This window comes from Tachysurus fulvidraco, chromosome 24 (genome assembly GCF_022655615.1).
Source record: "Tachysurus fulvidraco isolate hzauxx_2018 chromosome 24, HZAU_PFXX_2.0, whole genome shotgun sequence".
Classification (NCBI taxonomy): Eukaryota; Metazoa; Chordata; class Actinopteri; order Siluriformes; family Bagridae; genus Tachysurus; species Tachysurus fulvidraco.
This window is the reverse complement of record NC_062541.1, coordinates 15495098-15639276: the sequence shown is the minus strand read 5'-3', so window position 1 is coordinate 15639276 and position 144179 is coordinate 15495098. Positions and strand designations below refer to the sequence as shown.

At 41.4% G+C, this 144179-nt stretch overlaps 6 protein-coding genes across 19 annotated transcripts; 1 reads left to right on the top strand and 5 right to left on the bottom strand.

Moving 5' to 3' along the window:
• Nucleotides 1–2819: 2819 nt before the first annotated feature.
• On the bottom strand, nt 2820–39820 carry micall2a (mical-like 2a). Of its 6 annotated transcripts, none has more exons than XR_003444798.2 (19): nt 39625–39820; nt 39157–39205; nt 36739–36880; nt 36325–36599; nt 34770–34897; nt 34226–34684; nt 33679–33851; nt 33235–33298; nt 32269–32396; nt 30627–30716; nt 30453–30545; nt 30240–30298; nt 30015–30138; nt 28841–28943; nt 28538–28611; nt 28325–28439; nt 28089–28135; nt 27835–28008; nt 2820–4622 (listed from the first exon to the last, which is right to left on the bottom strand). XR_003444798.2 is itself a non-coding variant. In XM_047808210.1 (19 exons), the coding sequence occupies exons 4-19, from the start codon at nt 36821–36823 to the stop codon at nt 27902–27904; spliced, it is 2124 nt and encodes a 707-aa protein (XP_047664166.1). In that variant the 5' UTR covers nt 36824–36880; nt 37047–37142; nt 39157–39205; nt 39625–39819; the 3' UTR covers nt 27206–27901. The 6 variants fall into 6 exon arrangements, 3 of the variants coding, with proteins under 3 accessions (XP_047664166.1, XP_027029701.2, XP_027029702.2); XR_007139421.1 differs by lacking the exon at nt 2820–4622 and adding an exon at nt 23017–23422; XR_007139420.1 differs by lacking the exon at nt 2820–4622 and adding an exon at nt 26070–26666.
• Nucleotides 39821–42527: 2707 nt separating this feature from the next.
• si:dkey-43p13.5 (paired mesoderm homeobox protein 2) lies at nt 42528–44555 on the bottom strand. The gene is made up of 2 exons (XM_027173898.2): nt 44106–44555; nt 42528–43283 (listed from the first exon to the last, which is right to left on the bottom strand). Exons 1-2 carry the CDS (start codon nt 44271–44273, stop codon nt 42924–42926), a joined length of 528 nt encoding a protein of 175 aa, XP_027029699.2. The 5' UTR covers nt 44274–44555; the 3' UTR covers nt 42528–42923.
• Nucleotides 44556–53097: 8542 nt separating this feature from the next.
• Nucleotides 53098–78639, bottom strand: ints1 (integrator complex subunit 1). The gene is made up of 48 exons (XM_027173869.2): nt 78507–78639; nt 77100–77183; nt 76727–77014; nt 76371–76567; nt 76140–76277; nt 75854–76013; nt 75447–75552; nt 75112–75298; nt 74858–75003; nt 74616–74757; nt 73760–73936; nt 73438–73546; nt 72685–72805; nt 72309–72386; nt 72074–72231; nt 71880–71976; nt 71120–71211; nt 70971–71031; nt 69961–70158; nt 69677–69806; nt 68931–69110; nt 68419–68568; nt 67776–67955; nt 67456–67560; nt 67184–67351; nt 66984–67095; nt 66159–66317; nt 65929–66075; nt 65320–65418; nt 65099–65223; nt 63947–64201; nt 63389–63545; nt 63076–63207; nt 62229–62409; nt 61881–62007; nt 61652–61782; nt 61480–61567; nt 60847–61094; nt 57842–57971; nt 57516–57649; nt 57209–57401; nt 56145–56266; nt 55915–56024; nt 55718–55834; nt 55556–55626; nt 55379–55470; nt 53512–53621; nt 53098–53369 (listed from the first exon to the last, which is right to left on the bottom strand). The coding sequence occupies exons 2-48, from the start codon at nt 77152–77154 to the stop codon at nt 53254–53256; spliced, it is 6579 nt and encodes a 2192-aa protein (XP_027029670.1). The 5' UTR covers nt 77155–77183; nt 78507–78639; the 3' UTR covers nt 53098–53253.
• A 5941-nt stretch (nt 78640–84580) lies between these two features.
• Nucleotides 84581–99441, top strand: mafk (v-maf avian musculoaponeurotic fibrosarcoma oncogene homolog K). Of its 5 annotated transcripts, none has more exons than XR_007139368.1 (4): nt 84581–84781; nt 94572–94618; nt 95028–96788; nt 96835–99441. XR_007139368.1 is itself a non-coding variant. In XM_027173870.2 (3 exons), exons 2-3 carry the CDS (start codon nt 94583–94585, stop codon nt 95460–95462), a joined length of 471 nt encoding a protein of 156 aa, XP_027029671.1. In that variant the 5' UTR covers nt 84581–84781; nt 94572–94582; the 3' UTR covers nt 95463–99441. The 5 variants fall into 5 exon arrangements, 1 of the variants encoding a protein (XP_027029671.1); XR_003444794.2 differs by having other exon boundaries at nt 95028–96893; nt 96940–99441; XR_003444796.2 differs by having other exon boundaries at nt 95028–98202; nt 98253–99441.
• Nucleotides 93013–124254, bottom strand: tmem184a (transmembrane protein 184a). Of its 3 annotated transcripts, XM_047807769.1 has the most exons (10): nt 121897–122046; nt 120536–120775; nt 112565–112730; nt 111132–111222; nt 109451–109526; nt 106318–106409; nt 106027–106196; nt 104170–104367; nt 101860–102125; nt 93013–93030 (listed from the first exon to the last, which is right to left on the bottom strand). In XM_047807769.1, the coding sequence occupies exons 1-9, from the start codon at nt 121924–121926 to the stop codon at nt 101893–101895; spliced, it is 1296 nt and encodes a 431-aa protein (XP_047663725.1). In that variant the 5' UTR covers nt 121927–122046; the 3' UTR covers nt 93013–93030; nt 101860–101892. The 3 variants fall into 3 exon arrangements, with proteins under 3 accessions (XP_047663725.1, XP_027029686.1, XP_047663724.1); XM_027173885.2 differs by lacking the exons at nt 93013–93030; nt 121897–122046 and adding an exon at nt 124047–124254 and having other exon boundaries at nt 100669–102125; XM_047807768.1 differs by lacking the exon at nt 93013–93030 and having other exon boundaries at nt 100669–102125; nt 121897–122045.
• Nucleotides 124255–125683: 1429 nt separating this feature from the next.
• On the bottom strand, nt 125684–128542 carry psmg3 (proteasome (prosome, macropain) assembly chaperone 3). 3 transcript variants are annotated; one of them, XM_027173886.2, is made up of 3 exons: nt 128503–128542; nt 126072–126289; nt 125684–125968 (listed from the first exon to the last, which is right to left on the bottom strand). In XM_027173886.2, exons 1-3 carry the CDS (start codon nt 128525–128527, stop codon nt 125816–125818), a joined length of 396 nt encoding a protein of 131 aa, XP_027029687.1. In that variant the 5' UTR covers nt 128528–128542; the 3' UTR covers nt 125684–125815. The 3 variants fall into 3 exon arrangements, with proteins under 3 accessions (XP_027029687.1, XP_027029689.1, XP_027029690.1); XM_027173888.2 differs by lacking the exon at nt 128503–128542 and adding an exon at nt 127600–127750; XM_027173889.2 differs by lacking the exon at nt 128503–128542 and adding an exon at nt 126429–126559.
• Nucleotides 128543–144179: the final 15637 nt, after the last annotated feature.

Below are 144179 nucleotides of genomic sequence, written 5' to 3'. Positions count from 1 at the left end.
ACTCTGATGGCTGGTGATTTGCACTCTTCCTAATGGTGAGTGCAGAGTCCAGCGGTGCAGCACTTACGTGTACGTTGTCTTTTTTGTGTTACTTCTTTGTGTGTGTGTGTGTGTGTGTGTGTGTGTGTGTGTGTGTGTGTGTGTGTGTGTGTGTGTGTGTGTGTGTCTGTTCCTGTGAGTGGGTGAAGTTAATTGGCTTTTTATGACTCCAATTAAATAACATTATGAATATACAAGCTTAACAGCTCATATGTGGCCTCTATTAACAATGTCTTTTGGATTAGCGATCAGGCTTAAGGTTACTGGCACTCTCCGAGCTTTTCAGAGCGCCCACCGTGAAATGACTTTAAAAACAGGAAAGCGACTTCACCAGGACCGTAATCCTCCAACAGCTAGCGCTAACTCGGCCACTCCAGATAACGATCTTTAACAGTAATAACCTCCAAAAAAAAAAAAAAAAAAATAACAAACAAAATATACATTAAAATATTTCTAATGCCCCAATCACTGATTACTAGCAACGACCCGACCCCTGTCATCGTCCTCCACAAGAAAAACGCTTCTTTTGATGAGACAAACAAACTCCCAGCCTCCCATTATTGTGGCATTAGTGTGTTATATATTTTTTTTTAAAGAAAGCAAATAGTGAGGCAGGAAAACAAGCATGTGCCTGTCCTGAAGCGCAGCTCCTGAGGTGTTAACTAATCTCCAGTGGCCAGTCTGCACGCAGCCTCCTCTAATTGCTCCCTGTATTTCAGTCTGGTGTGAGAGCAGCCATTGTAGCGAGCGCCCGGCTTGGCCCCAAGAGTTCTTACACCTTCATTATCACTCTTTATTGCCGAACCTTCCATGGGCACTCGGCACCAAACAGCCTGCACGCACTATAAAAATAGAGACTTTTTCTCTCTCTCTCTCTCTCTATCTCGCTCTCTCTTTCCTTCTTCTTCTCCTCCTCTTTATTCTTCTCCTTTGTCTTCTCGTTTCTCCTCCTCCCCTCCTGTCTGCTTTTGGTGGTTTCAGTTTTAATTACCAACACAGAACCCGAGCCTGAGTCCTCAGCAGACTGAGCTTTTTGTTCACTAATTAAAGCGAGGAGGGAGTTTATTGAAGGGACCCCAAGTCAGTGCTCTCATCTATTATTAAAGGGGCAGGACAAATCATTTTCAAATTTAAACGCTGAAACCTGTCCAGGGATGCGGGCGGGAGTCGGGGGAGTAAAGGGGTGGGGAAGAACGTGGGGATGGATGGATGGATGGATGGATGGATGGATGGATGGATGGAAGGAAGGAAGAAGCAAAGAAGGAAAGATCGATCAAGCAAACAAACAAGGCCCAAAAAGGAAGAGATAAAGATTTTATTTTTGCCCACATGCATTATTAGGAGACTCTGATGAACATTTCGTACCCTGGCTCTGATTCTCTGTCTCTCAGACTGCCATCTGTCTGCTGGGTCACTAAAACACCGCATACTGGGTCAAATAACACATGTAGCACCTCAGCTAAATTCACCAACAACGCCTTCAGCCCAGAGCCCAGCTTTGATTTAATTGCCGGACCTCATGTGGGTATTTTAGATAAATAGTCGACGCAAATAACCAAACAGCAGGCAGGTAATGTGAGAGAGGACTGACGAGAGGAGGGGCTTCGACATGACTGACACCCTGCTTACACGTCCTTCGGTACACATCCCGTCAGCCGTAGCTGAACAGGTAACGTGCTAAAAGAACTAAACAGAGCACAAAAACATCACGAGCTGACAAATAAACTCTCTCTTTCATCAGCTCGATGTTATCCACGTGTTTAAAGGACAACGGTATGGTATGTTCTGATGTGTTCTATATAATAATATATTACATGTTTTCGAGAAAAAGGCAACAATTCATTCAATACATGATTTATTATTGTACTACTTTTACTACTTTCGCTACTGACTTCTGTTACTCTTACTGAGCTCAGTACCAACACTAATGCTGTATACATAGCTTGTAATTATACTAATTGGATAAATAATACATGTAAGGCAAGCACAATTAACACTGTTGGTTAGAACCACGTGCAACTTGTCCCATGAACAAGTGTGACCATAACCATTAAAAAAAAATACAGAATGGAGTCTAATTCGAACATGGATTTGACTCGGTTTTAATTATTCTTGAAACTTTTGTCCTTACTGTACAACCAGTCCACCTTCTCTCCTGAAACTCTCAAACGCACAGGAAGTGAGGGACTTGTGAGGCATTATCATGTTCGGTCTGTGCCGCTAGCTTTAACTTGATGAGTAGCGAGTCAGCGGAGAAAAGAGAGAATAATGAATTTAGCCGAGCTAAAATTGGGCTAACTTCCACTGGCCTAACAAGCAGCTCGCATCCTAGCAGCAATTAGTCACTGTCAAATAGGGGCAAATGTAGCACTCTCTACATGCTTGTTAGGTAAAAACCTACACAGGGGTCGCTGACACGGAGGAAAATAGTGGAAGTGGAAAATAGTGAATTTGCCGAGCGAACAATACAAAAGTCCTCTTTTATGGACCGTGTAGCTTTTTACTATCACAGAAGGTTAGCAGCAGAAAAGCTTAAAGTTCAGAAGCCTCAAGGAAATACAGAAAGTTGAAATTAAAATCGCTCCTAAAAATCTGCACACGTTCTCTGACACATTAATGCAGAGTCACATATTTTTAAGAGATGACAAAATGTCAAACGGTTTACAAACAGTTTATAAACGAAGACAGGATACATACTGTATGTGAGCTCCACTAATGAGGAGCAAATCATCCAAACGATCATTTATTAAAGCAAATAAATAAAAGATTTAAAACTCTCGGCTTCTCTGCTCTGGTCAGTATGTAGAAATACTTACTGTCATATTTGAGATGAGAATAATATCGTTAAAATGTTTTTAATGTGTTCATGTGTTTTATAGCATAGAACGTGTTCTATCTCAGTGTCTAACATTTTTTGTACTAACCACGTTTCAACTCGGTTCTCATACAAGGATGGAAAAAATAAATACATACATGTTGCTCATATTATATTGTAATAAATAAGTAATAAGGCTTTTACAAATAACTCCATGGTCCAAAAAAATAAAAAATACTTATTTAATACTAACTAAAAATAATAAATATAAGGCATGCACAAATAGCACTGTTTGTTAGAACCACATGCAAATTATCCATTAAATGAATCTGATCACAAAATTTTTTTTAAAGATCATCAGGATCCATAAAATTCTAAAAGTCATATGTCCTATATTAGACACGTCTTGAGGTGAGATCACTTTTGTCTTTTGTTCTACGATGATGAATATTGCTGATTTAACAGAACCAGAACTGCTCTAATAGCTGCGCCGTGTGTCTAAGACTATATAAGCAATATATACAAATTATATCATAGCTGGGGTTTCTTTAAGTAAAATAAAAAAGAAATAAAAGGAAAAAATAAATAGCAACATCACAAAAATCATCATGGCACAATTTAAAAATGTAAGATTAAATTCATTTCTGTACGTTATCTCGGGACGAATAGACGCCATTCAACAGGGCATGAGAATTCAACACAAGCTGAAATTAATTCAATCCAACAGACAAAATTAGCCTTACCGCTAATTAGCCTTACCCACCGCTGTAGCCACAAAACTGACAGTTTAATTAAGCTACGTTAAAAACACCAAACTCTACCTTTACCAACACTAATTTCCACAAGTCTCTCGCTTTCCCATTGTGTCCAAAACAAACACACTGAGAAGACCGTGATGGGGTTGTGGACTTTCTCCATTTTCCCCCTGCGTCAGATTATTTAATTTCAGGACATGCATTTAAAAAGCTACATTTCTCTCTTGGATACCCCAACCTCCTCAATATATAGAGGGAAGGATATATCGGTCAGAGACCTTAACGCCTTATCAGTAATTCACCGTTGCCTGGTTATTAAGGGCAGCTTAGGTTGGAGTAGCATGAGGGGTGAAGGTGAATTGATTGCCTGTGGACATGTTAAACATGACCCTGAAGGGGCTTTAATAAAATTCGGGAAGGCCTTCGAGAGAGCTGCACGTCCGGGGGGGGCGGGGTGTTTTATACCGACTCGGAATAATGGAGACCCGCGGCAGGAGACTTATCGTAGAGCGCATAAGGAATGCTTCGTCTTCATGGGGCCCTTTAAAATATAAATAGAGCCGCTCGCACCGACGCTCGGATGGGTGGGTGAGTGTCTGGGTGGATCCTCTTCTGCTTTTTATTACGTGTTCTAAGGGCACCAGCTTGCAGCACAAGGCCAACGAGAAGATAATTAGGGGCGTAACTCTGGAGTCAATCTGTCCGTGTGGCCCCTCCCCCCTCCCTGCGCTTGATTAGCCAGAGCCGGGACGTGAGGCCCCTCCACGGAGAGCAGATTGAAGTTCATCAAGGAGGTCTCAGCTGCCAGTGTGTAGCGATGAATTGCCTGCAGTAAGAAGGTGTTGACAGGAGCAGCTGGACATCACAGAGTGATGAAAAGAAAGGGAAATTCATTGAGACCCGAGACAGAGCGTTCCGCTGGGGATGAGCCATGGGGCACGAAAGAGCGGGGCATCTGCTGGAGCTCCACTGAACTGCAGCCTGAGCCTGGCCTACACCACACCACAACAGTGCTGGAAGGACAACAGACCAATGAACATACAAACAAACTAAAAATAAATAATATAAATGATTATTTGATTAAATGATATCAATTATTATTATAATTATTATTATAATTATTATTATAATTATTATTGCCAATAATAATAATAATAATAATAATAATAATAATAATAATAATAATAATAATAATAAGTAGCGGTAGGGGCAATAATATTAATGATGTAGTCATTTTTTTTATTATCATTAATTATTATACATACACATATGTGTGTGTGTGTGTGTGTGTGTGTGTGTGTGTGTGTGTGTGTGTGTGTGTGTGTGTGTGTGTGTGTGTGTGTGTGTGCGTGTAAACAGATAGAAAGAGAAAGAAAGAGAGAGAGAGATACATATATGCATATATCTGCATATTATCATTAATTAATATTTACTATATTATAATAATATGCATTAGTATTACTTTTTGTAATTGTATTATTATTATTATTATTATTATTATTATTATTATTATTATTGTTATTATTATTATTATTATTATTATTATTATTATGTTGTATTCAATTCAAGGTATTTCTAATAAAACAATAATATACTTGCATCATTTATAACATTATGTAATAACATGTATAGTGACAATAATTGTCAGGTATATATTATATATAATGAACTAGAATTAGAGACTAATAAACAGGGTAGAGAGAGAAAGAGAGAGAGAGAGAGAGAGAGAGAGAGAGAGAGAGAGAGAGAGAGAGAGAGAGAGATCTGTGGACAGGAATAAACCCTGTGAATAAAGGAACGTTTTCATTAGAAAATTGTGAAATGTACTGCTTGTGTTACGACGTTAGTCGATTCCCACCTGCTGTGTGTCATTATAGCAAGTGTGAAAGGTGAAAGACTTTATCGTGTTATATTTCTTCACCAGAAAAAAAAAGGAATACTAAACAGAAAACTTAAGGTCTAACTAATTGTCAAATTAAGCATGTAAGTGTGTGTGTGTGTGTGTGTGTGTGTGTGTTTGTGTACACTATGTTTATACATCCTCTGTAGTGTACATTACAGAGAACTGTATAAGTAATAAAGATGTTTTAATCCGTTCCATCTGACACGTAGTGAGTTTGACAGAGCATACACATAAATGAGGTGTATCCATGCTGAAAACGATGACAGATGTCTTACGCTGCACTCTCTCACATGTGAATAAACAATAAAACTGTAAACACCCTGGCCAGTGGTAATCCCCAGTGTAAATGAGCTGTGGGGTTGAGTTTGTTGGCAGGGTGAACCCCAGCTCCTGCCAGTGCCCTGGGGTTACTCTGTGCTCTATTGGTGTGATTTCACTATTCCCTGCATTAACGAACTGCCCCACGGTGCAAATGAGCTTTTAATGGGTGTTACTTTGCAAGAGTGGTCCTGTCTCACACCGAGCGTGTATTATTCACTATCATTATTTTTGATGTAAAAATAACCCATCGTTGCTTTTAAACACACCGAACAATCACAGTACCAAACCTGTTTGTTTTGTTTTGTTTTTTTCTACACTCCGTGTTGGCCTCCAATATCCTGCCCATGGTTATGGAAATGTTTTGTGGTGGGTCTTTTCCCTGTTTCTGTTCTTTTATGGATTAAGTGCGTAGGACTCGACCTGCCCCTTCACAAACGAGGGCTCGTGCACAGTTCCGCGCTTAATTTACACCATTGCAGGCTGTCTGAGTTGAAGAGTGTGTAGTGCGAATATGATTGTGATTGCTGTTATTGAGGTTTTCTTCTCAATAGCATTTTCCGCTACAGGGACGGAGAGATGACAAAAGCCAGCTCACGCCACGTTCCTCTTTGGAGGAGTGGCTCCCCAGCTACGATGGGGGAAGTCTCCCAGCATCACTGACACCCTGCACTGCTTAATTAGCCAGCATAAGCGCAGGCCTAAAGGAAAGAGAGAAAGCAACTAATGATTAATGATAAAACTCTCATCCGAGCACAGGCACGGCCACCGCCTCGTGTCAAAGCATGCATCTTGGAGCCAGCTAATGGTAAATGGGGGCATTTTTCTTCCTTAAAGCTGCCACCTATTTCAGCACATTAAGCTTCTAATGGCAAACTTGCACACTACACTGCTATATGACACCTTCTAAAGCTCTTCTAAAGTGTATTGCTAAATCAATTGGGGGTATTGATCTGGGACTAATTAGGGGAGGATAAACGGTCGAAGTACACAAATATTGGTCTGCTGATGAACCAATAGACTGTACGAGGAATAAATTCTGCACTGGATGTGGATGGGCGTGACAGGCAGGTTAGCAGCAGCACTAAATGAAATTAAACTGTTTGAGGATTCCAGGCAGCTGTTTGCACAGGGAATTCTCTCCAGTGTTTTCTTTTCCTGATGTGAGGCACATCTGCGCTTATACACAATTAGGACAACACCGAAAGAGGCTACCGGGTATTATGGTATGATATTGCAATCATGGGACTCCTGCAAAAGAAAGTGTGTAGTTATGCACTCTATATTAATTAGCCATATTTTCATATGATATCTTATTAGTGCAATGTGTCACGCTTTGTTTGTCACATTCACCGTCGTGTTATTTTCTCTGAAGGTCCTAAGAGGCCGCTAGTTTTGTCATTAAAGTGCAATCGTCACACGTCATCAAACACTAATTAGTTTTAGCTGACAGGAGGTGTCCTGGAGGTCGAGGGTCACGGGGAAGGGTCGTGGCTCGGCTCAAGGATCAACATGGTCATTAGAGACACCGGCCCTTAAATCAGCCCCAACAATCCGAGCACAAAGCGTCCGGCCACTCCCGCTCTCCTGGTTTTGACACCTAGATCTCCTCCAGTGCCTCTTGCCCTCAGAGGCACTTGTTTTGTCCTTTCTTTCCTCTTCCAACACTATACTTAGCACAGCGGGTGTCATTTCTCCTAATACTCCGATCAGCACCCTCTGCAGACCAGAAGCGGCACTGCATACTGTACACAGAGCAGAGCCTTGACACAGCAGTAAGTATTTAACCTAGAAAGTGCTCAATTTGCTAGGATTGTCACAACAGATGTTTCAGTAGCGTTACCCTGAAAGCTTAAAATAGTGAATAAGTCTTAAATTAATAACCACTCCCACTTGTGTAAGCCCCAGTTCTCTGCCAATGCTAAGTGCCCTTGTTGACTCAATTGGATTAGCACTAATATGTAAACACAGGAGCTAAAAAGAGTAATCCTCTAATAAACATGGGGGAGAAATGGAAGCTAAATACATCAAAATATCAGGTTTGCTATTTGATAACAAGACGTGTTCTTACGGAGGGTGAATTGATTAAAATGAAGACTGACTGCGAGAGATCTGAGCTAGTTGTTTTGACCATCCAGTGGCAGAGTAATTACCCGTTTGTAACTTGGGTGGATAATAGGAGGCAACCCTTTAGGGGATAAGACAAAGACTTGTTAATTATTAAAAGCTTACATCAGCTGAACGCCAGAGAGTTGCAATTATTAATGTTGTTGTTCTTGTTTGTGCTTAAACACCACTGTGGCTGTTAATATCCTCATTAACCAAAATGAATGATTTTTTATTACTCTTGATTTGGTCTGGGGGTTGCTAATGCAGCCGGGCTGCGTTGTCTACAGCACTCCGATGAGTGCCGAGTGCTTGCTTGTTGCTTGGATTCATCTTGTCTGTTGTCTTTTTTTTTTTTGTCTCCCTCTAACACTTCCTGACCGAACACGGAAAAAACCAAGGCGCTCATTTCTGAAACGCAGACTGGCAACCTATAGCGCATATGGTACGAGCTGTTCGGATTCATCCTATCGTGGCTATTAAAAACTCAGCCTAATATTACATTTCTTCCACAAAACAAAGGAGGTGGGAATCAGCGGAAAATTCAAAGATGGAGGCATGTCATTATAATTATGTCTCACAAACGCTTATGCGTACTCGCGAGGTTTTACCCCACTCCGGAAACTCCGAGGTGTCCTCAAAATGTCTGGTTGCATTAGAGCAAGTCACAGCATTAACGTTCAAAATACCTTTGCTGAAGAAATCACTTGGTGATTTGGTGAGGGGAAAAAAAGAAGAGTTGAATTAATGAGCTTCACCTTGGATTAAACTGAATAGCTTTCTATTAATTACATGCAAAATATGGAGCATGTCTGAAGTGCATGATCACAGGGGGTGGTGCTGCGAGTTCTCCGAATGTGCAGAGAGCAGACGTTCATTTATAACTCTGGATACCTGTCCTGGGTGTGTGTGTGTGTGTGTGTGTGAGAGAGAGAGAGAGAGAGAGAGAGAGAGAGAGAGAGAGAGAGAGAGAGAGAGAGAGAGTTTTATGTTGCATTTATTCCAAGGGAAGCTGAGCTGCAGTGAAAGTGTAAATTTCCCTGCTCCCCTCAGAGCCGACTCTCTACATTACAGTATTTACAATTTCAATAACAAGCTAAAACACTGGCCGATCAGCACGCTGCGCTGGCAATAACTTAAACACAAAGTCTTTGCCTGTAGTGATTACAGGACTCCCAGCTGTCTCGATCACCTCGCCGTACCGATTCTTTTCAGACTTCTCAAGTCGGATGACAGTAGACACACCGTATAAGACATAACACTGTACGACCGACCGAGCGTTTCCGAAAATCCTGCAAGATTTGCACTACAAAAGATTTCTATGACTTGTAAAAGACTTAAAAAGCCTTTCATGGTAATAAGGGTGCAGAGAGGTCATAGAGGTCTGCCGTAACCACTGTACATGTGTGTGGGTGAGCGTACGGCGCAGCTTTCCCGCAGTAAAACGCTGGCCTTTGTACCTCAAGACGTGCCACAGACAGGTTGTGTGAAATCCGTTCGTCCGTATACGTATCCACCGGCACAGCTACAACAAAGAAGAGTACGCATCAGCGGATTGTTTTACAAATGTAACCCTATAGGTAAAGCAAATAAGACCATTTACCAGCCAGCCCAAGTCATTGCTAGTATAATCGGAAGCATATGCAATTTTAAAGGGTGTTTCTCCTGCTAATAGGCCCCCGGGGGGCCTGAGGGGTTAATTGATGCAGCTGTTGACGGCTTTTACACATGACGCCGGGATCGTGTCCCTTGCGACTCTTATTCCAAGGCACTTTTTAATGAAGTGCTAAACAGAAGGCTTTTTACAACAGGACTGTATCCATGAGAATGCTTCAAAACAAAAAAAAAGAGAGAGAGAGAGAGAAAAGAAAGAGCTTTTAGGGAAAGTGCAGGAGATGACCATTGATTTATCTGTTAAATAAGCAGTGCTTTACCACACCTCCCTCCCTGTTGATTTGCAGCTCCTGATAGAAGACCAGAAGGGGGCAAAAAAGTCGATTGTGTACATGGTGTCACTCACTTACCACATTATTTCACCCAGACAGCTCTTGAACTATGTGAAACATAAATATGTACACCCCCAACCCCAACACTTTTCATGATGTAACATGAATACGTTAGGGTACTTATTGGCTTTTTAGTGTTTAAGCTCTACATAACACACACACACACACACACACACAAATGCGTTTGCGTGTGTGTGTGTGTGTGTGTGTGTGTGTGTGTGTGTGTGTGTGTGTGTGTTTATTGTCTACACATAAATGTCACTGTACAAACGTCCTTCATGTTAATTTAAAGGCCATTTTTTTTCACGCCGTATTATGAACAACTTCTATTTGACAACTGCTTTTTTTTTTTTAATATCGAGATGACGAGTTCAGACTTTTATAATGTCACCCCTGGCTGGTTTTAATTATGCAGTTATTATCATATCATAGATAATGCTTCTGAAAGCCAGCCCTCTACAGAAGCAATGGAACAGAGGAAACAGACGGGCTGCCCCTGGTTAGAGAAGGCCTCTTTGCTCAGCTAACGGTTACAGATTTTGAAGAATGGAAAATTTTATAAAGATACAAGGAGGAAATGATTCGACTTCGGGCCATGATGTGGCTTGTGGGTGTGTGCGTAGCATGGTGAGAGTGATGACAGGGTGATGAACTGGATTGCAGTCTCACCCTAAGGATTATACTCCATAGTCACTAAATTCTGCTCATTAAAATGACAAACCCAAACACAGAAGCAGTCGACCGTGGGATTCAGCTGTGTACCGCATCTGGCCTGTACCAGCAACCCCAGCACCAGCATTGCCCCCCCAGTGCACACACATACACACCTAGACACACACTGCAACCTCCATCAAATCTAAAACAATCAACTTGCCTTTCATTTCCAATTTACCAGCCTGCCACAAAGCCCTATTAGAGTTCATAATCATACACTGCTGGTGATTTACAAATGAGGATGGAACAGTCCCTCTCCATCTCCCTTATTCTCCTACTGTGCACTTCTTCTTTCTCTTCCCTCTCTCTCTCTCTCTCTCTCTCTCTCTCTCTCTCTCTCTCTCTCTCTCTCTCTCTCTGTCTGTCTCATCTCCCTCTCCAGCCGCCATCTCTTTCCATCCGTCAGCCTTCTCCAACCTGATTATCTGGAGACGCCAATTTCAAAGAGACATCTTAATAGTGATGTCAACGTATTAATTAGAAGTGTTAATGAGCTAAAAGCAACCCAAATTAAATTAATGCAGCCATAGACACAGAGAGCGAAATTAGCTTCAATTTCTGTAAATGATTCTGAAGTGTGCACAACATATCAGGCTGCCTGAACATTCCCATCCCCCAAAGCTAATCAAGAGCTACATTGCAATTAGCTGCTTAATTAAAGCAACACTCTGCTCGGAAAATCCGGCACAATTAAGTAATGGCTGTTATAGCATGAAGGCAGACTGTATTTGTCTTCGGGATATGCAGAGGGGAAAGGAAAACCCACACATATTATGTCACATATTAAACACACACACACAAGCTACGTCCCCGATGGCCAGCAAGGACCAGAGACAGCCAAGACGGGCCGAGGCGGTTCTGTACGGAGGGGTGTCTCCACTCCAGCTGGAAGAGACATGGCCCAGCATCAGACTTTGTGCCAGCTCAGACTTCCTAGCCTCGAGGTTTCATAGCCATCTGAATTGGCTTTGTCTAGGATCAGCATGGCCTAATTGCCATTTTTCTGTGTTATCACATTGTTGCTTCCCATTTGGACACGGCTGAGCATCAGGGTTTCTCCCACCCTCTGCATTTCAATGGTCCATTCAAGACCCGGGTGCAGCTGTGTTTATAGCTCATTCTCTGGCTGTAAGAATTCAGCCCAAGCCAAAAGGAAAGTCATTGGGTTTTTTCCCTTTTCTAGGCACTACTTTTTAGCCATTGCTGTGCCCAAGCGTGCCCCTTCTGCCCACTCAGTGTATTCGGTTATTTACCAGTCCAGAGAGTGTGGAGATGGGGGATATTGAGGGAGGAGGCTATGATTAACACCATGTGCTCAGCAGGGCCACTAAGGGAGGCTGGTGTGAGCTGCATCCTTTCAGCAAGCCTAGGCCATTGAGCGACATATGCCATCGGACAGCGTGCGACGCTCTGCCGAGACCGTTCTCCCCTGTGCTTCCTGGGGCTTCGATCAACTGGGAACAAGCGTCACTCACAAACACCATCTGTCGAGTACAGCCCTCACCTGCTAGCAACGTTTAACCAAAAGAATAAGCTCAGGCACCGAGATTACAAGCAGGAATATCTATATTCATATCAAATGTGCTTTAATCCCTAAAATGTAAACAGTGAAAAGGAGACAAAGAAAAGGTAGGAGCAGGACCAATGCTCTGTGACAGCTTTTACCGTTATTTTTTTTTTCCCAGGAAAGAGGAGAGGAGACACCTGAAGTGTTTAATGCTAAATTAGGTTTTCAAAGACAATAATTAGACTTCCCTCCCTAAAGGTAAATTACCTGCTACCCAATTGATCTGCATTCTAATTATAGACTTTTGCCTCCAAGCCATTTCCAGAGCTTTCCTTTTCCTCAGCTGATAAATGTAAAACAAGTGAAAATACATGCAGATGTATGAGAACCGCCGTAATCAGGCTCACGTGAGCTCTGATCCGTAATTGAAGAGACTAGGAATTAATCAACCGTGTTTTACAGCAAAAAAAAAACAAAAAAAAAACCAAGGAATGATGGGATCGGGTTTGATCAGCCTTGATGAGAATCTTTAGCATGGAGTTAGCAAATACACAAAATGTGGTTAACTAGCTGGACATTAAAGATAAATTAACCGTATACTTTGTCGTTTCAACTAGCTGGTACGGTACACGGTGTAATGAAATATAATGTACCTCGAGGTCCGTGTTGCTATTTAAAACACAAAACTGCAAGAGTCAATACAGAGCAAGTACAAAACAAAGAGCTACACCGTACTACATAAAGTGCATGTGTGCAAACGAGTGCAAGCAGCATAAAGAGAGTACGGTATATTGGATGTATGGATGGATGGATGGATGGATGGATAGATAGATGGATAGATAGATAGTACTTTATTAATCCCCACAGTGGAACACAGCCGCAAAACACAAAGGAAAAAAGATATAGAAATAACAAAAAAAAAAGTAAATACAACAGATACAAAAATTTGCACTGCACAAAACTAGACAAAATATACACAAAAATATATTCATTTGCAAATACACAAAATGTACCAATATATAAACAGATAAACAAGTCATAGATGATCCACACGACATTGTGTTTTAGCATGTGTCATAGCAGCGGTTTACAGTCCATCTGGTTGCCAAATAATATCAACGGCACAGTCATGAAATCATCTGAAATCATCTGACCCCTCATGAGCGTGTCACTCTGATCCTGGGTCATTGTGACATTTGATTTCAAGTCTATTTCATTTTAATCTGGTTTAATGCTAACCTTCCTTCTTCTAAATCATAGTAGATTATCAACTTAACATTAGCATTAGCAGTAACATTAGCATGCATTACATCACGTAGTCAGGTAATGACAGAAGAACACAGAGTACTGTTCAGCAAAAGTGCTAAAATGGTTGAGGGAAAGAATTTACGTGACTTCCATGCTGTTTTAAGTTACTTTTCCATGTTCTCCATCGAGCTGAGCTCCTCATGGCATCGAGCTGAGCTCCACATGGCGGAGCTGTAGCTCCTCACAGCTTAAAAACGGCCGGTCATTGAAATGCAGCCCGCGGTGCCTGGCGCTAATTAATATGGAAATTTCACATTGTTTGTTAGCTCCGATGTCAAATTTTGATGTAAGCTACAGCTTCTAAGTTAACAGAGATTTATCAAAGATTGAGCCCGGGCTCCTGGCAAAGCCCGGTCTTTCCATAATCTAATATTTCTTAAGTAGATAGTCTAATATGTGTCCCTATTGCATTTAACTTAGGAGACAAGAGAATGATATTTTATTAAGCCCGAGTAATTGAAGAGAAGGTTTAAATACGTAAGTAAACTCTTACGCCTAATTCTGTAGTGCAGAATAATTCCAAGACAATATGAAGTCGATGTGTTTGTTTGTTACGCTTATTTATTTATATCTAACATTTGTTCCTACGTTTGATGATTGAAACTATTCAGCTGCATTTACCATCCAAAATAATTGGTCAGTGTTTATTATCTTGTAAGAACCTTGTTGTCTTTGGCGACACGCGCGAGTTATGGAGGAATTGTGAAAATGAAAATGTGTGAAAATCAAACCGACGAGAGGGTGAGACAGACACACAGAGATAGATAGATAGAGAGAGAGAGAGAGAGAGAGAGAGAGAGAGAGAGAGAGAGAGAGAGAGAGGCATGTGAACATAATACACACCCTAGGATCTGCTTAATTTCTCCGAGCTGCCACTCCATGGCACGCTTTGAGAGGGGTTTGCAGATAAACACAGAGACACAGGCACATCTTTGGCCCCAGTGGAGCCATTTACCTTTTTCCAAGTAGATTCAAGATATTAATTAAGATAAATTTACCTCAATTCTGCCATCCAGTTATTTATCAGAATTATGTTAATCATTTCTGTAGGGCAAGAGAATTATTACCCACTTTCTCTCTCATTTATATTAATATTCAGACTTAAATAATTTAGCAATACGGTCCATCTGGTTTGACCGAGGAGCACTGCAGCGATTCCACACGGCTAAACACTGTAATCGTGTGTCTCACTTTTACAAACAATATTGCGGCATTAACCTCCGGCCTGTCTTTTAAATAATTAGCAAACGGCTTAACGGAGGCAGGAAAACGGGTCTGCGAATCGAAAAAGAATTCAAAATCAAATTCATCTAAAAAAATTAAAAGGTGATCATCATCTGACGGGATTTCTTTACTCATTAACACTCTCGGTGGCCTTGGGATTGACTTTGAGCACCTGTTTGTTAGCCAAGCACATGGCGGGGCAGGTGGGGGGTGTTGTGAGGGAAGATGGGTGTTTTTTCATGTATGTATATGTGTGTGTGTGTGTGTGTGTGTGTGTGTGTGTGTGTGGGATGGGGAGAGGGGTCTGAGGCCCGCGCATGGCAGATTACACTCCTGCTCAGGCCAGCACTAATTAGGGTGAAGTGGAGGCCAGTGGACGCGCAGTATGATTAAATTTAGATCTGGAGGGAGATCTTGACCCGCGTGTGCCCCTCATCTAAGTGACATTTACCCAGGATAACCATGCCACAGCTGAGCCTTATTAACCTTCTGTAGACCTGAACACCGCTGACTAGATTAATTGGCAGATGGATTATTAAATAGATGATTGAACATCTCATATCTACAACACCCAGGTTAGTTGGCAAAGTCTCATTATCACACACGCTCCTGGATACGCCAGCCTAAATATGTCAAAAAAACAGATCGTGTGTAGGATTGATGTATCGTTGACTGTAAGGATACTGACGTATTCTACACGACACTAATGCATATAGACTAAAACTCCCAATTACAAAGCTTGTATATTTACATTTTACTGAAATTATGTTATAAGAGTGTGCTGGCAAAAATTATAAAGAAATAAATAAAAACAGAAGACGGGGGCACGGTGGCTTAGCGGCTAGCACGTTCGCCTCACACCTCCAGGGTTGGGGGTTCGATTCCCACCTCCGCCTTGTGTGTGTGGAGTTTGCATGTTCTCCCCATGCCTCGGGGGTTTCCTCCGGGTACTCCGGTTTCCTCCCCCGGTCCAAAGACATGCATGGTAGGTTGATTGGCATCTCTGGAAAATTGTCTGTAGTGTGTGTGTGTGTGAGTGAATGAGAGTGTGTGTGTGCCCTGTGATGGGTTGGCACTCCGTCCAGGGTGTATCCTGCCTCGATGCCCGATGACGCCTGAGATAGGCACAGGCTCCTCGTGACCCAAGAGCGGTAAAAAAATGAGTGAGTGAGTGAGTGAGTGTGTTGGATATTTTGCAAAGACCTGGCAACTCTGTCTATGAGCTTTATATTGCATGTTTTTTATTTTGTCTCATCATGCAGAATAATGAGATAATTCTCAGTCTTGATGAGCGTTATTAAAAATAAAATTTTTTTAAAAAAATAAAGCCACCTCCGATGCATATTTACGTGTCTAATAATTTCTCCGCAGTAGGTTATAGGTTCGATCAGGAGTAATGTACTCATATTTGGTTACGTATCTACTAGAGAGTGATAGTATGTCGTTAACCATTTATTTAGTTTTGTCTTCATTTTTTTGCTTTTATATAAGTATCGTGTGAAAGTCGATGCATAACGGTGTTTAATTTGGTTAGGACTTTAGTCTGAGGGCATTCGTAAATAAGTAATGGCGTACTAGAACGGTACTCTATAATAGTTCTGAATGCAAATGGTCCACCAGCACTTCAGCTGAAGATCACTCAATTCCATGAGCCTATAAGAACCGAAGACGACAGGTGGATACTTCATTACACCCAAGTTTAGTTCTCGTTCTTTCTCACTTTTCGCTCTGCCTTCATATTATGAAGTCATGCTTTATAAAAAATATTCGTGCCATGCTTATAAAAGCATCTAAAAGTGTTCAATGTTTCCATCAAATGACCATTTTTATGTCCAACATAGCAAAATGGTGTTATTTTCCCCTCTATAGAATTATTTTATCGATGCTACACATCATGGCCGTTTATTGGAAATGCTAACTCAGAATAATCAGCATTTACTGAGTTTAGCCTCTGGGCAGGTAGCTAGGTGGCATGTGGCATGTCTAGTAAGGACCATTCCTCCAACTGCGAAATGCCGCATGCTCATTTTCCCGCGTAGCCGAAAGCGCTTCCTGACGTGTGTTTAAGTGCAATCTACTCAGCCGCGGGAAGCCCGTGTCAAATCAGTGCTTTGGAGGCAAGTGCGCAGCAGCCATGTTGGATTTGGTTCTGCATTGGGGAATAAGTGGATCATATTGAACGCATTACCATACTTGCGTGGCTGAGTCTCCCTTTGCCCCCTCTCGCTCTCCCTCTCATATTCAAAAAGAAGATTATTACACAGCGTGTGAGAAATGCCACCTCAGAGCAACGGTCTACATTATGCATCCGCTTTTCCGCAGGAGCCCATGGCGTCCTGCTTCACCTCAGGGGCTGTGGTCAGTCCAAGCAAACTGCCTGAGTCTCAGACGAAGAATCATTCCGGCTAAGTCTCTGAAAGCAGGAGGGAGGATTAGAGAGGAGGAGAGGAGGAGTGTGTAATATACAGGAGGCGGGCTGTGTTTACTTTAGCAACTGGATGTCTAGGTTTGTTCTTTTCATGAGGACAAACCTCATGTTGTGACTGAGCGGGGACGACAGTTAAAAACGTCAGGAGCGTTCAGGATTCATGAGACGACCGACCGCTACGTCGGCCTTGGACACGCGATGACTCTAACACGGCAAAACTAAATCTTCTTAAATCAACCTTTTGAAGCGTTTTGTAATTAGCGCCATCTCTAATGTGTGCCGGGTTCTGACCTTTGCGCACGAGTTGCACACGGCTGGCTAACTAACTGTTGTCCATACTGACGCTAGCACAATGTACATTTTTAAATAACGGTTTTCTAGAGTAATGGCTCTTTTGTTAAAGCAGTGGTTCTCAACATGGGGTCACAGCCAATGGGTCAGGTCTCTCTCCATCTATCCATCTATCTATCTATCCATCTATCTATCTATCCATCCACCCATCCATCCCTTCACCACAAGCTATTATTATTGTTTATATGATATATTTGTATTATTATTCATTTATTACACAAAATGGCAAAACTTCAGAACCAATAAGAGTAAAACTACAACTTTGTCTTTATTCTCTACATCATACGCTCTACACGTTCACACTTACACTGTGTTTTCCCAGTCTATGTACTGTAGATTTTCACATTCTCCAGGTTTCTTTATGGTTTCGGATACAAAGCATGTATCACGTGTCTTGTTTTTAATCTACTTTAATCCTCAAAAACTGAAGGAAAATAATAATAATAATAATAATAATAATAATAATAATAATAATAATAATAATAATAATAATAATAATAATAACAATAATACTAATAATAAAATAATTAGCTTCATATTTGAATTAATTTAATTACGAAAAAAAATGTTCTAAATTTTTACATTTATAAATTTACATTTATTTATTTTGCTCTCCAGAGATGATCGAAACAGATTTATATTTAACATGTATATCTTGAATTACTGCCGTTGTGACGACGTCCGGTGTTGAAAGCTCAATACAAGGAACAACAAATGAATCTGAATTTAAGTTTAAATTTAAGAGGTCCGTGTCCATGTCCTAAAGAAATCGTTTTTCTTTCCAGAAGAAACTAAAGATCACTAAAAGATCCTTCCACGTAGAGTTAAGTTGTTTAGTTTGTTGTTGGTTCAGCAATAACACCAGTACAGAAAATAAGAGCTTTAGTGTGTATTTTGAGCCCAAGACCAAAAACACCAAGAGATACAGAACGGTCCAGTGTACAATCATGCAATCAATTCTCAGTGTGTGTGCCACAGCCTCCAGATTTTATGTGGGACGGTTCCGCAGGTTAGTGTACTTTTAAACAGAACCTCTGGGGATCACAAGTGGGATGTTGCCATTTGCCTCTAGAAACTAATTTTTGCTGAATGAGATTGTATTGGAGAATTTACAGCAACAGTGAGCGTTCTCCCTCAGGCCACGGGAGGAGGAGGAGGAGGAGGAGGAGGAGGAGGAGGAGGGGACAATCTGGCACAAATCCTTAAAAAAAATCCCAAATATGTGTTTTGAAAGTGCAGCCTAATTCTCCTAGCAGCCTATAGCAATAAACATCTTCAGATAGAGCAGGACGTGAAATAATTGGCAAACATGACAGACAGTGGCAGTCATTAGGCTATGGGCTTGCATCATTGCCTTCTACAGGCGCTTTTAGAAGCCGGCTTGCAGAAAAGCACTTATTCATATTGGGCCCATCAGTTGAATTTGACTGTACGAAGAACATTTATTTATTACGTATTGCCGCCAGCGTGGTCCAGAACCATCATCTGAAAAAGCGCCGTTCGATACATTCGGAACAACTAAAGCCTCGCTGATGTGGTTAGTCATTAAACACAGTGTGTACTGGTAATAATATATCTAATTAAACGTCAAGGAAAATACGACAGCAGGCTGAGAAGCATTTTGAGGCATGATGCTGTAATTAGAACCTCATTAGTTTGCATTTTTCTTTCTCATGCCTTAACCTTAGGAAGTTGAGCGGTATCACAGTGGATAGTCAGAAGAAAAAAAAAAGATGGCTACAATACGTCATCTTCTCTTTAAGTTCCCGTGTGTTAATAGTGCAAGAACACCGAAACCTCGATACAACGGTCCGGTGTCTTAATATGTTAAACACAAAAATCAAGAAGAGGAAAAGGTGTGTGTGTGTGTGTGTGTGTGTGTGTGTGCTTACAAAGGTTCAAATGAGAATAAAAAAGCCATGTGGCTTGATTTTTGTTGACTTTTTTTTTAATCCCAAGGAGGCCAATGAGAGCCGCTCCGTGTCATAAGAGCCCCGCCCCTGCGTTAGCATATCAGGGAACACACAATGCCCCGTATTTGTTCAGTGGCAGCACTGAGCCGAAATAAGCTAATTGCTTAATTAGCTAACCAAATTCGATAAGCCTCTTCTACCGTATTACCACCAGCTATGTAACAAATAGCTCGGATTTCCGAAATGGGAAAAATTCTACAGGTTTAATTACGATCGTGATCGTGAAAGAGAGAGTACATTAGACGTCCGGTGCAACTGTACGGACTGTATCGTCAAATAAACGATTACGATCCGTTTACAGGTGAGATATTAATAACAAATCTAGCAAAAATCATTTATACGTCAGATATCCAAGGAATCCGAACACTTCGCACTTCACTTTTTTTGATAGAGCGACTTCTTATTTTTAGTGCCTACGTGCTGCTGCATGGCTCTTTCACTGAGAGAGAAAACCTTCTGAACAGAAATGTATAAATTCATAATCAGCATAAATCACCTAATGAGGAAGAAAGAAAAAAGCTCCCTGAGACGATATACTGTACGGGAACCTCGTCGTCATCCGGTTGAGCCTGGATGGAGAACGTGATTCTAAGCGATTTCCTTTCTATAACTCTACACTATAGACTAATTGTGTGTAATTGTGTATCCAATAGCTTTTCAGCAATTTCTAATCATCACTAGTGTCTGAACTCGATATAGTGCTAACATCATCGCCAAAGCCATCGAACCTTCATCGATGAAGACGCTTGTCCTTCTCGTGGTCGGTCCAGTAAAGTCCAGAGCTCAGACTTTACTTTATACAATGACTCCATTTTACATCTGTGATTCTTAACTAAAGATCTAGAGAAAGATCTAGATCATGTGCTAACCTGATGTTGTTTGTTTGTCGGTGTGTTTAATTAACCGTTTAACGTCTGCCAGGTCCGGATAAAGATTCTGGAGTATGGATAAGGATTTCACCAGGAGTGACGTATCGATATGTTTCCGTAGTCGGCGAATCGTTTGTTTCGGCTTTGATTTCATGAATGAAGCCGCGAGACTCCAAACGGTTTTGCTTCTAGTAAAAGGTGCCCTGTACTTGGCTGAAACAATTATGCTGCATATCTGCAAAAGTGATTTTCAGGGAGCTGCTGGAAATAGAAAAGTAGGGTTAAAGGTAAAACCATTTTCTCATTAGACTGAGCGATGAGTTGGACAGATTAATTTACATTTTCCTCCTGACATATTTTACACACACAATCCTTTGCTTAGCGCTGGGAGTTGTGGGCAGTAGGGCGCTATTTGTATAAGATGAAGTCATTTATATGCTAATTCATTTGGAAGTAGACCTTCCAGATTCATTTCTTGCACACAGTCATGTTTACCTATTAGTGCATATGGATGCAAAGGGACATTAGAATATTGTAACTAAAAAAAAAGAAAAAAAAAAAAAAAAAAACAGAGCTTGAGTAACAAAGCATTAGGGTTTTATTTCCTCCTAATAATCTGACATTATGAGCCATTTCCTTTTGTTATTTAAGCAGCAGTCAAGAGTCAAGCTTCACATCCTTATAGTACTTGACCGGCTCTTAATATTGATTTTTTTTTTTTTTTTAAGCAGCTCATTTCCATAAAATAAACAGATTTGTTTTGGTACACGGAGCAACACAACAGCAAAAAAAAATTTTTTATTTATATTATATTTTTAAAAATGTTAAATAAGCGGTTAAATAAACAACAAAAAAAATGTAAATGAATCGGGATTAAAAAAAAAGTAAAATCTATCCAAAAACAACACCGTAACGAGGTTCGAAAAGGTTCGATGCAATATTAGATAAGATGTTAAACGTGTTTAATTAGAGGTATTAATAATAATCATTTCTACGTTAAAATCCACAGACGAAAGAAGTGATTTTTCGGTAGAAACAATTCTCCAACCACACGATTAAAATGTACCACACCGACGCCATCGTCCATTAAAATCATGATGGAGAAATACGAATAATATTTATTACTATTGTTCTCATTCTGAATATAATCACTTCTTAGCCCTAGACGTAAAATGTCTCGAACAAACAAACCAAACTACAAGGAATAGCTTTTATATATATATATATTATATAAAAAGCACCACTTTGGACCGGTAGTTGTGGCTGAGTCGAAGGTGTGACAGATCATATTACAAGAAGAGCTGAAATGTTAATGTAATTCCACATGAGCCGAGTTAAAAGAGATCCAATCGACCATTCCTGATACCTACTGCCGCTGTGTCTAAGAGGATGCCACCCCTCCTCTCATTGTCTCAGTAATTCACTAAAATTGCCACTTAGAGCTGCTCCGAGTTGCACGTTTCATCTTGGAGCTTCCTCTGGTCTCGGCTAGTCAGCCCATTTTTACTTCCTGCAAGAGTGCTAGCACTTCATTAACCTTGCCAGGATTGAGATAAGAGAGGAAGAGTATCAAAGCTGCCAGCTTACAAAAAGAAGAGAGCGCAGTGTGTGCTGCACAGTGGCCATCAAACACACACACACACCAACACACTTCCATGTAAAACACTTAAAGAACCTGCCAAGGCCTCCTGTGTGTCTTTTATTACCGAATCAGCCAATCGGCCGTTTTCCTACCGAACGGTCATGTGGTGAAACCTGACTACAAGTACATGTTGCGCTGTCAGCGTCAGAGTGTCATTCCTAACAGCTTGATGGTCACAGTGAACAAATGTTTGAGTAACAAATTGATTTTTTTTTAGATTTGTATTAAGGAAGGGAAAAGATCCTTTAAGTTTAGTTTTGTAAAAGACGTCATCGATACGCACCGGTTTCCAAAGAAACATAAACTTACTGAACTGTACACTACACCGCCAGGACCCTGACGTCTCACTAATACTACACCGTAACCACATTACGGTTCTGCTCCACCCTCCACATTCTACTGATTATAATGATATATAACTGTATATTCATTACTTACCCTAGTTTATATCTGTATATTATCTGTACATACACTGTAGAGTTCTTAGTTACTCTTGTATGTACAAGGCACTGAACACACACATTTGCACAACATATATAGATATTTTTTTAGTCATATTGGATAACGGCACATATTCCTATGCACATACTATTCTTATGCATTTATTTATTTTTATACATATATTTACATAGAATTTTTTTTTTACATTTACTTCTCACAGGCATTTTGTTGCTATGTAGCTGTACTATGCAATGACAAAGATCTATCTATCTATCTATCTATCTATCTATCTATCTATCTATCTATCTATCTATCTATCTATCTATCTATCTATCTATCTATCTATCTATCTATCTATCTATCTATCTATCTATCGCTCATTTCTGTGTTTGAAAAACTGCCTGAAAAATTGACACACACACACACACACACACACACACACACACACACACACACACACATACATACACACACACACACACACACACACACACACACACACACACACACACACACACACACACACACACACACACACACACATATATACACATACACACACACACACACACACACACACACACACACACACACACACACACACACACACACACACACACACACACAAAGTGTCTGTGGAACCCATCTGTAGGTTGTTTTACTGAACACAGTGTACTTAATCATCCCCAACATTTTTCTATAGAGGGCAAAATTATTTTTTCCTTCAGAGCGAATGTGAGTGAAATCCCGCTGTGGGTTCTGTCTAAAAGGCTTAGAATGTCACTAAATGCCAAATGAAAAACTCCTGGTGGCTCGGACGTCTTAAAGACCTACAGGATGTTCAAGCATCCGAGAGCTACCTGAAAACGATCGGGTTAATATATTTATCTCGAGATATACGGTGCAGGAAGAGATGGATGTTGAACAGTCTGAAGTGCACGGCGTGACATTACACACAGATCCCGGGGAGCAACGACTCCTTAGATTGTTCATCAGCAAAAAAAAACCCTGTTACATTAAAACCTGAAAAAGAAAAGAAAATAACTTTAGTCAAGTCACCAGATCTGACTTAATCCTTATCTCATGCCAGATAAAGATCTCTCAGGACAGCACAATGTACTTGTTGTAAATGGTGAAAATAGTTCTGTCTGATATTAACAAAATATTATTGTAATTCATTCTTCAGTTTAAAAAAAAAAAGTACATTTTCTAAAAAAAAAAAAAAGAAAGAAAGAAAGAAAGAATTGGACAGCAGGAACTCCATTTGTTAAACATCTAATAGTACGAGGGAGATAAAATTACACTTCTATTCAGTGGAGAGAGAATTTTGTCTCCAGAGTGATGTTGGTGCCAGTGTGAAGTAAGTCGCCCCAGACGGTTGGTGAAAAAGACACGCTGGCATTCGGGAAGCTTGTCCTCCTGTATCCCTGCTGTTGTGGGTCCGTCACACAGATCCACAAAAACCAGGGGGCCGAATTATAGTGAGCTCTGGCGTAGCGGTGTAGGAAGCTGCCCGCTCTGGCAGACGGCTAAAGCGAAGGAATAAAAAGTTGCTGCGCGTCTGAGCCGAGCCGAGCCGAGCCGATTCCTGCGTCGGCGCTGATAACACGGCTGGATTATGGATGTTTAAGGGAAGGGAAAATTATTCATTTGAGATGGTTGAAAAGCCGCACTTGTCAAGACTCCCAAGCCGTGTCACTCTCTCCATTACATCCCTACTAGCCATGTGCATATTTTCTTCAGTGCTTTTCTTTTTTTTTTTTTTTTACACAGTAAAATGAGCACATTATCCTCTCTCTTTACACACTCTCAGACACAGAGCCAAAATAAAATCTTTATGCGAGTGAGAAAAGACGAGACAAAAAAAAACACAAAGGATGTTACGACATAAGAATCACACGCATATACGACGAAAACAACCTCGGTGTCCACGCTGGAAGTGAAGCGTTGAAGAGCTGAAGAGCAAGAGGAAGTGGATTTGCATTTTTTTTTTCAGCTGCCATCCAGCATTTAGACTCAGATCAAACAGCATGTCTAGTAACTGTAGTCATGCCTAATTATCAGAACCAGCCTTCTGCCAGTCTATCATTTGGAATGCAATTAATGATTAAAGCATCAAAGTCTTTCCCTCCTGCCCATGCTGGCTCTGAAACGCTTATGATGTAGAGAATATGTCAGCCTTTCTGTACAAATATTATGATCGGGCTGATGAGGGCCCAGTCTCCAGTCTGGATGGCCGATAAATTAGAGGCACGCTTCTCGTTTACTCATCAGAGCTAATGAGCCTGATAAAATTACCTCAAGGATCATAATTACAGAATAGTGGCAGAGACACTGGCAGTCTCCGTGTGCCACACACACACACACACACACACACACACACACATTAAGACGAACAGAACGCCACATGGCATGTGGGCCCGTTTTAAACTGTGTGGGCAGGGATAGACCGTCCCAGTACACTTCAAATAACTACGATGTCACGAATCAGAAGCAGCTCAGCAATTAAAAAGCACTATAGCACCTAAGAAAGATCCAAAACGAATCACAACCAGCATGATTAAGGACCTTTTTTTTTCTCTCCTTCATCATAGCCATATTATTATTATAAGTACAGGTCAATTTGCAGTTGTAAATTAATTACATGCGGTTGCTTGGCCTGTTGATGAACAAAAGTGATTTTCACTTGCACTTGCGGCTCACTGTGTGCGTCCGTACACAGAAATGTGACAGAGCCACGAATTTTCCAAAAGGCAAGGGCTTCTGTCCAAGTGACTCGAACCGCTATAGTGCTTAATTCCTTCATTAGTGGTCATCCTCGTTATCAGCTTCCCCGTATACATTAAGCACTCCAGCCCTAATGACATCGTTTGATGGGCACAGGCGGAGCGAGTTGAGAGAGCTCACCTCGGAGGATTTTCATTTCGCCAGTCATTTGAATTGTTTTACTTATGAATATTAATGTCCCTCTAATTTGAGACTGTTGTTAATGCTTGTCGCTAGGAGCCGGGCAAATCAGGTCCCCTTCCTGTTAAAGCCATGTATTAGACACCCTGTGACACTAAGCCCCCGCCTTTGATTCTTAATTGCAGAAGCATGAGCATTTGCGGGAGATGGGGCGCAAAGCTTTAATTAACTCTAATATTGCACGTATTCAGTCTCGACTGTCACCTGCATCAGCGCCTGGTGTTCTGCAGCCCAACATCATATCCCAGCTCCTCTGAACTAGAAAGACCATGTTCCAAGTTCATGAGCACAATTTCATGCGTCTTAAAAATTGGGCCTGGGTAGCTGATAAGTAGCAGGAGCAAAATTAAATGTGAGTAAATTATCGTAATGCATTTTACCATAACTCTTATTAAACTATGGCTGTGTGCGTGCGCTATTATTTATTTGTTTATTTATTTATTTATTTTTATGGCCGGTGCTACAGAAGCATGGACCTTTTTAATTTTAATTTGAAATTAGGAGGAAAGAAGACAGAGGTAATCCTCGGGGAGGTATAGACGGGATCACAGATTCAGTGGGTGCTATCCACTTGTTTAGGTAAAGGCAATTTATTACAAATTACCAGCAATCCATATTTATAAACAAACAGGCAAATAAATAAATAAATAAATAAATAAATAAATAAATAAATAAATAAATAAATAAATAAATAAAAGTCGAACAAGAAAGAAATCCCATGAAAAATAAATCCACAGGATATATGATCTATAATAATAAATAATAAATCAGATCAATAATCTGCACAAAGCACAAATTAATTACAGCTAAATTAATCTTAAGCAGAGTTTAGGAGGAAAAAAAAAAAACAGAAAAAAATTTCCACAAGTTACATGCCTTAGCAAATTTTTTTTTTAAGATCTAGAGAAGAAGAAGAAAAAAAAAAAGTTTTGGATAAAACCAGAGCAACTTTTAAACACACACTTTGTTGTCCAAAATTGTGAAATAGTTGGAAAATAGATCAGTGCCAGTTCCACACGTCCCCCAAGAAGACTCTATGGGATTACAGGCAACTTTCATACTGGAACTGTGTGCACGAACACACACACACACACACACACACACACACACACACACACACACACACACACACACACACACACACACACACACACACACACTTCAACAGCCTAGTCTATAACCAAATCTCTATAGACTTCTAGGGGAGTTCAGAGACCCTCCTTGAGGACCGTCAACACCTCACCATCTCACAGCAGATACGGAGCGATCGTTCAGTTAGAACATAACGAAGGAGATAAAACTGCAGCGAAACACACACAGTAAACAACCATTAAAATGTGTCTTCTACTTTTATTATACAGAGTAATTAAAAAAGAAAAAACGTACTAAAAATCAGACGAGGACGACGACGTATTTACAGTTTGTAAGCAATTGAAAGTAGTTGAAAATCTTTTTTTAAAAAAAGTAGGATTAATCACTAAAAAACTCTGGTCTGTAATTTATTCTAATATTCCTCATGCACTTTTACACACGAGTCTTAAACACGAGTCTTTCTGGAAGCCAACACAAAACTGATCTGAACACATGACCACAGTTCACACATAATTAAACAGGTTTAACGCAATAAAAAGCAAAAAAAACAAGACTAATTATTTCTCACAAGAAAAAATTAATAAATATAAAAATAAGTAAATAAAAACAGAAAAATATAAACCTTTCAGTAATGCCAAATCGATTAGAAAAATTATTATTATTATTATTTTTTAAATATTTTAATATTTTTTAGAGTTTATATTGAGCAACATTGGAAGTGTAGGCATGTAGGGTGCTTTCTAAATGTCTTTTTCTTTCTTTCTTTCTCTTTCTTTCTTTCTTTCTTTCTTTCTTTTTAAATACTCTTCTGAAGGGCATGTGAGCCTGTAGTGCCACCTTTAGGGCAATAGGGAAAGTGACACTTCACAGAAATGTGCAGGATGTTTTTATGTGAGTGAGTTGTGCTGAAATAATAATAATAATAATAATAATAATAATAATAATAATAATAATAATAATAATAATAATAATAATAATAATAATTGTTGTTGTTATTATTATTATAATTATAATAAAACTTATAATGATCATTATTATCACTGTAATAAAATAATTATAATATAGTAATAATAATAATAATAATAATAATAATAATAATAATAATAATAATAAAATAAAGACATCTGATCAAATGACTAGATGTATCAATTCCATGTTTAAGTCTATGTGTAATTCAAACTACAAATAAAATCCATTAATTGTTAGATTTTTATTCTCTCTCTCTTCATAGAGTATAAGAAGCATGTAAAGCGAGTGAAGAGAATAAACCCACTGAGCGGATGTTGTAGGTGTGGCTGAGTGCAGTCTGGGATGTAAACCGAGGAGCACAAACAAAGCACGGTGTGTGTTCTGTTTCATTATACTACAAATCTGACCTGCCGCACTTCACAGAGTTCTTTGAGGGACCGGAGCGGCTGTGCGTGGCGAGATTGCGTCACCGAGTCACGGCTCGGCCACGGATCGTTCTTCCTTCCTTCCTTGGTTTTTACTTCTGCGTCTGAACACCTTAGAGAAGGACGACGTTCTCCTGCTCTTTAGTTTGCGCACACCTAGGCCAAGAAAGACAAAATGTTTCCGCTTCAGCATCCTGCACGTTTCTGTGCTTAGCTGAATAAACTGACCGACTTACCAAGCCGCTGCATCATTTCATTCAGCTGCTGATCTTCTTCTTCTTCTCTTGAAATGCAAATACACACAGAAAACTGTTTAATCCGAGTTCAACGGCTCGTCATAATAATCCGGTTCGTATGTAAATTGATACGATGATAAAAAATAAATAAATAAATAATTTTTTTCAAAAAAAAGTGTGGTAAAAATCTATAAGAGTTCTGACGGAGGAAGGAGGTGTGGTGTGGAACTGCTGACCTCCGTCTGTCTTCCTCCAGCCCGTCCACGATGGCGTTCCGGTCGTTGACGATCTCCACCAGCTTCTTCATGAGATCAGACTCTCTCTTCCTTTCTGAAGTGCTTTTGAGATGCTCTGTGACAGAAACACACTAGGTTTGTAGCTTGTCACTACACCAGGATTGTAGCTTGTCCCTGTATCTACATTAATATAATGTTTTTTTTAAATCTTGCCTGGTTTAGTCATCAGCTTCCTGAGCTCTCCTTCCACTCCTGGCTGCTGCTCCTCTAAACCTTGAGTTTTTGTTCTGTTGAATAGTCAAATAAGATGAAGAGTCAGAGAAATTTAAAGCGCGTTAATCGTAAACCGTAGGAGTGCGACTGAATTTTATTCCTAGTCAAATTTAAAGATCTGGGGTCTTTATACGGCTCTAGAACGCAAACAGAAGGCTGTAGTGAGATTAGAACGTATTTAAATTGACTCAGGTGGGAGAGATATCTCTTTAATCGGGGGAACGATGTAAAATAATCACCTACATGTACATGAGCTCAGATTCCCTCCGTATGTAACTTTGCTTCTCCCGAATCAGGTTGAACCAGTCCACCATCAACGGATCCGCCAAAATGTCCCCGCTACCCTCTGCAAAACAAGCCAAGGTCACACGGGGAGAAGACAGTAAAAGTCTCTTATGGCTGAAGATAGAACGTACATGCCACCCCAAGCAAAAAACGTGATTACATATGCTCTGGAGGAAACAACCGTTTTGCGATGAAATGCTTGGTGTGTATGTGTTGGAAATACGAGTCAGGCTTTATGCCACAAGTAATATAGCACCATAATGCAGTCCAAAATGTCTGTTGTGCCACTGACATTGCCTTGAGGTCTGGATACGGCTCACACACACACACGTAGACGTTTGTGTAATTCGATCAAGCACCGGGCTCGATTTGGTCCAGAATAGGTGAGTGCGACGGCACGCAGATGATATCACTGAGCTCAGGCCGTGGTGACCTTGAAATCAGCCAATCAGGTGTCCCTGTCCCCTCTTAGCCATCAGTCTGACTACAAAATGCTGTCTCTTTCCATTTCCTTCTCAGAATCCCGCAGGAGGACAGGGAGCTTCCCCCGTGCCTCGCCTCATTTGGCTCTGGCTGCTGGATATGTGTGCCTCTTTATTGTTCGCCGCCCATCGCTCAAGGCTGCGACGGAATTCCACCTCCCAGGTGGACCGGCTCCACTAACAGGTTTGGAATGAGGCTGGAACCCTCTAAACACACACACATCCTGTCTGCATCTCGTCTGAGTCGCCCTGATCTCGTCTATGTCGACTCTGTGTCAACAAGCTTAGGTAGTGCGACTCGAGCGCACGGAATTTGCATGAGCTAAATGTTTCACAAAACAAGATTGGTTTCTCATTATAAAATCAATTAAAGCACACGGCTATCATAACCGCCAGCATGAAGCGCCAATTCCCTGCTCCCTAAAAGGCTAGTTTTTTTTCTTCTTCTTCACTTTCTATTACTTCAAGCAAATCGATGAGGCTGGGTCACAGTGGCCCACAGAAGGAAAAGAAAAGCTCATAGTCTGGGTCAAATGTTCTAAAAAAATCTGGTGAATCAAGAAGGCGATAAAATGAACAGTAGGAGGAATCTGCTCTCTCTCTCTCTCTCTCTCTCTCTCTCTCTCTCGTCTCTCTTCTTTTTCTCCTACCTTCCTCACAACTGCGTAGTCTTCTCTCCAGGTCAATTCCCGCTTTCTCCAAATCACCCAGGCTGTTCTCAATTTCCTGCAGCTCCTTCGTGATCTGCTCGATCGGTATGTGGCGAGACCTGATCTGCACAAGGAGAAATATGGCGCGTGTGGCGATGGAGTTTTAAAACAGCGTCCCGAAGTTAAGCCGAACAGGCGATGGAGAAACCTCAAGTGTGCACTTACCGGGAGTGACTCCGTCTCCAGCTGTGAACTGTTCTCGAATGGCGCGATTCTGTCTTCGGCTACAGGAGAAGCGAGACAGAAAAGACCGTAGGAACCCTGAATGCCTAGTCGTCGTATTAGTCATACCTCAAAACACTACTGAAATCTTCAACACCTTCTTTATCTTACTGTTACACATGCGTTTGTGGTGTTTATTCTGTGTGAACATGTTACCATGTACTGCAGAGTCAGAGCGTCTCAAGTAGACACCGTCATCCACTAGATGCTGGAGGGACGAACAGGTTCGGTCGTTTCCTGCTATACGGCCTGGAACAGAGCGCGCATCAGACTTTTGTTACCTGGAGGTATGGTGTGAATTTAATCAGAGGGTAAAAGGTGACACCTTACTGGATTCAGCCAGGCCTCCATGGTGTTGATCTGTACATGGCGGCGTACACCTGGGTGATGAGCGCGCAGAGGAACGCTCAGATTCAGGGCCTGTAAGTAAAAGGAAGTGACACGTTTCACGAAAACCTGATCCGACTTATGCAGTGAACATAAATCGTCCTTGTTTTATAAACGAATGTAAGATCGTATTCAGTCAAGTCTATTATGTCCGGGATTCTGCCATTTCTGTCATTTACTGTACATTTCCAGATCTTTCCTTTCCGAATATTTACATCTAAATGAGTTCAACAACTTTATGCACCTTTTTATTTGAACCCACCCTCGCGATTCCGATGCGACTCCGACGTGCGACCGTTTCTTGGTGATTGTTTAAACGGTGAATAGATCTAAGTCTCCCCTGTGAACACTAAGTGCTGTTCCATGGGATTAAACCACCATACAGACCGGAGGGCTGTCTATAGGATAAAATAAGTCATTTTGAAGTGTGTGAAAAAAGTTTGTTTTTATTTGCTCTTTAACTGCTCGAGTCCCCTCAGACTTGCTCATTGGGGATAAATAAATACTTACATACATACATACACACTGTGAACTATATATATCTTAATTTTTTACTACATTAATTCTTTTTTTCTCCTTATGTTTAACTTCTGTTCTATGTTTATGTTCTGTAAAGCTGCTTTGAGACGAAGCCCATTGTGAAAAGCGCTATACAAATAAACTTGAAGTGAAATTGAAAACTTGAATTGATGTGTTTTTTTTTCCCCTGAGGTAGAAGTATGAGGTTTAACAGATAAAAAAAAAAATACACGTGTACATCCTCCATGACCGTCAGGTCAGTTTAGTTACCAGCACTAAACATAACCACCCCGGACTACAATCCCTACAGCACATGCAGTCACGTTTACAGTCACAGGACACACACACACACACACACACACATACATGCACACACTCATTGTGAAGTGTACACATCCCTGACTGATACCAAGCCTTTGTTCGATCCTGTGTTACTTTTCTGCTTTTGTGTCCTAGTTCTTTGTGTTTCGTCCCTGATCGCCTGACCCCGTCCTGTTTACCGTCACCGCCGTCCGATTCGCGTTTTTGGATTCGTTTGCCTTTTGAATAAATCTGTTTGTTTGCCTTTGAAATAAAACCCTCGACCGAGTTCGTCTCTGCTCCCTCCTCTCCTTAGTGTCAAAGACAAAAACGTTCCGAACGAAACAGACACGTGGCTTTCGACCGACAAAATCAGGCAATGAAATAAACACAATAATAACATCGAACACACCAAAACACAACGCCAAGATATCATTAAACACAATTTAGAAACCTAAAAATGTCTGAAACAGCTGGAAATGGCGTGTGTAAGAAAGTCCCGTGATATATTAGTGGATTATTTTTTTTTTTTTTAAAAACTATTCAAGCTAGAATGTTTTTATCAGGCAGAGATCCAAACAGAATAAGCAGAGAGTCGTTCATCGGTCATATCAATAAAAAAATGTACATTTCAGGAAAATCGTAGTCCGATCGTTAGTCAGTCGATATTCGATTACATCGCTTCTATCGTCAATTCTTCCAACATTCGGCGGTGCTACACTAATTCGGGTGAATAAAGTAGAAGGCTGGGAAGCAGGACACCTACCTGAGACACCAGAGGCTCTGGCTGGAGATTTATAAGGAGTAATGTTTGTGGTCTGGTGATTCAGCTGCTTAGCATTACAGATGGTTTTGTTTTGTTCGGGAGTCACGCCGGTATCTTCAGTGAACGTTCTGGAGGAAGATCAGCCATTTATTAAGCAGCTATAAGAGTCTTCGGCTTTATTTTTAAGTTAATAGGAAGAAGCGGACGAAACACGCACGTCACACACGTCAGCGTAAGAGAGAGAAAAACGTAAGAGCGGCACAGCATTAAGGCAAAGCACACAAACACTGGAGTTTTGCACAGAAGACTAGGAACAAAATAAAGGCGCTGAGTTCAGAGCCTTCGGTCTTCGGCACGAGTGCCTTTCACACAGAGTGACAGCTGATGGCGATTATTAGATGGAATGTCTACAAATCTATCAGTTTTAGGCAGTGCCTTATATCAAAATATCATACTGATGGCAAAATAACAATAACACACACACACACACACACACACACACACACACACACACACACACACAGAGATCCAAGAGTTTCAAGCTCACAATCAATCCCCAACTGGCTTCATGCTGGGTTTCCTCCACCTGAGAAGTCCTCCACCTTTTCTTTCTTTAATTAAACATTCTGTGCTGATCAATCTAGTTTTAGTTTCTCATTCCAAGCTACAAAACAGAGATCTAATCTAGCTTGCCTTTCACACCGACATGACCTCGTCTCCTCGTATCATGCCGTTCTTCCTACCGACGGACTCGTTGCCGTCGCTTCCACCGGAGTCCTAAATTCCACTTGAGACACCTGCTAACAGATACTGATACTCTGGTGTGGATGTCCGACGTGTGAACAAGTCTATTAATGCTTTGTGCCACCGATACCAGCTATCTCTGCTCACACCACAAAAGACATGTCCCTTGTTTTCTATACCATACCTTGGAGACAGAGATAAACAAAAGGATATTAAACTTACTTTAGTCCTGGTTCATTTGACTCCGTCTTTAGCTTTGGGCCTTCACGGCTCCCCACATCTTTGGCTATGGATATCGGAGAAAAAAAAAAACAAAACAAAAAAAAAACAACAAACAAGCAGATATAATCAGATATCAGAGTCAGATATAATCAAATTCTATTATTTAAAGCGGTTCTGAGATGTACAAAGAATAAAAATACAGCACGCTACAGGTCGTGTTGGGGAAGAAAAAAAAAAACAAAAAACATCAGAAGTATTCTGACTCATCGTGGTGGATTAAATGAAATACACGCTTTTTTTTATACGGCTCGTTCCGTGCGTCTGCACTCGTCCTCTCTGCTTATATTCGGTGTTTATAATAATATTTCCTCTGCAACCTTTAAAAAGCATTTTAATACAGACCATAGTCTATATAAGCAAAGGTCATGGGCACGCGAACAGCACCTCTGGTGATGAAGAGGGAAGAGGAGGGAGGTCTGGTGCGCTCTTTGTTTATGCCACTCAGACTCGGGGACTCTGTGTTGCTGGTGTTGGTGAGAGAAATACACAAATGTCCAGCTTGGACTTCTGTGCTTGAGATATGTCTCTCCTGCTCTGAGCTGAACACTTTAACAGATCTGATGGAGGAAAAACACACACACAAAAAAAAAAAAAAGAAAAAAAAAGAAAAAGATCTCCTGAATTATTTACTACTTAGCCTTGCATCACAGTGTCTGCTCAGCTGAATGCTTGATAATGGAATAAGTCACAAAATCCTACTTGGCATAATCTGATAGAGAACCTGAACCTGAAATCATTACTCAGTGAGACACGGTTTCTCTTTACACAATAATAAATACCTGAGAATAAAAAAAATCACTTCATGCCTGACCTATTAGAATGCATGTAGCCAGATCCACGAAAATATATAAATATATATCCCTGTGAAGCACAAGCGTATCAGAGTCATATTGTATGATGAAATAATGCCTGAGTGTCTACTTTTTCTTACCTGTTGTCTGGACTGAGCCCACAGCTATAAGCTTTGTTATTATTGTTGCAGTTTCCTTCTGCCAATTTCTGAGAGATCAATGCCGGCGCCTGCTTCTCGTCTTCTTCACACTTCGGTGCAATGATGTTCTGTGGAGTAGAGGCCTCTGAGGGAGAAAGAAAAAACCTCTTTCTGGCATCTTGAGTCCTTAGTGCTGAAGCGGTCCAAGGCTCTGGTGCCGGAGATGGCTGAACTGATCTGGGAACGGGTTTCACAGTGCTGGTCAGAACTGAGCCGTGCTGCCGAGGTGATGGATCGTTTCCACGTCGGGGTTCGAGTCCGGACGTATCCGACCCACTGTGTTTAGCTGGAGACTTCAAGTCGTTCTGAGTACAAGGAGATGAAGAGCAGCGCAGTGTACCAGGCTGCTGGCCACATGTATACGCCCCGGACTGTAAAGCAGCTGCACATTCACAGCACCTAACGGACCGGATTCGAACACGATTACGTATCCGGTTTAATTCCAAGTATCGTAACACAGACTGCTGAAAAATAAAAGTCTTACTTGAAGCAGCTCCTGTGGTACAGTTTCCCATCCACTAGGTGTCTCTGAACCAAGTGGACGTGACTCCGGCAGACGCCACACTTACTGTTCAGGGTGCCGGTTTTATTGGAGCTCTCGACTAAAACAGCCTTCGGGGAGAATAAACAAGCTTTATTAATATCGATTAAGATGTTTTAGCTGAGCTAGCAAAATCAGAGATTTAGCAAAATCCTATTCAGTTGAGCTTTTGTCCAAAGATCTTTTGTCTTTTAACATTTACAGCATTAAGCAGACGCCCTCATCCAGAGCGATGACATTTTATCTTACTTTTTTATACAACTGAGCCATTGAGGGTTAAGGGCCTTGCTCAGGGGCCAAGCGGCGGCAGCTTGGTGGACGTAAACATTCACTCTTTGCATGCAGTGGTTAACTATAACTATTTCTGATTTGGTTTGCATGTCCAAAGCACATAATAATACACAAAGGAGCTAATGTGGCTTATCGTATAATGTACGGTCCTGTTAATCACGCTAGGTTGTTTAAGAACGTGCTGTAGAAATAACTCTCTCCGCTGGGACAGGAGTATAGCTGGTATTTCCACATATAGCTCCATGTACAAGTCGTTGTTTCGCTTGGCATGAGGAACTAGCGTCTAAACAATCTCTGCCGCTTGGCATCACACAAAAATTTATAGGCTATAAACAATTTATTAAAAAAAAAAAAAATCAACACTTCTATTTCAAATATATACTGCATCAGATATGTAGATTATAAAGACACGAGATTGGATCTTGTTTATTTAGATCACCGGTAAGTAAGTAAGTGGCTCATTAAAGCAGCTGTCTTAAAAGTGATCAGATCAAATCTCCAACTGTGTTGAACAGCAGACTCTTTTTTACTAGGCTTAAGCATGTAAACATCTTTTTTTTTTTTTAATTGTCTTCAAATATATGACTTTAGGTTTCTGGGCCAACACACAATGTGTTATGCTGAGTCTGAAATGCATTTCACACACACAAACACACACATATATATATATGTACACACACACGCATATATATATATATATATATATATATATATATATATATATATATATATATATATATATATATATATATATATATATATATATATATATATATATATACACACACACATACATACATACATATACACACACACACACACACACACACATATATATATACACACACACACACACACCACACACATATATACACACACACACACACACACACACACACATATATACACACACACACACCACACACTATATATATGTGTGTGGTGTGTGTGTGTGTGTATATATATCACACACACACACACACACACACACACACACACACACACACACACACACACACACACACACACACACACACACACACCAGGACTGCTTATCGCTGCCAAGCATTAAATTAGTCACAGCACAAACTCAGTGACTCTCCACTGCATGACTTACTGGCTTGGATTATTCTTACTTGCTTTAAAAAAAAACAGCAATTAGAGAGAGAGAGAAAAAGACCAAAGTAAAGACGAGAGGCACTTGTACCTTGTCAGCGTTCCTGCCTGGGGTTTTCACCGTGCATGTTGAATCAGTGCTTGGTGAGGTCTTGATGTTTTTGGATGCGAGGTGTTTTTCCTGGGCACGCTGCTGTGTCACAGAGGTGGAGACAAGCTTGTTTGGAGTGAGTTTAGAGGAGACAGAGGAAGACACCGGATGTGTGTTTGGGCTGTAAGGTTTGGCAGTGACAGGGAGATTCTTCTTTTCTGACGGCTCCTCTTTCGAGTCCTCTGCCGGCCGCTTGACGCCTCCAACTCCTCCTACTACAAAGAAACGTATTATTTAATACCCAGTCCTGAACAAATCGTCTCAAATACACACAAATACAATAGAAGCAGTGATAATAATACTAATAACACACCTAATAATAATAATAAGTTTGATTATCTACGATAGTCTTACTGGGTGAGCGACCCTTGAAGTAGTTGTAGTATTGTGAGACGTAAGTGAGAATGCTGAGTCGATCTGGGACAGGAAGAGCCACCATGTCCTCTGCATCCAGGAGAGCCGGGATTCCCAGATGATCCTCAGCCACACGGAACGCCTGAAACACACACACACACACACACACTAGTATTCAGTGAATTTGCATTGAATCTCAAAGCTCACTAGGTTTTTGGTAGGTAACATTATGTAACAAGCTAGAATCATTGGGTGAGGCTGATGTCAGTGTGACATCACACACGTGAAACTGGGAAGACAGAACAAACCTGGTCATTTGTTAGTAAACAACACGTTCCTGATGCTTCCAGGAAGTCTGGAGCACAATCAACCTACAGCGCAACCCGGAGTACCTGGAGGAAACCCTGAGTCATGGCGGAGGATGGAATCGAACCCCAAACCCCAGAGATGTATGTAAGGAAGGAATATCATAACTGTGTTACACAGGAATATAATAAACGTGGCAAGGCATGTAAAAGGAAAATAAATGTGATGCCAGGACATCAGATATTACACCATCGGATATATTTACTTCTTATATAACAATTAAGGATTTTACGCAATGTTAAGGTGATGTCTGTGAGACACATTTATCCGTTCTGGAAATCATCTAGCCTCATCGCAGCCGCTCTTTACGCTCTGCGCTACTGTCAGGGCCGTACTTTTGTAAAATATTAACGAAACGCACCTTCTGGCCAATCAGATTGGTGATTTCATTAGATTGTAATGATGTGTGTGATTACTGCTAAATATGAGCACACTTCAAATGAGAAAGACTAGAAGAGTCTGTCTACACAGAATAATCTGTCTACATAGAACAAAAAAGGTCAGAGAGACACTAAGTTTACTTTTCCAGCTCTGGTCTGTGAGCACATGCTGAATAAAACATTTCCTGTGCACACTCTGGGACCTGGAAAAGAGGACTGGGAGGTATATTGTTTAGGATTGACCCGGACAAGGCTCATTAAATTATACAGGGCTCTACATCCTCCTGCATGGCAGCTGCTTCGCTAAAAAAATAAGTGCAGGACCCATAGCGAAGTGTCAGCACTGTTTTCCTGTTTCCATCACACACACACACACAACAGTGTTTAATACAGCGTACACAGACAATAACACAGAGAATAGATGGACGCAAACCGTCTGATCGGACCCTCTTTAGGACTGAACCCATATATTATGAAGAAAACAGAATGATGGCGCTGCAATAAAAACAGCCTGGCTGTGTTTAGTATTTAAAATGTACAAAGGACCTAACATTTGTCATGACAGTAGTAGAACAGAAGTAAACTCATCCTGACGGAAAGGATCAGATGTTCGATAGCTACACCGCTTCATAATGGATGAACTGGAGTTATTCCTCACAGCTCGGGTTCCTCCGGCAGCGGCGAGCGTTTCAGGACAGATCGTCGCGTTTGTCTCACTACAGGGGCCTGTAATCTGGGCCTTTAGTGGAAGGAAGGACAGAAGGATGGTAGCAGGAAGGAAATAAAGCTTTTCATAATGGAAAAGTCCCAGCTGTGGTGAACGTGTTCTCATACGCTCAATACACACTTACTGAGAAGGGGAAAAAAAAAAAAAAGAGCGCAATCGCAAAACAGCCGTTCACCGCCATATAAATGCTATTTTTAGATTTTTGCCTTTACTATTACATCCTGATGTTACATCCTGATCCTCCCAGGTTAAAAAGTTTACTCTAGGTTTCACTTTGATACCCAGTAAGCAGGTCCACGTCCGACACCAATAAAGCCTGGAAATGATTCCTCTGTAACATCTAAATGAAGCTTAGAATGTGGTCTAGATCATAACATTGTACAGGTACTCACTCATATACACTGTAATTTACACACCATGACCTTTGGCCGTGCTCATAAAACCATATCATTTAAAGATGAGAATATCAACAGATCATCCGGAGAGGATTCCGTTCGGAAAACTGAACGTACAGAAGAAAATGGAGCTCCAAAGCTACAAGCCTGAACCATTCAATTTTTATCCCGGTCAGGACTGCAGTCAATCTGGAGGATTTCCCAGAAACATCATGTGTGAGGCGACGTGCACACACACACACACACACACACACACACACACACACACACACACACACACACACACACTTACTCACACCTTGGGGCAGATTAGTCTAGCCAATCTACCTCCTGCCATCGATTCTTTTTTTTGTGGTAGGAGGAAACCGGAGAATCTAGAGGAACATACGGCAGACAGTAACCTGAGCGCAGGATCAAACCTTCAACTTTGGAGCTGTGACAGTTTAAAAAGCTCTCTGTGCTGCCTAAAAACAATATGTTCAAAATATAATGAAAAAAAAAATCTGTATATATTTCGTCATTTCCTTAGCCGGGAAACAGGAAATCTTACCAAGCTGTTGTTGTCATACACATTGTCCTTACTCAGGGATTCAAAGTTTCTGAAAGGAAACAAACAAACATGAGTCATTTTCTCATTCTGGGATGATTTCAGAGGATGTGAACACACAATGGTCAGGCATTAAAAACTGAGATCCTGATATCCTTAGAGATCATCATTACTGAAGCCAATGCATTAACTGTAGCTTATTTCCTATCTCGACTCGTACTAACGTTAATAAATAACATCGTTTAGGTTCTAAATAAATATTTTTTGAACAAATCACTTTGTGACTGGATTAAAAGTGTAAAATGAAAAAAAAAAAACATGACAGTTACAGTTGCAACTCATTTACAGTTTCCAAGAACAAACACTTAAGTTTGCAGATTGGAATAAAATGTTGTTATGTATTTTTAGTATTTTTACGCATTTAGAAACATATACAGAGATGAATATTTATATGAATAAAGTCTCTCTTACATGAGGTCCGGTCTGAATTTGTGGATGAGAGCACAGAAAGCCAGTCCGTTTCTGAACGAGGTGGTCATGTTGATTATATTCACATCTCTGTAGCCATCACACTGGACTTTACACCACTGTTGAAGAGCCCTGATGGCAGCCATCCTCCTTCCAACTTCTCTCTCTCTCTCTCTGTCTTTCTGCTCTGAGGCAATAATCCAGAGCCAGGAAACCCCCCCCCCAGAGCCACAGGTTAGAAATGAAATCTGTTCCCATTGACACTTAGCACCCATAGAGGTCACTATTTAACCAAAAAGTACAGGCTAACAAAGTTTGGGATTACAGTTCACTCAACATTAAAGGCGGGGTCTCCGATTTTTGAAAGCCAGTGTTGAAAATGTATAAAATCACCAAAACAAACACGCCCCTAACCCAAATGGGTCCCGCCCCTGTATCGATAGCTCCGCCCACACATACATACGTAACCCAGGCGACTAATGGAAATAAATGTGTCTTTATCATAGCTGAAGGGAAGAACAATACGATTGTAGATAAACAAACAAGCAAAAATGCCACACAAGCATAATCATGTAAAGGACAAAGGCATATATTAGTTCTGTGTAACAAAGCAAAACCAACGTTATTCACCTATCGAGAAGGAAAAAAGCGCCTCGGCGTCTTAAGTAAAGTCGGCCACATATTCACAGGTTGGAGTTTCCCGAGTCGATAACTCCTGAGCTAAACGCTGTTACTACACAAAACGCGGTTGTAGCTGCCTCTCTACATTACTACGATAGAAAAGAGGTGTTATTTGTGTAGTAACAGCGTTTAGCTCAGGAGTTATTGACTCGGGAAACTCCAACCTGTGAATATGTGGCCAACTTCCTGCTCCTTCAGTTCTCTCCAGCGCTGGAAAGCTGATCCTATATTAACACGTCCTACTTCTTGTCCTTATCGTAAGTCTTTCTTCTCTTTCTTTCTTTGTTTTTATCCTCCATGTCAATGTTAAAACCGCTTTCTGCTAATGTCATACATGCGCACTGAACACTCTCTCCGCCCATATCAACAAGCCCCGCCCCTTTCTGCTCATTGGCTACACGTTTGTTTTGATTTTTGTTTTGATTTATGTTTATTATTCGGCCCGACTCAGTTTTATGAAGCATTTCTCATAAATCGGAGACCCTGCCTTTAATATCCTATTTTACTTTTAAAATTGAAAGTACAATTCATCTCTTTAAAGAAAAGTGCTTCAGTTTCTTTATAACAAACCACCCTTTTTCCTGACTGTTTTTTGCTTTATTATTAAAGTATTGTACTAGGATGGATATTAAATGCTTGAATCTGATTGGCTGACAGACCTTCTAATCTAAGGCATGCAGTTACTTTTCAGGTAATGAACATATAAAGTAGTTCCAGTCAGGACGGCATTCCAGTGTCATATCAATTACAGAAATAACGTAATTCATGCTTGTTTTTTACTGCAAAATAATAATAATAATAATAATAATAATAATAATAATAATAAATAAATAAATAAATAAATAAATAAATAAATAAATACAAAATGAATGAATGAATGAATGAATGAATGAATGAATGAATGAATGAATGAATAAATAAATAAATAAATAAATAAATAAGGAAACTTGTTGACAGGTTTTTCTGATGGTTTATTTCTGCAGATAATTGAAAAATAATGCACACCTTCTTGGGGTGTTTTGTGTCTTTCTGGATTCTGTGTAACATGAAACACTGATATTTTATTTTAATTATTTTTTTTCTTTTGTCTTATTAACAAGAGAGCAAAATCCAGAAATTTCAGAAAGATTATTTTTTTATCTTAGAACCATTTCCCAGCTTGATGTGTTTGCAATGATGTTATAGGTCCATAGGTTGTTGTTTTTTTTACTAAATCTGAGATAATTTTATTTCCACCTTCCTGCTAATTTCTAGTCATTATTTAAATAATAAGACTAATCAGATTTTTTTTGCTCTTATCTTTTACTTCATAATTAGGCTTATAAATGTTCAAACCTTTTTCTTTTTATCATAGCAGTTATTGCTATTCATAACTATCTCGTATGCTTATATGAAGAGAAACAGAACTGCAATTACATTTTCTATAACAGCGGTGTTATATAATCTGTTCCTACATATAAAAGCAACATCTTTAAAATATTCATCTTAAAAATCCTTATTAAAGATCAAAGCGGTTGCTTGCTTTTGCATCTATTGTAGATTGGATCCATTCAAAGCCTTTATATATATATATGCATCCACGGCCAGTAGAGGGCGTTATCACATCACACTGAGCCTGATCTCACAGTGGTGCACTTACTGACTGTCACTCAAGCTACACTAAGGGAGAAAAAAAAAGACAAAACCTATGCTGCTTAAGTTATATCTATATCTAAATGATCAGGAAAAGCTTTTCTGGAGTCCTGAGTACACATATTAGGCTCACTTACACTATATAATTGGGTGTTAATTCATTAAAAGGTGTTGGAAGATCAGACGTTAATCATCCTCTAGTCAATATCTATGTGAGGAATGAAAGCAAAAGGAGGAGAAAAGCAGGACAAGCGATTGTAGCCTTTCACGGAGCACTTCTGTCAGACAGGGCAGTCATTTTTCAACCGTCCCCATTGTGTTTGCCACGAGCTTGTGGCAGCTTGCAGACATCCTTCGTCTCTCTCCAGTTAGTGAAACAGGATAGCTGACTGAAGCCGAGGCCATCGATGAGCTCATCGTTCGCTTCCTTGTCAGATAATTCAGTTTACATTAGTCTGTAGTAACATTATGCCAAATGTTTTGCCCAAAACAAATTGTATGGTTCCATCTATTCATGCAGAAGAGACACAAATTCTGATTGTGATTCATATTATGTTTTTTTTTAATAATACAATCTGAATTACAGTGTAAATGCTCAGCATCTGTATGCTTTGCTCTTATGCTCTTATCTTTTAAAGTTTTTTGAAATAATAATGCTAGGAAAAATATAATAATCACCCATCGGATATGAAAATTGTTACAAAACAACAGAGAAGGTTTAGTACACACACACACACACACACACACACACACACACACACACACACACACACACACACACACACACACACACACACACACACACACACACACACACACACACACACACAATACCTTTGTGATCAGAGATTGTGTTAGAAATATTCACATGTATATTAATGCAAAAGACACCGAAATATCAGGAGAAAATAAAGAAATGCATCTCCAACTTGTGTAATAATGAGGCGACAATAAATAAACTAGAAATCAGGAACCCAGAGCTTCAACAGTCACTTTTCAGACACGTGAGATTTTAAGCACGACTTCCTGTCGCTCTTGGCCGCAGTGCTGTGGATCTCGGCTTCATAATCCCTGGCCTTGGCTCTCAGTTTAGCAATGCTGCAGAAGCGGAACTCCTCAGGACTGGTCTCTCCTGATCGTGCCTGTTGTCTGGCCTCCGGGTGCAGTGCATGTCCGATACTCTTCTCCTTTTTGCTGTCCCAGCAGAGCACCTGGTCGCCGTCTGACTCTGTGCTCCTCCTGGAGGGTGTCGGGTGGCCCGACTCTCTCTCTTTCCCACACAGGTCTCCACTCTGGCCTTGAAGTTTCATTTGTCTGCGCATCTTTGCCCTGCGATTCTGGAACCACACCTGCACCGTACAGACACAAATGAGGCATGAGGTACAGGAAGCATCAGGTTATATTAATGATACATATTTATAATGGGTAGAAATGGCACTTTTTCCTTTTTTGAAAATTTAAAATTATCATCAGATCCCAATACTCATCTAACTTTGCTTTCTTTTTTTTCATTTTTACTGAATCACTTCATAGTTCACAGAAAGCAAAACAAAAATGACATATTTAAAAAATTCATAGCATGCATTAATATATATATATATATATATATATATATATATATATATATATATATATATATATATATATATAAGAGAGAGAGAGAGAGAGAGAGAGAGAGAGAGAGAGAGAGAGAGAGAGAGAGAGAGAGAATATAAAAATCAATCCTAAAGGCGTTGTGATGTGTAAACATTTCCAGTTCCTTAAATACATTTCTTTTCCTAATCTCACTCCAATCTTTGCTTTTTCTTACAGGATTTGAGGTCTGATTTTTTATTTTATTTTTTTTCCTGGTATTGTGCCATTTATATAATAAACACATTTGGCTTCTGAGCTCCAATCGTGAAGAGTCACTGGGATGCACTGTTTATATCTTTCCTAAAAAAATTAAAATAAAGGTGAATTAATCAGCTACTTACTAAGCTCTTGATTAGCCAGACAAGACATTATAAGACTATAAAAGAAAACAGTTTAGAAGGAAACTGTGCATCGGAATTATATCAGTCATCAAGTAGCTCTCTATGACTGATGTGGAGCCAACATACACAATATATGACCTAAATCTTATGCGTCAAAGATCATCAGTAACATAAAGGCATCTGAAGAGGTTGTACCTGAACTCTAGCCTCGATTAAGTCCAGTCGGAGTGCCAGGGCCTCGCGCATGAACACATCAGGGTAGTGCGTGCTCTTGAAGGCCTTCTCCAGCTCTTCCAGCTGCCAGCTGCTGTAGTTGGCACGAGCGCGCCGCTGCTTGGCGGGCCGTGGCTCATCTGGAAGCATGTGGCCAATTAGGTGGATGCCAGCGGCTGACGGGGGGAACTAACAGCTCTGGATTGGCTAATTAGCGCTGCATTCATTAAGCTCTCTCTGGCGGAGTCGCGTAATTGATTGTTAGTTACAAGCTGTTAGCTGATCCTTTGTAAACATTCAAGTCCCATTAAATGCCAAGGATGGCTATTATCAGAGAATAGGCCATCATCCTCAAATTACCTCTCATACTGTGAATTACATGTACATAATTTCAAATATATTGCCTAAATAAGCAACACAGTCTACTTCTCTTTCTGCCTCACTGACCAAAACACAACATATTGTCTTTTTAAATCCACATCTTTCTTAGAGACGGATGTGTTTGCTTTGTTGTGACAGGCAATAATTAAGAGAGATGTCATCCCAATAAGATGTGGTACATTAATACAGTAATAAAAAGAAATTAAAGTGCAGACGGTTGAAGGTAACTGATATACCCAGGGATTTGGATAACTCTTACCGGTGTCACTGGGAAGTGGGATCATGGAAGACCTCTGTGAGGACAGGAGCAAAGCTTGTTTACGAGGCTCAGGCTGGAGGTAGGTGCGCAGCAGCTCGTAGCTGAGCAGTGGAGCAGGGATCAGGAGCTGAGGATGGCCCAGCCTGCTGGGAAACGCAGGGAAGAACTGAGCCACTGGAGAGTGCAGGATGCCAGGGTTCAGAGAAGAGACGAGCTGTCCAGAACTGAACATATTGACCCACTAGAGAGGATCCACACTTTGAATCCTATGCAGAAAAGCCAGAGCTGGAAGTATTTCAATGTCTGGAAGATAGTGATGATCTCTGGTGAGATAGCTGTAGGATGCGATGATGAGCTAATGGAATGAAGAACTTCCTGGAGTGCAACTAATCAAATGAAATTATAATATTAAACAGATAAGTTCAGTCTCGGAACAGAAAACATTATGAGATCCGAGGAGGCTTCCAGTTGGATGGACAAGGAGATGATCCGTGCTCTTCTCCAGGCCAAAGAAAAGTCACCCGAGTCAGATGTAAACTACTAAACTCTAGGCGCCCCACCTTCTCGCCTGGTCACATGACACACCTGTGACCACTAATGCATCTTGAACAGGGTTTGGCTTGAAGGAAAACATCCAGTCATGGAGATGGGAGTTCACCCTATGCTCCATTTAAGACCAGGCTTCGAGAACATCACTCTTCATCAGCGGTTCATCATGACACCTAATTCCTTCATGTGTAAGAGAGAGGCCAGCGATACTCCATTTGCAGAGGTCTTGTTTTTATTATGCAGTCTTCTGCAGACAAGTTCAGGCACTAGGCAGCGTCTATTAAAGTGACAAAACCAGACACAAGGCGCTGGAGTGTAACAAGAAAAGTATTTTTTTTTTTTTTTTTTTTTTTTAAAAAGGCACACTTCTTCCTAAGTGAATTAAAAAGTATTACAAAAATAAAACAAAACAAAAAACAAACACACACGTGAATTAGATTTGAAACATTTTTCTAGAGGAAAATGGAGAAGAAAAAAAGGATACAAGTCAGCGATGCCTATTTGTAATAAACAGTAAAACTCTATTTCATTTTTACCCTCATGTACAACTCAGGACACTTTTTCTCTGCTTCTGAATATTGCACTTTTTGTAAGTCTTAAAATATTCACTGCTAAAGCAAAGCTTTTCGGTCAAAGAGAAAGGATCAGAGGTTGCCAGCTGAGAAGCTTTCAGTAAGGACCCAAAGCTTTAGATAAAAATCTTCTGCAGAAGCACAAACAGCTTCTGTTTACACAGCAAACACATCACCCTAATTGGCCCACATAATTGACATTCATTTACTAGCCCATTTACGGCATATGGCTGTTTGCATCGCACTCATTTGCTCCTCTACACGACTGGATAAAAAGGGGAGACGGCCCTCGGGGAAGGTGCTGATGAGATTCCATAATCGAATGTGACTCAAAAATGAAATTTACAAAGCGACTCTCTGAAATGTGAGATTTGTCGGAGAGGCTGAGGATTGTGTCACTAAATGGAAATGATTTAATGTGACGGCTTGGATACTGAGTAAGAAATCTTAATCAAAGCCGAGGCCATGCTGAAAGAAAGATCACCTGTCCGAACAAGAGCAGTTGTTCAGGATATAAACGATACCTGTGTTGAAAAATATAATGATTTTCACAGTACAACCTCGATCAGTCATGTAGAGGAAGTCCAACACTATCAAACATGTTAAAGTACAAATTCTTCAGTACTGAAGTAAACATATCTGCACTACTTAATTTCACTTATTGTGTTCTATATTTAAGTGTTTTTCTTATATGTGTGTGTGTGTGTGTGTGTGTGTGTGTGAGACAGAGAGAGTGAGTGTGGGTGTGTGTGACAGAGAGAGAGAGAGAGAGAGAGAGAGAGAGAGAGAGAGAGAGAGAGAGAGAGAGAGAGAGAGAGTGTGTGTGACAGAGAGAGAGTGTGTGTGTGTGTGTGTGTGTGTGTGTGTGTGTGTGTGTGTGTGTGTGTGTGTGTGTGAAACAGAAAGAGAGAGAATGTGTGTGTGTGTGTGTGAGAGAGACAGAGAGAGAGAGTGAGGAGACAGAGTGAGAGAGAGAGAGAGAGAGAGAGAGAGAGAGAGAGAGAGAGAGAGAGGAGACAGAGTGAGACAGAGTGAGAGAGAGAGAGAGAGAGAGAGAGAGAGAGAGAGAGATTTTTAACTCAACTTTATTAAATAAACAATAAATTACAATGGTAAAAACCAGCAGCACTTTTTATTTTCTTAAACAATGTTTTTAGTGTAAAAGGGTGTTAAAAATTAGCTCATCATCATCATCATCATCATCATCATCAATAAAACAGATAGCATTTGCATAACACCATTTCAACATAAAAGTGCTCAAATCTTTCATTGCTTTAAAAAATTAAAATCTATTTTGACTCTAGCTTTCACTAGAGCTCTGATAACAGAAATGGGACTGATCTATTTCATTTTTCCGGCTCATGTAAATGGGCATTTTTGCTTCTCCAACAATAAAATTAGTCAGTTGAGAGCGAGAGAATGTGTGTGAGAGAGAATCTGTGTGTGTGTGTGACAGAGAGAGTCTGTGTGTGTGTGTGTGTGTGTGAGAGAGAGAGAGAGGTAAAGACAGAGAGAGAGAGAGAGAGAGAGAGAGAGAGAGAGAGAGAGAGAGAGAGAGAGAGAGAGAGAAAGAGAAAGAGAAATAGAGGTAAAGAGAGAGAGGTAAAGAGAGAGAGAGGTAAAGACAGAGAGAGACAGAGAGAAAGAGAGAGAGAGGTAAAGAGAGAGACAGAGAGAGAGAGTATATACTATATTTCAGTTAAATAATCTGGAGGGGAAAATGGTGCAAAATTCTGCACTTCTGCAATTTACCACGATCTTCATTATATTCACTTCATGTCTTGGAGCAAAAGAAAATTTCCCCAAATGTTAGAAGAGCAGCTTTTATAAATAAAATTAAAACAGATCTGTTATTATTATCTGTTCATTAGTTATGTCACTATACATATATACAGTATACATATATACATATATCTATATAATTTGTGTCTATTAAGGCTAATAAGCACTGTTTCAGCCGTATTGTGTAGATCAACACTGCCATATCCACTGCAACAAAAAAGACATCTCAGAAACAAAATATGTGGAATCTACTCACTTATTTCGTTATTCCGCTTATGATGCTACGACAAAGAAAATTATAGATTCAACCTTTCTTCTTGTCTGGAATTTGCTCAGTAAGGCTGCTAGTATTTATTTTTTATCCCCCACACCACATATCACCCATATATCACCCCTTAATGTGGCTCGCACTAAGCTAACACACCAGAAAAGCTAAACGTTTCAGTTCAGCATTACCAGGTGCATCAAAAACTGCTCCAAAGTAATTGAGTAACTTGTAATAAGAGGAAGCTTGCACAGATATTTGAGCGTACGTCTAGATGTTATTCAAAGAGGAATTGCAATCCATTGGACACAGCTGCATGGCAGGCGCTGATGGACAGGCGATGAGTGCACTGCGATTGCTTTGCTGGGGAACCAAACACAGGTGTGTCAATTAATCCACCGAAAACGTATTACCTCACAGACACCTCGACACAGCGCGCTGGCTGATCAGATCAGAGCTCGGAGAATACGCAAAGCTGTCAACGGCCTCTGTGCTAACTGCTTCGAGCTTTGATCAGAACACAGCTGGTCCGAACAAACAAAACAAAAGTCACAGAGCCGCATACGGCAACGAGGGCGAGACATCTCTCCACACCTGGCGGATACCCAACATCCTCTCCTCGACGGCCGTGTTAGCGTCAACAGCTGGAATTTAATAACGGTTGCTGAGATGCAGTTTTCAGTTCCGTAGACAACTCTTTGATCAGATGATTAAAGCGACGAACGTGTAGAATTCAAACGGAAAAGGTCCTTAGTATAATATCAGGAACTAGTGAATGTGGTCAGTCAGGCTGGACAGGGGGTTAAATAAACAGTGTGTGTGACAGGAGGATCAGTCGTGTGTTAGTCCTCTGGTCACAGGTAAATAGCGGGATTTCAAGAGTCCTTACATCTTTTGTTTGCTCTTCAGCTCTGACCCTAAACACCCATTGAAGTGTGAGTGAAACCCAGATCAACGATTACCGATGGAACCCGTTTCCTAACAATGGAAGTCCAAGTAAGACTCCCAGAAGTAAGAAGGTCTTCCATTAAGACAGCAGTTTGTCTAAAATACCTCTGTGGTGTTGGTTTTTTATTTAGGTTTTAAGACGTCACTTCCTGAACTTCCCGTGTGTGCAATCAGCTTCTAAAACCGGAGAAGGATCGAACACGTCTTGGCCGATATAAATTCCTCTCAGCCTCACGGGCTAATCTGACTTGTTTTAATACAAAATCACAATTAAAGCAAATCATCAAACTATAAGATGGTAAATAGCCCTCCTAAATGGCTCAGCAACAGCAAACCACGCCACTCTATTTGTTATGCTCTTCCATTCATGGCACCATTAACCGAACCAGAATGAGCTCGCGGCGGCATCGTAGCGTGGCACGGATTCTCTTGATTGATCTATTTGTGAAGCCGGATCGTAATTTAGAAGAGCTAATTGCTTTCTGCAGCGTTAGGAAATGATTCATGCATTATCGCCCCGACTGATTCGTGCAGGCTCACACAGCGGGGTTAAGACTCAATATGGAAGGAACGAATCCACTCAGAAAGACAGAAGAGCCGAGGAAATCAGCCCTCCTCTGCTACTCTGAAACAAACAGAGCGCCGCCGCCTTTTAGTTTCGTTTATTTACAAACTGTTCTGCTAAATCCGATCCAATTAAGTGCTTCGTCGAAGAGTTTCGTGTTCTTCTGTTGGGTTGTGCTCTTGTGCTCAGGCTATATGGAGCTCTCAGATTCCAGGCTAGATGTGCCAGCACAGGACAGAGATGACACAGGGTTTTAGCAATGCATAATATCATTAATACTCATCTACGTGAGTGACATTTAAGCAAACAGTGCGCCTGTACAGGCAGAAGATGACACGACCCTTACTGTGAGTCATGGGAAAGCGTGTTTGAAATTGTCACAAGCCAAAGTGAAAGCTCAGATAAAATCACGGTTTAAGAGACGTGAGAAAGGATGATGTATCGTTTTACACTGTGAAATTAACCATAATACCAGAAATTAATGTTAAATTGTGGATTTAACTCTTAAAGACTGAACTCTTAACTCTGAAAGACGTTAGTCTGCAAACTGATCATGTTTCCTGCATTCCTCAAATCTTCACTCTCTCCTTGTGGTAATTGGATCTCCTTCTAGTCAGCAGGTCTGATTGCTTTAGTCCTGGATCGTTGGCGCTGGGCTAAACCAGAGATCCTGGGCTGCTTTTTCATGTCAAAAGCTTCAAGGAAAGCATTCGCGATCCAACAGCAATCACACTTTATACTTCAAAGCAACAGAGGAAAAGGGAAGAGGCGGTCGGCGATCTCCTTCTTCTACTCTATAGCCAGGCACCAGTCAAGCGTAAAGGAAGAGGAGATGATCTAAGGTGAAGGTGCTATTGAGGAGAAGACAGAGCCGACAGGTGTGCAGCGGGCAGGTAACAGCACATCACGGACCGGCCCAAAAAAAAAAAGGTGAAGAAGATACAAAGCAGTACAAACCTTTCATCCATTGAAATGAACAGAAGGGGGAACTTGTTCACGCAGATTGTTTTAACTTTACATAAATTTCGTTAAGACATTTTAAGGAAGACGTGTTGAGACGATTACTGACTCGAAAGGGGACAGAAAAGGGGTCAATTCTTTTCTCTCTCCTCAAAATGAAACCAGGCTTTAAGATTGGAAAAAGCAGCAAAATGAGCTAGACTGGTCACTAAAAAAAAAAAAAAAAAAAGACGGGGGAAAAAAAATAAGAGAGAAAAGTAAATACAAAAAGAAAAAAAAAAAGTTTCCAAGACTCTGCTTTTAATTATGGGCCTAACTATTAACTCTATTGACCCTATTAATAATCCCAGAAATGAGCAATACAATAATCAGCAATTACACACACAAAATCTGAATCTGACATTCTAAACAATCTAAAGTTGGATTATCGTAAAGTCTTTCCGTGGCACACCGATGTCTGTGCAGCTGCTTTTACTAAGTAACCACAGACCTGTCATGGGAAAAACTGTGTGTCGGTGAATCATCACAGAGTCGTCAGTAACACCTCCTCACCACAGCAGAACTGTCACTCAGCTCCGTTCCGCCCCAGTGCCAGTCAGCCTGCGGAGAAAAATGGCCCGGGCAAGAAAAGCCATCTGGGCCAAGCTGCTGAAACCCAGCTACTTAAAGCTGTCGTTAAAAAAAAAAAAAAAACAGACTTGTTACACAATACCTTACAGGTGTAATTAATGCAAAGATCAAGCACTTTGTCTGTACTAAAGAACTAAAGCCTTCAGAAATACACGTACACGTCAGAAGTACACGTCACTTTCACAGAGCCACTCGGACGGTCTGATACGAGTTATATAATGAAACCTTTCTGTTCAACCCAGTGTAAAAAAATAAATAAATAAATAAATAAAATCTTACTCGCACTTCACACAGTGATCAAAGATTTTCTATTCATTTACAAGACGCCCTTATCCAGAGCAACTTACATTTTTTATCTCATTTTTATACAACTGAGCAATCGAGGGTTAAGGGCCTTACTCAGGGGCACAGCAGCGGCAGCTTGGTGGACGTAGGAATCGAGCTTACAACCTTCCGATTGGTAGCCCGACACCTTAACCACTAGGCTCCCACATCCCTCATTCTAATCATTTATAGGCAAGAAGCTGTACTGAAAAACTGTGTACTGCTTCACAACCCTGAGAGCGGAGCCCGATTTGCCTGAACATTAAAACTGATTTGGCTTTTACTGTAATCTAACAGGAGATTAGCTTCAGGGTGTGCAGTTCAATCCTGAGCGAGAGTTACTGTTGCTGTGGATTTTTACATGTTCTTCCCATCAAACCCTGTACAGTTTTCATCCAACCTCCATAAACATGCCAGTAGGAAGACTGGCTATTCTAAATTGCCAATTGCAAACACCCAGTGTTCCCAGGATAGGTTCTGGATCCAGTGGGAATTTCTTTGTGATGCCATTCAGTTATTGGAAAGTGCTCTCAAATGTATGTGGATTTGCTAATGCCATGATGAACTTAAAAAAAAAAAACTAGTTTAATAAGAATGTAATAAACTTTTAAACTTCATGGGTAAAGGTTTGAGCATAACCTGATCTCTGATCTAATCACATTCATATCTGCTTCTTTTACAAACTGTTACCACAAAGTTGGAAGCACACAGTTGTACATGATGACTTTATATGCTGTAGCAATACAATGTACCTTCGCTGGAACTCATAGACATGACAACGAACCTGTACACAAAGCACAGAGCTCCATGAAGACACGGTGTGTGAAGGTTGGAGTAGAAGATCTCGAGTGTCCTGCACTGAGCCCTGACTCTGACTCAACCCCACTGAACACCGACTGAACCCCAGACCTCCTCACTCTTACACCATCAGTGTCTGATCTCACTAATGCTCTTGTAGCTGAATGAACACAAATCCACACAGACTCACTCCAACATCTAGTGGAAAGACATCTCAAAAAGATTAAATGTTATACGGTCTATCTCTGAGAATAGAAGCTTTTCCTCGATTTCCTTAGTCGCTGATGCCGAGCCTAAAGGAAAGCTGAGAACATGGAAATGCAGGAGTGTGGAGGTGTTCGGAGCTCAGCGAGGGAGAGGCTCAGCTTTCCTGGGGATGTGCGGTTGCTGGTATGGTACGGGCTCGTCGCGCTCTTCCATCCCGTTCGCGTTGCATTGCACTTTAAAGTGCCTCATTGTAAACAAACACCACCTCATCCTTTCAGGCTTTCTGCTAAAAAGCCCCTATACGTTCCTCTCATTTGCTGAAGGGAGCATATATACAGAGTGTATAATCAATTACAGACACGGTTCATAGAGCTGCGTATAACCTGAGATCACCAGCATGATCTTCATCCAGTTCCCTTCGACAGACAAAGAGGTTTTTCAGATGAAGTGACACCAGCCGAAAACAACTCACACTTTCATGGCAAATTGGCTTCCATTAGAGCAGTGTAGCATAGCAGAAATTTCTTCAGGGACATAAATATGGGGGAGAGCCAAGAAAACTTAGCGTGACTCATTTGTAAGTCTTCAGTAGGAGTTCGGTGTCCTGCTCTGCTGTTCCACGAACAATAGACTGAAATAAAGTGTGATAAAGTGTGATCCCATAAAACGAGCTGCTGAAAATAATGATCTCAGGAAACGATCGACGTGTCTGAAAACAAGCGGAACGACTCGAGAACTTTTTTTTTCTGTTTATTATTCAAACTACTTTCTAGTGATAGATGACATCGAGAACACGACACACTTCATAATCATTTAAGATATAAAACAAAATTTTCAAAAGCACTGATGTTTGTTTTTTTTTTTTAGCCTGATGAAGCAAAACTGGAGGTCTATGTTGTAGCTTCCATGTGCAGGACCTTCATGGATTCTGCGATCACAGAGCTGGTGTCTATCTGGCCATAGATCCCCACTACAAAGGCCTTATGGAGCAGAATGCCAGCATGCTCTATTGAAAAAACAAACAAACACACACACACACACACACAAAATTCAAATGAACACAGAGAATTTTTCATATGAGCTCCAGCCAAGAGGACGCTGCAGATTTTCCAGACAACTGAACGGTTTTTGAGAGAGATGCACATTACCTTGACAGAGGAGTACATATTCTGGAAGGTTCCTCAGGGCTGTTTGGATAACGTCAAAGTTCCCGCTGCCTAAGCAGTACATGTAGGTGGGCAGGAAGTCTGACGCCAGACTACATGATACCGAGAAACGAAAGTCGGATGAATAACTGCAGAGTTGTAACAGAGTCATGTGTGTGATCTGACATGTTGGCTTTTTAAAATAATGATACAAATTCATTTCTGCATCACAATGACAATATGATAAATCGCCATGACATTGATGATGATGACAAATGGTCAAATAATAATGACAACAGACCTCATTTATCAAGCAAGAAAGGAATGGAAATATGCATAAATCATTCGTAGAAACAGAAAAATTTTGCATCGGTGAAATTTCTGTAAATTCTGCTGAGGATTAACAAATTTACGTATTACATTTATTAAAGTTACTGACTGATGTGAAGCTTCTGAAATATACTGTAGAGTTGAACCTGTTTATTGCTGTTCTGTTTACAGCATAATCATTTTATTTACATTCAAATGTAAGAACATGAAAAATGAAGTGAGCTAACATAAACTTATAAGACAAGACAAATAAAACAAATCTTTTAGTTATGACAAAAGAAATGGAGTCACGAGCCTTTAAGAAACACGTCGGCTCATAGGAGATATAAAGCTTAATTATTAATAATGTTATAGATTATTAAGTCATTTTACTGGTATTGACGCGAGTTTAAATATCTTCCAGTTCTGTCTTCCGGACTTGACCCTAATGGTTCATTTCAGGCTCCCCGCTCTCTGTGCACCTGACCTTTTATAGAGTTTTGTGGGCGTCGCTACATGCAAATGAGTTGTCGATTAGACTCTACATGCGCTGCATACGCACATGCGCAAAGGAACGAAAACAATTTGTCCACTTTGTCCTACACATTTAACATTTACTCAGAAATGAACTGACTGATGACTGAAGCCCTATTCAGATTGGACTGATTTTAAATGGGGTAATGAAATTAGGACACACATCTCTGGGATTTTAGTCCCACCCAAATGTCATGGTGTCGGTATTTGTGTTACGGACTGTGGGGGCACCTCAGGTGATATATATCCTGTGGATAAAGATTCGTTTATAATCTGTAGCACGAGGGGTTTGTATGTTTTCCTTCAGCGTAAAGACGTTATATGAAGGTCAATTAAGAGAACGATACGCTCGTGTAAAAACGTTACAGTTATCCCACTTTGTAGATTTTAAACAATAATACCACAAGCAGGAGGTGTCTGTGGGTCTTTGGGTGGTGAGATACATCCAGAAAAATATCTATAAACAATACTAATTATTTCTAGGACATTAGCATTAGAATCTCATCGCTGTGTCCCCAGGCAGGGAACTGACCCAGTCACAGAGGGGTAAATTCTCAGTGCTGGTCCCAAGCTTGGATAGAATGGGAGGGTTGCATCAGGAAGGGCATCCGGTATAAAACTCCACCAAAACAGGGAGAAGCCGAGAAAAGAAAAGAACAACAACAGCAACAACTTCTTCTGAACATTTGCACTGCAGGGACGTGAGGATATCCCTGTGTACGTGTAATCTTTAATCGATCATAAACCTGGACCAAATGTGTGTGTGACTAGGTTTGCACTCGAGTTTCTATATGCTGAATAACTTGTAAATGTCTCCTACTGAGCTTTTTCGAGTCAGAATCACTGTATTTCTACTTGATTTTGTATATTTGCATCTTGTTCAGATATTTTATAAATGATTAAATACATGTAATGATTTTGACATGTAGTTTTTCAGGATGCTGGCTCACTGACCATGGCACCTGACTACATGCGAGATGAGAGGACATTTGTTGTATTTTGTAGTACTTTAAGACCGCTGCCTCACCTGGGAGTGTTCTGAATGCAGCGCAGCGCCAGACTGAAGGCCATGTTGCGACACAGTTCCTCGGATGAGCTCATCAACCTCTGCAGATCGTTCTGAAAGGGCGCACGGTCTGTTCAGCAGCGTAACATTTGACATAACGCACGTTCTTTAGTGACAGACTTGCTTAAGCAGGCTTACCACAAAATACTGGATTATTTCCGGACTCCTCTTCGACTTCTCATCCACCTCGGTCAGGACGTCCAACACGTCTGACGAAACAGACAAAGAGTTCACTTTTGCATTCTTTCTTTTTATCACTTACCGAGTGTGGATTCAAAGTAACGCACAGAAGTAACACACCTTCAATGGCTTCCCCTCCAGCAAGCTTCTTCAGGTACTTGGTCATATCTGCCGAGCTGAGTGACGTAGAGGCTGAGATATTGACAAGAGGCAAGGAACCGGAGGACGAGTCCTCAGCTATGTGCAAGAAAGGCCATTTTAAACAGAATCTTTGAATTTAGTTTTCACTCTTTTTAGAGAGATGACAGATTTGTTACCGTCTTTGTCCTCTGCGATGACGTCCGAGGAGCCCGTCTTTACAGGCAGAGTGAGTCCGGCTAGCAGGGATTTCAGCTGCACCAGGTCGGGATTCTCTGATGCCAGACATCTGTAATAGAGAGAGAAAAATATTTTGACACAAAATATATATATATATATAAAAAAAAATCCTTAAAAAAAATAAATAAATAAAAGGTTAAAAAAAAATAAAATCTCATGTTTCTCTTACTGTAAAATATGCGAGTGCTTCTGCAGATAAGGCACAGCAGCTGCTGCATCGTGAGTAATGTATTTCTGTATGAACTGCACAAACTTGTTAATGATCGGTGTACGGGATAATCTTCTGAAGTTCTGAAAAGGAAGCAGATTAGACATCAGTTGTGATGTTATACCTTAAATATAATCTAAGTAAATAAATAAACCCTATTGTAATTCGTCTTGTATTATCTCTAATAAGATTATACTAACCTAAATAAATCAGAATGAACATATAGTACAATTTTAGTCAGTCATGCATTATATTTTATTTTACTTCTACTTCTAATTTTTAATTCTTTGTAGAGCAAAATCATCTTAAAGCCCATTTTCATGCTTAAAAAAGTCCAGTGCTTATTGTAATAGCATCGAATAAAAACTATAGCTATACTATTAATCTGACGTATTAATACTAGACAATATTCAAGTCAAGAGCAGATTACAGTGAGAAACTGATGCACTTCTTTACACTGATGTCTACACGGGCAAAGAATCATTACATTCGTTTCCTCTGTGAAATTAAAAAAAAAAATCTATTTCGCATTTGGTATTATTTATGGCTTAATTTTACAAAAATTTTTATTTAAAAAAAAAAAAAAACAATAGACGAATATTTTAATCCTGTAAGGAGAAAATGAAAAGAAAGCCTATTTGTGCTTCAGATTCCTTTGAATAAAAGAAATTTCAAATGTTTACTTTTTTCATTTTGTATATTTTATTGTTAAAATTGTTAAAATTGTTAATATGGAGAAACGTCAAAATCTGTGGGATTTAATGGATTTACATTAGGTTGAAAAAAATAACGAGTGTGAGTTCTTTAATGTTTAATAAATCACTCATATATTTACGTTAATCCTTTATAACTTTATTGATAAAATGACTTATAGTACAATACAATATTCAACTTAATTTAATGTCAATTATTCCTATCCGTCAATAACTAGGTGCTGCGGCTTAATGTAAAACCCAGTAAAATGCAGCTCCTATAGTCTATAACCACATGACCCTTGTGATCTCCATGAAAACTCCATACAGTACCTGTAAGACTTTAATGAAGGACAGCAAGCAGTCCTGCAGCGCCCTCTGGTGGTCTGAGTGAAAGACACGCGGCTGCAGCAGCTCCAGTATGGCCAGGACATCGCTGAAGAACTTCAGATGGTGCTGCTGCCTGAACTCCTGCAGGTTCAGGTTGACACGGCCATGCAGGAGAGCGGCGACCATAGGGAGATGTCTAAAGTGAGAGAGAGAGAGAAAAATGAAGCGTTGCAGTTGCCCTAGTATCCATTAATAATAATCCTAGACTCTGTTAATAATCTACAGAAGATGGAGGAACAGTATAGCAGACCTGAGCAGAAGTACAGGGTGGGACACGGCTAGCCTCCTGCAGGCCAGGGTGGCGTCAGACACACGACTCTCTACCGATTTAGAGTCTCCGGTGTCTGCCATAAGTGTGATGAGACGATGCACCAGGATGTCCAGCTGAATAAGAAAACAAACATGACGGGTGCATTTATTTACGCTTCACATCTCATGTTCATTTCGCTGCTAAATTCGGTGGAGCTTGATTCGGATTACCCTGCTGTGACACATTAAACGCTTTAACTCGTCTGCTTAAAAGTCACCTGAACGTTATCTCTTACAGAAAAGTGACCTTCAACGACGTTCCAGTACCTTGCAGGTGCTTCCGTCGGCGGCAGCCTCACCGCTGAGTGCGGCGTCGGGCAGACGTACATGTTGGATGACCTCGGGAAACTGGAGGTACATCTGCAGCAGCAGGTTCTCACACCTCCTGCTCATCACACTGCAAAATATGTTCAGATGCCTCACTTTATAACGTTCGCTTTGACGACAAAAAGGTATTTAGCTTCTTCTGTACGAGTGTATTTATCTGGAAAGTTCATACCAATGATCAACAGATCATTGGTAACCATGACGGGGTTTAATAGGGTGTAATTACCTAGCATTTTCCACTGTTATTAAAATTTTCAAACTTAAATGGTCAGAACAATCTAAAAGCCACTACATTACATGTTATGAAATCATGCCTCAGCAGTCAGTTTGCTGTTTGTTATGTGGAGAAAAATCTTAAAGAGTATCCATGTGGTAGATTCAAATCTAAAATCCTAACGTAATTGATAAATCCCAGTCTGCCTTTATTGCAACACTAAAATTGCATCCAAAGATATTACGTATGCTGCCATGAAGTCAATCCAGAATCAGGAGACTGGATCTAATCTAATTATGTCGCTTTGTAGAAGCCAACATTCTGTTTTCTTATTTAAGCTTAGACAAAAAATTATCAAGAGTAACTCCTCCTCCTAGGGCTTTCGAATCACATGCACCAACTTTTCTAAGTGATCCGAGTACCGGTACTTCAGGTACCGGGTCTCAAAATGGGTCTCTTTTTTCCCCATAGACTCCCATTATAAACTCTGGAGGTTTCGGACTATCTACACCAAACTCGGCCAGCTCCTTTAGGCTGATACTCTGAACAAAGATTTACCGATCAGTTGTCCCGCAGCCCCGCCCCCAAAATATGCAAAATCAAAAAACTTTTTACAACATTGACATGTCATATATCAAAACACTCAGAACAATGAGGGGAACCTCCTCATGGGTATTCTGATGATGTCACATGAAAATTAAAAATTAGCACAACATGGATATGTGACATATCAAAACACTCAGCCCAATGTGGGGAACTTCCTCAAGAGTATTCGGATGACATCGCATGCTCGTCTCATTTTGGCACCCTAGCCTTCTGTCCACTTGCCTCCAAAAGTAACACTAACCCTTTTGTCCATTCGCCTCCAAAAAGCACCGGCCTTTACGAATACTTTGTCAAAGCCAACATCAAAGTTTGTCACAACGAACTTTACAAATCCAGTTTTATATGTAATGTTAGATTGCTCACGAGTCTTCAAATCTGAATAAAAAAAATCTTTTACTGGACTGGGTGGACTTTTTTATCGTTTAGCCACGTTGATAAGTAAGCGCCTTTCTTAAGCCTACACAGCAATTTAATCCCAATCCCTTGAATTCTCTTTGCATTATGCATGTGGAAATACTCTTCGTTTCACTATTAAACACAGCCCTGAGTTCTACTGTCTTGTTTTTTTTAACCATTTGATTTCACCAAAAGTTTAATTATTCTCCAAATCACAAGCATTCCGATTTTTTTCCCTGGCCACATTCCTCCTCGAAGATGATAGTTGACTCTGATCCTTCTAGATTTTAATGGTGCATGAAACATTTTTCTTTGCTTGATGCAGGGTAATAATTTAACCCTACTGAAACAGGGCAAGAAATGAGAAGCTACTTGCTGCATCAGTTAGGGTTAAATAACAGCTGAAACATATACAGGGCTGCAGTTATTATCCAGTAGAAGGCTCTTAACTAGCCAGGTACTGTATCTGATTAGCTGTGTACACGGTATCGTGCTGATCTCTTTAAAGGGACGAAATGCAGGAAAAACTGTAGCCTGGTCGCTTATGATGGAATACAATACAAGCCAAAAAAACAATAAACACTGACTGAACACTGTCCATCCAACAAAGCTTGCGTGTTATGACTTGACAGAAAAGAGCACAGAATAACAACCGGTCACAGATCTGGCCTCTGGTTCTGTTCCATTCTTTGGGGAGTGATTGAGGCTTACCAGAGCAATAATTGTGCTCTCAGGCAGCAAAATGCAGACAGATCGCCAAGCCAGGAACTCTGGTAATCCTACACAAAGCTAAATATGGCAAACATGGTTTCTCTGTCCTTCCTTGTTCTTACCGCGAGCTTCGTGACCAACACTGTCGCATGAGTCCCAATTTGTAAGAACTGACAAGAATTCATTACTTATTTGAAAAACGCTTTAGGTTTAGCGATTCATACTTTTCCTATAACTTCGCTTTATGAAGCTGGATATGAATTGCTTTCATTCTAATTGCTACTTTTATGTCGGGCTCAACGCAGTAAAATAAAACTAATAATAATAATTCTGGTTGTTAACTTCCCAAGCCTGACCTTGACCAAGCCCTCACCCTCGTTATGGAGCTTTAATAACTAAAGGCAGGATGATAAGAGGTGCTGGCCTTTGGCTAAAGGAAATGCCCTGTAATCTTTGACAGTCGCAGCATAAGGAAGAGGCAGGAGAATTAATCCTCGATGCCTTCATCAGTCTGTGGCGAGCAAACTCCTTGATATCAAAGCACCGTGCAATTCCCATTCTTACTTCACTAAAAGAACTAATTATGCCGTGTGCTCGACTTCCAAGCTACAGTTCGTGACAGACAGGGTATTTGTGGCACAGAGGGCAATAACATAAGCTCTGTGCATGAATAAACATGAATCGCTGTAAAAAGAACAGCAAGGAAAAGTTAGGGAATAATGAAGTCTGCTTGTCTCTGGGGACATTTTTGTTTGAATCTATTTCACATATTTATAGTCATAGCTTAATTATAATTCTGATGCTTGTGAAAATAATTTGCTAGTTCCTTTCGATCCTTTGTTTTGATTCGGGTTGTGTTTGATGCTACGTTCTACGAGTCAAAAAAACGGAACTTAAAACACCGGCGCATGATTAAACTCCCTAATTCCTGCAGCGTGGCTAATAGATAAAGAACCTGATCTATGGCAGAGATATGAGCTAATCTTTGTGCCTGAGGAGGGGAATGTAGACACCGTACCTGTTCCCCCACTTCTTGATGCAGTTGAGTAGGTACTCGCAGACGGTGTGGACGTTCTGGGGGTCGCTGTGGCAGCAGCTGTGCAACAGAGGGAGGCGAGACTGGATGAGAGAACAGGATGCCTGGTCCAGCGTTTCATCACCTTTGCCTGTGTCTTGCCAGCTCAGCTCTGACTCCCACAGGATGAGATCCACCAGACTGATCAACTCATCGATGGTCAACTTCAAGACAAACTTCTCTGTGCGTTTCTGAATGAGGAGCAGAATTTATTGTTGTTAATTCAAATAAAAAAAATGAGATGCTAACGCTATCCAGTTTTGGAAAGATTTCTGATGGTACGAAGAACAAAAGACACAGAATCCAAGATAAACAAAGAACACGTGCTAAAGTAAACACACGTTCTGGTCCCATCCGGCCTGCAGTGAGATTGGGTAACCTTTCACATGTGAGTCAGCAGGGGGCGCCACAACTGCTCCTTTAAATTCATATTCAATGATAACAGTAAAGGTTATGTCCGTCTTGACATGGCTGTCATGTGATTACACTTTAATAATCTATCTTACACTTAGCTGCTGTTGACAAGCCTTTTTTAAATTAATGGATTTATTCTATTCGAAGTGGACTGCATTTTACCTGTGGAGTTTTCTGGTCTCTGCCTTGCCAGATGCGAGGGATGTGACTGCAGGCCCACAAGAAATCTAGAGCTGAGGAGGGGTCCACGCTGGACACATAAAATAAACCCATTAAATGACTCACTGGCTCATGTAAAGAATGATTGTGCAGCTGGTAAAGTGTAGATTCTCACCTGTGCTCTTTAGGTTTGTTGAGCAATGCGGTGATGCACTGGTGCAAAGTGCTCCAGTTGGACTGGTGAATGAGCAGAGCCAGCAAGTAGGGCCTGTAGGAAGGGACTGCACACACTCCAGAGCCTTTACCCTGTGTAAAAACACACAACCGCATGCACATGCAAACAAATATTCAGACCATTTTTGCCCACACAGGCTGGACATGTACAGATAAAAAGATAAAGGTACCGAGTTCAATGAGAAGAGTAATTTTTGCTGGAGGTCGGAGCACACGGAGATAACCTCCGGGTCAAGCAACTCCAGCCAATCAACTAATAGCCCCGAGCTGGAGCTGGTTCTCTTCCCCTCAGAAAGGCTAGCACACACACACACACACACACAGACACACAAACACACACACGTTATTATAAGTCTTTATTGAAACAGAGTTCTGGAGCAGAAAAATAACAGCACTAAATTAAAAAGCTAATGCACAACAGCCAGGAGATTTTTGGAGGCAAGAAAAGGTTTTAGTTTATAATTATATAGCAAGAAATATTTCTCCACAGGAATGTTTTGGGCATCGACCCTGCTTACGTTTTAGAGTCTGCCTCCTGCTTCACCCCTCTCTCCTCCGTCTCCTGTAGCAGCAACAAGATCACCATGGCAACAGGACCAGCTGTGTTACCGGGGGCTCCCGTCTCCATGCCAACAGTCATGAGTAGGGACAGCAGCTCTTCCAGGTATGGTGACTTCACCTCCATTAATCCCTGTAGTACTAGGATGTGTACACACACACACACACACACACACACACACACACACACACACACACACACACACACACACACACACACACACACACACACACACACAGCATATATAACCCAATGCGGTTTCTATTCTGACTATTGCGAAATGCTCCCAGGCTGCTCAGAAAAAAACAACCCAGCAAAGCCCAAGGCCAATCCCACATGGTTAAACCCAAGATCCTCTGTAATTGCTTTCTCCGGTAAACCTCCAACCCCCCCGCAGTCTTACCAAAAACCTTTATAGCTTTTATACACTGCGACTGATGGCCAGCACTGTTCTCCCTGGACATAAACAAGTCTGAAGAGGCCTTGTAGGATTTTTTTTTTACCCCCTGTGCGTGGCAGTTTTAATCTTTGTGCTGATTTGAATTTAGATGTCGGAGGCCAAAGTCATAAACAGAAATAAACACAAAGCCACAACTCAGAACACAGAAGGGTTTGGGGTTTTTTTTTTGGAGAAAGTGAGTAACATTGTTCTCGGCTCGAACAGGATCACGTGAGTTTGCTACAGCTGTTATGCTGCTGATCTGTTTGCTTGATCTGCTGTTAACATCAGATCAAGTAATCGTGGCAGCGCTCAGAAACCGTATCTTATGGTTTTGAACAAATGGATTTATTAAACAGTAAGGTACCTTTCCTGATGAGTTCGGGCTCAGCATTGCATTTCTCTCCAGCTCGTAGTGAGGCGATGATGCCCCTCACAGCCACCTCCGAGTCCCTCCTGTATGCAAGTGCCTCTGCCAGGTGCAGGAACCCTGTACGTACTGACACCAGGATCGTTCAGACAAACGCTATTATTGTGGCTACACACGAATCAGTGTTTTGCTCATGTAAAAAATACTTCTTCAAAACCAAACCAGCAGCTTTTAATATAACAGTGTACTGCTATTGACTGAACCGTCTTGTTTAATAAAAGTTAAAGAGCAGGAGTTAAATTCTGTTCACCATCAGTGATGTGGTGCTTGTGAGAATATTGAGCAACCAGAGACTTCAACAGGTTGCTAAGTGATCCTGCCTCTAGTGAAGAGCTCTCCAACCAGGTTAACATCTGCATGAGCACCTTAAAGAAGAGCGAACTGAAAGCCACATCCTGGGATGCACTCTGCAGACACACACACACAGATGGGCAGGTTAGACAATGTAATGATGACAATGCTCAGTAATGGTATGTTTTTGTAACCATATGATGAGCACAAAGATCCCTTTTGCTTTTAGGACATCATTTTCTGGGACTTTTTTTCAGGACGATATTATAACTGCTGTATAAAGCACTTCTTGAAGTTGCTCACGTCTTGCCCTTAGAATATAACATTCATCTGTGTGCATGTGACACTATATACACTGTAGAACTAATATAATAAACATTATGTAAGTTAAACAATATAATAATAAGATGTGCCTTAACCTGATGCCTTACTATTTACAAAACCATTTTTCTCACCCAAAAGTTCCCCTTGAATAGAAAGTAGGTCTATAAATTTAAAATAGTGAATCATTCCCTACCTGGTAGAGGTGCAGCTGGCGCAACAAAGGGCATGAGAAGGCGTGGCTATGATGCATTGCCATGACCAGCGGGCCAGCATGAGCTGACCCAAGCAGGGCTGCTAGGGCCTGCAAGACGCGCGCAGCTGTGCCACCCTGTTGCCCCTTACCCTGTCGTGCCCGCAACACTTCCTGGGCGAGAAGCTGCTGCAGGGCCAAAGCCAAAGAGCGGGATGGGGGTGTGGGCCAGCGTGGGTCTATCTTCACAGGAAACATCTGTACACAGAAGAAACAGTGTGATACCTGTCTGCGTAAAGGAAACCGCTACCAGGTTTGTTCTCAGTCGTCTCGGCTTCACAATCGAGCCAAAGAACAATTCCTAACTGTTTAGTACAAGCATTTAAAACAATGTTCACTCTCTGGGTTTAAAAATGATAAAGTCCAAGTCAAGACCTGAGTCACAGATAAGTACATTCAGGTTCCAGACACAGGTGACAATATAATAGGGTGATAATGTGATGAATTATTTGACAATTATGTCACAAAAGGTCACAAAAATATAAACTAAAATAATGAAGGTTTTGTGGACATAATTCAGCAAACAAGTCCATTTTTAAGCCAAAATTACTGTATTACAAACATACAAACACACACACACATATATATATGCAACACTTTGGTTTTTGCCCCCATTTCTCACGAGCTGAACTCAAAGATCTAAGACTTATTTCTATGTACACAAAAGGCCAGTCCTGAAAACTGCCATTACCTCATTGCTTCATTCAGATAACAAGTAATGTCACAGTAACAGTCACCATCTATTTTATTAGGAACACCTGTACATTCATGAAGCCAATCATGTGGCAAAAGGACAAGACAAAAAAACATGCAGAAACAGGTCAAAACTAGCTTTAGTTAAAACATCAGAACAGGTGATCTGTGACAGTGACCATGGCAGGTACAGTATCTTGGTACAAGATGTGGTGGTTTGAGTATTTTAAAACTGTTGATCTCCAGGAAATTTCACACACAACATTCTCTAGTTTGGCACCATCAGGCAGTTAAAGTTACCAAGATCACATGTTCCTCCGTTCAGATGTTTGATGTGAACATTACCTGAAAAGCATGGTGAGTGTACATGCTATACATTTATGCATTAAAGAACAACAGTACCTGCAGGAGGACAGTAGTGTGATCATCATCAGGGCTGATAACCGGCACCTGACTCATGGCTCTCATCTTCACTGAGCTGTGTGGAGTCTCCACGGTCACTTTCACCCTGCTCGTCTCCGCACCGTCTGCAAGGTGATAACGGCCATGTATAGACATGTGAGTACATCGCGCCCATACCAAACATTTAGTGATACAAAAAAGTGAGTAAATCGGCAGCTGACCTCTGCACGGTAGAAGTGATGCACTGAGTAAGCTGTGAAACGTGTGTCCGCCTGTCGCTCCTCTTTCGTGCTGCACCTCTACCAGATGAGCCATGTAATCTGATACAGTATGAAAACATTTGGTTAGACTCACATACACTCACTCACTCACTCATTTTCTACCGCTTACCCGAAATTCTCGGGTCACGGGGAGCCTGTGTCTATCTCAGGCGTCATCGGGCATCGAGGCAGGATACACCCTGGACGGAGTGCCAACCCATCGCAGGGCGCACACACACACTATCGTTCACTCACGCACTCACACACTACAGACAATTTTCCAGAGATGCCAATCAACCTACCATGCATGTCTTTGGACCGGGGGAGGAAACCGGAGTACCCGGAGGAAACCCCCGAGGCACGGGGAGAACATGCAAACTCCACACACACACAAAAGGCGGAGGCGGGAATCGAACCCCCAAACCTGGAAGTGTGAGGCGAACGTGCTAACCACTAAGCCACCGTGCCCCCCGACTCACATACCTTTTTGCAATAATGGCACTTTTTAAATACATTTGATATACAGTATATAGCAGTATTTAGGTAATATTTATGCTGGCTTGTCCTCACTCTTGTCCATGATGTTCTGCTCCAGGGACTGAGGGTCATGGGAAACGGCTTGGTCCAAGTACTGCAGCAGTTTGCTCATACTGGACACGGGAATCCCGAAGGACTGCACGAACAGTAGCAGCTGCTGTGGTTCTAAATCCTGCAGCGCTTTAAGGAGAGAAAGACAGCACTTATAATTTCTAAAGGTTAAATAGAGGATTTCGTTTGCTCTAGCTGAAGCAAGTGCTTACCTGCATCGACCAATCGGGGTACCTCTGAGCGGATCATCCTCAGTTTCAACCAATCGGGTAAGAGAAGAGCTTCCTCTGACGTGTCCACAAGGAAAGCAGTTGGAAGGGGTTTTTTATCAGGGAACCAGATTTCTAACAGGGTGTAGAAGTCACTTTCACCTGTTTTAAGAAATAAACGAAGTGCACGCTGTAACTCGACGCAGTACGGAATAAAGGACTACATAATTAATGTTTTAACGTGGAAATAATATTAACGTAACGTTTAAGCCTGACAATAAATATCGGTTTGCATCGACTTCTCTTAGTGACACATACTGCTTTTCTCTGCACACCCAAAATCGAGAGTATGGACCGTGAGTGAAAGGGAAAATAGCAGAAAACTGATATTAAATAAGCATTTCAGACCTGCCAAGCTTCAAAATTGTGTATAGGAGCAGAACAGAATAATATAACAAAAAAAACCAACAATATCTGCTTTCTTCCATTTAAAAAAAAAAACCCAATCAACATATGAATGATTGACAGGTGTGTTTTCTGTCACGGTGAACGGATTTTTTTTTTTTTTTTTTTTAGTTGAATGATGTGAAATAATTTACGATATTTATTTTGGATTCCACTGAAAAATTTCAGCTGAAAAATAGTCAAAACAAACTTTCAGGTTTTGGGGGGAACTAGAAAGCATAAAAAAAAGGATATGGATTAAACTGTGATGTGGGTTTAACTGTTGACAAAGTTATATATATCTGCTTTAGCTAAATAAGATATTCTTGGATATTCTGATGAATCTATTTTCAGACGGAAATGAGACAAGAGGAAACAGCGCACCTTTGGGTGGTCCTAGAGTGAGCAAAATGACCATGGCGTGGACAACCAAGATGTGCATTGTAGCCGTTTCTCCTGTGGTCCAGCGGAGAAATACCTGATCCTGAGACTCAGACTGTTCAATACAAAAGAGAAGAAATTAGTGAGCCAGATTAGCACAAACCCAAAAAAGATTAAAGTGCTATTTCCTTTAGTGTGCTGACCCAGCTGTAAAGATCCTCTCCTTCCTTGGTCTTCCTCATACGACAGATGTAGGTAGAGAAAATGGCTATAAGGGCACTGAGTGTGGCGTCTGACTCTGGCCTGCATGAGTGCTTTGAGAACAGACTGTTCATGATGGTGGAGCGCTCTACAATCAGTCGGGCTACATCCTACACGTGGGCAAAAAAAAAAAAAACACACATGTACACTTACAGACATCTCACTGATCATCTAGGAATTTCCACAGTACAAAAAAAATAAAATTAAATCTCACCAGTGCCAGATCATTATGCAGCCCCTGCTCCCCTACTGGTGCATGCTGGGAGAGGTATATCAGATAGGCACTTATAGTCTGAGGATCAGTCTCCATGTGAATGGCCTTCGGAAAAGAGACGTGAAAATCAGCATTTATACAGACATGCGAGCTAGACAAATATAAAGGTGACCGACTAGATTATTTTGCATTTTGGAGTTTAAAGTACTCGCTCTACTCAAGCCTAATCTGTTCAATTCCAGCAAATCTTCCTAGCTCGTCCGGATAACACGTATAAGGTAATGATGAATATTATAAGCCAGATTATAAGCCAGACTGACCTGCTGCAGGGCGCTGGCCGTCATCCCCCTCACGCTGTCAAACAATGGCAGTTTGGGCAGGTCTAGCAGGAGCCACTGATACGCAGGAAGCAGTTCTGCATCCCTGGAGTCATCCTCCATCATCTGGTCACGTTCCTCTCCATCCTTAATCCCTCCCTCAGAGAGCACCAAGGACAGACCCTGCCAGTGGGAAAGTATCGAACACAGAAAGAAAACACTTATGCAATTCTTGAGCAACATGAGCACATTAACTGCTAAATTACGTGTCATCGATGGTAACGTAAGCACCGTAGGGATCCGATATTCATCAGCAGGTTCTTGTTTGTTTATGTGTTTAATACTCAACACACTTACGTAAGTTGCAATGATGCTTTCAGAGGGATACAAAACTGACACCGGAATTATTGGCACCCTTCTTTCAAACGAATGACAGAGAACCTTTGTTGGAGCACTTACAAGACTTAAAACTGCTGTTATTCTCCCCAGACGAGAGCCAATTGTTTTACATTCAATTCATTGTGAGGGTGTGAGTCATTTTAAATCCAGAGTTTTGTGGCACAATGTATTAACGTTAGTCATTTTGGCTATTTTCATCATACTGGAGCTGTCTGAACATGCTTGTTTTGGCTGTTCTTTACACTACCTTCATGGCAAGCACTCTGGATGCCACCTGAGAGGAGCTCAGTCTGCGCAGGAAGTAGTCCAGCACCTCGCAGGTCGTATGCTCGTCTGCCTTAGGCCCCAGTAGCAGATCCTGTAACCGGCCGAGGAGTTGTCTCTGCTTCTGTTGCCTCTGTACAGTTAAAGCAGTATTGCTTTTAAGGAACATTTGACCGCAGGGATTAGGCTACGTTATATATCCGACTTTTGAAAAATAACGAAGAAAATTCTGTAAGATTCTGCGAGCAAAGTAATCACTCTGCAAAAAAAAAAGGATACTATGAAAATAAATACAGGTTTTTGGACAAATGCGGTGCTTGGTTTAAAATTTAGTTTCTTTTCAAAATACACCGATATGAAAAATAAATAAATTCTAAGCCCCGAGTGACCTAGACAAGGTAGTGGAACTAGTTAGCATGATCTTGTTAATGTAAATTGAGACAATAGCTTCTATTTACAGTTAGGTTTAAGTAAGAAGAGTACGGTGTAAGGCACCTGTCTTTTCTTTGCTTTCTGCTCTTTGCTCTCTCCTTCTTCTTCGTCGTCAGCAGGTGTGTTGTTGTCAGCTGCATCATGAAGGAGGAATTCGCACAGGCATTGAACAGGCAGCACATCCAACGACCCCTCGCTGGACTGCACCAGGTCGGCCAGCCACGGCATGGACTGGGAAGATGCCTGGACGAACATCGGAAGACAGCCGGGACATAACAGAGGCAGAGAAGTGAGGAGGACAGTTAAAAACAACATTGTTGTTTATCCTATTAATTTTTGGGGTAAAGGATCATTGCTTGGGAAGAGACAAATCTATATGTCAGGGAGACTAAGTCTGTATAGTAAGCTAGCTGACATAGGTATGAGGCTGCATCACAGAAAGGATCAGATGCACTGCTGTTTGTTGGAGATGGACTGTATACTAGTTCAGTCAGTTTTCAGCATTAAAATGGGTGTCCTTAATGACACAGGAACAGTGATGTGGTCAGTCCCTCTTGTCGGCCTTCTGTGACGGCAGCAGCATTTATAACATCACAGGAAATTCAGAACACAGTTCTTTTTTTTTTGCTCAATTTTCCCCTATTTATTCGTAGAGAATTCCGACATGCTATCGTAACCGTCTATTATACTCGAAAGCAGAGAATTGCAACCCTCTGGTGAGGCACGTATGAGGTATTTTTGAAGTCTCATCTGATTAACCAATGCATAGCGGCACGGATTGATACCCCGTCACTAATAAATTTACTCACTTGTCTCTGGATGATGTTGAGTAGGAAGTCTGGGTTGCGGCTGCGGCACAGCAGATGGCCCAAGCGCAGTGACTGGTTCAGAGTCTTCAGTTGTTCCTGGATGTGTGGTGGTGGTCTGCGTGGTGGACCCCTGAGATGATGTAAACACAGACACGTACGTATGTGAATTTAACAATTATAACCATCGCAAACAGGTCTATAACTGGAACTCAGCTGTAAATGAAATGGCATCTTCCTAACTGATCGATTCCTACTATAAAGCCGTGTGCATGCCCAACACTTACTTTGGTGCCAGGCTGGTTAGCTGGCACAGCAACAGGCTGCTGCTCTCTGTGATGGTCAGCTTGGTGGAGGCAGCTGCCAAGTGGCTCTCGAAGGCCACGATCTCTTGACGCTCTTTCTGGGAGACCTGTAGCTCGTGACTAATCATCTCTGCCTTTGTCTCCTCGTCAGCCACCGTACACGGTGGATAGGAGTAGTTGCTGTATACAGGTTGAATGAAAGTTGAATGAACTTTATAGTTTCTGGTGCTTTCATTAAAGATATTGCAAATACTGCGATTGAAATGTTGCCACAGCATTAAATGAACCGATAAAACGTATTACGTTTACAGTGCTAAACATTTTGAACCTGATATTCTTTTAAAAACATAATGCTGAACCTGTGTAGTGTCCCAGTTGAAGATAGAGATCTCTTGCATATTCTGGGTTTACAGGGTATTCGATATGGGCACAATTGTTAAAACCATTAACAAATAAAATGCCTCTAAGATGTTGCATTTATAATTCCAAATTTTTATGCATTTTTTGTAAGGGAAACAAACTGCTTCGCGGAACTAATTTTGCCCTGGATTCGTGTCTTCCATTTACTGAAATGAAACACCACTGAACGTCGGAACCTGATCTAATAAATTCGACATAAAGTTCAACAACCTCAACCTGCCCGACGAAGAGGCAGATGTGGTGAGTTAATGCAGCAGCACACAGAGAACATTAAGCTTACTGTATGTCAGGGAGCTCCTCTGTTTACTTTTGAACAGCTACAGAACAAATACCAGCTAATCAATCACAGCTATTTTCTTTGTTTATACATCGACATCTTGTGTTTCAAGGAAAGAAGTGCATGGCTGAAATGGGAGAATATCGAGTAGGACCATTTGTAGGCTGGAATGTAGCACCAGACCGAGTCGTTTAGTACGGTGGACTAAACAGACTTTAAAAAGGAAGTGGTAGAAATATTTAAAAAAAAAAAAACAATGCCTTTGTCATTCCCAGAGAAAAGAAAAAGTTCTTACTTGGTCATGACCATCTCCATAAGCATTTTCAGAGTGGGGTATCCATCCCAAGCTGGCAGACCTATAAAGAATGAATGAATGAATGTCTTTGATGCTGGGTTTAATGGTTATTATAATGTCAGAGGACTGCAGAACTCTAAAGCCCTCACCAATTTTCTGTGGGTTGAAGGCTGCCACCACCAGCAACAGAAGCCAAGCTTTCCAGTAGAGTGTTGATATGGCCAGATTTGGAGGTTGGTACCTGAAACGTTTCAACACAGCTTAAATCAACGTAAACAAACCATGATGGTCATGAACCAAGCTTCCAGTGCTGGGCTCTAGAGCAAGGCCTTTACCAGTCTCTTGGCTAAGCCTGCATTCTGACTGCAGCTCACTAACTTACTAAGATATGTGAAGATCTACGATATCAAAGTATTATTTTTACTGAATAATTTCCCAAACATACACTGCACAGTTTATCATTTTACCCTCTCCAATTTAATCTGGAGTGTCACCCGAGTCCTTATAGAGAAACCCGGGCCCATAAGACATGCAGCTACACCGACTCATTACGTTTTCTTATATAAGCAGATCAGAAGTGTTACATAAAATATAACATAAGTTCACAGTGCTTTGTCCAATTTGCTAAGGACAATTTAGAGATGCCAATCAGACTACAACACCTTCCTTTGACTGGGGGAGGAAACTGGAGTACATGGAAGAAACCCTTAAAGCATTGGGAGGACTCCACTCATACAGGACGGCTTCTAAAAAGAAACAGTTTTTGTGATATTTTTTACACATATCCATTTTTTGACACACCTGCAAATGTCATTATACCCCCTACAGATGAACATCCTTTTCTGCAGATCACATGTCAAGTGCAAGGCTTTAGTTTTTAGTTTATATTGCGTAAGAAATGACGTTTACCCTGCAGGGAGCTGGATGTTCTCTGGGTGATGGTATGTACACAAATTCAGGACAGCATCGATGATCTGAATCCTCTCCACATGCAACACATCCAAATCTACGAGAAAAAGAAAAAAACACACAGAGCCAGCTCCAAATCATTCAAAGTCAGCAGAAAGAAACGTTCTAGAGAATGAATGAACTATCAGTGCTACCATCCGACTGCGCTCCGGCGGCTCTCTTCACTAAGTGATCAGCCAGCTCCATGGCGTCAGCTGGGCCCAAAGGCAGATCACGAGACAGGCCAATCACCAGGACACGCATCAGTGTGTCCTCCAGCAAGGGAACCTCTGAACACAGCCGCAGGAAGAAACTGACCAAACAGAGACGAGAAGGCATTAGAGATCATTCTTAAATCGTAGCAAATCTTTACTACTTTCAAAGCCTTACTTTCTGTCACTTTCAGGAGGCCAGTTATCCCACTTGTAATAGGTCTCAGGCTGCTCCGTGAACAGCACTTTGTGCAGACTGTCGACAGCAGGAGCACACACACACACACACGCATCAATCCATTACTTTATTTACAGCACATAGAGAACATACAGCCCACTGTCATCGTGATAAACTACTACGCAAGACAAATCGTTAAGACTTTCATTTAAATATTCTCATATTATTATTAAAACATAATAAGGTGCTGACTTCTACGTATAAAATCTGCTAGATGAATTTCTTTTTAAATCGCGGATGATGTCGGCCTGGCCGATAACGATAGTGATGACCTATTGTCTGTATTGATGCAAGCGACATTCAGCCTCCCGTATACCAGTGCACGTAGTCTTTAGGTCCCAGTTTGCTGATAGATGGAACCACGGTGTGCAGCCACCACACGGCGTCTCTCTGGATGGCAGCAATCTGGTTCTGAAAAGCTCTGAGCACTTCCAGATCTGATACAACAGCAAAAAGATATCAGAACACGAACACTCCGATAATTAGCATTAGGGCTTTAATATGTGACAGACAAAAGCTTGAATAATAAATGATGTTAGGAATCATGCTGAATAATAACAGAGCACTCATATCATTTAGTTTAAGCATAATTTGAATTTCTGTGCATTTAATGAACAGAACATGTTACACCATATTAACGTCCATTTCTCTACTTATATATATTTGTGTTCATTCAAGCATTAGTAAGATCAGACGCTTTGTGGCAACAGTTTGGGGAAGAACTACACATCAGTGTAATGGTCCGGTGGCCACATACTTTAGGCTGTATATTATACATTTTTTATATATGTTATATGTTTATATATGTTGGCTTCCAAGCCCTCGTGTCACCATCCTGAATTCAGCTCACATTAAAGCTGCACAAAGTCCGGAAAACTAAGAATACTAAGAGTCAGTTTTGTGTGTGTTTGTTTTGTTTTTTTTTAGATCATTGATGGCTAGTTATTTTTGTTGGAACGATTTTTTGAACCTTTACTTCTAATCAAATCAATCACAGGAATGAGGGATAGTCAGTGATCAAAGGAAGCAATATTACAATATATACAGTGTTGCACAAACAGCGACTCACTCTTCTTTTCTCCTTTGTCCCATGCAATACCTGCTTCTTTGACTTGTGCTGTGATGCTGAGCATCATGGACACTGTTAACAAATCTGTCACCTGGATAACAAAACGCTCCTGTGTGCAAGGAAAGAAAAAACATATAGGAATCCGATATCGCTGTAAAGCTACTTGGCTTTAGGCAATGCGAGACCCTTCTAATTGATACTTCTAGCTTTAAGTTCATGTTAAATCCATGTCTTCATACACACTTGTGGATAAACAAAGTTCTTTAATCTATAAATGGCCTCCATAATCAGTACAAAGTCCTACAATGTGGAAGACACTTACCTTAAACTCCATGTCTACATAGGAGGCCTCCTTCCTCTCCTGCATGAGGCCTAGACAGAAAGACTGGAAGTTGATCTCGTGCTTTGTCTGCTTGATGATCTCTCTGAGCAGGGCACGAGATGCCCGAAGGTAATCGTCCTTGTTGGTCAGCAGATCCTGGAATACCATGGCCAAGAACTGTACAGAGAACGAAGGTTTATAATCAAGTTTATAATCAAGTGACAGTGATAGCAGACAATAAAATGGATGAGATAGTGACCTTAAGCTTATTATGGATAAAATATTCAATTTAAACGATATAATTATGTATGAACAAGTCAACAACACATTATACTGAACATCCAAGTAGTTTACAACAAGGGAGGAGATTTGATTAAACATTAAACTTAACGTCTGGGGAAAACCCTTACTGTAGAGACATTTTGACATCTAAAATGTTTTTTACTAAAAGCATCTGCTTTGGTAAAGTCAAGGCTCTGGGTTACTATATGGAAGGTTTGGGTTCAACCCTTAGCACTGCAAAGCTGCTGACGTTGGGCATTTCTTTAACTTCAGCAAGAGCTTTACCCCTTCCAGCCCCAGATAGGTTGTATCATGCTGTGCTCTTACACTAGCTTCCTAACAAGCTGTTATATGCTAAGAAAATAATCACTGTGCTGTAATGTACACGTGACAAATAAACACTTCATCTACTTAAATAAATACATGTAAGCACAAACTAGTCACTTTGAGGAACCCAAATATTTTTAAAAACAGAACTACAAAAAAAAACTATGAAATGTCACAATTATACTACGAACTATGAAAACGTGGTAAACATGGGGATTAATTTTAGTAAAAAGTGTACGACGCTCACCTTCGGGGCCTGCTCTGGGCTGTGCTGCAGGACGGTATGAAGCACTTGCATGTTGTTAGGATTTCTGGCATTGGACAACTCGTTAAAGATCACAAGTTTAATCATGGTGCCCAGGTTATCTCTGTGTGCATTCAGGAGCTCTCTGCGATACAGCCAAATAAACATCAGAAGAAAATAAACAGTGAAATCATGTAAAAATAGGCAACCTGACACCTGAACAACTGAAAGAGAGAGCGGCTTACCGGACACACAACATGTAATGATTGAGGAGGACTTTAGGCTTAAGACGGATCTTGATGAGGTTGGAGATCACGTCCATGTCGTCAGCCCCGTGGGTCCTACAGTTCATGCACAGAGACATAAGGAGGTCCTGTGCTGGTCTTGTCAGCTAGAACAAAACCACAAAGAACAAGAGCATTACATCATCTGTATCGCTCCTAAACCAGTGGCAGAAAGGCTCTTGAAAACAAGCGTCAGAGAATCTTTTTGCTCTTGCCTTTGGATTCTGCAGCCACATCTCCAGTCTCTGTACAGCCATCAGTCGAACCTCCTTGTAGCCGCAGGCAGCCGTTAATAGACGCAGAAGGTTCCGTGACACGTTGTCCATGGGCTGCCTGCGGTTCACTTGGTCCCTTAATACATCCAGAACATAATCCTCCACGCTATCTGCCAACTCGTCATACCTACATAAGTGTTAGTCAGTCAAAAAAAAAAAACAGCTAAAAAAACACTGGACTACAATACGGACACATCTGTAATATTATATCAACCACAGGCAGCAGGACCGAATCACACGGATGTAGCGCTGACACACTGATAACAGTGCAGTACCTGGGCATGACCTGTCCTTCCTCTTCAGGACTAAGTTTCTCCTCTGCAATTAGAAGCTCAGTTTGATTGTCATCCTCATCCGGAGTGGAAGGATGGGGGCTGTTTCCTGAAAAACAAAGAAGAACCTTTGTACATTTAATCATGCGTTACATTTCATTACGTTCCTTAACCAGAAACCATAGCATGTATTAAGAAGATTAGAAAATGTGATTGATGTTAATGAACAGTGCACAATGTGATCAGGGAAAAGAACTAATATAAAAACAGGTCTGTTTAGATCTTTTAATCAAAGCGAGTAACACTGCATGTCGACTAGGTGTCTCTATCGTGTTACACATAAGAATTTGAAACAATGGTTGACTGCTTCTCACTGTGAATAGGATTTTCTCTGCTAGTGAATAACATACCTGCGCTGATATCTCCTCCGGAACGGCCTGCTTCAGTCTGCAGAAGCATGGTCTTTGGGGGCATCTTGGTGTTAAATGCAGTCTGTATGTTGTCTACAAAGCTTTTACAGTGGGAGCTATCCACCCAGATTCTCTCGCCGAGAGAGTCCTCGATGTAGACCTGTAGAAAACAAAACACACACATGGATACATCATCCACAGACACACACACACATACATCATCCATAAAGAAAGACGATTACTAAGGTCACTGGCGTGTACAAGCGTGTACAAATTAGATTCTTACTTTGACAAAGATCTCAGGCCAGTTCTCATCTTCTTCATACGCTGCCATTAGCAAATTGCAGGCCAGAACAGACACCAGGCTGTTCCCCTTAGCCTTAAAGTTAATTGAAGCATCACGGCGAAGAAGGCTACACAAAGCCTGCACAGGGACACACGACATGATGAAATAAACAGGTTGACAGACAGAAAAGCTAAGAGAAATAATGAAAAGCTTTATATAAACACTGCCGACCTCTATGACACCTTCAGTAGCAAACACGTTGGGTTTGATCTTGGCGAGGAACATGAGGCTGAGGTAGAGGGTGATGTCAGGCTTGGCCCGGTTCATCTTCAGCTGTTTGACCGCACCACACAGCAGTCCTTCAATACGCTCATCATTGCCTTCAGCCTCTGCTGCCTCAATCTCATCCAGTAATACAGCTGGAGGAACTGCAAAACCACCACAGAACAACACAAAACCATTAAAAACATAAACCCCTCAACATTAAAAAAGAAAATAAGTGACACGCAGCAACTTATCAAGAGCATACCAACAAAATGTAAACAAACTTAATACAGTAGCACTAACTAAACCCTATACTGTCTCACCCTCAATAGGCACCACAGATGGCTCTTTGATAGAGGGTGAAATGGCTCTTTTGTCAACAGCTGCTACTTCAGAAATACGCGAGAGGGCACTGGGTGGATTGGAAGGGTGTTTGGGGCGTTTCGTCGGGTTCGACAGGCCTGAAGAGGATGGCAAAGATGCTGAAGCCTCTCTCTTGCGGTCCGGTGGCAAGCCTGTGGATGCTGGTTTAAGCAGAGCTGGGTTTGCTTTGGTCTCGCTGGCCTGGCTTTTGGCCCCCAAAGCGATGAAATCTCCTGGAGGAGGGTGACCTAAGAAGCAGCAAAGAAGCAGAATGTAAAACTCAACCTTTAGCGACTGTCTTTTCAGTACTTACTAACTAACTGCACCACATACCTGATGTTTTGGCACCACTAGGGCGCCTGAGGCTGGTCGGCTTCGGTCGATTCATGGTGCAAGACGGGGACAAATAATCGTGATCTGTCAAGCACAGGAACAGTATAGTGATAAATGTTAGGAGTGAAGATTTGTTAAAGAATGTTGCGTCAATCAAAACTGATTTTAAACAAATCATACACTATATGACCAAATGTTCATAGACTATTAAAGAGTTGCTGAACATCTTTTACTGGTCCATGACCAAATGTTCATGGACCATTAAAGAGTTGCTGAACATCTTTTACTGTTATATTAATCTCCACTCTTCTGTTCTGTGAAGTCTTTCCACTAGATGTTGGAGCGAGTCCGTGTGGATTTGTGTTCATTCAGCTACAATTTAGTGAGATGAGACACTGATGGTGTAAGAGTGAGGAGGTCTGGGGTTCAGTCGGTGTTCAGTGGGGTTGAGTCAAAGTCAGGGCTCAGTGCAGGACACTCGAGATCTTCTACTCCAACCTTCACACACCATGTCTTCATGGATGGGAAATATGAATGCTACAGCCTGCAAAGGCATCAGTGTAGACAAAGTATCAAGTCTCACATAAGACTATATGTCTGTTTAGTACCGTATGCGTGTGATGATCACGTCCGCATACTTTTGGCTGTTTAGTGTATACGTGTATATTCTCCTCGCTGTATGTTTAATTTTTCTGGCAGTTTCAACAAAATTTTCAAACTTAAATTGTACGAAACATTCGATGCTTGCGGTTCGAGGCTTTGTGATTCATAAGTTACGACCGAAGTCATCACAGTCAAGCCGAATCCGTCCACTTTGTCCAAATGTGTGTGTATTTCAAAAAAAAAAAAAGTTTAAATGTGATTATAATAACCTGCACTAAGAACACAACGAATGTTTCTGTGTCTCCTTTTCTGGGTTGTTGTTACTTTGCTCAGTGCAGCAGGACACTAAAGATCTTCCACTCCGACCATCACACACCATGTCTTTATGGAGCTCTGTGCTTTGTGTACAGGTTCATTGTCATGATGGAACAGGGGTCGAGTCTCTGAGGTACATTGTTATGTTACAATACTGTGTTCTTCTGTTTGTTCAGTTTATTCAAACAATTGAGTGAACTTGATGCAGAATAACCAGTTAATAATAAAATACAGTGGAAAATATTAACATCTAAGCAGCAAAGTATAGTAAAATTACTTTGTTCTGTTTAAATAAAATCCAAAATAAAGAACTACCTCAGAAGCAAACTATGCTAGCTAGCATTAGCATAACAGCTAAGCTATTTTATCTGTAATTAACGGTAGACGTTCTGTTAGCAGTGAAGCGTGTCGTGTGTTAAGGATTTGTTATGCTTTCACTGGCGGTGGTATTAAAAGAAAATAATTATTATAATGGTTATAACGACTCACTTTTGTTTTTCACAGCCGCTGCTTCATTATAACATTCTCTTCTTCTCGATAAAGGCTGTAACGGTGCGGCTCGTGAGCTGAGCAGCGCCGCCTCGTGCACAGGAATCAAACTGAATCTGACTGAATCATAACTGAATCAAACTGAACAATAACTGAATCATAACTGAATCTGACTCAATCTTAAATAGACTGTGTGTAACCAGGATAACTAGCAAAATGGTAGCTTGATTTGTTTGTCCTTTTTTGTCTGTTTCAAAAACACATTTTAGGGCATAAAATCATCTGAAATCTGATATCTTTATATGTGTATGGGGGGGGGGCAGAGTGACTGAGAGGGAGAGAGAGACAGAGAGACAGAGAGACCAGGAGGGAGAGCGAGACAGAGTGGCCAAGAGGGAGAGAGAGAGACACAGAGACACAGAGAGAGAGAGAGAGAGAGAGAGAGAGAGGCAGAGAGACAGAGAGACAGAGAGAGACAGAGAGACAGAGAGAAATAGAGAGAAATAGAGAGAAATAGAGAGAGAGAGAGAGTGACTGAGAGGGAGAGCAAGACAGAGTGACTGAGAGGGAGAGAGAGAGACAGAGAGAGAGTGAGAGAGGCAGAGAGAGACAGAGTGACCGAGAGAGAGACAGAGAGAAATAGACAGAGAGAGAGAGACAGAGTGACCGAGAGAGAGACAGAGAGAAATAGAACGAGAGTGAGAGAGAGAGACAGAAAGAGAGAGACAGAGAGAGAGAGACAGAGTGACCGAGAGGGAGACAGAGAGAGACAGGGTGACCGAGTGGGGGTGAGAGAGAGAGAGAGAGAGAGACAGAGAGAGAGAGAGAGACAGAGAGACAGAGTCACCGAGAGGGAGAGAGAGAGAGAAAGAGAGACAGAGTGACAGAGAGAGAGAGGAAGAGACAGAGACAGAGTGACCGAGAGGGAGAGAGAGAGACAGAATGACCGAGAGGGAGAGAGAGAGAGCACAAATATGTCATTACAAGAACAATTTCAAACATTGCTTTTCAACATAAAATCATGTTAAACAGAATGTGAATAAATAACAGACCACATTTGAAAAACCACTGAAACTTCATGGAGAGCTAAAAAAAGAAAAGAAAAGACAAGACTATGATTCAACAAGTTCCTCAGTAAAATTTACCAGCTAATTTCCCTAACCATCACACCCATATGTGGTTCTTCCCCAGTCTGTTACCACACAGACGTAAGCACACAACTGTATACAATGTCGTTGTATGCTGTAACATTACAATTTCCCCTCACTGGAACTCCAAGCTTGTTCCAGCATGTTAATGCCCCTGTGCACAAAGCACAGAGCTCCATGAAGACATGGTGTGTGAAGGTTGGAGTAGAAGATCTCGAGTGTCCTGCACTGAGCCCTGACTCTGACTCAACCCCACTGAACACAGACTGAACCCCAGACCTCCTCACTCTTACACCATCAGTGTCTGATCTCACTAATGCTCTTGTAGCTGAATGAACACAAATCCACACAGACTCGCTCCAACATCTAGTGGTAAGACTCAATAAGACAGAAGAAAAAAGGAGACAAACTCTATGTTAATGCCCATGGTTTTGGAAACTGATATTCAGTAAGCATGTAGGTGTGTTAGATGGTTAGATTTCACATCCTTTCTGCCAGTGAAGTGTAGATATGTGATGAAAAAGATTTATAAATATTTTAACATTCAATTAAAATGTGCAAAATTCTGTATACCGCACAAGCTGGTGGTGAAGATACAGTGTAGTATTTCAGCAATGCATCGGTTTGTGCTAATGAAGTCTATTATAAAGCACAACTACTTTATTTATTTATTTATTTATTTATTTATTTATTTATTTATTTATTTATTTATGGTATCAGAAGGAAATGCATGTATTTGTACTGTAGGTGAGCAGGGTCAGAAAGGTCAGAGATGGTTTAAACTAGTCAATTCTCACCTCTGCTGACATAACGGTGGTCTATAGAATGACACATATGAATCATGAGGTACAAAAAAAAAGGCCAGACAATGATGGAGAATGAATGGAGAACTTTAACATTGGTGCCTGTGGTACAGTAGGTTGAAATTCTTCAGTTGGATGAACAGGATGTTGAACTCGTCCTGAGTTACATAAATATATACAGTTAATTGTCATTTGATCATTTGAGTCATTTACCACTTTATAATTGTTTATAATTGCTGACTGTAACTTATCTGTAGACTGGAGGACTGGATATTTTGGATTGTTGGACCGAATTATACCGAACACACACACACACACACACACACACACACACACACACACACACACACACACACACACACACACACACACACAACGGTGTGAACTATACTGTACTGTACAATTCAATCACTCACTCAATTGCTGTTACATAAGTTTGTATATGTTTACAATTGCTCTAGTTGCACAATGTACTTTATAATATATAGTATGCACACTGGTCAGTAGTATTTTTGTGTATTTGTCTTCTAGCATTTTGTATTGTCTGTTTGCACTGTCTTTTGTCTCGCACTTTTGCACTAAGTTGCAGACGTTGCACTTTATGTGGCTAGGATTTAAGCACTTAGCGCTGTTTTGTTCTATGTAGCCTTAGGTTGTTTTACCGTATGTACAACCGTGATCCTGAAACGTTGTCTCATTTCACTGTGTACTGCGTCAGCTTGACTGAAACGACAATAAAAGCTTCTTGACTTGATATCAACCTGGTCTTGATGTCACTGTGTCCACACTACCATTCCTCTGTTATGTCGGTATCACTGGTGGGCTGAGAAAAGTCCATATCCAAATAATACAATAACACTCAGCTGAGTGATCTTATAGAGCCAAGGTTCCTCTCCTAAACTGTGAGTCAGGTTCTTTATAGATTTTTTTTACAGATAGAAAATACTCATCAATCTATCTAAGTAATCAAGGCAGTGCAGAGAAACACTACTCCACTACGCCCAATCTGTTGCACAGCTCTTAGTCAGCAGTCTCCCAGTGGGTTTATTTACCTCATACTGAATAAACTATGACATGAGAGCTTTATTTAAAAAAATAATATTATTCTGTGAAACATAACCAGATAAAATGTCATTTTAAAAATGAATAACAGCCAAAGACAATGACACATAGATTTTCCACACATCTCGTAAATGGAACGATCGAAGGTGGCGCAAGGAAGGACGCTTCAAGGAACTATGGTACTATGGTTCCCAAGAATCCTCATATTACAAAATGATGTCAGGCGTGAAGACAGACATTACCCGTGTCTGCCAGACAAACTTTCACCCAGAGTAGAACAGCACGCAGAGTAAGAGCTGTGCTGAAAACAACATGTGCTTATAAGCTGACCTCAGTGATGTCAACACAAACAGGGTTTAACCACAAATATGTATCGCTCAATACACGTTGTGTTATTCTTACGCTATATTTTCACCGTATGTATAAAATAAGTGTCTCTTTTCCGAACGATCGGACGTGCGATCGGTTTTCTTTAATCTAGCGTTCCAAGTTCTGCAATAACTTCATACTTTTCCTTCCACTCTCACATTCATTTGAGCAGGATAGTGGTTCAGGATTTGGGATTTTTTTTCCCAACAGACTGATTCAGGGAAGAGTGATATTAAAAGCAAACGTAGCATGTGACTCATATGCGATCACCCGTTTGAAATAGTACTAAGGTGAACCCTGTCCAACACTTTTAATAACTGAGAATAATTAAAAGTGGCAATGCACAAAACGATTGCTTCACCGTCTGTCTGTGCCACAGCAACTTGTTACTTAAACACTTAAACTGTTTTTCATACTGGGCTGATTTTTTATTTTTTTTTGATGAAGTCAGTGGAATGCTTAGTCAAGACTCCAAATATAACGCTGGCCTCACAAGAGAGGTCTATAAACCTGCTCAAGCATTTTGCAAATAAGCTTTTTTCTCCCAAAACCACTATGTGGTCCTGAGGCTATGATTCACTGTTTTTGAGGTAACATGTCCAAAACATTAGAAATTAAAGAAAAAAACTAAAAAAAAACTAAATAAATAAATAAATAAATAAATAAATAAATAAATAAATAAATAAAACTATTCCCTGGGCCTAGAGTTGAGCTGTGTGCTTGAATCACATCTTCTGGTAATTCTGCTGGATTGTGTACAACAGTTCCATCACTATAGGAGACACAATTGAACCTTTTAATCCAGTGTGCATGTTAGAAATGTTTAAAAACTTGCTAGAGATGGGGCACTTGTTTTCTTTGTAAAATGGGCTTTTGTCGTCTCTGTATTAAGGCAATGGTTTCCGATCACCATGCAGTAAAAGCCACCCAGAAGGCAAACATGATTACTCATCAACTCGTGCGGCCAACTTGCACTCGACTTTATACTGTGCATGGAAGAACACAGCGCACTACTATGCAATTAGATCCATATGCCTCTTCAGAAAAAATGCATGTGTGGTGAGTCACTCAGTGGCTGTGCTGCTCAACAGAAGAAAAGAATGAGCCAGTTTGGCTGGCACGCTGCCTGTAGGCCCAGTGGATATGGCCTGCACTTAGTCAGATTCCTTGGAAGGAAATGATACGGCAATTTAGTATCTAGCTTGTTAATTGTCTTTAGATACAATATTTGCTTAAGGGGGTCTTTGATTTACTCAGCAGATTATCCATGACATGCCAAACTCTAAAGCAAAAACTGTAGCATATGTGAGATCAGGAGATCTCACAATGTTGTAAGGTAATATTTTCATCATCTCCAAGGTATCTCATGTATAAATTCATGGAAATTGAAACTCTGTTGAACTTTTAATGCTAGGTGCATTTGCCAGAACCTTGTGCAGCTTGTTAGAAATATGGTATGCAGAGCTAGGAGTTATTCCATGATGCACTTGCGCTTGACCAATGATAGAGGGCGCTGCTGATGCCTTTGAGTGTCTCACTAATATAACACATTTTAAAGTTATAAAACCTATTAGGTGAAGGAGGCTAATTAGAAAGAATTAGATTTTCGTGCTGTTGATGATTCACAGCAGGATGACAGAATCCAGAGCGATATTTAAAAAGAGAGAAAAGTAGTGTAGAAAACTAGTAGTAGTCTAAAGACAATAAATGTTTGATAATAGTTAAAAAGAAAAAGATTGATTAGAAAATTTGTGCAGTTTAAAGGCAATAAAATAATAATAATAATAATAAATATTTTATAAAACAATGTTAATAACAACAACAACAACAATAATAATAATAATAAATACTTTATCAAGAAATTGTCAATAATAATAATAATAATAATAAATAATTTACTAAGAAATTGATAATAATATTAATACTATTAATAATAATAATGATGATGATGATGATAATATTAAAAAATACTTTATCAAGAATTTTTTAGATAATAATGATGATGATGATGATGATGATGATGATGATGATAATAATAATAATAATAAATATTTTATAAAACAATGTTAATAACAACAACAACAACAACAACAACAACAATAATAATAATAATAATAATAATAATAATAATAATAAATACTTTATCAAGAAATGGTCAATAATAATAATAATAATAATAAATAATTTACTAAGAAATTGATAATAATATTAATACTATTAATAATAATAATGATGATGATGATGATGATGATGATAATATTAAAAAATACTTTATCAAGAATTTTTTAGATAATAATGATGATGATGATGATAATAATAATAATAATAATAATAATAATAATAATAATAATAATAAAGTTTAAATAATAATAAAATAATCTAAGTAGAACTTTAGAGACAAAAAAGTGACCACAATATAACTTTCAAACACTTTTGAGCAGAAACGTTGTGTATTTTAAATGCACCAACAGCCCCTTTAATCACATCAGTCCCCCATCGTGTCTTTCTGTGTGTTTTAAACCCAATAAACGCAGACATTTATTTTACTCAGATGAGTTTATCTCGAACACGATGAAAGAATTTTCAGCTGCGTCTATTTCTGTCCCCCAGCTCGTTTCCCGCCTGTCTGACGTCAGCACTAAGTTATTTTCATGAATGGAGGGGGCGGTCACGAGGAGTCGGTGACGCGCGTGCTTGCGGAAGCACGGAGTGGAATGTCGATACATTGTTGTTGTTTTCGTGGCTGACGGACTGACGGACTGACTTTAGTTCACGGTCACCGCTTCGGCTAGACGGCGGGACGCGCATCCCATCCAGTGACAGCTGAAGCCTACAGGCAGGATATTCCTCCTAAACTCACCGAAAATCCCGGAGGGAATTCCGCGTCCACAAGGTAAGATGAGGGGGAGGAATGTTTAGAAATTCCCGGTGATCTCGCTCCGGTTCTCCTGATGACGGATCTGAGAGTCATATGGAACCGATTCATTTCAGTTCTGTCTGGATGTTTTGATTGCATGCAAAATATCTAAAAGGAAGAAATGAAAAAACAAGCTTGCAAAATATTCGGACGCGTGCGAAAGCTTAGGTAGACTTAAAACAAACAAACAAACAAACAAACAAAAAAACAATAACAACAACAACAATCAGGAGCGCTCGTGCGCTTTTTCCGACTCGGTAGACTCCAAGCTGTAAACATTGAGCGCGCGCGCTCTTAGATATTTTGGACAAGTTCTTCCCAAAAAAAAAAAAAAAAAAAAAGAATCTGATATCTTTAGATGCAAACTTTAGATAACACGTGATTCTTCACGCCATTCTTAGAGCAAGGACGCAAGGACTAAATATGCGAATGAAACGTGTATGCGTGGTGTTGACGTTTTTGGTTGATGGCACGAAGAAACACGTGGTCCGAGTCACAGCACAAAGGGCGCAACAGTCCGGTGGCGCGAGACTCGTGGGGTTTGGGGGGGTGTTTATAGCGTAAATACCCATAGAGTCACTAAACTCCCCCAAAACACCACTAATCTGCATGTCTGCGCTACCCACGTCTGAGAGATTGTGATTATTTGGATGAGTGCATGAGTTCACGTGGTCGTGTGCATGGCCATTCTCACCCTTTCCAGCTCCACCACCACGACCCTCTTTTAATATCATGTGAAATACTAACACTTGTTAGTATTTATTAATATTTATATTTACAGCATTTGGCAGATGAGCCTTTATCCAGAGCGACTTACATTATCAAATTTTTATACAGCTGAGCAATTGAGGGTTAAGGGCCTTGCTCAGGGGCCCAGCACTGACAGCTTGGTGGACCTGGGATCGGACTCACAACCTTTCGATCGGTAGCCCAACACCTTAACCACCAGGCTACCACATGCCTAATATGCTTCCTTCATAGACGTGCAAAAGTGTAAGATCTTCAATTGGAATTGAATTCCATTCCTTTTAAGATCCATCCCTTAGGTGGTAGTGATGAGATAAGGACCAGTGCCCTTTATTTTTTTACTTTTCTCACACTTTTCCAAAAGATGCCTGTTGCAGGTTGCACGTGACCGAACATCGGGTCTATATGGAAGCATTTAAAGTAATTCCCGAACCGTCCATTTTAAAGAAACCTTTGGACAATAGGTCATTCTGAGACTGGTGGAAGCCTACAGCTACGCCCTCACAGGGAAAGTGAGTCATAAGTGGATAATGTGATTCATTTCCACAATGGCTGATAAAGGAGCTGCCATTAGCCCATTCAGAGGCACCAAGCCATTCAAGGCAAGCGGTGCACTTGATTTCTGATGAACGTGTAATGTACTGTACGTGTTCCGCTCGAAGCTTTACCTTTTTTACGGGAGATAATTGAACGTGGTGTCCGGTTTATCTGTTTGTGATTATGGAGTGCTCTTTTTTTTTTTTATCTTTGTTACTGTGGAGACTGTTCTTCTCATTGCTTTCCCATAAGTGTCAGCTATGGGATAAAATACTCAAAGCTGCCACATGTGCACTGGTGCATTTAAACCTGTTGTAGTGATATTTGCTGAACTGGCTGTGATGGAAAGAAAACATTGTTGTGTTGTGATGAAATGTCGTGATTTAAAGTGTGCCAAAGCACAAAGAGACATAATGTATTGCTTCTGATTGTATGGCTGAGGGTTGCTAACGTGTCACTGATTAATGACCTTTGCCTTCTGATGTGGAAAATCTTGGAGGAGTCGCACCTCAGCGTGGCTCTTTATGTCACACCGTACGCAAGCAGCGTGACCTCATCCGTGGCTTACTCTGAGTCACAGAGGCTTAGGTGTCTGTGGCGTTGACCTCCCACACCTATTGCGTCGTCTGCCTGCTTCTTTTAGAATCCCAGAGGAAGTGCAAACTATCATAAGATCGACACGTGGGCTGATCGCCAGCGTGGGATGGGTTGTTAGCATTGGCTTACATGCACTTAGCTCAGATCATCAGCAATGGCTGTGTGTCTCGTATGTGTGTGGAGTTTTGATGTTTCTCAGCAAAAACTTTAAATATGACTGCATGTGGCTTGAGAAAGGGCTTGTGGTGAGAACTGCATGCTTGATTGAACAGAACAGGATGGTTACTGTACTCATTGTGGTTTTTCAAAGCAGGCATTGAAAGTGAACAAAACTGAGGTGGCGGGTGTTTTAATCATGAAGATTGCAACACGGGGAACTCCAAACTGCTCTAAGTCTTTTCATCTGAGTAGTAACTCTTGACTGAGGTTGCAATATAAACCTTAGTCATCATGATCCATGTCTTAGCTATTCTGACTAATTCTAATTTCATCTCCGGGACTAAAGGGTCAAGCTTTTTTGATGTGGAATCCTAGCAGCCGGTGATGATCAGGATCGAAAGCGATCGAGAGTGAGAGCACATGCAGTGAGTTTAGATTATAATCCAGGAGTTTATAGGCATGTCGTAGCTCTTTCTGGGGCCCCGTGTGAGAGAACCCTGTGGGGGTGTTTAAGCCATAATGTGCCAACTTTACCCTGCCCTTTTCCTGCTACTCTCACCAATTCCTGGATCTGACAGGAGTGACCACACCACACTGTGGTTTTGGGCTGCGGGTGAGCCGTCTGGAACTGAAAACCCATTTGGGCGATTCGGTGTTTATGCTTGTCGGAAGCCTCCCTGTCTCATTAGCTGTTGTCTGTAGACATACACGAGAGCACGAGCAGGGTACGAGTTAGCCGCACGGTTTTCCGAACACCTGCCTCAGTGTAGAACACACCGGGTTTTTAACATGGCTTAAAATGACGTGCACATGTTCCTTCCGTGGGATCGTGTCGGTTACTTTTCTCCATGTTACCCGTGGGCTTGTCTTTGTTTTGTGCATACTTTGCATTCTTTTGAATCCCTGCTTCCCAAGTTAAAGGGAAAAAAAGTTGCCCTGCTTGGATACCCACCTCTCCTCCTTATCCGTAGAAAGTTCCGGCCGTCACGCCAGCCCTTTTCCCTGTACTTTTCCTTCCGCTCTGTGAAACGGCGGGATTTTCCAGGAAATGTCAGTTCGGGAGGGTGTGATTCCCTGCTGCTCGTCCTAGCTCTTACCAGTAAACAGCATGACTCACTCCTCGGCTATGCGCTCCGTTTCCTTTACATAAGATCCTGCCGATTGTGCCGCCGCTGCACTACACGCCTTGTGAAGGAGCGGAGCAGGGAGGAGCTCTTTCCCTCCAACTCCAACAAAACCAAGAGGAGAGAAATGTGCACAGTGCTGACGCTGACTAGCAAAGATGTAGACAGATTGGAAACAAAACAGCGAGGTCATACCAGTGTTGTTTTGGCTTTATATGTGAAATCCACCTCCCATCATCTCCAGCTCTCAGTCTGACGGCTCAACGCTGACACATGGCAGATTCTATAGCTGCTCTGAGACTTTGCTTGTCTGAGTTAAATCTCTAAAACACTAAAACCGCAGCCACCCGACCGTATCGCCGTCTGGCCCCAGAGACGACCTTTGCGACAGTAAAATCTGAACCATGTAATGCTTAGTAAATATTGCTTTTGGCTGGAGGTTTAAAGATAAAAAAAAAATCGGCAGATTGCTTTATTGGTATCAGAAAGAACAGCATGAGAAAAAAAAGTATGGAGAGCTTGCAGCACTGTACGTCATCATCTGAGGTCAACGGAAAGAGTTCAGTATTTGGCAGTGGACTTTTTCAGAGTGCACATTTTCCTTGATGTGAAACCCAGAGCTTCATAAAAATAAAAAAAAATTAAACATGTCTTCTCAATAATATTATTGTCTGTCTCCACCTTTTGGGCTTCGGTACAGTGACTAACATCCTCATGATACCACCTACACGCTGGAACACAGGGTGATGACCAACTTTCCCTTGTGATCTTCAAAGTTTTGGTTCTGTTTTGGTGACTTCCGCATGAATCTGTGCAGAACTGCGCTCTGGGCTTGTTATTCAGCAGTAATTCTCAGCTCGTACAGCACGATAGGTGTGGAATAACTCCACCACAATTATCTGTGGTGATGTAATAACCAGGAATCTTATGTTTATAATGCTACAGCCTGTTTAATGGTGTATACAGTAAGCCAAAAAAATTCCATAACAGTAATTTATTTAAAAAAAAAAACATTATATGTTTTTAACCATATAGTTCTGGCTACATTTAATATTCCTGCACATCCGTGCAACAAGTTCCTATTATCGCTTGTTTTATAGCAGCTACAGACAATCACTCCTTTAACATTCTAAGTGATTTTACATTTACAGCATTTGGCAGACTCACTTATTGCTTATAGAGCGACATACATGTGATCTCATTTTATATTTTATACTGAGAGTTAGGGGTCTGGTGGGCACGGTGGCTTAGTGGTTAGCACGTTCGCTTCACACCTCCAGGGTTGGGGGTTCGATTCCCGCCTCCGCCTTGTGTGTGTGTAGTTTGCATGTTCTCCCCTCGCCTCGGGGGTTTCCTCTGGGTACTCCGGTTTCCTCCCCCGGTCCAAAGACATGCATGGTAGGTTGATTGGCATCTCTGGAAAATTGTCCGTAGTGTGTGAGTGTGTGAGTGAATGAGAGAGTGTGTGTGCCCTGTGATGGGTTGGTACTCCGTCCAGGGTGTATCCTGCCTCGATGCCCGATGACGCCTGAGACGCCACAGGCTCCCCGTGACACGAGAAGTTCGGATAAGCGGTAGAAATTGAGTGAGTGAGTTAAGGGCCTTGCTCAGGGGCCCAGCAGTGGTAGATTGGTGGACCCGGGATTCAAACTCATGACCTTCCGATCAGTAGTAACCTTAACCACTAGGCTTACAAAAGACCTCATTTGATTTGATGCTAAAAAGGCCCTGCAAAGCTCTCCGAAGACTAGAACAGGAACAACTTTACCTCTATTATGAACCTCTGACACTGGAGACTCCTTCCTTTTAAAAAAAAAAAGGGTTTTGTTTGTTAAATTATAACGTGTTTTCCTGATGTTAGAGATATATAGTACTTTAAATTTAAAATGAATATTTTCAAGTTATTTTTAAACGTTAAATTAAGGTATTCGTTTATTTCTATTTTTATTCTTATTCTTATTTTTTCTGCTTTTATACTTCTGTAAAGCTGCATTGAGGCAACGTAAATACGTGTTAATAGCACTAAACAAATAAAATGAACTGAAAAATATTGAAAAAACTTTACAGGCTTTTTCATTACATGAAGCCTTCGACGTGCAAGTTCCCGTGAATGAGAACCGATCAGGACGAGCACACGGACATAAACCGGTCCGCTGTCAGAGCTGAACTCAACACCTCCTGACCAATCAGAACAGAGAACATCACATCATGGTGACAAAAAAAATTGTAAGACGTTTCGAATTTTAAAGCATAAACATCTACCGACACTAAATGTTGACGCCTATATCGTGTTGTATCGTCTGTAACAACAAACACGATCACTTGGTGTCTGGTTCGGTGGACGGTTAACAAATCGAAGCTGGCAGATTTTTTTTTTCTTCTTTTTTTGTAAGTCTGAAAAGCAGAACATTTTTGAAGCGCTACCAAATTTCATAGTCACTAACGTAATCCAAAAAAAGCACATTTATAACCTGCTAAGTATTTAAAATGACAGCAGGTTTGGAACGCTGAGACTCGGGCGAAATGTACGCCAACTCCAGGAGCACAAGCGTCTCACACACACACACACACACACACACACACACACACACACACACACACACACACACACACACACACACACACACACACACACACAACGTTATCAGCGTCCACATAGCAACATAAACATGAAATCTGTGGTTCGTTAAGCTCTCAGACATTCAGAAATTTGTAAATGAAGTCATTTCGAGTTCTGTTGATTAACTCTGCCAAGATCTTCAGCCTTGAGGAGTCGAGTTCTCTGTCTGAGACTTATTTTATTTTATTATTATTATTTTTTTTTTTACATGATTTAAGATCCTGATCTGCTTTGGCTAGAGTTCTTAAGCTAACGCGGTTATTTGGTCACAAACCAAATAAAACATTGTTCTGCTTTTATACAGCCTTGTATTGCTACAGTATGTCTTCTTCATATATGGAATATAAGTTAAAGTTTCCACACAGTAAACAGGTCCCTTTCATCACCACACGCATGTATACGGTGAGAAAAGTTACCCCGTTATTCCTGCTTTTGCGCATTTCTCTATGGCTTCCCTCCCTTCCCTTCCCCTGTGACATGTTTTTCTGTTTTCTTAGCCTGGCTCTTGATATCCTGAATAAGAGCTCCAGTGTTTCGTACCCGTTGATCGCATGTCGCCAAAGGCAGTGCCGAGTTGGGTGGAGGGAAAAATGCCGCCGTTGTTCTGAGGAGAGCGATGATGAAAACACGGCCTTGGAATGCCAGGGCTTTTCCTTTTTAGCAGGACTGAGCAAGTGAAGTGGGGCCCCTCTCTCGTCAAGTCCCCTTACTTCACTGTGCACTGGGAAAAATGCACAACTACACTGTGAAGGAATGTAAAGTGTGTGTGTGTGTGTGTGTGTGTGTGTGTGTGTGTGTGTGTGCTTGATTGAAAGGGAGACCTCAAAGGCTAGAGCCCTATATGTAGGTCTGGGGGGGGGTCAGGGTCTTAAAAGTCTTGAGTTGATGGCCTTCCTTGGGAAACAGAAAACCAGGAGCCCCTTCTCTCACACAGCACTCATGAAAGCTTGCTGTCTAGGAAAACTTCTTTAATTTCTGCTAGCCTTGCATCACTTGTCTAATATTTTTGGCTAGACTTAACCCTTAGGGATTCTGCTGTTTTTTTTTTTCCTATGGAGAGAGAGAGAGAGAGACAGAGAGAGAGAGAGAGACAGAGAGAGAGAGAGATTATCTCTGGATTGCAAGTATGGAGCCAAAATACAAGGCGTGTTGTCATCTCTTGTGCATACCGCTGTTGTCTTCCCCAAACTTTAGCTATATATGGTTTTCGCGAGCTGTCATTTTTAGTTACATTTTCAGTATACGATTCTTACCATAATTAGTTTTGTTCCTCACTATTTCGATCTGAATAAAACACACACTGGGGCCCATTTAGGGACCTACCGTGTGCTAGACTTCCAGATGGTATGAATCAAGGCTCGAGCGTGTTCTTATGCGGAGTTTCGTTTCAACTTTTGCGGTTCATTATCTATGCCGAACCTGACCGAGGATGCCCAGGCTCTGTGTTTGATCCCGTCATGGCCAAACCGTTTGGAGTGAAGTTTTAATGTGTGTCAGGTGCACCGCTTTACTTAAACTCAAACAAAGAGAGGAATAAGAACGTCCCAGATATACCATCTGTCCGGGAAGGGAATATCACTGGTGTGCAGGGGAAAATTCTGTTCATATGTTTAATCCAATCTTACCGAATGTTAAATGTTCTTAAAACATTTCACACGTCAACCCGATATAGTCAAAGGGTTTTTCAGTTGATGTGAACAAACCCAAGGAAGTTATAGGACACCAGACTAGAATAAATGTTTTTCGTCTGAACGAATAATCGCTCGTCTTTGATAATCGCCGGACGAGAACGTTGCTGCCTTCGGTCTGAGCCCCTGTCCTCACTAATGAGGTATCACTTATCACATTTCCACTTAAATCGCATTGTTGGCAGAACTGTCCGGTCAGCACACTGAGCTAAATATAACCAGGAGAGTTAAATAAGGGCATGAAGCGAGCCAGGAAAGCCCAGTGTAACACAATCCTGTCAGCCTGTCAGCCATGGCTCTAAACCTGATAAAGCACATTGTGTAAAAACAAAAATATAACAGTGACTGTGTAAGGGAAACTATTCGTAGTGACACAATGTCCTCAGGAATGTTTAACATATCACAGAGACAAGTAAAGTGTAGTCTGTGATAGTCTGCTTAGCAAAAGCAAATCCTGACATGCTCAAAAACAAACAAACTAAAAAAAAAAAAAAAAAAAAACCCCAAACAAGTTGCATGACTGTTGTCTGGTGACATGATTGTTCTCTTTTCAGCCTGATGTAATGCCTGTGCATTTTAAGCTCATCAGGGACTTTCTACTGTCATTTGACTTTTTATCGGGTTCACGCTATAAAGGAACTAAGCTGCTAAATTAAAGAGATCGTCTCTCATTGTACAGCTCTTTCAGGTTCCGTATACACACACACACACACACACACACACACACACACACACACACACACACACACACACGTACCGGATATACGGACGAGTCCGTGATCGATGTGGCATTTAGTTGTTTTATTTATTTATTTATTTATTTTTCAACATTTCGATTTAGGGGAAAAAATGGATTTAGGAATTAAAAAGAACTCTGGGTTTTAAATGAGTAACAGCATAAAGGGTTTTTTTTTTTTTTAAGCTTGGAGATCTTAGAAAATCTTCTCATGATCTTTCAGATGAATTTCAGAACTTCTGACAGCACAAAACGGGTTTGTTCATGTTGGAAATTATTTAACTGAAGCATGCACATAGGATTTTATATATATATATATATATATATATATATATATATATATATATATATATATATATATATATATATATATATATATAGGCCTGTATGCATTCCTGTGTTTGAACTATTTTCTTTATTTTATTTATTTATTTATGTTTTACTTCACTTAGACATTTGGCAGTAGAAGATCCTTGGAACACAAACAACACCCTGAACATTTACTGACTGTAGATGTTATTTGTTGCTGTGCACATTTTCTCAGCCCCCTTCTGCCTGGACCCTGTCTATTAGTGGAAAGTGTGTGTGTGTGTTTGTGTGTATATGTGTGTATATATATAAAGCTTAGCACCATTGAGCTGTTTAAAAACCCCATGCAATGTCACTCTTGGGTTAAGAATAGTTTGAGAACCAAATATATCCAGCCAACAATGACCTAGTGGTCACACACTAGCTGCCGATTAAGGACTATATGATGAGTAATGCAAATTGAACATAGGGAAAAAAGATGCTCTGTAACCGTAACACTTAAATGTGCAGATTAAAAGTAAAATAATTTTAAAGTGACTTGGCTAATGATGAGATGCCTGAGATTCGAGGTTGTGTATTTGAGGTTGCTCAGCATTTTCTGGCACAGTTATGAATGAACATTGTTTATCATAGGCCTAGTCATCACACACACACAGACACACAGACACACACACACACACACACACTGATTAGAAGGGAATCTCTACATCAGCCAATGTTTCTGTGAATTCTGACGCTGGCTCACACAATTTAATACACGGTGTCTTTTATTTTGTCAACAGCCACAATGTCTAGACTGTCTAAAATTCTTTTCAACACTTTGGAGACCAGACAGATCAATCAAAGCTCAATACTGAAGGGTTGAACTGCTTCCTCAGCACTTACACAGCATTGCGTTGGTCTGCTACTCGGTTTGTTGAGCATTGCTGACCCCTGCTGGCCAAAATCAGGAAGTTCTTGTTCTTATTTTATATCTAAGTGAGCACTACGGGATGATGAGTCTGAAGGGGCCAAAAAAAAAAAAAAAAAAAAAAAGGGGGGCCATGAAGCTGTGACAGCTAATGCTTCTGAAATCCTTCTATTCACTTAAATTCTAGTAGTTTACAAATTCTCATTGGTCAAATCGGCAGTGTATCTTACATCCACTTTTCTATTAGCGACCACAATAATGCACATCTGTTTATTCTAGGTGGAAATTTACCTTAAGTGTTTCATATAGTAATCGTGATGTCTGTCGTTCTCTCCACAGACTTTCAGGGTATGACGACTCATTTTAAACCAAACAAAGCAGTAAAGGTAAGCCCTGGTTTTAAAGTCCTGTATTAATAATCTCATTTCAAATAGATTTTTTTTAACAAACAGCCAAACTGGATGGATTCAGCAAAAGCCCAGCTAAAACTAAAAGCCCAACACTGCAACATTTTCGACTCTGCCCTTTAAGATAATAAGGCAATTTCATGAAGATGCCTAAATTTAGTATGAAAAATTGTTGGTATATTGTTTAACAGGTTTTTGTATTGTTGTTGCCTTGGAGCTGTGCTATTGCAGAAAATTAATCCACACTGACCTATCGGGTTCAGCCGCACCCTTTGTAGATGTTTATTTTACGTTTCCAGACCAGAACCCTGATGTGATGTAATGTAATGACACACCATGACTAAAAGTTTAGCCATAGCTTTGAATTGTTCTGCTGCCCCTGATCCAGGTGAAGAAGGAGGCGGGTGAGAATGCGCCGGCACTGAGCGATGACGAGCTGGTGGCCATGTCAGTACGCGAACTGAACCAGCACCTGCGCGGCCTCACCAAGGAGGATGTGGTGCGGCTGAAGCAGCGACGGCGCACGCTCAAGAACCGAGGCTATGCCGCGAGCTGCCGCATCAAGCGCGTCACGCAAAAGGAGGAGCTGGAACGCCAGAAGTCGCTGCTGCAACAAGAAGTCGAGAAGCTTGCCCGTGAGAATGCCAGCATGCGCCTGGAGCTGGACGCGCTGCGTGCCAAGTATGAGGCGCTGCAGTGCTTTGCCCGTACCGTGGCATGCGGCCCACTCACACCTGCCAAGGTGGCCACCACCTCCGTCATCACCATTGTCAAGTCAGCCAATCACGGCTCCGCGTCTCCGCCGTGTTCCGCACCGTCATAGTGGGAGGGAAGGAATGAGGAATTCTTCCATCTGGTCCAAATTGGTCCAAATCTTCCCGTCTAATTCTCCACAGACTAAAGGGATGGGAAGGGGAGGCAGGAGACTGCCATTTTACCATAACGTCTCTTTTTCATTTATTTTTGATGTTTTGATGTTATTTCTCTGTTGTTCCTCCCACAAACTCACACTCATATATATATATATATATATATTCACACACGACCCCATCCACGTCGTCTGTGCACTGTGCTCTAAAGCTCCGGCACCTGCAGCGCTCACCGACCTTCTCGCCTTCTCTCTGACCCAGACTGAGATTTAGCAGAGATGCGACTTGCAGACTTTAAGATTAAGTACTTGAGATTGAATGAACCTGCCATGGCAGTCTGTGAATGCGCTGATGCCTGTGGTATCTTAATTTACACCAGAGAGTGAAAAACGTACATTATCAATGGAGAAACACCATCTGCAGTATATTCTTGTTACTGAAGTTTAATGTAAGGAAAAAAAAAATTGCTTATACTTGCAAAAAGCTTAAGACCTTTTGTCCTCAGCTTTTGTTAGCCGTATACGGATTACGCTCACGCATATAGGATTTCAGGACTAACATGAAGGGCCATGGGTTAAACTTCTCATTAAGTGCACGCATAATGGATGTCCAGAAACTGGTGTTAGACCGATGAAGTCCTTAAAGCCATGTTTTCAGGATAGTTTTAAACCAGTCTTGCACCCATACACACATTCACATGACTTCACAAACCGAGACAATGAGGAATCACACGGAACAAGTGACTCAGCAATTATTCTAAAGAATATTTAGAACAGCACTTAACTTTTACTGTTGAATTACAGTTTAATATAATATTATAAAAGCACTTCCTAATCACAATGACACACAGGACTATTCAGGACAAAGAAATAATAGGATTTAAAAGGCACTTGTCAGTTACATTGACTACTACTATTAGCATAATAATAATCCTAGCATAAGTATAACCCTTTATCACTAACTTCTATTTCCTGTTAATAATCGGCGAAAGACCACCTTTTATTGTCACATCACTTCACAAGGAAAGAATTTATAGCAATGCACCTGCTTTCTCATATGTTATGTTTATATATAGATATATATGTATATTTCTTTCCTCGTCAGCGCTATAACGAATGGAAGGTGATCCATATTGGATATAGAGACGTGAGCTGTCTTGGCAGAAGTAACGCAAGTCCATTATTACCTGTATATTACAGATTCGCTTTCGCATCACGAATGAAAAAAGCGAGAGTAATTCCGTCCGTTTAGAAAGCATTCCTACTGCCAGGTCACCCGAGGTGGCACGGCCAGGTCACCCGAGGTGGCACGGCCAGGTCACGCAAGGTGGCACGGCCAGGTCACGCTAGGTGGCACGGCCAGGTCACGCAAGGTGGCACGGCCAGGTCACGCTAGGTGGCACGGCCAGGTCACGCAAGGTGGCACGGCCAGGTCACGCAAGGTGGCACGGCCAGGTCACGCAAGGTGGCACTGACAGTGTTTGTAACCCTGATTTAAATGTTTATGAAATCACCAATATTTCGAGACAGGCTCTTGGGTAAAAAGACAATCCTGGTGTTTTACGACGTGACTCAACGTGCAGCGTATTTTATTTTTATGTTATTGTTGTCAGAAATAGGTAACGTGAAGCCTACGTGTAAATGCTTGTTCTGTTGATTGATTTCTTAGAGAAATGATCCCACGTGCAATCAGGATTCTCTCTTACCCAAGTGACTATGACTGTTCCTTCTTCCCTTAGGGGGAAAAATAAACTGTGCTGCTGTGTAGGTCGCTGATAGCCCTGGCTTTGTGGCCTACTGCTGTGCTTTTAGCATACTTATCATTTTGTATCTCTTCTCAATGTTTTATATGTCCTTCTACATATCCGAATGGTATTTAGGTTTATTTTACTCTTGATCCAGAAGATTTCCTTTGTATTTTATACATTTTAATTTGTTGTTTGTTTTTCGGACATGACCTGCATATCTTGCCAGTAGTATGTTAAATAAGTTCAGATATTTTACACGTCTGCTCTGTGATCATTTCTGATTGGTATAAATCGTGATTACAAAGCCACACGTCTAATCAGCGCACGTGTCGGTGTCCATAGTGATGCGGAGCGCGCGCTTCTCAGACGCTTTCGTGGATGTAGCCGCTCACGTGACCTGTCTGTAAAGCGCACGTGTCATTTCGGTATCTGCCAAGGCATTGTTGTTGTGACGACTTGCTGACATTTCAAACTGACTCTAGACACGTGTGCTTACATCTGACTCGAAGAGAAAAGAAATGCCAGGACATTTTCAACCTCTAAACCTTTACTTATAGTTTTGGATCATAAAAAAAAACAACAAATAATTCAAAAACCTAGAAATTCCCCAGCCCAATGCCTACTTCTTTTTCACTTCCTATTCCATAGAAGGAGGTAATTACCCAAGTTCGTCCTACAATCGGTTCCTCTTTATGAAATTCCAGTTCAAATTGAAACCCAAAACAAAACCACCACCACCCAGTGACTTGTGCTAACCTCTAACAGGGAGCTCTCAAAATGCTGTGAACAAATGCTAGTGAATCCAAGACGCTGCATATCTTATATATTGGAAGAATGAACCATTTCTTTTATGGACCAAGAATAGAAATGAACGTATTTTGTTCAGAACATGAACCACATGGATGAGATCTTGCAGGCAGAGGTTAATCTAGAAGACACAGGCTGAGGTTATTCTAGAAGACGCGGGCTGAGGTTATTCTAGAAGACGCGGGCTGAGGTTATTCTAGAAGACGCGGGCTGAGATTATTCTAGAAGATAGAAGCCTTTATTATCGCCACATATACATTACAGCACAGTGGAATTCTTTTCTTCACATACCCCAACTGAGGAGGTTGGGGTCAGAGTGCAGGGGCAGCTATGATACAGCGCCCCTGGAGCAGGGAGGGTTGAGGGCCTTACTCAAGGGCCCAGCAGTGGCAGCTTGGCTGTGCCGGGCCTTGAACCTCTGATCCTCCGAACAACAACCCAGAGCCTTAACCAGTAGAGCCACCACTGTGCCACGTTACAGGAAACAGGAGACCCTCTGACTCGGTTGCCAGTGTTTAGTTGGCCAGTTTGGATACAGAGTGTAATTAGACCAAGGACATTGATTAAAATTGTAACTATCTGCTAGACAAAAGCGTACTCACGTACCAGGTTCTCCCTATAGTCCCCTTTTTTAAAAAAAAATTATTTCATGGTCATAGCATAATTGGGATGCTGTTCTCACTAAGTGGGTACTTTTTTGTTTTGTTTTGTTTGTTTTCCTTCTTTCTCCTATTCTGCGTATGCTGTATGTGGCCTTTTTCTGGCTGAACAAGTTAAATTATTCTATTTTACATATCTATTTTTTTGAAAGTATATATTCTAAACACGCTCAGTCAGTCCTTAAAGCTATTTACCATGAACGCACATAACTTTTAACCAGTGCTCTTGAACACACTTGCCTATAAACACACAGAGAGAATCTCAATAAGATTAAACACTGCTGCTCCAAACCCCGACCCCTGCGGTCGTCCATGTTAAGGTCGAACGGAAAGGTAACAGGAAGAAACGGCTATTAGCGGACAGTAGTTAGCTATAGTTTCTAAGGATCTTGAGCTTGATATCGCTGATGTACTGTAGGAAAGGATAACGCGGCAGATGGTTTAAACTTCTGACCGCAGACAAAGTTCTGGAAAGTGTCACGAACAGCAGATTGTACAGTAAACGAGGACAAGAAAGGCAGCAAACTTAGACTTTAAATAAAAAAAAAACAAACTCATATGATTTACACCATTACAGTAATCTGTGTATATCTATTACACTTGAAATGTTTATTTATTTTGAACCTCTAAATTATTGTATTTACATTCATTTATTTACTTTCTGTCGGTCAATGAACTACCCTCATGTACAAATAAACCCGTGCGCATTTTCCCACTCTGGCTGCATAGAAGAAAGTAAATTATTCCTGTACATAGTATGCAGTGTCCATTTTGTACTTTTAAATAAAGCTTCTTCGATTACAAAAAAAAAGAGAAAGAAATCTCAGGGATTTATTTAGTGATTTAGTGATTATTGTGCACGATTACATCAGACTTGCTAATATTATGAACAGCATCTGTGTTAATTCTTCTCCACTGCTTGTCTCTATCTACCCATCCCGAAATTGTACCAGCTCAGCTCCACTGAGACGAGGCAGACTCTGTGAGGATCCTGAGACATCTAGAGATCTACCAGCTCCAGTTAGACTCTGTGATACTAAAGAGATGTGAACTCCATGTGGTCTTTGAGGACAAAAACCTCCTCATCAATACACAATTGTTGATGTGTACATTTATAAATCACACCCTCCAGTGTCACCCAGATGAGGATGAGGTTCCCCTTTGAGTCTGGTTCCTCTCAAGGTTTCTTCCTTTACCATCTTAAGCCCTATTCGGACGGGATTAGTTTTACGTGGGGACGTGGAGTAATGCAATTTTACCTCAAGACGTCTGTAATATTAATTGGCCAATTCGCACAGGACAAGACATTTCAGTAAAACTAGCAGAAGTGGGAGAGGTAACTCGCTTTACGCACCACAGTAACCTCCTTGTCATCATGTGCGTATGACGTCGCTTCCTGTTATCACGTGCGCTAACAGACAACTTGGCGCCTCCGCGTTTGCAAAACGCGCCAAAAACTACTTTTAAACAGGAAATGACGGAATTTTACCGTACATATTTACAGCGGGTCTATTCGGACGGGATTAGTATTACCTGAGGTAATTTTTCCAGACCTTTTTACAGAAGGTAAAAGTCGCCGTAATCTTTACTGACACTGTCCGTAATGATTACCGAGATGGCACATTCGGACGGGACTAAAATCACCGAGAAGCTCTGGTAATAATTACTTTACCCCCCACGTTAAACTAATCCAGTCCGAATAGGACTTAAGGGAGTTTTTCCCTCACCACAATCACCTCAGTCTTGTTCATTAGGGATAAATACAGACACATTTAAATATATCTAATATTAATCTTGAATTATTATTATATTAATCTTTATATTATTCTTTATAATAACCTTTTGTTCTATGTTTATGTTCTGTAAAGCCGCTTTGAGACGATGACAATGTAAAAAGCGCTATACAAATAAACTTGAATTGAACTGATGAGGTAAGAACTGCACATCTACGATCCTTCACTTTATTTTATTTCATCATCGATGAGCGTTAAAAGTCAGTTATTCGAATCCAGAACCGATCAACGTGAACAGCAGCATAACTTACTGAAAGGCTTTAACGTATACATCAACACGCGTGTATAAGCCCGGGGAAAAAAAAACAAACAAAAAGGTGACAGGAAGCATTTCGAATACTTTATGAACAGTGTGTACAAGAACTGATCGATTTTATAGCTTCATAAACTTCATAATTTGTACAGACCTCGTTAAAGAACCGTACCGACTGCACGTCCTGTTTAACCGAACTGATTTACGAGTCTGTTAAATGCGGCACATAAAAAGAAATAATAATAATAATAATAATTTTTAAAAAGTATTTAAAAATGTGAAGCCAAACCAGTGTATAAGCATCAAACAATAACATGAAATAATTATAGTATTTCTTTACACTAACATTATATTAACCTTTACATTCCCATCACCTGTGCAACTAAATTACATACAAATTATTTACAATTAAAAAAAACAAACAAACAAACAAAACAAACAAAAAAAAAAACACAGCATCCTTCCATGTATAGTGTAAGACTGCTGATTTGTTCAGACAGGATTAGAGATGCTGAGCGAAAAGGAAGTTCTTAAGCCGTCGGTTGTGTCCTTGCTGCGGGAGACGGGAAGCGTTTCAAAAGAGCCGACGTGAACGGTTTGAAGTGCTGTGCTCCGTGTCCACGGCATCTTTGAGAGACGTTTCTGGTCGTCAGGAGACCGAAGTTGAAGGCCGCCGAGAGAGAGAGAAAAAAAAAAAAAGTAGTTCAAAAGCTTCGCTCTGAAGTGTCGGCTCGGCCCGGATGAGCTTTCCGAACGCCTCCTTTACGCTTAGGACATGCTGTAATACAGCCAGGAGTCACTGGGGATCCCAGCAGCATCGTTCTGTCAGCAAAACGATGGGTGAGCAAAGTGATGAAACGGCTGCGACGTGCGAGGACTTCGCCCAAAGAAAAACCCCAAAACTTTCCTTTGACCGTAGAATGAACGCCGTGTGTGTTAATTCTTAGAGTCATGTTCATACCGTCTACTATATAATGGATTTATTTAATCTGGGATTATGTAAACCTTCAACAAAAACACGTTACGTCTTTTATAATTTATCAGTCTGGGTTTGGATTCTGTTCTGTGCATCTTTGGTTCCCCTTCCCCTGTACACACACACACACACACACACACACACACGCTTTAGAACTCATCGTCCGTGTCGATCAGTGTGAGTTTGTCAGACTTCTTGGGGTTCTTGCCGATGGCAGGGCCCTGCTTGCCGTTCTGGCTCGGCTGCACCACCTCCTGCGTGGACTGCTGCGTGTACTGCTGGTAGGCTGGAGAGAAGTTATGGATGGCGTCCTGCACCATGTCTCCGGGGTTGATGGTCTCTTTCAGTCCGCTGGAGATGCTGTGCATGGGGGCCACGTTATCTACAAAGAAAAAGGAATCCTTTAGTTACAAGGAGCACAGGTGTATGTACGACGCACAGGTGTATGTACTTGACGAAGCGTAAAAGTGACTACAGTAAGAAATGTAAGAGAATGCAATGCAAATTTCATCATGGACCAAAAAAAATAATAAACCATGAGGATAAAACCAAATGCAAGTGAAAAGGTCTATGATGTTGGGAATCAGTGACTCCAGGATTTTGTGACTGTAGAAATGAACTCCGATTCTGAAGAACTTCAAAATTCCTGCAGATTTTCCACCGATTTGAGGACGTTTTGAAGTGTCTCGTGATGTCATAACAGCGCCCGTTTGGCCGAAGCTCCCTTCTATGCAACTGCATGGGACGTTAGAAGCGCTCATGCAGAATATTACTTTGTGTGTGTGTGTGTGTGTGTTCACTGGTAAGAGTTTAAAAGAAAAATCCTGCGCTTGTGGGCTTGTCATATTTCATTGCAAATGTTGAAAAAAAGTTAACAATCACAAAAAAAACACAAAAAAACTGGGGGGCCGATAAATATCTATATTATAAAACCTACAACAGACTCGATTTATGTCTGCATTTTCTACGACCTTTCCAAACACATGATCTGTCCTCACGGTCACATGAGATTCTGCTACGCCCGAGTTACACAGCATTATTTTCACTTTTGTGAACACACACACACACACACACACACACACACACACACACACACACACACACACACACACACACACACACACACACACACACACACACACACACAGCAAGGGAGGGAGAGAGAGAGAGAGAGAGAGATTGGATTTAAAAGAAAAGACCTGACCCATGTCCCAGTGCTCCCCTGCTTCACTTCTCTAATGCTAGTGATGTTGTGAGGAGAAAAAAAAACAAACCCCAAACCTATCTGCTTCTGCACCTTTCTAAAGGGATGTTACTCGGATCTAAACACCAAGAGTGAATTGTGCTTATACTCTTCAATTATCATAAGAGATCAGGCAAGGAAAAAAAAAAAAAAAACAATATCTGCCTTCTGTACTTCTGCCCTCTAGTGGACCAGAGCGAGTCGTTACACTCCTGAGATTAGAGTCAGCGAATACGCTCGTCACTGTAGTGCGTGGGTTAGACAAAGGGGTGATGTGATGTGGAGGGTCCTTAAGTTTGGGTCAACACACTCGCCATTTGTTTTAGGAGAAAAGGCACACACACACGCACACACACACACACACACACACACACACACACGCCTCCACTGAGACGTGCCTTCTTCTGACCTTTTCCCTGACAGAAAAAGGTCATTAGATCAGACGAAGCATCACCTCGAGGGCCGGTTTTAGCCCGGTTTTTAGTTACCCGTAAGTATGTGACATCACCCCTAGTCTTGGCGTATAAACCCACACAGACAGAGCAGAGGAATGAAGGGGCTGGATTTCCTGCAGAATGCACTGAATCATAATACAGGTCTAATGAAGTGCTTAACATTCAGGGACCACGATGTCATTAGCGCCGAGATCGAAGAATATTAAATAGAAATTTTCTGCTCGACCTAAACCCTCACACACTGCCAAACAAGACTGAAGGCTCAAACAAAAGGTGCTTTCAAAACCTTCGGCAGGATGAAGAAAAATTGTGGGGGGTGGGGGGGGGGGGGGATGAAAAAGGCCCCGCTTTCGGAAGCACTGAGCACTTTCTCCTTTGTCAGTTTCCTCACCCACACACACTAAGACTGTATCTGAAGCTAAAGGGGGGGAAAAAAACACAACTCCGTGTCTAAAACATATCTATTTATCTTCAACTGAAATGTTTTTAAGCCACGTGCTGTGCCACAGATGTCTGTTATTTTTTTCGAGCACCATCCCTGCCTCAGAGGAGAGCTGAACCTTAGCGTGTTCCTCTGAACCCCGACTCCTGCTGACTTCAGCTGCCCCACAGAGAAACATTACAGCGTTCCCTTCTCCTCTAAAGTAGCCTGGCAAAGCCTTCTTTACAACAGCGACTGTCTCAACTCAAGGTAGTAAGGCAGACAGATTGCTATACAGCATGCCAACCTGGTGCTTGGTTCTTCTTCTCCTGGTACACGTCGTACGTGAAGGCGTAGCGAAGCGCGATAGCGGCGAAGAACATTTCGATGCAGGTGATGAAATTCTGCCAGCCAGCTGCTACCGTCCCTGCGCCCACCTCGTGCCCGTCTATCAGTAGTGCTTTTGGGATCACGCCACAGCGCTCCAGGATGGCCAGGATCATGCCTGGAAATAAGGAGAAACAGTGCATTAGAATCATCATCATCATCATCATCGTCATAGATCAGCTAAATACACGTTTAATCAAGGCACTTATCAAGTTTTTTGGATTCATTTTTTTTTAAATTGTACATGAACGTATGCACACGCTGATGCATTCATTCACACCGTTTTACAAATATATTCCCTTTCCTGTAACCAGACCCCTTTAAGAAGCCTCCCTTTGGCACCGTAACACGTGAAAACACAAAGACGGGCATTATGTTAAAATATCAGGGCTATATGGAAGGAGAAAAAAAATTATGGATATTATGTATATATTAAATGAGGAAATATAATGAATATTTCAGTGGTATCCACTTGCCAAGCAATCGGGCATTTTAGCCAACTTTGGAGCTTCGTTCCTTATATGAAGCTTTTTTTTTTTTGTTTACAATTTTTCATTCATTCATTCATCTCCTACCGCTTATCCGAACGTCTCGGGTCACGGGGAGCCTGTGCCTATCTCAGGCGTCATCGGGCATCGAGGCAGGATACACCCTGGACGGAGTGCCAACCCATCACAGGGCACACACACACTCATTCACTCACACACACTCCAGACAATTTTCCAGAGATACCAATCAACCTACCATGCATGTCTTTGGACCGGGGGAGGAAACCGGAGCACCCGGAGGAAACCCCCGAGGCACGGGAAGAACATGCAAACTACACACACACACACACACACACACAAGGCGGAGACGGGAATCGAACCCCGACCCTGGAGGTGTGAGGCGAACGTGCAAACCACTAAGCCACCGTGTGCCCCTTTCAATTTTCATATTTTTTTATGAAAAAAATGAGGTTTACGATTCTGGATGGAAAAAAAAGGCTCAGATCAATGTGTGTATCTGCGGAGCACAAGTTTAAAACGAGGCTTACGGGAGCCTCACACGAGGGCTCTCACTTTTCTTTCATCCTTTTTCATTAGGAAAATGATTTAAAAGCAACGTAATTAAATCTTTCAGCAGTAGACAAAATTAAAATGTAACGTCAAGAGAATAACATGAGCTTACAGCTTTTTAGAAGGGATCTGGTTAGGACTCGAGTGTATATCTTTTGTTAACGACGACCAAAATCTTCTGACGCTTCGTATGATGGCTGAATTTTTAGAAAAGGCACAAGAACAAGATCAGGCCAGCGTTCTGAAGGCACGGTTTTGTACCGAATATGAAATTGTGTGTGATAAAGCCTGGCTGGACTCCTCCGACGCGCGTCACACGGCGAGCGATTATCTGAGATTGATTAGTCTTTTCAGCCACCGTGTTAAATGGCTTACAAATGAAGACTGCTGTGACTAATTACTTAACCAGCTGTTAACGCTACTAGCATCCCAGCACAAAGACACTCGAGAGTGAGCGCTAGATGGAGTCAGGCTGCTTGTTCACGTGCACGCTTTCAGACAATTAATATACAGCCTTTTGTAGAGCCGACTTATTTATATATTTATCCAGGATTCTCATACTTAATATTCAGTACAAACCCGCTGTTCGGAACTCTGACCTGACTTTACGTTGCCTTTCCAAAAGTCTCCTTTTTATAAAAAAAAACAGGAGAAACTCTTTAGTCAAATCCAATTCGAAAAAAAATCGGTTCCTTTCACCTTTTTAAACTCTTACCCACCTTGCCAGAAGGAGAGGAAGATGACGGATTTGATGGTCAGGAACTTGAGCACGGGCTCAAAGGGCCTCAGGAGATCACTGGTAGCAGAGTAGAAGAGGAACAGGGCGTAGAGGGCCAGACTCACTGAGACGTTGTAGATGATCGTGATATAGAGGTAGCCTCCGTTCACGCTGTCGGAAAGACGTTGTGTGTTTAGTGTCGTTTTGGCTTTATTTACATTTGTTCACCATGCGATGCACACCGATAGCACTATACCGGATTATTATTGGAGTGAAACGTAAGAAAACTCACTTGAAGTCTCCGTCGTGATATTTGCCGAAAGCTTGTAGGAAGATGGTGATGATGGCCATGATGGGTTTCACCACGCAGAACTGAAGCGTGGCCTACAGGACAACCAAAACTGAGTATTAGTAAATGCGTGTGTTTTAGGGAAAGTTTAAAACCTAAGCCTATTCTTCTTTTAACCTCCTAGCAGTCAGACATAACAGATGTATTGACTATACTCGTGTCTCGAGCCAAATCTGCGGGAAACCCCTGATAGGTTAGAAAAATAGTAAAGGCCTCCAAATATCACAGAGTCTGCTTGATTTTCCATTGATTTAGGAGACTGTAAAAGCCCAAATTCTTAGACGGACTGATGAGGGGTGTAACTAGACGTTGTGACACGGTGCATCATGACCACGTGTGATTCAGATTGTGGACGTCAGTATTTTAATTCTGCATGTAAGGCACTGTTTGAACACCAGAGGTCCCACTCTGGTCACATGATTTAACATTACTGAAGCCACCACAAACACACACTTATAATACAAGATAAGAAACAAAAAGTTCAGTTATTATTTTTTTACGCCATGAAATTCTATTATTTGTGTTCAGAATTATATTGAGAATCGAATCAAATTGAATCGTGAAGCCTGAATCAAATAATGACTGCAGCATATTATTATTATTATTATTATTATTATTATTATTATTATTACTATATTATTATTACTACTATTACTATTATTATTAACATTAATATTATTAGCCCTGAACTGATACTACCCAAATGATCCAGTTTGTGGGTCGGTATCGTTTGGCGAGATCGTAAAAAATCTAATCTAAATAATATTGAATAAATACTCAGGATAAAGTGAGATAATTATGCAACTTTTAACAGCTCAGGTGTCAGACGTAGGCAGATGTGCTAGATCAGGTTAATTAACAGGAACTCTGTAGTTTAAAACAAAAACAAACAGAAGTAAGAAGGTGCGACCTCTCAGTGTGCTTGGCCTGAGCACGTGTCTGAACACATGGCAGGGGGTGTTTATGGCCCAGTCACAGAGACCCACGTGTTTAGCGCTTTCCATTTTCTGATCTAAAAAAGTTTATTTCACATAATGTTCCCCGTTTTGAAGACAGGGCTCTCAAATCCAATTTCCATCAGCTTTATGCTCCGAGTGCTGGGAGTGTCTCAGCTCCCTTCGCAGACGGCATCAGTCTGACAACAACTATTATTTCTCTGTGTTTATCATCAAGCCGGTCACACAAAGTCCTCATTGTTTTTCTTCTTGAGCGCTTTTCGCTAGGATGTTATTTGAAAGAAAGTGGACCAGCAAAAAAAAAAAAAAATCAAATAAAAGTCTGCTTTATGATTTGGAAGAAGACAGGGTATGTGGTGGTGTAGGTGACAACATCCCGAGGCAAACACTTCTGCACTGTGTTCATTTTTCTTTGAGAGAGAGAGAGAGAGGTAAAGATGGGGAGGGAGAGAGAGAGCGAGAGAGAGAGGGGTAAAGATGGGGAGGGAGAAAGAGAGAGAGAGAGAGAAAGAGAGAGAGAGGTAAAGATGGGGAAGGAGAGAGACAGAGAGGTAAAGATGGGGAAGGAGAGAGAGAGGTAAAGATGGGGAGGGAGAGAGAGAAAGAGAGAGTGAGAGGTAAAGATGGGGAAGGAGAGAGAGAGAGGTAAAGCTGGAGAGAGAGAGAGAGAGAGGTAAAGATGGGGAGGGAGAGAGAGAGGTAAAGATGGGGAGGGAGAGAGAGAGGTAAAGATGGGGAGGGAGAGAGAGAGGTAAAGATGGGGAAGGAGAGAGAGAGAGGTAAAGATGGGGAAGGAGAGAGAGAGAGAGTAAAGAGGGAGAGGAGAGGAGAGGAGTGGAGAGGTAAAGATGGGGAGAGGAGAGAGAGAGGTAAAGATGGGGAGGGAGAGGAGAGGAGAGGAGAGGAGAGGAGAGGAGAGGAGAGGAGAGAGAGAATGGAGAGGAGAGGAGAGAGAGGAGGAGGAGAGTAGAGAGAGGGTAGGAGAAGAGAGGAGGTGAGAGGAGAGGAGAGGAGTGGAGAGGAGAGGGGAGGAGAGAGAGAGGTTAGATGGGAGAGGGAGAGGAGAGGAGAGGAGAGGAGAGTGAGAGAGGGAGAGGGAGAGGAGAGGAGAGGAGTGGAGAGGAGAGGAGAGAGAGTGGGAGAGGAGAGAGAGAGGAAGAGGAGGGAGAGAGAGGAGAGGAGGAAGAGAGGAGGGAGAGAGGAGAGAGAGAGTAGAAGATGGGGAGGGAGAGAGAGAGGAGAGGAGAGGAGAGGAGAGAGGAGAGGAGAGGAGAGAGAGAGAGAGGTAAAGATGGGGAGAGAGAGGTAAAGCTGGAGAGAGAGAGAGAGAGAGTGAGAGTGAGAGAGAGAGGTAAAGATGGGGAGGGAGAGAGAGAGAAGAGCGAAGAGGAGAGAGAGGAGAGAGAGGTTAAAGATGGGGAGGGAGAGAGAGAGAGGGGTAGAGAGGGGGAGCGAGATCGAGACAGAGAGAGCGAGGTAAAGATGGGGAGGGAGAGGGAGAGAGAGAGGTAAAGATGGGGAGGGAGAAGGAGAGAGAGAGGTAAAGATGGGGAGTCGAGAGAGAGAGAGGTAAAGATGGGGAGGGAGAGAGAGAGAGAGGTAAAGATGGGGAGGGAGAGAGAGAGAGAGGTAAAGATGGGGAGGGAGAGAGAGGTAAAGATGGGGAGGGAGAGAGAGAGAGAGGTAAAGATGGGGAGGGAGAGAGAGAGAGAGGTAAAGATGGGGAGGGAGAGAGAGAGAGGGGTAAAGATGGGGGGTGAAAGATGGAGAGAGAGAGGGTGAAAGATGGAGGGGGGGGTGAAAGAAAAAAGAGAGGGGGTGACAAGAGAAAAAAAAAAGAGAGGGAAAGATGGGGTGATAGGGAGAAACACAAATGGGGCATTAATCCTCTTTAATTTTGCATTTCCCCCATCTGTGAAGTTTACATCTTGCCTTTCCCACAGTTCCTGGCTAAGGTACAAACCCTAATTCAGCTCTTAGTGACAATCACACAAGTTACACGGTGCTTCACCTTCAGCAGCTCTGCTGTTATTAGCAGTCATAGCAAACAAAATGTCTAATCTTCAGTGTGACGGCGTGCCGACGGCGTGCCGAAGGCTGCTCGGCAACGAGAAACAAACCTGTTTGCAGAATCTTAAGAAGCCGATGGAGTAACTCATTCCAGACAGACAGCAGGTGCCGTACATACAGCTCGACCTGTGGGACCGACAAGTGACACGGTGAAATAAACAGCACGTTATACACACACATTAAATACATGCTTCATCTTTGTGGTGTTAGTCAGCGTTAACTTTCATTTAGAAAAAAAAAAAAAAACCAATTCAACACGACAAAACCTTAAAGTTCCCTTACTTTATAGCTAGAAACCAACATTCCAATAAATACATAAATAAATAAATAAATAAACAAATAAATAAATAAATACAAAAAAATAATTCTGAAGCTGAATTTAAAAAGAAAGGGTAGGAGTAAAAATAAATAAATAAATAAATAAATAAATAAATAAATAAAAAAAGTGTAGGCACAAATAATCTGGGATGTTAGTGTGGGACATTTAGCACATCCCTTAACTGTAAATGAGCACGGATGTAGCCAATTTCCTCCCAAACAAAATGCTAATTAGTCCCCATCTGTGTGTAACTGTAGTGATTCTGATTAGAGCCGAATAAATCCAGCTGTTCCTTTAGCGCTCCTTTGCAGGGTAGTGCTTCTTAAAGTAAAGAGGGCTACAGGGAGCTTTTTAGAAGCCCTCAGTGTAATATTATTAGAAAGGCACAAAACAGGAGGGGAAAAGGGGGGAAAAGGGAAAAAAAAACCCAAAAAAACATTAAAAGTCTTAAAGTAGGCTTCCCTAGAAATCTACCACCCTCCGGAGTTCGAGGTTTAATCAGCGGCTTTGAGGAGCACCTGAAATTACAGCCAGGTGTGTGAGTGTGCACGACGGGACGAGGAGATTACGCTCGATATGATTCTGATCCCTGCCTCGGGCGAGGCGGTATCGGGTCGCATTTAAAAAGCCACCAGGTCCGGTTTAAATTGTATCGAGTGGTGCGAAAGACACTGTTGAGGCTCTGGAGGGAATAAGTAAGAGCACGGTTAATGGTACGCTTACACAAACAATGATGGGGTAATAAGCTAGTAGCGGTCGAGATATTTCTAGAACTTTTTTTTTTTTTTAATGAAAGCCCTATTACTGTGTGTGCTTATATTACATTAATCTCAAACTTATCTCAAATCCGCTTAAACCTCAAAGCCAAGTGTGGGCCGAGATCAAACGGTGCGCTTACACAAACGGCGGTGAAGATGAGGTAATGATATTAGAGGTAATGATATTAGTAGCGGTCTAGGAGTGTAAATGGAAACTAATGTGTGTGCTTTCTCTAGACAAAATGACCTTATACATGAAACTAAAACTTCTCCTAAAAAAAAAAGTCATGCATCTGGGTGGTGGTTGTTTCTAAAGGATAAAGAAGAGAAAGTTACAGGCTGGAACAAAGTCCCTGAGGTGCTGCCTGGAGTGTAACGTCCACCTGAGGGACTTTCAGTCCGGTGGAGTTTGACTCATCTGCTACGGGTGAAACAGAGGAACGCTCCGATGACATCAGAATTCAGTTTGGAACCGGATAACGAAACTAACTCGGATTTAATGTCGATTTAACGCCCGAGGCCGCCCCGAGCAATCTCGGCTTTCCTCACAGTTCATTTCGTGTCATCGTAAAGTGGTCATGTAATGAAACTACACTAAAATGTCGGTCTGGGTCTCTGGAGAAAAAACAAACAAAAACAAAAACAGGCACTTACGGAATCTGTTTTCCTCGTATTTCGGCCATGATGGCACTCTCACCTCCGAGATACTCAAAGGACAGGCTCAGGAAGTTGTAGATTACAAAAGCTGAGAAGGGGGAAAAAAAAGCTAAATATTTACATCATCCTCAGTTTCAAGGTTTTATTCAGGAGGAAAAAAAGAGAAACTTTCTTTATTGTTCTTAACTTTAACAGACTACAGATTACATTAAAGAACCGGATTGTCCATGATCATCCGATGGATTTGTCTGTGTCACTGTTCGTCTCTCCCTCCGTCGGTCTGTCTGTCCATCTGCCTGCCTCTCTGTCTCCCGCGCCCGTCTCTCTCGCTCCCGTGCTCTCCCTCCGCCCGTCTCGCGCCCGTCTCTCTCGCTCCCGTGCTCTCCCTCCGCCCGTCTCTCGCGCCCGCGCTCCGCCCGTCTCTCGCGCCCGCGCTCCGCCCGTCTCTCGCGCCCGCGCTCCGCCCGTCTCTCGCGCCCGCGCTCCGCCCGTCTCTCGCGCCCGCGCTCCGCCTCCGCCCGTCTGTCTCGCGCTCCGCCTCCGCCCGTGTGTCTCGCGCCCGCGCTCCGCCTCCGCCCGTCTCGCGCCCGCGCTCCGCCCGTCTCGCGCCCGCGCTCCGCCCGTCTCGCGCCCGCGCTCCGCCTCCGCCCGTCTGTCTCGCTCCCCCTCCGCCCGTCTGTCTCGCTCCGTCTCTCTCGCTCCCCCTCCGCCCGTCTGTCTCGCTCCGTCTCTCTCGCTCCCTCTCCCCCAGTCTCTCTCGCTCCCGCTCCCCCTGTCTCTCTCGCTCCCGCTCCCCCTGTCTCTCTCGCTCCCTCTCCCCCCGTCTCTCGTGCTCTCTCCCCCTCTCTCGCTTCTCTCTCTCCCCCCTGTCTCAGTCTCCCTCATGAAATGCATCTAGAAAAAAAACCATCACTCTCTGTAATTACAATTAAAAGAGTGACTCATGTATTAAGAGCAAGTCATTTGCATGAACTCTTTCCACATCTGTGCACAGTGCTTTTATGTACCACAAACTACTTCGAAGAAATTCAGTCTACATTAATATTTTATTCAGAGGCAAGAAGAATAATAAAAATGCCCGTTTGATTATACAAACTGCATCATTAATAAAAGACTGAACTTATTGACGTTCTGCTGATTTCTTAAAAACAAAAAAAAGAAACTAAAAGATGGTCTGCGAATGCCACTGATGGGTGTGTTTAACTGAGAAACCACTAACACAGGAAGGAAGGTGGAACACCACAACGATGATGACAGACACGAAGACGCCGTGTTCGGGTTCGTGCTTTGTACTATGTAGAAAGATGAGAGGAACAAGTTTGGGCAGTTGGATGCCTGTGACCTATTTTAGATCAGAGTAAGTGGCTCTATATCTAAAGCCCGATCTATTAGCAGAGAGACAAATAAGAAGAATAAATAATGGTACCTACCTTCGTAGCAGTCACGGATAGAGTCGAAGTAGACGTAGTACTGGTCATTGCTGATGAAGAGGAGGCTGAGCCACGAGTCAAAGGCGTAAATGGGCACAATAAAGAGGATGCGGATGATGTAGCGCTGCTCGTTTGGCACTGTGTATGACCTCAGGTGCGAGTAGATCTAAAACACACAAACACACTCATGAGACTCACTTAACAAGAACCGTTGTGTATAGCCCACGTCTTTGGAACCCTGTTCCCTCCCGTAGCCCCCCCAATAGCCCAACGTAGCCCCACGTTCCCTCCCGTAGCCCCCCCTTTCCCCTCTCATAGCCCCCCGTTATAAATAACCACCACAAATCCAAGTAGTTTTAAAAGACATGATGGGAACTGAATAAAAACAGCCAATGAATACAAAAAGGATTTCTCTCAGACTTTTTCCCCCTCAGGCAAAATAAAGTCCTCCAGAGGTTGGGATGATGATGATGATGAAGCTCCGTGATAAAAAGGGAATGGAAATTATTAACACGGAGCAGAGATTGAGGAGAGGTGGGATGTGATAGAAAACCTCAAACAGGTCATTTATCTAACATGGATGAAGGAGGTCCACAAGTAGGAAAGAAGGATGGATGGATGGATGGAGGAAAGAATATTTATTAAAAAAAACAAAACAAAAAAACAACTACAAGAAATATCCAGCTGCACTTGCTTCACCTGTGCTTTTATCACACCCAAGATGGAGTTGGTAGTTAATCATTACACCTGCAGGACACCAAAGTAGGAGGGCGTTTCTATTTGTTTTGTGTGTGGAATATAAAATCACTTGGCCTTGATAAATCTTTTAAAAAGTAACAGACTTGAACTTATTTCAGATCCAGACCAACGTCCTGTCTATATGCACAGACTGTGACTCACATAAGACGCCCTCCCTCTCGTGGGCAGAGGACTAATGTATAAAAGTGCTCTAGAGGACCGAGGTGAGTCAGGCGCTAGATTGATCTGGTCCATTTCTCCTGCAGTGCAGGAAGAGAAATAGACTCCAACAGGCAGAGCTGAAAGTAAGCAAGGCTAATTATTCCCTCCACTGACTCTGTAGCATGTACTTTTATTCTTCTTCTTAATTAGTCTTCAGCATTATATCATTTTATTGCCTTCGTTTTACAGTTTCGTGGTCAAGGCCGTGGCCTGCACGTGACCAGATTCCTTCTAAAGTACAGGAGCAGATTTGGAAACGAGTGCCAGGTTTATGAGAAGCGCACGGTTTATCCAGCCTTAAGAGTGAAGCAGAGTGTGAGCTGGATGGGAGCCAAGAGAGCGAAATGGCCTGTGCTCTCGGGAGAAAACACTGAAGAGGAAGGAAATAAATAAATAAATAAATAATGAAGAACCAAGAAGTATCACTCTGAATCGATTAAGAATTATCGTAGCCATCATCGACACTAATACACCACACCGCAGCTGGATCACGAGCAGTACTCAGTACCTCGGGTTAGAGACGACACTTATGAATAAAATAAAATCGTAGGTCAGTTGTCTTGTTCTGTACTGGTGAACCATCCCAAGATGCTACTGGCTCTGCTAGTGAGGAACTCATGTAAGGTTAATATACCTTATTAACCTTATCTCGGTAACAGCACGCATCGCGCGCGTCGGTAGTGTCTCGCTCACAGAGACAGACAGACAGACACGCACGCGTCGGCAGTGTCTCGCTCACAGAGACAGACAGACAGACACGCACGCGTCGGTAGTGTCTCGCTCACAGAGACAGACACGCACGCGGCGGCAGTGTCTCGCTCACAGACAGACTGACAGACAAGCACGCACGCACGCGGCGGCAGTGTCTCGGTCACAGACAGACTGACAGACAAGCACGCACGCACGCGGCGGCAGTGTCTCGGTCACAGACAGACTGACAGACACGCACGCGGCGGCCGTGTCTTGGGCACGCACAGACAGACAGACAGACAGGCACGCAGTGGCCGTGTCTCGGTCACAGACAGACAGACAGACAGACACGCACGCGGCGGCCGTGTCTCGGGCACAGACGCACAGACAGACAGACAGACAGGCACGCAGTGGCCGTGTCTCGGTCACAGACAGACAGACTGACAGACACGCACGCGGTGGCCGTGTCTCGGGCACAGACAGACAGACAGACAGACAGACAGACAGACACGCACGCGTCGGCCGTATCTCGGTCACAAACAGACAGACACACACGCGGCGGCCGTGTCTCGGGCACAGACAGACAGACAGACAGACAGACAGACAGACAGACAGACAGACAGACAGACAGACAGACACGCACGCGCGGCCGTGTCTCGGTCACAGACAGACAGACAGACAGACAGACACGCACGCACGCGGCGGCCGTGTCACGGTCAGAGACAGACAGACGCGCAGGCACGCGGCGGCCGTGTCTCGGTCACAGACAGACAGGCGCGCACGCACGCGGCGGCCGTGTCACGGTCAGAGACAGACAGACGTGCACGCACGCGGCGACCGTGTCACGGTCAGAGACAGACAGACGCGCACGCACGCGGCGGCCGTGTCACGGTCAGAGACAGACAGACGCGCACGCACGCGGCGGCCGTGTCTTGGTCACAGACAGACAGACGCACATGCACGTGGCGGCCGTGTCTCGGTCAGACAGACAGACGCGCACGCACGCAGCGGCCGTGTCTCGGTCACAGACAGACAGACGCACACGCACGCGGCGGCCGTGTCTCGGTCACAGACAGACAGACGCGCACGCACGCGGCGGCCGTGTCTTGGTCACAGACAGACAGACGCACATGCACGTGGCGGCCGTGTCTCGGTCAGACAGACAGACGCACACGCACGCAGCGGCCGTGTCTCGGTCACAGACAGACAGACGCACACGCACGCGGCGGCCGTGTCTCGGTCACAGACAGACAGACGCGCACGCACGCGGCGGCCGTGTCTCGGTCACAGACAGACAGACGCGCACGCACGCGCACGCACTCAATCAGCTCTCTCTCTCTCTAATTGATGGTGTACATGAGTTAGGCCACTGGTAAACACTCTGGCTCACATAAGGACACAAAGATATCCAATCTTCAGCTTTACGTGTCATGTATTAGTTAGGTTGGCTAGGGGATTTCTTTTTTTAAATCATTAAAACAATTAAAGTTTTTCCAACTCAAACTGTACATAAACCTCCAAATACAGTTAGAGAGAAATCAATAATCCACCAGAAGTAATCATTTGAGAGGTTCAGCAGCAAGAACATGCGAAGCTGAGAGGCTTGCAAAAATATAACCTTACATAAAGTGAAGGAACATAGTGGGCACTGATAGTGAGAGCTCTCTGCTTTTGGATTATTGTGTTTTTTTTAGGGAGCAAACGTTCTAGTGCACGGTAAAGATTGAGAGGAAGGGATTTGAGATTGAGAGAAAGAGAAAGAGAAATAGCCGACTCCCTGATCAGCTCTTTGCCTGCTGAACTAGGGAGCTGATTGAGATGCCCCACAGGTTCACACCACAACCGAGCACGACGACGCCTGGCATTAAGCTTCACTTCTGTCCCATTGGATCACAGGTTTCAGTGTCAAATTCAAATTTCCCATTGTCTCAAAGCAGCTTTACACAGAAGAGAAGGAAAAAAAATAAGGATAAAAATAAATGAATATATACAATTAAAGTTTAAAATCAATTTAAAAACATTAACTTTAAATACGTGTATCCCTGTCCCTAACGAGCAAGACGGAGGAGACACCGGCGAGGAAAAACTCGAGAGGAACCAGACTCAAGGAAAAACCTTGAGAGGAACCAGACTCAGAATGGAACCCATCCTCATTTAGGTGACACTTTACAGTAAATAGTGTAAATGTAAATAATGTCCTTTCTACGACAGTTTATAACAGTGCAGCCGAGAGCTCCTGAGGAACTAATGGGTCATCATAAACTCTGACTTCAGCACAGACCTGATTACTGATAAAGACCAGAACATACAGCTGACTGACACAACATTGGCCCAGAGAAGGCATGACAGTCTCCGGGTGGCTCAATCCACAACAATCCCATGAGACGCTGGCTGACCATGCAGATCAATCCCTGGCAGGGTGACCACCGGGTGTCGAGACTCCAACCAGGGGTAGAACATCAGGATTGACGCCGTAAGCTCAGTGTCGGCGACTCCAGAAAACGCCAGTGGTTATGAATGAAAGTTCTGCGGTTTAGACAAAGCAACATGGCTACCGAATCTACAACTACCTTTCTGAATGATTCCAATCAAGCTGGTCTAAAGCACTTAATTCCATACATGATGTTGGAATGCCTGTGAAAATGTTGGGAACTTTTTTTTTTTTTTTTTTTTTTTAAAGGAAATGCCTGCATGAGCAGGTTTAGTTGAATAGCGCACCTGGGATGTCTGATCTACTGGCCATCCAGCTCGCAGTAATTCCTTCCCATTTCTTTTAAATGACTGAACACTGGATTTTTATCTCACTCCACACACTTCTTAGCCATTCAAGCTCAGGTAAAGAGCAGCGAAATCCGTTTTTACGCTTAATGATTGCACGCGAGTGTTTGAAACTGAGAGCGTACGAGCTTATCAGCTGAGCTCTTAAAATAGTCCCTTGGTGGGACTGGAGATTTGTAGAGATTGGGCGGGGCTCGATCGGCTCCCTAGATCCCTCGCCAGTGACTCGGTAGATTGTATACAAGAAATCGTGGGACTCTGAGGCTCGCTTCACGCCGGCACACCGAAGACTCCGTTTCTGGCAACATTTCAACATACTCACAACGTAAAGCTTCACCGCTGACGTTTATCAACACCGAGCAGGACTGATGTCTGTCACTTTATATATAAAAAAAAAGTTCAAGTACATAATAAAAAATATTTCAACTCCCTAATCAGCACCCTGACTGCTGACTGAGCTCTTGATACATCGCAAACAGGAAGATAAAAATATAAAAAATAAAAATAAATAAAATTACAACAAAAGGCAAAATCACAGCTTTACTTTCCTCCATTATGGAGTATAAAAGCTAAAGGTTAGTCACGTTGGATGTGCTTTTTCTTTCTTTCCTAGAAAGATTTGTTTAAAATAAATAAATAAATAAATAAATAAATAAATAAATAAATAAATAAATAAATAAAGAGGAGAGATCACCGGAATACGATAAACAACAGAGACGACGTTCTTGAAGGGCAGCCAACGACAAAGCAATCTCAACCTTACATTTCCTTATAGACGACCTGTCATCATTGATAGGATGGAAAAAAAAACCCCAAAACAAACTACTCTTCAGGATCTACATACATTTTCCTTGCAAACCCTTTCCACCGCTCCTGTACAGGCTGCTGTTTAAACGCAATACGTGAGCTGGTGCCAGACACAAACTGCTGGCTTTCTGGTCTATATGATGAAATAGAGCTGTGCTGACATTAGTTTTTTTTTCCTGTGATGGGAGAGTGCTTCATGGAGCTTCATTTTCTGGCTAAACTCCAACATGTCATTGTATAAGCTGCCTGAAAACCTCCTGCTTCACAGAGGCATTCGACTTTTTGGGAGGAAGGACAAAAGACTTCCGGAAGCAATCAAACCCGTCCTCCAGGTACCCTCCAGGCAGCGCAGGAAAAGACCCCTTCTCCCATCGCCACGGTTCTAGTGCTACGATTACGGAGGACGTCGCTTGAAAGTGGATTTTTATTATTACATTTTTATGGGTCATATAATAAAGAGAAGACGTGCGCATGGGACGGATCGGCAGAAGTACAGAAATTAAATTTAAGCCGTTATTATGACCTCCCTCATGTCCCTACTACTCTGACAAAAATCCAGTGAGAAGAAAAAAAAGGATTAGATAATATCTACACACACAGTCACTGTCCAATTTAATAGCAATGATCTAAATCAGCCAATCATGTGGCAGCTGCGTGAGGCATAAAATCACACGTGTACAGGTCACGAGCTTCGGGTAATGTTCACGTCAAACATCAGAATGAAGGAGAGAGAGAGAGAGAGAGAGAGAGAGAGACACAGAAAGACTCAGTAACTGTGATATGGTTAATGGTACCAGATAGACTGGTTTTAGTGTTTGAAGCGCAAGTGTTTAGAGTTTTTTTTTTTAAATAAATAAATGGGGAAGAAAGAAAGAAAGAAAAAAAAAAACTGATGAAAGGTCAGAGGATGACTGAACTGCTCGGCGATAACAGAAAAAAATGTAATAGCTCAAATAACCCACTGTAAATATAGAGCTGTGGTCAGCTAAAACCAGTCTGCTCGTTCTCCTCTGATCTCTCGTCCACCCACAGAACCGTCGCTCACACAGGGTTTATTTTAGTTTTCTTTTGCACCATTCTGTGTAAAGCCTAGAGATTGTTCTATGTGAAAACCCCAGGAGTTTCTGAAACACTCAAACTGGGTTAGGGATAGTGGGTTAGGGTTGTCTGGGCCCAACATCCCCACCATGTTTACACACAAACCAGACTTTTTCCTTCATTCTGATGTTTAATGTGAACATTAACTGAAACTCTTGTCCTGTGTGTGTGCAAGATTTTATACACTGCCCTCCTTTCACATGATTGGCTGATTGGATAACTGCATGAATGTGCAGGTCTACCGCAAGTGTGACACACACACACACACACACACACACAGCCTATACTACTGATGTCATATCAATTATGTTCCACCTAACGAGTCGTTTGTTCTAACTAAGTTGCTGTATAAAATGCTCACGTAGCACAAAGCAGAAATATGCAACCTGACAACATAGCAAATAAACGTCTTAAACTGTTTTTAGTATCTTGACCCATCATATTTTACTCAAGAACACAAACCTCTGTTACTCAAACATCACAAAGTAGTGCAAGTAGATGAATAATAATACACAGTTGTGGTATACGTCTTTTTTTTTATAACTTCCTTACGATGTGAGCTGTTTCACGCACATGCAAAAGTCACCTCGGATTCGTTTCGATATGTATACAGGAAGCAGAAAATACAGTGATGGACGTTTTGGTGTAGTGGACATTCAGGAGTTAGTTCAAAGGACTGTATATTGCACATCTAAGACACACTGTTATCAGCTCAAGGACATTGAAGCACATTGTTCATGCTGAATTACATAAATACACAACGTGACCCAAAGTATGTGGACACCTGACCATCATTTACATTTACGGCATTTAGCAGACACCCTTCTCCAGAGTGACTTACAACTGAGCAACTGAGGGACCTGGGGTTCGAACCCATGACCTTCCGATCAGTATCCCAACACCTTAGCCACCACATCCCACAAACGTGATTCCTCCCTAAAGGTATGTACATGACTTAAAATGCTGCAGCATAAACATTTCCCTTCACTGAAACTTTACCCCTGTTCCAGCATGACAATGCTTCTGTACACAAAGCACAGAGCTCCATGAAGACACGGTGTGAGAAGGTTGGAGTGAAGATCTCGAGTGTCCTGCACTGAGCCCTGACTCTGACTCAACCCCACTGAACACAGACTGAACCCCAGACCTCCTCACTCTTACACCATCAGTGTCTGATCTCACTAATGCTCTTGTAGCTGAATGAACACAAATCCACACAGACTCGCTCCAACATCTAGTGGCTTATAACAGCAAAGGTGGACTAAAAACTCCCGTGTTACGTTCAGATGTCCGCACGATGTAACAACAACTATCATTTGCTAGCAGGTGTGCAATACATTACTGGTCACCTGTGGGAAAATAAAAGGTGTGCTCAAATATAATAGCGTGAATAGTCGATCACCTCAAGACAAGGGTGGACACAAAGAACACGTCCTCCACCTATCTATTAGTTTATTTCCCTGACCTCGCTTTCAGCTTCATCTTTCTGGACTTGCAGGTCACACATCCATTCAAATCCTCCTCGGCATCAGCATATTTCAGTGTTGTTTTGAAGCTGTACCTTCATTACAATCTCGGGGGGAAAAAACAATAAAAAAAAAACAAACAAACAAACACACAAAACGCAACCTGACCCACCTGGTGACACGTGATGAGCAGCGCAGACCAAACAAAGATCCCAGAGAGGACCTGAGCCGTAACTGTGTTCAGGAAGATCTCGTCCTCCATCAGTGTCCCGTTCTCCGATATGATCACGGTCATGTTGGACCTGGTAGAAATGTTGGACAGCAGTGGCGAAGAATCGGAGGCTGATTCGCTCATGCTTCGGTCTGAATCCATGCTCCAAGTACTGTTAGTTGTGTTTAACGCTTCATCCATCTGAAGGGAGAAAAAAAAAAATACATTGAAATGATTGAAATGTAGACTTACTTGTACTGCTCTAGAAAACTATGTATTTTCCCCACTCCAAGCTACAAATTACTGTGTTGCTAGGAGTGTAAATGGCTGTTTACGTGCAACACGTAGCTCTGAAACCTACTAGTAGAACAACAACAATATCCAGGAGCTAAATCAGGATTCCCAGAGAAGAAAAGAGAAATCACTGTAAAAACGTATGAACATGAACTACATGGAATGTACATAAGGTGTGTGTGGGGCTGTTCTGATAGAACATGCTCGCAAAACAAAAAGACACGCACACAATGTCACCAAATCACCACAAACTTTGCCCACCGTCTAATGAAAGCAGCACACTTTTATCTATAAATACAGCTTTTTAAGGTGCTTTTTATATTAAGGTGAGCACAAATGTGGGGTGGGTGGGGTTGTGGATGTAAGAAGAGAGAGAGGGGGAAAGAAAAGAGGAAAAATTGGTGATTCAAAATCACCACGATACAACGATGTATTAGTGATAAGATAAAAATTTGACCCGGGAGAAGTAAACACTACTTGGGTGTGCTTTAGGTTTCCAGTTTTGTCTGATTAAAAATCTTCCGTGTTACTCATAACGGTGTAGAAAAAAACAAAAACATTAGCTGTGCTTTAGACTGCAAGTAAATTGAAGACGGCACGTGTCTGAGGCACGGGGCTTTCCTTGTCTGCTTGTTAGCTAGTTGTGGTCTCAGTCACGCAGGTGTCTAGCACTTGAGACGTTATGGTGAACATCTAATATGAACTTCGTGGGATTTCTTTACCCTGGAATAAACAAACAGGGAAAAGCTGCCGAAAACAGTCGCTAGTTTGCTGCGTTAGCGCTAGTACACATTTTGCAGTCACTCGAATATCTCGGCCAACACCCAGTTTACTTCATCTTGTATAATACAATCTGCATTTTCTGGTTATCAGCCTACTTTATTATGCAGTGCTGACTGTACTGCAGAACACGCTGACATACGACACAGACGAAGTGAGAGCACTAACGGGAAAAAAACAAAACAAACAAACCAAAAAAGCGGTACAATGTAGTATCACATTCCTAAAAAACGTTCTAATTTACTCGCCTCAACCACCAAAGGCAGCCTGGATAACATGCCATGAGGAAGCGGCCTTCACAGGATGAACCCCCGTCGTACTAAATGCTAAAGCTGTGTAGCGATGGTCAGGTAGCAGCAGTGTGCCTCTAAATTTTGTGCATGAGTAAGAAATGCTCCATGTTGAGCAGCATGTTATGGTAGGGTTCAGCAGGCCATGGTCATGTTGTCCATCACCCAGTGTGTCAGCATCTGTTCAGAAAGTAGAGCTCCTCATGTCTTTCCTGCATGACAGATGACATTAGACAACTAGCTGGTTCTCTCACAACCTTGCAAGGTCAAATGAGTAAATTTAGCAAAAAAATCTAAATAATAAAAAAAAAACACGACTTTGTGCATAAACCCTAGGTTTAAAAAAAAAAAAAAAAAAAAAAACCACACATGGTGACTATGGCACAAAATGTCCAGCCTTTACAGAAGCCTGTTTCAGTTCACTACCCTGCACGGCTAATAACGTGATTTCATAAGGGGCTGAGGAAGCACATTAAGTCCCATCCAGTACGAGAGGCGTCTGTAGTGACTGGTAGTCTGTAGTACACTGGGATCCAGGCAGACCTCCTAGAGCTCGTGCTCCTCTCACCTAAGCGGGAGATGTGTCTCTGTGGCATTTGGGTTCATGCTCGCATCTTTAGAAAGTTCCTTAACACCAACGGAATAATCACTGGCGATTCGTGAATCCTCAGCCAGACCTGGCACCACACATAGCAACTTGCTCGAATTCAAAAGCTGATAACGTCTGCCAAACGTGGGAGTGACATGGCGTCTAGCGTTCTCAATGAATCTCACGCCACGTCAGTTAAACGTGTAGCCTGCTTTGGTTCTTTTCCCAAATTCATCACGAGCCCGAGTACCATAATGTGTGCGAGGAGGACGAGCAAGTCCCAGATGGCCTTCTCTTCGGGTGAGGGAGCCGGTCGTGCTGGCCGTTAGAGGTGACAAGGCTAACTGCATACATCTCGTGACCACCCATGCCGCTAGAGAGAGGCCAAATGGTGGGGACTGGAAGGCAAAGCTGTGTTTTATGCAAGAGACACTTGACAAGCAGCGTGCAAACCGAGTATAGATTGTGTGCTTCCGTTTTTCATTTTAAAATAAAACAGAAAACCATGTAAACCACTTTAATTAACGTTAACAACCCACCCAGCCACTGCCCCACTATGCTACCCGTCATCAGCAAACATCATGAAAAACATTAGCATACAAGAGCACTGGTGAGATTAGACACTGATGTTGTAAGAGTGAGAAGCCCTGGGGGTGCAGCGAGGAGTATACAAGTTATATAAAGTATGAGTATATAAAAGGTTGCCATGTTTCATACTATAGACTTCACCTGAACTGAATGAAGTTTTACAGAAAGCTTCTTCAATTTCATGTCTACTTTTTGCCATGAATATTATTATAATACAGGTTTAGTCTCAGTACAAGGTACAAAGTCTGCGGGCAGAAGAATCGTCTTCCTCCTAAACATCGACATCTGGTCACCTGATAAACTGTCAAACATGGGGTTTAAATCATTTCAAAACAAAAACTAAAAACAAACATAAACAACACATGGATTTCTTTCATTACTAATAACTTGTTTATTCTTCTGAATCTCAATTACCTGTGGAAGTATAAAAAAAAAAAAACCAAACAAACAAACATGGTGTTATTCTTTCCACTGGGACTGGCAACCTTCTGGATTGGATTTACTCATCAAACTCAATGAAGTTTCTTCAGCAAAGTAAAAGGTAAAGTCTGTATTATAAAAAAAGGTTTCTCAGAGCTCAGAGAAGTCTGAGGAAAATGGGACAGACACCGTGTACCAGGGTTAAACAACAAACCTGCTGGACCAGCTAGTTTAATCTGAGAAATACAACAAAAATATCACCCCAAAACCTAGTGGTTTAAAACACAACACAACAGGGCTGACTGTGACAATATAAACACTGTTTTTTTTTTGTTTTTTTTTTTAACAGTGTATATAAAAACTATCACGCTTTAAATGACCATAATTCATCACTGGAAGCGAATAAGCTAAAATTCTTATGTATAACGAGCACAAAACATGTTAAAGGGAAGAATAACAGCTTGTAAACCGGGCGGGGGATAAACAACACCACACAGTTTGGGCCACTTACTCTGTCTGGATCACTTCATTCACCTCCACTGAGAGATTTAATCCGTCTTCCTTTAGCCTCCAAGCTTACGAGTTAAAAGCAGATACCAGCGGTTTTACCGAATTAAACACACACACACACTTTTGAAGACAAGTGCGGCGTTAAAAGTTGCCATTGGCGGAAATACTGTCAGCTTCACTTCCTCATTAGAGTCGACAGGTGAGTCAAGCGCGCGCGCGCGCGCGCACACACACACACACGCATGAGTGCGCGCGCGCGCACACACACACACACACACACACACACACACACACACACACACACACACACACACACACATACATGAGTGCGCACACACAAAGTACACAAAATGTTTATTCCCCTTATATAAACATCCCTAGACTTATAACAGCAAAGTCTGTAGTTATAAACCCTTCACACCTGCTCGCCTTAACGGATCACGTGACTAATGACTAATCGCCTTGGGCCACGTGACATCATTATGAAGTAGGATTACAAGTTGGTAATAAACACTTTAGTCCTAATATTTGGTTTATACGATACGTTCAGTTTACACAACATCTTCATTTTCTTCATGATGATGTTGTGTAAACCAAACATAAGGACTGGAACACAGACATTGTGTACATTGAACTAACATTATGGTATTAAATAATATGAATGTCCAGAACACCAAGCAGTCTAAGACACACTGCACTGTAATCAGCTCGAGATATCAGTCGACGACATCGAAGCGCATTAAGCGTTAATGCTGAATTACAGAAGTACACAACATGAAATGTATGTCTTAAAATGCTGTAGCACTAAAATTTCCCTTCAATGGAACTTAACCCCTGTTATATCACCAACAATGAACCTGTACACAAAGCACAGGGCTTCATGAAGACATGGTGTGTGAAGGTTGGAGTGGAAGATCTCTAGTGTCCTGCACTCTGACTCAACCCCACTGAACACCGACTGAACCCCAGACCTCCTCACTCTTACACCATCAGTGTCTGATCTCACTAATGCTCTTGTAGCTGAATGAACACAAATCCACACAGACTCGCTCTAACATCTAGTGGAAAGTCTTCACAGAAGACGATTACAGCAGTAAGATTTTCAACCAACACGAGTGTCACGGTAAGGTGATGCTGCACAGACCATATAGTACACTGTAAATCTATCTATCTTGCAGTCTATAATGTTATTGAGGTCTTGGTAACATCCATGAGGTCTTAACTCTGTTCCAACGATCCTCTTTAACTTATACACATTTCAGTGTTTCATCTTCTCTCAGTCTAACGAAACGATGTAAATAATTAGTTATTTAACATCATTGCTAAGTTAAAGTGTGTTTGAGCTAGGATAACATTCAAACCTTCAGCACCAGCATTGGGAACCTGTGATTTATTCTACAGCAAACAAAGAATCAATCAAAGGAACGTTTGTTTTAAAGCAGCACCAGAACAATCTATTAGTTTAAGCTTTGTCTTAACAGTAACTCTCTGTACTCTTTCTTTAGTTTTGTCATAGTGACATTTGTTATAGTGACTTAGCTAAAATTATTCAATTACAGTACATTCTCTTTATGACACAGGCAGGAGAGAGAGAGAGAGAGAGAGAGAGAGCACTCTTTAATCCGGGAAATGCATCGGTGGGGATTGAAAGAAAAACTAATTTATTTAAGCAATAATCAAAGGATTGACATAGAAATCACAAACCTACATAAATACAGAAGGTAATAAAAAAAAATACATTCACAACAGTAATCACTTTGTGGCACTTGGTCACCAAACTTGGCAGCTTTTGATCATTTCTTTGAGCGTTTTCAGATTTTCAGCACTGCAGTCTTTAAGAGCGAGTCCCAAAAGAACCGGACGATTTCCTGCTTCTTGGCAAACAAATGCTGCGACGTTTTTTGCATAGACGTGTGTAAGAGCCTGTGAAAAAAGAGAAAACAGAAATAGAGTAAAGTGGAAATCTGAATCACGATCCTGAGCCGTGTCCTAACGGATGTATAAGGCGTACTGTACGCGTGCGTACCTCGTCTTTTCCGAGCAGCACTTTGGTAGTGAGCATGGTTGTGCTGATGTCGCTGGATCTCGAGTCAGGTGATACGGAGACCAGCGTCCCGATCTTCCCGTACTGCGTAAGCACGATGAAGATGTAGTTACTGAACTCTGTGCAAACGACTTGAGTCGAGATCCCGTCGATTGTTTTCTCTGTCTGTCGTGTTTTGATGAGCGGCGCCATGATGAACCCTGTCCCAGGGAAAACATTAGGGCGTAAAGGTTAACAAACCCATGCAGGATTTTCAGACATAGAAATATCTGAAATGATCAAATCTAACACAACAAGCAGGAAGGTAAACTACAGCAAACAATATTGTTTTAATTTTACCAGCATTAGAGACTCAAAGTCGCTCCAAATTGCTCTTAAACTATCCAGAAATGAACTTGTGTCTCTCATACAAACTCCCTACTCCTAACTGCCTCGGTGTTCATCTGATCACCTGTAAAGAAAGTGATTAGATAATCTGCTCTGATAATCTAATCCAATCCGAAAAGGGTTTAAGTCATGTTCTAACTGTGTATTATTATTATTATTATTATTATGTGTGTGTAATGTTTCAGCTATAGACATCAGCCGCTATTCTGTCTTCAGTACCTCTACTTTTAGTTTAATCTCTCTTTCTGAGTCAATCTCTCTCTCCCTCTATCAATCTATCATTAGCACACACACTCACCCTACACACTTTTCTATCAATCTTCCCACATCACTCTTTCACTCCTCCCGTCTTTCTATTAACAACAGTCTCTCCATTTATATACCAGTCGTTCTCTCTCCAGCTATATTTACGGCCATCAATCTACCTGCATCACTCACTCCTTCTCTCTTCCTACTAAAAACACTATCACTCCATCTGATTTTCTACTTCTCTCACTCTCTCAGATTTCTATCAGTAGCTGTCTGTCACACTTTCTCTCTCAATTCACATTTATGAATACTTTGTCCAGCATCACCAACAGGGCTAACTTTAGGTACACAATGTATCCTATTACTGGCTCAGGAACTTATACATACACACACACACACACACACACACACACACACACACACACACATACATACATACATACATACATACATACATACATACATACATACATACATGTATGTGTGTGTGTGATATATATGTATATAATATATCACACACACACACACACACACATACATACATGTGTGTGTGTGTGTGTGATATATATATGTATATAATATTATAGTTTATGCTGAACATGATGAAGTCTGAGAAAACAGTTGTTGAAGGCATTTTATGGCACAAGCACCAGATGATTTAAGTTTATTATGAGAAGTAATTATTAGACATTTAGTTCCCATTTCATTCTGCTAACCGGAAGTGGCCTCGTGTCCTCTAAAAATCTACTGAAGCCTAGCTACTGAAGCTAGCTGCACGCTAACAGTAACAATTCGGCTTAAACCAAACATGACAAATCATTAAATACACAAAACACACGCCACAGTACGCTTTCATTCCGCCATTTCATCTTACCGTCCACACGTCCCTTCTATAGAACACGTGACGGGAAAAACAAACGCTGGTTGGTCCGACTAACACATATCTGAGCTGAATATCATTTACTCCAACAACTTCCGGGAAATATGATTTGTAGATTTGCAACAGACGTCACGTGCGCTACACAAACTGTACAAAACGTTGCGCATGCGCGCCTCTTTGTCGAATGTTGAAAACGTGGAATTAATTTGAAACGTTTATATTTTTATATCTACATGTACATATCACAAATAGATAAACTTTTAGTAAGCATCCTAAAGTTTTGAGAAAAAATACTCGCCTTTAATATCTCTCTCTCTCTCTCTCTCTCTCTCTCTCTCTCTCTCTCTCTCTCTCTCTCTCTATATATATATATATATATATATATATATATATATATATATATATATAGAATCTCTCTCTCTCTCTCTCTCTCTCTCTCTCTCTCTCTCACACATACATATATATATATATAGAATCTCTCTCTCTCTCTCTCTCTCTCTCTCTCTCTCTCTCTCTCTCTCTCTCTCTCTCTCTCTCCACATTATGTAGTGCGCCGGTGTACAAGTCCCTGTGTATGAGCTGTAGAATCAATAACATAAAAATTACTGCATTAATATTAGCATTCATTTGGCAGATGTTACAGCCGGAACTACTGTCCAAGCGGAGCAGTTATACACCAATAACACACAAACTTCTGACCAAACAGATGAGAGAATTCAGTCACGATGTAGTATAAATAATATTATTCCACATTCCACTCAATTATCCCACACGTATAATTCATACAATATCAAGTTGATCTTCCTAGAACCAGGGCGCAGAGCAGAAATATTATTAGACACCGCAGAACTGATGACACACACACACATATACAGTGGTGTAAAAGTGTAAACCCGCCTGTAAGATCCTGTGAGATTATCATGGTGTATGTTATGGCTTGTACCAACCCTCTGTGTCTGACCTGTGCTGTTCCACCCTAACACACCCTTTCAGTGGCTCGGACTGGTGCGGCTTTTGTTCTCTAATTGCAGTTCACCACCCATATTAAGAAACAATGCTTCCACTGATTTAACTTACTGAATTAGCTAAGAGTTCAAATGCTTGCTTTGTCTTTCACAAAAAAACGTTTGGCAAGGTACATCCAAGCAAAAAACACCCTAACATCCTAAACACTGGAAGACATCTAAGTGTTATGTTTTTATCTCTTAATTTAAGCTGTGTGTGTTGCCGTGTCATCTTGGAGGGTAACAATTTCTTGGGAGGACAACAAATTACACCAGAGCACAGCGACAAAATATCTAGTTGTCAAGATGAAACAAAGCAAGCTTGACAACAGTTTTCAAGCCCTTCCAATTTCTCCAGCTTTAAAAAAAAACCTCACTAATGTTCACTTGTCTTCAATTCCTTCCTTGATACTTTATTATCCACTGTGTCGTTTTTCCCTTTAGGCTGTTTTGTCCTGTAAGCTGTTCATGAAACCAGAATATTTGGCTAAAAATTCCTTGTCTAAAAGATAAATCAATGCCTTTAAGGTAATCCTGGGTTTTTTCCTCATAATCCTTCAGACTAGTATGTATAGCTTCCTGGTACATTCGTATGGCCGTGCATGCAAACATATCTGAACAGGTTTACAGAGAGTTTTCATGAAATAATATAGCTGGACGGGGGCACGGTGGCTTAGTGGTTAGCACTAAGTTGGGGGTTCGATTCCCGCCTCCGCCTTATGTGTGTGGAGTTTGCATGTTCTCCCCGTGCCTCGGGGGTTTCCTCCGGGTACTCCGGTTTCCTCCCCGGTCCAAAGACATGCATGGTAGGTTGATTGGCATCTCTGGAAATTGTCCGTAGTGTGTGTGTGTGTGTGTGAGTGAATGAGAGTGTGTGTGTGCCCTGTGATGGGTTGGCACTCCGTCCAGGGTGTATCCTGCTTCGATGCCCGATGACGCCTGAGATAGGCACAGGCTTCCCGTGACCCGAGAAGTTCGGATAAGATGTAGAAAATGAATGAATGGATGAATGAATGAATAATATAGCTGGACTTTTCATTTATTCATTTGCAGTAATGGATTTATCCTGATCAGAGATGCGGTGGATCTGGAGTCAGTTCCTGAGCCCGGAATACACCCTGCATTGGAGGCCAGTCCACAATCAGGCACTAGTCAACCCTAGTGTCACTGGGAGGTAGAAGAAAAGCAGCAAACCCAGAGGAAACCCAATAACACGGGCACGGAGACAACATGCATTAAGCAGCGCAGAAAGTTGTCTGAGCTCAAGAGCAGCGCAATGGCAATGCTACCTGCTGAGCCGCTGTGCCACCCATGTCGCTGGCCTCTGTTGACATTTTTAGTTCCTGATTGCATCAGAGCCCTGGGGAATTAGAGACATTTTTTTTTCTCAGATCCAGAGCATTTATTTCAGCTATCAGGATGTAAAGGCAGACAGTTTAGCAGAAGTCAGAAGGCAACAAATCAATTACTTAAAAGGGCATTCTGGTATAAACCTGTTTACAGTGCTGTTATATTTTATATTTGTTATTAGTGACTGAAAATGAGAAAGAAATTAAAACTTTTATTGTTCTTGATTTTCTCCAAGAGTGACATTTATTTATTTATTTATTTATTTATTTATTTATTTATTTATTTAAAGATTTCTGAGGAGTTCTGGGACATTACTTGTGGTTCATGCAGCTACCGTTGACTGAAAGTGATCGGTATCAAAGTAAACGATGATTTATTAGCAAATCCTGTTTAATATTGTGAGACCTGCTTGTTCAACCATACATGGTACGACTTTTTTTGCCAAATACTTTTTCCCCTGTCTGTGTCATATAATAGAATCAAAATGGAATAAAAATAGTATTAAAATACAAGTTTTAGGTAAGAGGAAAGGTAAGGTAAGAAACATAGAAAATATAACGTTATATATAAAATATAAATGCAGGTTGGTAGCACACACTGTCCTCAGCCCACTCCTGTATTCCCTGTATACACACGACTGTACAGCCACACACAGCTCCAACGTCATCGTCAAATTCGCTGATGATACGACGGTGATAGGCCTGATCACCGACAACGATGAGACGGCCTACAGAGAAGAGGTGAGCACCCTGACCAAATGGTGCCAGGAGAACCACCTCTCACTCAGAATTGACAAGACCAAGGAGCTGGTGGTAGATTTCAGGAGACAGAGCAGAGAACACAGACCCATCACCATCGACAAGACACCTGTGGAGCGGGTGAGCAGCTTTAAGATTCTGGGTGTTACCATCAGTGAGGATCTCACCTGGTCCACACACTGACGCAGTGCTGAAGAAGGCACACCAACGCCTCTTCTTCCTGAGACGGGTGAGGAAGTTTGGAATGAGCCCCAGCATCCTCAGAACATTCTACACCTGCACTATAGAGAGCATTCTGACGGGCTGCATAACTGCCTGGTTTGGAAACAGCACCACTGGCAACCGTAAAGACCTGAAAAGGGTCGTGCGAACTGCCAGCCACATTGTTGGAGGTGAGCTTCCATCCCTCCAGGACATCTACAACAGGCGGTGTATAAGAAAAGCTCAGAGGATCACTAATGACTCCAGCCACCCATCCCACAGACTGCTCTCTCTGCTCCCCTCAGTAAGACGTCTCCGCAGCATCCGATCCCGCACTAGTCGACTGAGGGATAGCTTTTTCCCCTCAGGCCATCAGACTAATTAACAGCCATAACTAACACAGCATACAGCATACTCCACAATATGGTATGCTACACACTGCACTCTAACTTCAACAGTTCAACACTGGACTACACACACACACACACTGCATTCATACTGCATCTATACACACTGGACTATACACACACTGCATTTAATTTAGTATAACAATCTATCTGACAATAAGCTATCGGTACCACAGGACATTCCTGTATCTTCTGTACAGTCTGTTGCACCTTACATGTTACATATATATATATATATATATATATATATATATATATATATATATATATATATATATATATATATATATATATATATATATATATGTGTGTGTGTATATATATATATATATACACATATATATATAAATATAATTCATACTGTATATAATGTGAAGTGCATTGTAAATATGTCTAGTAGTACACTGTGTGTACTGACTATGTATGAGCACATTGCATCTTTTCCACATTTTCCACATTTGCACATTTCACCTGGTACTAAGCACTTGCACATTTTTTTAACCTGTTTGTAAATTGTTCTAATTTCTGTTTCTTAACTACCGTATGTAAATGGTTCTGCAATTTCTGGAGCTCGCTCCCAAGAATTTCACTCACCATGGCACATGTGCTGTGGTGATGTGACAATAAAGGTGACTTGACTTGACTTGACTTGACTTAACTAGCAGCAGAAATCTTCCATTTCAAGTCTATGAACAAAGTGCATTTTTATTGCAAGCTCACTACATGCTTCTCACTTATTTTGCCATTGACCACCATCAAAACCTCTATATCAGCCACATAAGGATAAGTAGGGCTGTTCCTATTGTTGAAACCAGGAAAACTTGCTGTTGAGCACGAGTGTTAAAAGTGTTGAAGCAACGCTACAGAGATTAGAGTTTTCCCTCTGCTAAATCACAGCCACGAGGGCTTTGGAAATTAGCTGATGAACTAAATCATGTGTGTTAAATGAGGTACAACAGTAAACTCTGCTCGAGGGAGTAGGCTGGTGCGTCACAGCCAGGACGAGTGAGTATGTTTCCAACGGAGCGCAGAAGTGAAGAATAATATAAAGTACAATTATTACCATGTGTTTTCCCTCCACTAAATTCTAAAAATTGCTATTTTCTACTATTCACATCGTTTCCATTTTACTTTTTAGTATCAGACAGTTGGGGGGGGCACGGTGGCTTAGTGGTTAGCACGTTCGCCTCACACCTCCAGGGTCGGGGTTCGATTCCCGTCTCCGCCTTGTGTGTGTGGAGTTTGCATGTTCTCCCCGTGCCTCGGGGGTTTCCTCCGGGTACTCCGGTTTCCTCCCCCGGTCCAAAGACATGCATGGTAGGTTAATTGGCATCTCTGGAAAATTGTCCGTAGTGTGTGAGTGAATGAGAGTGTGGCACTCCGTCCAGGGTGTATCCTGCCTTGATGCCCGATGACGCCTGAGATAGGCACAGGCTCCCCGTGACCCGAGGTAGTTCGGATAAAACGGTAGAAAATGAGTGAGTGAGTATCAGGCAGTTTCCCAAAGTTGATCTAAACTCCTAAAATCTTTACCAGATGTGACAGTAAGAATAAAAATGTCAAAGGAATATAATTGTTAAAACTGTTTTTATCTAGACAACACGAGGAATTTTTTTAAAGATATGTTTATAACCAGATATAACCAGAGTGAAGCATGGTGGTGGTGGTATCGTGCGATGGACCGGATTCCTCTCGCCTGGAACTGGGTCTCTAGTCAAGAGGGAATAGAGGATAGCTCCAAATGCTGTGTTATTTCAGCAGGAAACATTTTGCAGGCCTCTGTTAGACAGCTGAAGATGAAGAAAAATTTCACCTTCTAGCCCACCCAAAGCACACATCCAACACAAAAATGAACAGCTCAGATGAAGACGGATGCTTCGGAACGGCCCAGTCAGAGCCCAAATCTAAATCCTGCTGAAAATCCATGGAGTGACATGAAGAGGGCTGTGCACAGGAGAGACCTCTTACATTCTGATAGCTTTGGAGCATTTTTACAAGGAAGAGTGGAATAAAATTGCTCCCCAAAAACACTAAGTGCTGTATTGCAAGCAAAAAGCGCTTTAACAAAGTATCATCGAAGGCGTGCGCATACTTATGCAACCTATTTATGCTTCCTTCCTAATAAAACTTTCTATTTGTTTTGGTTTTGTTGTTGCTCACCAACAAAATCACATTAAAGGTGGAAAAGAAAGCAGACCGAATGTTTCACCTTGTTTTTTTTTTTACATGGAAAAAAAAAAAAAAAACTCCAGCAGTTTTAACAAGGATGTGTAGACCTTTTTATATCCACTCTGGTTTATGTTGCCAAGATTTCCTGGTTCCTTGCTGGAAGAAGTAATTTTCCATCAATAAATAAAATCATCATCGTCAACAAAATGATCATCTTTCATACTTTACATGGAAGTGTTTATACTTTTGCACTTGAGTTAAAAATTTAAAGTCTCTGTACTTCATATTTTCCCAGTTTATTTATTTTAATTCCACTTTTCTTTGAGTAGAAGATTATTAATCCTGATGCAGTTAAAAAAACAACAACATATAGTTAAGGCTCTGGGTTGTTGTTTGGAAAGTCAGAGTTCAAGCACCACCACTGCCAAGGTGCCACTGATGGGCAATTGTACAAAGCCCTTAACCCTCCCTGCTCCAGGGGTGCTGTATCATAGCTGCCCCTGTGCCCCGACCTTAAAATCTCCCCAGTTGTGCTGATAATAAAAGCTTCTATGCCTATTATAATGCTAAATAAGAATGCTAAATATGCATTACTCCAATCAGATTGTGCACTGAGGTTAAAGCTGAAGATTTTGTTTGGACTTATTTAATATTACAGTTGTTTAAGTTTCCCAAAGTCTGTAAGTCTGTGAGTCACACAATGTGGAGGCACACATTTCTAATGCTTCTCTGACACACATCATTAGCTCAGTAGAAATGTACACACACACACACACACACACACACACACACACACACACACACACACACACACACACACACACACACACACACACACATTACATAGTTTATCTTTTTACTCCTCATTACATCTGCACTTTTTTTTAATCTATATGTATCATTACTGTACATTCTGCCCAACATTTCACATTCATCTATGTGTATATAACATGTGTGTCACTGTTATAGCCTTTATATTTATTCACTGTACTCCTGTATGTCCACACTTCTCTGCACTGTTATAGCCTTTATATTTATTCACTGTACTCCTGTATGTCCACACTTCTCTGCACTGTTATAGCCTTTATATTTATTCACTGTACTCCTGTATGTCCACACTTCTCTGCACTGTTATAGAATTTATATTTATTCACTGTATACACTTTCATATATATACCACCTGCTGTAAATATGCTATATATTTATCTGCACTTTTGCACGACTGCTACATTTTGCACTTCTGGTAGATGCCAAACTGTATCTCGTTAGATATATATAGATATATAGATATATATATATATATATATATATATATACACACATTTGTACCTCGTATACATTTTAGTGCCTGATACACGGGTGTGATCTCATCAGTGTACCATCATCTGAGAAGCTGCCACGCCAAACTGGTACATTGAAACAGGTCACACGTTCGCTGTTGGCACTCTTTATGCGTCAGGGAAAAAAGAAAAGAAATAAATCAGAACCAGAGAAGGATTTTTTTTTTTTTTTTAACCATACACCTCGAATTCTGACTCGGAGTAGAGATCTGTGGTCATGGGCTACACGCTGAGCATGAGTTCTGCCATATGTGCAGTTTGACTGCAGCACCTGCGCACACATTTCTGCCTCAGTGAGCAAAATCATTGCAATATGCAAATCCAACAATACTATGGAACATTTTAGGGGATTGACTCCAAACTCGAATTCATTCCATACAGAAACTGAAGGATTAGAGGATTTCCCTGTAATATTTTAATGATATAAACCTCTAGCATCCGATGACTCAGTCACATATTTTCCAGTTGAACTTTTGGTGAATGCTGAACAACAGGAGTGATGACATTTTTGAGCTGCTTACCGACGTAGCCCTTTCACTCTGCAGATATTTCCAGAATCGAGAGGTTTATTTTAAGCTTGAGTCTCTCTTTTGGAGAGTGCCGCGTAGCTGAAATGACTGTGCTTTTTGAAGGATAAAGTTTTATTGATTTTAAAACACATACATTAATAAATGGTCATTAGCAGTGATGGCTGCAGTGTCAACCCTGCCTGAGAAAGCTGTGCCTTTGAGGCTTGTTAAAGTCGCTTTGTTAGTGAACTTTCAATCTTTGAGTGACAGCATCGACCATCCCCAGGGCTGCGGGGTGTCCATAAAAATGTTAATATTTAATAAGATTGTAATTGAAGCATATTTAAGTAGATGAAACTGTGGTTTTTTTTTGAATAGCACTGCCTCCTAGCTACAAGTTCCAAATCCTTTGCATCATTCACTGCGTAATGTTTTTCGCCTTCTGTTTTTATTGCTTTTTTTAGGTTCGAATCTTGAATATGTGACTTCATTGAAATGGAGAACTACAAAACGGATGATAACCGAAACCGTCCTCTTCTGGTACGCTATAGCGGGTAGGTTTTCATCTACTTATACACCTGATCAGCCATAACATTAAAACCATTCACAGATGAAATGAATAACATGGAACAATGATTCATTTTGGTACAAGGGCATCTGTCAGTAATGTATTCACTGATAAAGAATTAAAAGCACTTTTGTACTTCGCTCTGCCAATTGCCATAAATGTAACTGTAAATGTCAGTAGGTGGGATCAATTACACAGAAAAAAAAAAAAGAACAGTCACAGTTTACAAAATTCATGTGTTGGAAGCAGGAAAAATGAGAAACTGTAAGGATCTGAGTGATGAGTGATGGTTCGATGTCTGGGACAGCAGGTCTTGTTGTGTGTTCCCAGTATGCAATGGTTAGTATCTAACAAAAGGAAGAATAACCGGTGGACCGAACTCAGGTCATGGACACCCAAGTATCCTATTCCATAGAAGAGTTCCTGTAGTACATGTGAATGTTGGCTCTAGGTGAAAGGAGTAAGATCACATAAAACATCTCAGTTTTCAGTTTCTATGGCTGTGTAAATGTAGAGAGGTCAGAGTGACCATGCTGACCTTGGGACACCATTGAATGCACATGCAACGAGCACGTGAGCATCAGAACTGGACCATGGATCGATGGAAGAAGGAGGGCTGGTCTGATGAGTCATGCTTATTTTTATTTAAACGGCATTGTACACACGGGTCCTGGCATTCATGTGGATGTTACTGTGACACGTAGCACCTACCCAAACATTGGTACAGAATTCTCTAATGGCAACGTTCGTTTTCAGTAGGATAATCCCTTCTACCATGCTGCGAAAATTGTTCAGGATTATGTACAGTATGCATAGATAGATTAATGGAGGGAGGAAAGCAAGCAAGTTTACAGTATATACTGTAGGTTTAAAAGGACCTCTTATATGGACAACAATCATGGATCCTGAATGAAAAAAATGTCAAACAATATACAACAAAAACCAGAAAAACAGTTTAAAAATAAACAGGGATTCCAGGTAATGCCATGACAATAGATACAGAAGCCCTACGCAGGAGCCTAATTAGTTGCTGTTGTTAACTTCTTTCTTTACGTCAGCACTCTTCCACCACATTAGCAGGAGAATGAATCACTCATGATCCAATAAAGTCTATACAGAGATGCTGATTTAATGACTGGATCTCATGTTATGTTCAACTAATTTGCACAAAATGAACTTTTTTCGTTTTGCTGAATCTCACCATGCTTCTCATTACCTAAATCGTGCTTCCTCGTTTCTTTTGCTTGTTTTCTTTGCACGCTTTCTGTTCTCGCTTCTTATCTCGTCTCTCAGTGGAGAAGCCGGGAAAGGAAATGAGCATGGGAGGAATCGAACACTATTATAGCGATCGGCTAAGACGTTCTTGCTCGCTAAATTATCGCTTTAATAGTAACAACAGCAACAATAATATTAATAATAGATGGAGACTACCGGAAGACAAAGAAAAAATGAACGATAGAATTATTTCAGCCGACAGGGAAGGAGCCAAAGTACTGAAGAAATAAATGCATTTAAGTTTTCCAAGTTTTAAGAATTCCAAAGATCGGGAATGATTATGGCAAATGATCTACCAACCATGGTGGAGAAGCAAAAACATTGCACTGTGAATCAGCCTCTATCAGAGGACCTGAGAGTCTGTGTTGGGATGTAAGGATGGAGGAGGTCAGATAGATAAAAAGGACCGAGGCTACGGAGGCTTTAAAGGTCAGAAGGAGGAGTTTCCTAGATGCTCCAGGAAACCAGTGCAGATGATGTAAGATCGGTGTGATGTGAGTGGACTTATGAGAAGAACGAGTGAGGCTGATTGCTTTGGAACGGTTTAGATTTGGATGGTAGATAAATGGAAAAGGCAAGACAGGATATGATAAATGCAGATAGTGAACTGAGGGACAGAGACACTGGAGAAGTTCTTGCAAGATGTAGCAGCTGAGGGTGAGGTAGAAGACCGACTGAGGACACAAGGTATCGATAGATGTTACATTAACAGGAAGGACAAGATGAAATGGTATCGTGGGGCATTTACTGCAGTCATCTACACTTGAAGTGAAATATATCATGAGCCCATATGAGCATTTCAAACATGTTCCAGAAGACATCTAGCCAACATGAATATGTAGCAGGTCTCCACCTGGCTGTGGGTGCGATTAGATTGCCAATAGTGTCCATGCACTGGGAAGCTGGAAGAGATAATGACATTTTTAAGGACACTGTGTTCCGTGATAGATTCTTCCAGCTCTGGTCAGACTCGCGTTTCCGTCAAAAATTTGGAGAAACCATCAGAAAACATTGGAGTGTTCTTCAAAATACGCTCACTCTACAATATGCTCGCAGCTTCCTGTGGAGGAAAACATATGTGTTGATGAACAGATGGTACCATTTCGTGGACCTCTGTCTGTCAAGCAATACATTAAATCCTTTTAAACAAGGACTTTATTTCTATTTGTCCCTGAAGTTTATATCGTTAAGATCATTTTTCGGTTCTTCTTATTAGATATTTAAGAATTTTTTTTTCTTTAATTGAAAAATACATTTTTTGAGGGGGGAATGTGACCTGTAAATCCCCTGTGTATCCTCGCTTGGTACATCTTTAAAACGGTGCGCTTCGATCAATTTCTGGGTCACAGACCGAAGGAGGTCGGATCTATCCGACCTCTATCGAGCTAATGTAAAGAAACGTTCACATAGAAACTATTATTTTCATCTCGTATGAGATGAGAGCTGTAATAAGTAAGTCTAGTTACGAGTCTATTGATACTAAGTCAGTGTTCCTCCATCATGAAGCCAACTTTTTTCTAGGAAGAACTCCTGTCCAATTTCTTACTAGAACAAGTGACTCTATAATATATTGAATATGATAAAAAAAATGTAAGTTTAAATATCAGTTGGCATCAGCACAAGTCTATTACATTATATTGCTGAGAAAAGCAATTTATAAAACTGTGGGCTGTGATCAACTGCTTGTCTGTTTTTATCTTATAGAACAGTTCACTGAAGATTTTCTGCAGATTTGGGTCAGGACGTGTCGTGTGATATCAACACGCATTCAGCCACATCCTTCTTCTATTCACATGTATGGAACATGTGTACAGCTATCATAGGATGTGGTAGCTTAGCGGTTATGGTGTTGGACTACCTCTCAGTTTGAATCTTGGGTCCACCAAACTGCCACCGCTGGGCCCCCGAGCAAGGCCCTTAACACTCAGTTGGATGTTATCATAATAACTCTCTCTGGTGTTTATAACAGTTTATAATCACACCCTCCAGTGTCACCCAAATGAGGATGAGGTTCACTTTTGAGTCTGGTTCCTCTCAAGGTTTCTTCCTCTTCCATCTAAGGGAGTTTTTCCTCCACACAGTCGCTTCAGTCGCCTCAGACTTGTTCATTAGGGATAAATACAAACACATTTAAATATAAGGCTAATATTAATCTTAAAATTTTGTAAAATATTAATCTTTGTATTCTACATCTCTCATACTATATTTCTTCTGTTCTGTAAAGCTGCTTTGAGACAAAGTCCATTGTTAAAAGCGCTATACAAATAAAAGCGAATTGAATTGAATTGAAAGTTGAAAATTAAAATGACATAAAAATGTAATTCGCTCTGGATGAGGTTGTCTGCCATGGTAGGATCCTGTGTTCGTGATTTCACCAATTCTCCTTTTTTTGCTACTTACGATCTAAAAAGCCAAACAGCTTCAAAGTCATTTGTCATTTTTATTTTGTCCTACAGGGTTTCAGAACATTTGCACTCTACTGAATCTCACAGCTCTGTTAATCACCTCGTTCGTTTTTGAGCAGTGAATTTTAGGTGTGAGGATTTGAGTGGGGTTTGTGGGTGGCAGTGAAGAACCAGAAGCTATAATGCATGTGGCGCTGCTTCACAGATTGACACCTCGCTCTACTGTGTTTCTCGTTGCAGTTGTCCTGTGAGGTTATACAGGAAACCGCTGAGCTGCTGCTCGCTCTCGACGTCGTACATTATACACAAACGATCTTGTGCTCAGTGGTCAGAGTGAGCATGTGTGAAATGACTTCAGTCAGAGAGTTGAGAAACATTCGTTACGAATCAAAGACCTAGTAGAAAGAAGCAAATGAATGGGATTTCAGGTGTAATCTTCACATCGGAAAACGAAATGTTTGTACTGAGAATCATGAAAATTCTCAAATTGTTCACTGCAAACCGAGTTTTATTTCAATAGCCGTGGCTTTTTTTAGGGACCCCATTGTTGCTGGGTTTCAATTGCATCGGCTATTTGATACATTTCTCCATGAATCAGATGTATTTTTTAGTTATAATTTCACTACTCACACATTATTGTTACTCAGTGCTCACTTCTGCTTCCACTTTTGCTCTGTCCGTGACTGGAACTCATCCAACGTAGGACTGTTGAGGTGAGGTGAGGTATTGTTTGTGTGCCGTATCATCCTCAGATCTGCAATGACACTTGCATGGTAGTGTGTGTGGCTCTGGTATATTTGGAATGGCAACAGTGACTAGGTTTTGTAAGAGTTTTTGTTAGACAAATGACAAACATACCACAGACACACTGCGTTACAGCTTACATTTTGGTTGCTCTTGCTGATCTCAAGATCTCAGGATCTTCATTAGCAAAAGATATATAAAAATACTTGAAAAATTACTAAAACATTTCATGGTGATACAAGGTGTAGCATCCCCAGTTTTTTTTTTCATTTAATTTTATTATTATTATTATTATTATTATTATTATTATTATTATTATTTATTTATTTATTTATTTATTTATTTATTTGTTTGTTTGTTTGTTTGTTTGTTTGTTTGCATAAGCAGCACCAGTGCATTCAATTGTAGTGACAGTATTTATTTATTTATTTATTTATTTATTTATTTATTTATTTATTTATTTAATTTCAAGTAACAAACATTCATCTAATTGTGAACTGCAGAATATTTGATTAGTTCAATTTTTAATCAGTTTTTAGGTCAATGTTTGGATTAAAAAAAAATACTGACAGTGACAACCTACATATTTTTATACCTTGGAACTCTATAGCAAATAATCCTGGTAATTAATTCACTTATTATAAATCAATATGACACAATTATTAATTAATAATAATTAAATCGCTCCCTAACTGAACAAATCACTTCAAAAAGCTTTTGTATTTGGCAGAATGTCAGATTAGAAGGAAAATAAAAGGAACGTCCTCATTTAACTAAACACGCCGTCCTCGGCTACGACGTCGTATTATGAATGCGGGTCTGGATGCTCGATGTTTCCATGGCAATAAATGAAAGGAGGTGGAACATAGGAAGGTGGGCAGGGTCTGTTGTAAGCGTTAAATCATTCAAATGATGTAACTGATTACATTGTGAATTTGGAAAGCTTATTTTCAGACGTCAGTATCACTGCGGTGCAATAAAAAACGTATAGCCAAATAATATCTTGTCAGCAAAATTCCACTCCAGTTGTTTTGTTTATGTGTTTTGAATATGAAAAATGTTCAGTACCCGTATTTATAAATGACAAATATTGTATAAAAACATACAGTAATAAAAGAGAAGGTTAAAAAAATAAACAGGTTTTACTTTACGGAAGATGCGCACGGAGGTTGAGGGAGGAGTAAACAGGCGGAGGAGTTAGGAGGAATTACGCTTTCACTTTCGTTCACTTACTCGCTACTGTACGCTCTTAATGCTACTTTACACTTAAATGGAACTTAACTAAACTTCACTAAAATGAACAAACTCAACTGAAATTCTCTTAACCTAACTGAACTTAATTGCTACAATTTCTGTTTTCTTTTCATTCATTTTGCTTAATTTTCTTCATCGCTTTTCTCTTCACTTGTTTTTGCCTTTTTTTGGCACTCTTTCCTCACTAACATCTGCCGGTCAATTTAATAAAAACCCGTCCGGTCGGCATATCGGATGCGGTGTAGTCGCACAAGTTCAAATTTTTTTAACGGATCCAAAGCTCAAAACGGATCCGAAAATTACGGATCCGCAGACGGTCGGCACCTCACGCAGCGCCTTTGCAACTCTCCATAGGAAATGAATGACTTCATGTTTTTCGGCCGTCGTTTGTCGTGTGCAGTAGAAATGCGGCTTTCAACCGAGTGAGACGCGAAAAGCTGAGGCGGGGGAAACAGAGCACACGTGGTTGTTGGGGATCTTTGTTTCGGCGGCGGCTCGAATGCTCGTATCTCAAAAAATTTGCTCGTATCTCAAGGCAAAAATTTGGTCGAATCACAGCTCGTATCTCAAAAAATTTGTATGTTAAAGAACTCGTATCTCGAGGTATCACTGTAATTCCATCCATGCAAACTGGCCACTTTATTAGGAACACCACTGGTGTACATCAACCAATCAAGTGACAGCACAGTGATTAAATTTTGTTGCTAGAGTGTAAAAACTTTTTTCTCAGAGATGATGAGTGGCATGATCTCACTGGCATGGTGGTCGAATTCATAAACACTGTCGTTTCACAGAATGGTGGAGAAAACAGAAAGCTTCCTGAGCAGCAATTCTCTTGCTGGTGAAAATGTTCAGAGGAACATGACCAGACTGGTTTGAGCTAACAGGAAGGCTATGGTGACCCACACAGCCATGTTTGCAACCATGATGAACAGAAAAACAAGCATCTGCCAACACATAACATATTAAACCTTGTAAGCTGATGGTCCACAGAAGCAGAAGACCACCCTGCTCCTGTCAGTCAAGGCTGATGTGAACTAAACAGCTGAAGACTGTATAAAGACAAGGTGACATTTTTCCAATCATGAACCGTCCAGTTTCAGTGAGCCGGCTCGTCTTATACTTCACTTCTGTCAGGTACTGCTCTGTGGATGGCAAACTTTCACACAGCCTGGTTCATTTGACAGAATGTGTCATACTCACAGAAGCTTTTCTTTTTCTTATCTCGCAGTGAGCTCTACTGCGTCACTGACTTATTCTACAAGATCTGAGTCTTACATTTTCCTAAAAAACAGTTGCCACGTCTGCACTTTCATCGTAGGCCCTGCTCCTCGTTCCGTGCGCGTTATAAAGGACGGGCTCTCGGCTGTGTTCATTCTCTCGCTCTCTTTTCTCTTTCTACCTTTCTCACTCCCTGCCTGTCAATCCCCACCTCCCACTCTTGCAGTGTGTGTGTATGTGTGTATGTGTGTATGTGTGCGTGTGTGTGTTTAATACGAATGTGACAGCAGGGACGGCCGTGCAGACTTTTCACCATTTGATAAAATTGCATGTATAATTAACGCTTACTTTTTCCACAATGTTGCTTTCGTGTTTTTCCTTCACCTTCTTAGTATAACCAAAGCTCTGACAGAGATCTTTTATTATGTTGTTCAGTGCTGTTTGTTACACTTGTAAAACACATTAGATTTTCACCTAGCTCTATATTTATTCCTACTGTTTCTTGTTCTTTTATGACTCACTCTGTATGTAAATAGGTTCATTCCTGTGGATGGAGTTCTGTAGTCATTTGCCTTGATTACAAGCCATTGATTGCGATTTCTTCGCGTCTACAGCCGGGCCTCCTTCCTTTAGGAGGTCCATGATGTACATACATTACCAAGCTCTGAAACGTTTTCATTTCTAAAAGATACACGACGTTTCTTCGTCGTGCGACTTTCTCAATGCCATCGGAGTCACCTTCTGGTCATCAACATACACATGTTTGCCTTTTATATAATAGCAGTGACCTGCTGATTGTGGTTTGTGTGAGTGTGTGTATTTGTGTGTGTGTGTCGGTATCCTCTTTTATAATACAGATGAATCAGTATGTCATTGTTGCTGAGTAGCTCAGGGTTCCATTTGGTAAATGATTATCTTGTGGGAGAGAGGATTTTTCAACAAGCAAACGGCCTTTTAGAGACGAGCAAAGCCAAATGTCAAAGATAGGAACGACATCCGATCTATCAGCAAATTAAAGCCTGACAAAGTACAGGGTGAGGAAAGGGTCAAGCAGACCAAAATACAAACAAGTTCGAACCATGTCTAAAAAAAAATCTACTTATGCAAATTGATCATCTGTCACCGTCCATCAGGAAACGGCATCCTGATTAGTGATATCAATTAAACTGAGTGAATAATTGTCTAATCTTTATCGTGGGTTGATCTACTGTAATCCCGCCAAGTCGAATCAGCTAGTGCTATCTTCCTTATGAATATAATTAAAGATCCATTTCTAATCTCTAGTTATTTATTTATTTTTTTTGCTAGAAGGAGTGGGTGCCTTTCAATTACCAACCTACCTTGTCACAACAATCTCCATTATCCTTTC

Coding starts and splice junctions, on each gene's coding strand:
- micall2a (XM_027173900.2), bottom strand. CDS start 39,767: ATGGCTGCCATCAGGGCTCTTCAACAGTGGTGTAAAGTCCAGTGTGAT. Junction 30,299..30,452: donor CTCTGACTCTGCAGTACATG/GTAACATGTTCA, acceptor CTTCTCCTGTAG/CCGAAGACAGAATCGCGCCA. Junction 28,612..28,840: donor GAATCTGAGCTCATGTACAT/GTAGGTGATTAT, acceptor ACTATTCAACAG/AACAAAAACTCAAGGTTTAG.
- si:dkey-43p13.5 (XM_027173898.2), bottom strand. CDS start 44,273: ATGCTTCCAGATGAGCCACGGCCCGCCAAGCAGCGGCGCGCTCGTGCC. Junction 43,284..44,105: donor TAATCGAGGCTAGAGTTCAG/GTACAACCTCTT, acceptor TGTACGGTGCAG/GTGTGGTTCCAGAATCGCAG.
- psmg3 (XM_027173886.2), bottom strand. CDS start 128,527: ATGATAATCTCACAGGATCTTACAG. Junction 126,290..128,502: donor AATCTCACAGGATCTTACAG/GCGGGTTTACAC, acceptor TCCCTGGGACAG/GGTTCATCATGGCGCCGCTC. Junction 125,969..126,071: donor TGCTGCTCGGAAAAGACGAG/GTACGCACGCGT, acceptor CTTTTTTCACAG/GCTCTTACACACGTCTATGC.
- ints1 (XM_027173869.2), bottom strand. CDS start 77,154: ATGAATCGACCGAAGCCGACCAGCCTCAGGCGCCCTAGTGGTGCCAAA. Junction 73,937..74,615: donor GCCCAGAGCAGGCCCCGAAG/GTGAGCGTCGTA, acceptor TTCTCTGTACAG/TTCTTGGCCATGGTATTCCA. Junction 62,008..62,228: donor CAGGAGGCAGACTCTAAAAC/GTAAGCAGGGTC, acceptor TGTGTGTGCTAG/CCTTTCTGAGGGGAAGAGAA.
- mafk (XM_027173870.2), top strand. CDS start 94,583: ATGACGACTCATTTTAAACCAAACAAAGCAGTAAAG. Junction 94,619..95,027: donor AACCAAACAAAGCAGTAAAG/GTAAGCCCTGGT, acceptor CCCCTGATCCAG/GTGAAGAAGGAGGCGGGTGA.
- tmem184a (XM_047807769.1), bottom strand. CDS start 121,926: ATGTTATCCAGGCTGCCTTTGGTGGTTGAG. Junction 109,527..111,131: donor ATACGAGGAAAACAGATTCC/GTAAGTGCCTGT, acceptor TCGGTCCCACAG/GTCGAGCTGTATGTACGGCA. Junction 106,410..109,450: donor TCTTAAGATTCTGCAAACAG/GTTTGTTTCTCG, acceptor GTTGTCCTGTAG/GCCACGCTTCAGTTCTGCGT.